The sequence below is a fragment of the Capricornis sumatraensis genome, chromosome 9 (genome assembly GCF_032405125.1).
Source record: "Capricornis sumatraensis isolate serow.1 chromosome 9, serow.2, whole genome shotgun sequence".
Classification (NCBI taxonomy): Eukaryota; Metazoa; Chordata; class Mammalia; order Artiodactyla; family Bovidae; genus Capricornis; species Capricornis sumatraensis.
The window spans coordinates 40,104,672-40,245,847 of NC_091077.1; the positions used below are offsets into that span (position 1 = coordinate 40,104,672).

The 141,176-nt window shown below is 45.5% G+C and overlaps 6 protein-coding genes and 9 non-coding genes across 19 annotated transcripts; 5 read left to right on the forward strand and 10 right to left on the reverse strand.

Moving 5' to 3' along the window:
- The first annotated feature begins 17,074 nt into the window (after positions 1-17,074).
- LOC138085250 (olfactory receptor 2V2-like) lies at positions 17,075-18,019 on the forward strand. Its single transcript, XM_068979490.1, has one exon. The coding sequence runs from the start codon at positions 17,075-17,077 to the stop codon at positions 18,017-18,019; it is 945 nt and encodes a 314-aa protein (XP_068835591.1).
- Positions 18,020-40,892: 22,873 nt separating this feature from the next.
- On the forward strand, positions 40,893-40,974 carry TRNAL-AAG (transfer RNA leucine (anticodon AAG)). Its single transcript has one exon. It is a non-coding gene; the product is annotated as a tRNA-Leu (tRNA).
- A 4,444-nt stretch (positions 40,975-45,418) lies between these two features.
- On the reverse strand, positions 45,419-45,491 carry TRNAT-UGU (transfer RNA threonine (anticodon UGU)). Its single transcript has one exon. It is a non-coding gene; the product is annotated as a tRNA-Thr (tRNA).
- Positions 45,492-49,053: 3,562 nt separating this feature from the next.
- TRIM7 (tripartite motif containing 7) lies at positions 49,054-63,037 on the reverse strand. Its single transcript, XM_068979483.1, has 7 exons — positions 62,531-63,037; positions 61,555-61,650; positions 53,894-54,124; positions 52,379-52,401; positions 51,983-52,098; positions 51,468-51,503; positions 49,054-49,565 (listed from the first exon to the last, which is right to left on the reverse strand). Exons 1-7 carry the CDS (start codon positions 63,035-63,037, stop codon positions 49,054-49,056), a joined length of 1,521 nt encoding a protein of 506 aa, XP_068835584.1.
- Positions 63,038-67,018: 3,981 nt separating this feature from the next.
- Positions 67,019-67,090, forward strand: TRNAA-UGC (transfer RNA alanine (anticodon UGC)). Its single transcript has one exon. It is a non-coding gene; the product is annotated as a tRNA-Ala (tRNA).
- Positions 67,091-67,557: 467 nt separating this feature from the next.
- Positions 67,558-67,630, forward strand: TRNAK-CUU (transfer RNA lysine (anticodon CUU)). Its single transcript has one exon. It is a non-coding gene; the product is annotated as a tRNA-Lys (tRNA).
- Positions 67,631-75,107: 7,477 nt separating this feature from the next.
- Positions 75,108-75,180, reverse strand: TRNAV-AAC (transfer RNA valine (anticodon AAC)). Its single transcript has one exon. It is a non-coding gene; the product is annotated as a tRNA-Val (tRNA).
- A 5,276-nt stretch (positions 75,181-80,456) lies between these two features.
- TRNAK-CUU (transfer RNA lysine (anticodon CUU)) lies at positions 80,457-80,529 on the reverse strand. Its single transcript has one exon. It is a non-coding gene; the product is annotated as a tRNA-Lys (tRNA).
- A 380-nt stretch (positions 80,530-80,909) lies between these two features.
- TRNAV-CAC (transfer RNA valine (anticodon CAC)) lies at positions 80,910-80,982 on the reverse strand. Its single transcript has one exon. It is a non-coding gene; the product is annotated as a tRNA-Val (tRNA).
- A 2,274-nt stretch (positions 80,983-83,256) lies between these two features.
- Positions 83,257-93,025, forward strand: TRIM41 (tripartite motif containing 41). Of its 4 annotated transcripts, none has more exons than XM_068979478.1 (7): positions 83,257-84,097; positions 87,916-88,011; positions 89,951-90,181; positions 90,712-90,734; positions 90,931-91,058; positions 91,480-91,661; positions 92,646-93,025. In XM_068979478.1, exons 1-7 carry the CDS (start codon positions 83,288-83,290, stop codon positions 92,916-92,918), a joined length of 1,743 nt encoding a protein of 580 aa, XP_068835579.1. In that variant the 5' UTR covers positions 83,257-83,287; the 3' UTR covers positions 92,919-93,025. The 4 variants fall into 4 exon arrangements, with proteins under 4 accessions (XP_068835579.1, XP_068835578.1, XP_068835580.1 ...); XM_068979477.1 differs by having other exon boundaries at positions 91,480-91,745; positions 91,827-92,771; XM_068979479.1 differs by lacking the exon at positions 92,646-93,025 and adding an exon at positions 92,234-92,254 and having other exon boundaries at positions 91,480-91,655.
- Positions 93,026-93,799: 774 nt separating this feature from the next.
- RACK1 (receptor for activated C kinase 1) lies at positions 93,800-98,216 on the reverse strand. Its single transcript, XM_068979495.1, has 8 exons — positions 98,003-98,216; positions 96,660-96,831; positions 95,975-96,122; positions 95,657-95,752; positions 95,283-95,393; positions 94,950-95,090; positions 94,314-94,424; positions 93,800-93,936 (listed from the first exon to the last, which is right to left on the reverse strand). The coding sequence occupies exons 1-8, from the start codon at positions 98,109-98,111 to the stop codon at positions 93,871-93,873; spliced, it is 954 nt and encodes a 317-aa protein (XP_068835596.1). The 5' UTR covers positions 98,112-98,216; the 3' UTR covers positions 93,800-93,870.
- LOC138086699 (small nucleolar RNA SNORD96 family) lies at positions 96,288-96,366 on the reverse strand. Its single transcript, XR_011145408.1, has one exon. It is a non-coding gene; the product is annotated as a small nucleolar RNA SNORD96 family (small nucleolar RNA).
- Positions 97,684-97,751, reverse strand: LOC138086708 (small nucleolar RNA SNORD95). Its single transcript, XR_011145414.1, has one exon. It is a non-coding gene; the product is annotated as a small nucleolar RNA SNORD95 (small nucleolar RNA).
- An 8,507-nt stretch (positions 98,217-106,723) lies between the features above and the next one.
- TRIM52 (tripartite motif containing 52) lies at positions 106,724-111,801 on the reverse strand. Of its 2 annotated transcripts, none has more exons than XM_068979492.1 (2): positions 110,951-111,801; positions 106,724-107,864 (listed from the first exon to the last, which is right to left on the reverse strand). In XM_068979492.1, exons 1-2 carry the CDS (start codon positions 111,740-111,742, stop codon positions 107,796-107,798), a joined length of 861 nt encoding a protein of 286 aa, XP_068835593.1. In that variant the 5' UTR covers positions 111,743-111,801; the 3' UTR covers positions 106,724-107,795. The 2 variants fall into 2 exon arrangements, with proteins under 2 accessions (XP_068835593.1, XP_068835594.1); XM_068979493.1 differs by lacking the exon at positions 106,724-107,864 and adding an exon at positions 108,419-108,439.
- A 10,854-nt stretch (positions 111,802-122,655) lies between these two features.
- Positions 122,656-132,420, reverse strand: LOC138085255 (BOLA class I histocompatibility antigen, alpha chain BL3-7-like). The gene is made up of 6 exons (XM_068979494.1): positions 132,337-132,420; positions 130,952-131,227; positions 123,590-123,865; positions 123,380-123,478; positions 123,010-123,051; positions 122,656-122,771 (listed from the first exon to the last, which is right to left on the reverse strand). Exons 1-6 carry the CDS (start codon positions 132,353-132,355, stop codon positions 122,746-122,748), a joined length of 738 nt encoding a protein of 245 aa, XP_068835595.1. The 5' UTR covers positions 132,356-132,420; the 3' UTR covers positions 122,656-122,745.
- Between the last annotated feature and the right edge of the window lie 8,756 nt (positions 132,421-141,176).

Here is a 141,176-nt window from a genome sequence, read left to right on the forward strand (position 1 = left end):
ACCAGTCTGTTGTTCCATGTCCAGTTCTAACTGTTGCTCCCTGACCTGCAGACAGATTTCTTAAGAGGCAGGTCAGGTGGTCTGGTATTCCCATCTCTTTCAGAATTTTCCACAGTTGATTGTGCTCCACACAGTCAGAGGCTTTGGCATAGTCAATCAAGCAGAAATAGATGTTTTTCTGGAACTCTCTTGATTTTTCCATGATCCAGTGGATGTTGGCAATTTGATCTCTGGTTCCTCTGCCTTTTCTAAACCAGCTTGAACATCAGGAAGTTCATGGTTCACGTATTGCTGAAGCCTGGCTTGGAGAATTTTGAGCATTACTTTACTAGCATGTGAGATGAGTGCAATTGTGTGGTAGTTTGAGCATTCTTTGGCATTGCCTTTCTTTGGGATTGAAATGAAAACTGACATTTTCCAGTCCTGTGGCCACTGCTGAGTTTTCCCAATTTGCTGGCATATTGAGTGCAGCACTTTCACAGCATCATCTTTCAGGATTTGAAACAGCTCAACTGGAATTCCATCACCTCCACTAGCTTTGTTTGTAGTGATGCTTTCTAAGGCCCACTTGACTTCACTTTCCAAGATGTCTGGCTCTAGATTAGTGATCACATCATCATGATTATCTGGGTCGCAAAGATCTTTTTTGTACAGTTTTTCTGTGTATTCTTGCCACCTCTTCTTAATATCTTCTGCTTCTGTTAGGTCCATACCATTTCTGTCCTTTATCGAGCCCATCTTTGCATGAAATATTCCCTTGGTATCTCTAATCTTCTTGAAGAGATCTCTAGTCTTTCCCATTCTATTCTTTTCCTCTATTTCTTTGCATTGATCGCTGAAGAAGGCTTTCTTGTCTTCTTGCTATTCTTTGGAACTCTGCATTCAGATGCTTATATCTTTCCTTTTCCCCTTTGCTTTTCACCTCTCTTCTTTTCACAGCTATTTGTAAGGCCTCCCCAGACAGCCATTTTGCTTTTTTGCATTTCTTTTCCATGGGGATGGTCTTGATCCCTGTCTCCTGTACAATGTCATGAACCTCATTCCATAGTTCATCAGGCACTCTGTCTATCAGATCTAGGCCTTTAAATCGATTTCTCACTTTCACTGTATAATCATAAGGGATTTGATTTAGGTCATACGTGAATGGTCTAGCGGTTTTCCCTACTTTCTTCAATTTGAGTCTGAATTTGGCAATAAGGAGTTCATGATCTGAGCCACAGCCAGCTCCCAGTCTTGTTTTTGTTGACTGTATAGAGCTTCTCCATCTTTGGCTGCATAGAATATAATCAATCTGATTTCGGTGTTGGCCATCAACAGAGGAATGGATAAATAAGATGTGGTACATATATAAAATGGAATATTTGTTTTGCTGTTTGTTAATTAGTAACTGAGTCATGTTCAACTCTTTTGTGACCCCATGAACTGTAGCCATGTGACCAGATTCTTCTGTTTATGGGATTTTCCAGGCAAGAATATTGGGGTGAGTTGCCATTTCCTTCTCCAGCAGATCTTCTTGATCCAGGGATCAAACCCTTGTCTTTTGCACTGGTGGCCGATTCTTTACCACTGAGCTACTGAGGAAGCCCCAAATGGAATATTACTCAGCCACAAAAAGGAACAAAATTGTGCCATTTGCAGAGATGTGGATGGACCTAGAGTCTGTCATACACAGTGAAGTAAGTCAGAAAGATGAAAACAACTTTTGTATAATATCACTTATATGTGGAACCCACTAAAATGATACAGATGAACTTATTTGCAAAGCAGAAATAGAGACAGACATAGAGAACAAATGTACAGATACAAATAGGGAAAAGGGGTGGTGGTATAATTTAAAAGATTGGGATTGACATATACATACTACTATGTAGCTTCAGTTGTGTCCAACTCTATGCGACCCCATAGACTGGACTATGCAGCCCACCAGGCTCCACCGTCCCTGGGATTCTCCAGGCAAGAACACTGGGGTGGGTTGCCATTTCCTTCTCCAATGTGTAAAATAGATAACTAGTGACAACCTACTGTATATCACAAGGAACTCTACTCAATGCTCTACGGTGACCTAAATGAGTGAAAGTGAAAGTCGCTCAGTCATGTCTGACTCTTTGCAACCCCACGGACTGAAGAGTCCATGGAATTCTTCAGGCCAGAATACTGGAATGGGTAGCCTTTCTCTTCTCCAGGGCATCTTCCCAACCCAGGGATCAAACCCAGGTCTCCCACATTGCAGGCAGATTCTTTACCAGCTGAGCCACCAGAGAAGCAAAAGAAGAAGTGTTTGTATACATACAGCTGATCACTTTACTGTACAGAAGAAACTGACACAACATTGTAAAACAACTATACTCCAATAAAAATTAATTTTAAAAATAAAATGAAAGACTAAAAAACAGTTATATACCAAAGAGTTAAAAGAAAGACAGAAATTAATGGCCTGGTCATTTGATTCCCAATGAACTGGTCATTTTGAAAATTCATCTACTTCAATGGGATATAAAGCTAAAATCAAAGTGACTATTTAAACTATCATCCAACCTGGGACACCCCTGAGAGAGAAAGGAAGTGCTGTCCATGATTATACTGGGATGACAGAATAATAATTAGACCACAGAAAACTGGGAAGGGCAGTAAACTCACAGAAATATCTGACAGAGGATGGGAAGACACCCAGCTTCCACACCATCACCTGACTCTAGTGAAAGTAAGCGCTCTTCTTTCCTTCTCACTTGGTTATAAAACTTAAGGGCCAGGACTGTGTTAAGTCTTCACTTTTGATTCAAGCACAGCTCACCAAGCTCTTGCATATCAATGGCCCTCAGTCAGTGTGGGCTGATTTTATGGGACAGGTAAAGAACAAGTGTGGATGGCAGGGAGACAGTCACAGGTAGAGATTCCATGTGGACCCTGGAGGTCACTGAGTAACCACTGATATATGTTTGTGGTGGGAGTAGAACACCAAGGAATTTGCCCCTCATTCCTGTGCCTGTGCCCCTCTCATGATCAAGGTTCCTCACACTGTCCCACTTCCCCTTCTTCTGGTCCTGTCCCCAAGCTCCCTGTTTGAGTTTCTTTAATTGCAAGCTTTGGAGCTCCTATTCTTGGGTTGGAGTTTGAGGGCTCTCCTGGGAGTGGATAGTTTTTAACTTCCTCACTCAGGTTCTGTGTTAAGTACCTCATGGGCAGTGGGAGACAGTTCTGCAATGCAGCCTGGGAAGCAACCTATGGCAGGTGGACAGACATCAGAGGGTGAGCTCAGATGCACAGATCCTGACTCTGTTTCCATCTGCCCACCACCATCTCCTCAACTAAGTCCGTTTTTCCCTTTCCTTTTTGGTGAGCGGAGATGTTGTCTGTCTGAGCCTCACTGTCTAAGCTACAAAGTTGCTTGGAGCCTGAGGGTGACAAGGACAATCACAGCCTGGCCAAGAGGTTGGTGGAGGCTGAGGAAGGAGGTCAGAACTGGGGGGCTCCTCCCTGTCCTCTCTGACTTCATAACTGCAAACATACAAGAGGAGGACAAGAAAATGAATTTGATGCTGAAATCTCCACAGGAGACCTGCTGAATACTTTTTCTTCCAGGGAATCCACTTGAAGGTTAGTGAGAGTCTTTCTCCTGTCACCCACCCCTTTCTTTCCTGCAGTTTCTGTTGTGATTGCTACCTTTTTTGCTCCATTTTTACTTTCTTATCAGAATTTCTTCATCTTCTTGTTTCCTCAAGCAGAGGTGACCTTTTTACTTTTTAAAGGAGGGTAGGCATTCACTCAGAGAAGGCGATGGCACCCCACTCCAGTACTCTTGCCTGGAAAATCCCATGGATGGAGGAGCCTGGTAGGCTACAGTCCATGGGGTCGCAAAGAGTCGGACACGACTGAGCGACTTCACTTTCACTTTTCACTTTCAAACATTGGAGAAGGAAATGGCAACCCCCTCCAGTGTTGCCTGGAGAATCCCAGGAATGGGGGATCCTGTTGGGCTGCCGTCTATGGGGTCACACAGAGTCGGACACGACTGAAGCGACTTAGCAGCAGCAGCAGCAGCAGCAGCAGCAGCAGCAGGCATTCACTATGTAATAGTATGTCTTTCCTCATCCTTTTTTTCTAGTTTTCTTTCTTTGATCTACTTCTCTTTTTGTTTCCTTGTTTCTCAATGTGTTTGTTTGTTTTTTTTTTTTTCCATTTCCTCTTTCTGTCTGGATTGGGGTGCTCAGCAAAGGGTTCCTAAGTGGAAGAGTGGTCTAAAGCAGGAAGACAAAAGGTGAGTGGAGGAAGAGGCTGAAGAGTAGGGCTGGTATGAGACATAGAGTCAACCCATCCCTGAAAGAATATCACAGACACAAGATTTCTGCTTTACAGTGTCATTCCTAGGAAGAAAAGTAAAGACAGTAACTAAAATCCCAGGGAAAGGATTTTTCTATTTTAAAGAAATTTAATACAGAGAGAAAAGAATGAAGTTAAAGAGCAGAAAAAGATAAGCATGAGAGATGCTACACTAGTTTCTTGAGGGATCTGCATATTATAATTAATTATTCAGCAGTACTTACTGAGAACATAATATATGCCAGTTAGTATGCTAGAAACCAGAGATCACCCCACTGGAAAAAGTGGCATAAAGAACATAGGTTTTAGTTGGAGAAGAGGTAAACAAACAAACAAATCCATATGAATAAAATGTAGCACAGCCAAGCCATTGGCATATCATAAGCACAAGAGTGACATCATCTTGAGTGGCTTAAGTTTCAGGTGATGGTTTAACCCTCTGACTGTTGAGTGGAGAAACAAAGACACCTTATGCAACCTAAGGAGTGCATTCTTGGGTCAATGAATGTGATGTGGGAGGCCACAGAGGAAGGGGTCACCTGGTGTATGAGGGCCATCAGGGCATCTTCATAGCAGAAGCAAATCTGAGCTGAACCCTGAAAAACAACAACGTTTTTTCAGAGGAAGAATTTGAAGATATGACAGATGAATGAAACAGCATGTGTAAAATGAAAGGGGGCAAAAGAAAAGTAGTGTTAGGCAAGCTGCAGGTGTAAGTTCAGGTGGAGTGTGAGGCTCAAGAGGTGGTTTAGCACAAAAAGCTGGAAAGGGAAAGCAAACCACATAGGTCTTCAATGGGATAGAAGGGGATCTCTGCTCACAGTCTTGAGGAGTGAAGTGATCACAGACAGGTACATTGTGAATTGCCTGCTGCTTGTGGTGACAAAAAGGCACTCAGGTTGGAGATATTGTATGAATGCTGGCAAAACTGTGATACTCAGAAGACAGTGGAAATGCAAGGGATGAAAGCAGAGGCCAGGGATGTAAAAAGCAAGAGTCTCCATGAAGGGCACATTGACAGAAACAGGAAAGGGATTAGATTAGGGTGCATGGGGCATCCAACATGGATCATTTTGAGCTTCAATAATTGGGACAGTGGTATTATTTTAAAGAAATAAGATAAGAGAAGGAGATATTACTTTTTTAGGCTATGCAGATGGGAGTTACTGTTGGGTTGTTTATTGTTTGAGTATCAGGAATTGTATACATTCTGCAGGGAACTGGAAATCTAGGGTTGGGAATGGGGATGAGGGTTGGGGATTCAGTAGAAATTTTGGTGTCCATTGGAGAGACAGGCAGGCAGATGGATTCTTGACTCTTCCACCTCACCCTTCTGACCATCACCCCAGTGTGTTTCCCCAAGTTTCACAAGGTCATAAATGTAAGTGTAATTTCACTTAGGTTGGGGGAATTCTGTTTATACTAACCAACTCACAATATGGGAATTTAATAACCATAAGTGATCATGCATTCATCTGTGATGAGAACTACATCTGACAGGAAACAAGTACTGCTCTTGAGCAAAAGGATCTCCTTTTCTTAGAGACCGTATTATGGATCTGAAGGATGCTGGGTAAACAAAGAATAAGAGAAAGGTGAAAATAGAAGCTCCTAAATAATAATTTTTCCAAGATTAGACAGCTTCTCCTTGTGAAGACATTTTTGCTCAAAAACAGCATGATATGATTTAAATTTTCCAGAACTTTCCATCTCATGTTTGGTTTTGCATTTACTAGCCATGCAAACTTGGGCAATCCAGCCAATTCCTCAATTTTCCCAACTGTAAAAGAGGGTCTATTTTAATAAAATCACTGTACCTTCTTTTCAGGATCACTATGAGGGCAAATGAAAAATGAATATGAGTGCTGTGGGATGCAACAGATTAATTTATTTTTACTGTTGTGAATAGCCTGGCACTAGAACCAGACAGAGAGCATTTTTCTTCTCAGCAGGTGAGAGATAGATGGACAAACTCAACGTCTTTGATTCTTTATTTTCTAGAAAAGTTGCAAACCACCATTCTTCTTAAAGAAGAGATCATTTGTTAAAATTAATGAGTCTAAATTATTTATATCAGTGGTCAAGATTTGAGATGGACTGTAAAAGGCTAAGGTACATAGCCTCTAAAATGGTCTCATTGGTCCTTGATTCATAATATTCATGTCTTGTGTATTGCTCTCCCAGTAACTTGGAGCTAGATTTAGTGATTCACCTATAATGAATAGAATTCAGCAGTGCTCTTGGAATGTCACTTCTAATACTAGGTTATATTCTACCCCATTCCAGTACTCTTGCCTGGAAAATCCCATGGACAGAGGAGCGTGGTAGGCTGCAGTCCATGGGGTCACAAAGATTCAGACACGACTAAGTGACTTCACTTTCACTTTTCACTTTCATGCATTGGAGAAGGAAATGGCAACCCACTCCAGTGTTCTTGCCTGGAGAATCCCAGGGATGGCGGGGCCTGGTGGGCTGCTGTCTATGGGGTTGCACAGAGTTGGGCACGACTGAAGCAAATTAGCAGCAGCAGTAGCAGTAGCAGGGTGCTTGTAGTCACTCTCTTGCACCACTCACCCTGGAAGAAACCAACTGTCACATTGTGAAGTAGCCCTGTAAAGAGACAGCAAGACTTCACACAGTTACATGGGTAATCTTGGAGTGGACCCACCTCAAGACAAATCTTGTTGCTATTATTGTTCACTCGCTAAGTCATGTCTGACTCTTTGTGACTCTCTATGACTGCAGCATGCCAGGCTTTCCTGTCCTCCATGATCTCCTGGAGTTTGCTCAGATTTGTGTCCATTGAGTCAGTGATGCCATCTAATCCTCTCATCCTCTATCATCCCCTTCTCCTTTTGCCTTCGGTCTTACTCAGCATCAGGGTCTTTTCCAATGATTCAGCACTTTGCAACAGATGGCCAAAGTATTGGAGCTTCAGCTTCAGTCCTTCCAGTGAATATTTAGAACTGTTTTCCTTTAGGTTTGACTAGTTTCATCTCTTTGCTGTCCAAAGGACTCTCAAGAGTCTTCTCCAGCATCACAATTCAAACTTAGACAGTGTAATAAAAAGCAGACACATCACTTCACTGACAAATGTCTGCATAGTTAAAGCTATGATTTGTCTGGTAGTCATGTATGGAGGTGAGTTGGATCATGAAGAAGTCAGAACACTGAGGAAGTGATGCTTTTGAATTGTTGTGCTGGAGAAGACTCTTGAGAGTCCCTTGGACTGCAAGGATATCTAACCAGTCAATCCTAAAGGAAATTAATCCTGAATATTCATTGGAAGGACTGATGCTGAAGCTGAAGTTCCAATACTTTGGCCACCTCACGTGAAGAGCTGACTTATTGGAAAAGACCCTGATGATGGGAAAGATCGAAGGCAGGAGGAGAAGGGGACGTCAGAGGATGAGATGGTTTGATGGTATCATTGACTCAATGGACAAGAGTTTGAGCAAACTCCAGGAGATGGTGAAGAACAGGGAAGCTTGGCGTGCTGCAGTCCATGGAGTAACAAAGAGTCAGATATGGCTGAGTGACTGAACAACAACAAAAAAGGTTTGTCATAGTTTTCCTTGCAAGGAGCAAGTGTCTTTTAATTTCATGGCTGCAGTCACCATCTGCAGTGATTTGGGGACCAAAGAAAATAAAATCTGTCACTGTTTTCACTTTTTCCCTTTCTATTTGCCATGAAGTGATGGGACCAGATGTCACGATCTTAATTTTTTGAATGTTGAGCTTCAAGCTAGCTTTTTCACTCTCCTCTTTCACCCTCAAGAAACTCTTTAGTTCCTCTTCAGTTTCTACCATTAGAGTTGTATCATCTGCATATCTGAGGTTGTTGCTATTTCTCCTGGCAATCCTGATTCCAGCTTGTGATGCATCTAGTCTGACATTCCACATGATGTATTCTGCATATAATTTAAATAAGCTGAGTGACAACATAGAGACTTGTCATACTTTTCTCCCAATTTTGAGCCAGTAAGTTGTTCCATGTGTGGTTCTAACTGTTGCTTCTTAACCCACATATAGGTCTCTCAGGAGACAGGTTAAAGTTGTCTGGTATTCCAATCTCTTTAAGAATTTTCCACAGTTTGTTGCGATCCACACCATCAAAGGGGTTAGTGTAGTCAGTGAAGCAGAAGTAGATGTTTTTCAGGAACTTCCTTGCTTTCTCCATGATTCAATGAATTTTGGTACTTTGACCTCTGGTTCCTCTGCCTTTTCTAAACCCAGCTTGTACATCTGGAATTTCTCAGTTCACATAGTGCTGAAGCATAGCTTGAAGGATTTTGAGCATAACTTTGCTAGCATGTGAAATGAGTACAGTTGCACATTGGTTTGAACATTCTTTGACATTGCCCTCCTTTGGGACTGGCATGAAAACTGACCTCTTCCAATACTGTGGTCACTGCTGAGTTTTCCATATTTTCTGACACTGAGTGCAGCACTTTAGCAGCAGCATCTTTTAGGATTTTATCAGCTGGAATTTCATCATCTCCTCTAGCTTTGTTCATAGTAATGCTTCCTAAGGCCCACTTGACTTCACATGCCAGGGTGTCTGGTTCTAGGTGAATGACCACACCATTATGGCTATCTGGGTCATTAAGACCTTTTTTGTATACTTCTGTGTATTCTTGCCACCTCTTCTTAGTTTCTTCTGCTTCTGTTAGGCCCTTACCATTTCTGTACTTTATTATGCCCATCCTTGCATGAAATATTCCCTTGATAGCTCCAATTTTCTTGAAGAGATCTCTAGTCTTTCCCATTGTATTACTTTCCTCTGTTTCTTTGCATTGTTTATTTAAGAAGACCTTATCTCTCCTTGCTGTTCTCTGGAACTCTACATTCAGTTGAATATATCTTTCCCTTTCTCCCTTGCTTTTTGCTTCTCTTCTTTCCTTAGTTATTTGTAAAGCTTCCTCAGACAACCACTTTGCCTTCTTGCATTTCTTTTTACTTGGGCATAGTTTTGGTCACTGCCTCCTGTACAACGTTACATACCTCCATCCATAGTTCTTCTGGCACTCTCTCTACCAGATCTAATCCCTTGAATCTATTCATTACCTCCACTGTATAATCATAAGGGGCTTGATTTAGGTCATACCTGAATGGTCTAGTGGTTTTCTCTACTTTCTTTAATTTAAACCTGAATTTGGTAATAAGGTGCTCATGATCTGAGCTACAGTCAGTTGCAAGTCTTATTTTTGCTGACTGTATAGAGATTCTCAATCTTCAGCTGCAAAGAATATAATCAATCTGATTTCAGTATTGACCATCTGGTGATGTCCATGTGTAGAGTCATCTCTTGCGTTGTTTGAAATGGGTGTTTGCTATGACCAGTGGGTTCTCTTGGAAAACCTTTGATAGCCTTTGTCCTGCTTCATTTTGTGCTCCAAGGCCAAACTTACCCGTTATTCAGGGTACCTTTTAACTTCCTACTTTGCATCCCTATGATGAAAAGGGCACCTTTTTGTGTGTGTTAGTTCTAGGTGTTGTCAATCTTCATAGAATTGGTCAACTTCAGCTTGTTTGGCATTAGTGGTTGATGCATAGACTTGGATTACTGTAATGTTGAATGGTTTGCCTTGGAAACGAACTGAAGTTATTCTGTCACTTTTGAGATTGCACCTAAGTACTGCATTTTGGACTCTTGTTGACTATGAGAGCTACTGCATTTCTTCTAAGGGATTTTTGCCCACAGTAGTTGATGCAACGGTCATCTGAATTAAATCGACCCATGCTTGTACATTTTAGTTCACTGATTCCTATGATGTCAACGTCACTCTTGCCATCGCCTGCTTGACCACTTTCAATTTACCTTAATTCATGGACCTAATATTCCAGATTCCTATGCAATATTGTTCTTTACAGAATCAGGCTTTACTTTTACCACCATACACAGCCACAGCTGAATATCACTCCCACTTTAGCCTAGCCACTTCATTCTTTCTGGACCTATTAGTAACTGCCCTCAGTTCTTCCCTAGTAGCATACTGGACACTTTCTGACCTGGGGAGCTTATCTTCTGATGTCATATATTTTTGCCTTTTTATACTGTCCATGGGGTTCTCCAGACACAAATACTGGACTCAGTTGCCATTTCCTTCTGCAGTGGACCATGTTTTGTCAGAACTCTTCACTATGACCCGTCTGTCTTGGGTGGCCCTGCATGGCATGGCTCATAACTTCACTGAGTTATGCAAGCCCATTTGTGATGACTAGGCTGTGATCTATGAAGGGGCTTGCCGCGTCCAGCACAGTGGGTGAGGAAGACCTGAAACCCAGGTGAGCACATAATGAAAAGACAGAGACATAATTTGGCAAGAGGGAGTCAGAGGGCCCTCCTGCTCTCCATGGCAGGAAGACCAGACGGCTCCTTTCAGCTCACACTTTTATTGATAGAAATCACGTGAGATCATTAGGAAAAAGCTATACTGGGGAGTTTGATCAGCACACCATAAAGCGGGAGTAAAGTTAAGGCTCTGCTGTTAATCAGGTAAGTCTTGCTTTGTTTCTATGGGAAGAGACGTAGGGGCAGGCAGTGAAGTGGAGAGAGCACATCCTAACCCAAATATGCCCTTTTATGCTTACTAGGACAGTCAGGAGGGTGCAGTTTGCTGCACCCTCGAGTCATGGGGTAGGTTCTGGTCTCTGCTCCATCAGGCTGCAACAGGGGCTTTTACCTTTTATTTATCTGTAATACTTTTGATATATTCATCAAATCTGAATGAGAGCCTGTCCAAGTAGTGTATTCTTGGTGAAGGTTTTAACCTTTCACCACTTTAAATATAGCATGCTGCTCCCTTCTGGCCTGTAAAGTTTCTGCTGAAAGTCAGCAGATAGCCTAATGGGAGTTCCTTTATATGTAACATGTTGCTTTTTCCTTGCTGCTTTTAATATTCTCTCTTTATCCTTAATTTTTGCCATTTTAATTACAATGTGTCATGGAGTGGTCCTCTTTGGATTGATTGTATTAGGAATCCTTTGTGCTTCCTGGACTTGGATGTCTGTTTCCTTTCTAAGATTAGGGAAGTTTTCAGCTGTTATATCTTCAAATATGTCCTCTACACTTTTTTCTCTTCCTCTGGGGTTAGTACTGGCTCATTTGAGGGAGAACTAGATTCTGAGGTGGTTGTGGGGCAGGGATCTAGTGGATCCTGCATTTAATGTTGGCTTGTTTTGGTGTAGGGTCAGTTTCTGACATGGTTGGCTGTGAGTTCTTTTTTTCTCTTTCTATGTTTATGATTAGTTATTATAATTTTTAATCAATTTATTTATTTTAATTGGATGTTAATTACTTTACAATATTGTAGTGGTTTTTGCCATACATTAACATGAGTCAGCCATGGGTGTACATGAGTCCCCCATCCTGAACCCCCCTCCCACCTCCCTCCCCATCCCATCCCTCAGGGTTGTCCCAGTGCACTGGCTTTGAATGCCCTGTTTCATGCATCAAACTTGGACTGGTGATCTGTTTCACATATGGTGATATACATAGTTCAATGCTATTCTCACAAATCATCCCACCCTCACCTTCTCCCATAGAGTCCAAAAGTTTGTTCTTCATATCTGTGTCTCTTTTGCTATCTTGCATATAGGGTCTTCATTACCATATTTCCAAATTCTATATATGTGCATTAATATACTGTATTGGTGTTTTTCTTTCTGACTTACTTCACTCTGTATAATAGGCTCCAGTTTCATCTGCCACATTAGAACTGATTCAAATGCATTCTTTTTAATAGCTGAATAATAATCCATTGTGTATATGTAACACAGCTTTCTCATCCATTTATCTGCTGATGGACATCTAGGCTGCTTCCATGTCTTAGCTATTGTAAACAGTAGTGTGATGAACATTGGGGTACATGTATTTCATTCAATTCTGGTTTCCTCAGTGTGTGTGCCCAACAGTGGGATTGCTGGGTTGTATGGCAGTTCTATTTCTAGTTTTTTAAGGAATCTCCACACTGTTCTCCACAGTAGCTGTACTAGTTTGTATTCCCACCAACAGTGTAAGAGGGTTCCCTTTTCTCTGCACCTTCTCCAGCATTTACTGTATGTAGACTTTTTGATAGCTGCCATTCTGACCAGCGTGAGATAGTACCTCATTGTGGTTTTGATTTACATTTCTCTGATAATGAATGACGTTGAGCATCTTTTAATGTGTTTGTTAGCCACCTGTATGTCTTATTTGGAGAAATGTCTGTTTAGTTCTTTGGCCCATTTTTTGATTGGGTCATTTATTTTTCTGGTATTGAGCTGCATGAGCTGCTTGTTTATTTTTGAGATTAATTATTTGTCAGTTGCTTAGTTTACTATTATTTTCTCCCATTCTGAAGACTGTCTTTTCACCTTGCTTATAGTTTCCATCGTTATGCAAAAGCTTTTAATTTTAACTAGATCCCATTTGTTTATTTTTGCTTCTATTTCCATTACTCTGGCAGGTGGGTTATAAAGGATCCTGCTGTGGTTTATGTCAGAGAATGTTTTGCCTATGTTTTCTTCTAGGAGTTTTATAGTTTCTGGTCTTACATTTAGATCTTTAACCCATTTTGAGTTTATTTTTGTATATGGTGTTAGAAAGTGTTCTAGTTTCATTCTTTTGCAGATGGTTGACCAGTTTTCCCAGCATCACTTTTTAAGATATTGTCTTTTCTCTATTGTATATTTTTGCCTCCTTTGTCAAAGATAAGGTGTCCATAAGTGTGTGGATTTATCTCTGGGCTTTCTATTTTGTTCCAATGATCTATATTTCTGTTTTTGTGGCAGTATCATACTGTCTTGATGACTGTAGCTTTGTAGTATAGTCTAAAGTCAGGCAGGTTGATTTCTCCAGTTCCATTCTTCTTTCTCAATATTGCTTTGGTTTTTTGAGGTTTTTTTTGTTTCCATACAAATTGTGAAATTATTTGTTCTAGTTCTGTGAAGAATACCATTGGTAGCTTGATAGGGATTGTATTGAATATATAGATTGCTTTGGGTAGTATACTCATTTTCACTATATTGATTCTCCTGATCCATGAACATGGTATATTTCTCCATCTGTTTGTGTCATCTTTGATTTCTTTCATCAGTGTTTTATAGTTTTCTATATATAGGTGTTTTGTTTCTTTAGGTAGATATATTCCTAAGTATTTTATTTTTTTCATTGCATTGGTGAATGGAATTGTTTCCTTAATTCCTCTTTCTGTTTTCTCATTGTTCATGTATAGGAATGCAAGGGATTTCTGTGTATTAATTTTATATCCTGCAACTTTACCATATTCATTGATTAGCTCTAGTAATTTTCTGGTGGTATCTTTAGGGTTTTCTATGTAGAGGATCATGTCATCTGCAAACAGTGAGAGTTTTACTTCTTTTCCAATCTGGATTCCTTTTATTTCTTTTTCTGCTCTGATTGCTGTGACCAAAACTTCCAAAACTATGTTGAACAGCAGTGGTAAAAGTAGGCACCTTTGTCTTGTTCCTGACTTTAAGGGAAATGCTTTCAATTTTTTTACCACTGAGGAAAATGTTTGCTGTGGGTTTATCATATACGGCTTTTATTATGTTGAGGTATGTTCCTTCTATTCCTGTTTTCTGGAGGGTTTTTAATCATAAATGGATGTTGAATTTTGTCAAAGGCTTTCCCTGCATCTATTGAAATAATCATACGGTTTTTAATCTTTCAATTTGCTAATGTGAGGTATCACATTGATTGATTTGCAAATATTGAAGAATCCTTGCATCCCTGGGATAAAGCCCACTTGGTCATGATGTATGATCTTTTAAATATGTTGTTGGATTCTGTTTGCTAGAATTTTGTTGAGGATTTTTGCATCTATGTTCATCAGCGATATTGGCCTGTAGTTTTCTTTTTTTGTGGCATCTTTGGTTTGGGTATTAGGGTGATGGTGGCCTCATAGAATGAATTTGGAAGTTTACCTTCCTCTGCAATTTTCTGGAAGAGTTTGATTAGGATAGGTGTTAGCTCTTCTCTAAATTTTTGGTAGAATTCAACTGTGAAGCCATTTGGTCCTGGGCTTTTGTTTGTTGGAAGATTTCTTATTGCAGTTTTTATTTCTGTGCTTGTGATGAGTCTGTTAGGATTTTCTATTTCTTCCTGGTTGTGAGTTCTAAAGTACCCCAGAACTGGTGCAGATCCAGGTGTCTGGGCTAGATACTAGGGCAGCTGGCTGTCAAGTCCAAAGTATCTCAGAGCTGACATTGGTCTGTTTGTAAGTGTTGCCAAAGTTAGGGGTATCCTGAGGATGGTGTCAAACTGCTGTTGCGTGGGGCTGTGGCTCAGGGGATTCTGGGCCCAGTACTGGCTCACTTGTAGGTGGAACCAGGTCTGAGGATCTCTGGCTAGAGAGCCCAGGTGTTCCAATCCTCTGGCAAGTGGTACCAGATCCCAGGGTAGCTGACTGCAAGGCCCAGGGGATCCCAGGGCTGTGTTAGCAAGCTGGTGAGTGGACTGGGTCCTGTCACAGCCAGCTGTGTGATTGCAATGATCCTGAGGCTGGTGTCTGTCCACTTGGTAGCCATATCTTGATCCCAGATTCTCTGTCTGCAAAGCTCTAAATTTCCACAGTTGGTGTGTTAGCCTGCTGGTGGGTGGGACTGGGGCCCAAAGAATCCTGAGTCTGGTGCTTAACTGCTGATGGATGAGATTGGCCATGTGGTTAAGGCGAGCCCACTGGTGAACTGAACTGAGTCACAGAGTCTCTGGCTGCAGGACCCTAGGGGTTCCTGGGCTAGTGCCAGCACACTCATATATAAGGCCATGAGCTGGGCTGCCTGGTGGACATGGCCATGTCTCCTGGTAGCCATGGAGTCAAGAGGTCTTAAGGGAGCCTGTCAATTGGTGTGTGGGTCCATGTCCCTGCCTGGCTAAGTGTTTCGCCAGCAGTGTTCTAGCACTCGTGTAGACAGGCTGTGAGTAGGGCTGGCTCCTGATGCTAATAAGCTAGAGGAAGGATTCCAAAATGGTACTAGTCAGCATGACCTCCTAAAAGTGTCTTCCACCAGTGCTTATGTCCCCAAGGTGAGATCCAGTTGCCTCCTGCCTCTCCAGTGACTCTCCAACACCAGCAGGTTGATATGACCCAGATTCTGATCAAATTACTGCATCTACCCTGGGTCCCAGAGTGTGTGAGATTTCTGGTGTATCCTTTAAGAGTGAAGTCTCTATTTCCCACAATCCTCTGTGACATCTGAAAGTAAACAATGACGGCCTTCAAAGCCAAATGTTCTGGAGGCTCACCTTCCTGGGGCAGGACCTGCAGGCTGAGGAGCCTAATGTGGGGTTTAAACCTATTACTCCTTGAGGAAAGTCTTCACAGTTTTAATTATCCTCCAGTTTATGGGTCATTCACCCCAGGGGTTATGGTCTTGACTTTATCATGAATCATCCTCTCCTACTTGTCTCCTTATGGTTCCTTCTTTATGTCTTTACTTGTAGAGTATCTTTCCTGCTAGATTCTGGTCTTTCTCATCAACAGTTGCTCTCTTAAAAGTTATTTCTTCAGTTGGTCATGAGTGGAGATGAGCTTAGGGGTCTCCCTACTCTGCCATCTTGTCCTGAACACCCCACTCAGTTGTTTATAATTATTTATTCTTTTATTTGCCTTGGGTTCATATATTGTGAATATCACCAAGGAAGCTTTATCATTTTATTAATAATATGCATTACTTCTTTTCTCAATTAGTTTTTTTGTCCATGTAAAACCAGACCATGTCTGTTCTTTCATACAATAAGATATTTAGACAAAAAAATCTGGACCAAATATCCAGGAAATATCTAGGAAAATGTCGAGGAAAATCTCTTTTCATTGACATGTGCTGTGCTGTATTTAGTCACTCAGTCACTACTCTTTGTGACCCCATGGACTGTAGCCAGCCAGGCTCCTCTCCATGGAATTTTCCCAGCAAGAACACTGGAGTGGGTTGCCATTTCCTTCTTCTTGATTTCAGTACCATTATACTAAAGTAGGATTACCTGCCCTTGATTTCAGTACCATTATACTAAAGTAGGTTTACCTGTCCTTGATTTCAGCACCATTATACTAAAGCCCCAATCCTGGAGCCAGTCAAGCTCTCATTCTTCTTAAGAGATTTGGGGACCAAGTCATGGCTTCTCCTTTGTGGCTTTTCTATCACTCCCAATATAACTGACAATGATGGCATCCAACTGCAATTCTTCCTTCTCATGTGGGGCACTAGAGAGCCCTTCCTTTCTATATATATTTAAAGTACTGCAGAGTGGCTATCATAACAAAACTCTAAGAACAAAGAGAAAGATGTAGACTAAAGATCAACTCATGCTTCATTCCCTTCCTTTTTATAACACATATAAATTGTCTCTTAACAATTAAATGATTAAAGTCCTGTTAGACATAATTTAACAAGTCAACACGCTCTCTGATAAAAGGCTCAGTGTAATATAGTAAAGGCAATACCTTCTCTGTTGAAGGAAATTGACCAAAGAACCTATGAAGGATAAAATAATTCTTTCCATTCTTATTGGCACAGATACATCCCAATACAGCTCTGCAGTCCAATTCTGTAAACTAGAAAGTTTCCTGTTGCTGTGTTGGGGATATGAAGGGTTGCCTGCTTCAATGTCCCAAAGCTTATGTTGTTAAACATTCATGAGTTACAAACAAAACAGCTGCCTGAAGATGTGGAATATAGAAGTCAATAAATAAATTTCAGTCAATCCAATATTTTTTGTCCATGTTCTCAGGTGACCAGGAACATCAGCTGAGCCATGGAGATATGGTTGAATCAATCTTCAGATGACTTTGTCCTCTTAGGCATCTTTTCCCACAGTCCCACTGACTTTGTTCTTTTCTCAGCAGTCATGATGGTCTTCATAGTAGCCCTCTGTGGGAATGTCCTCCTCATCTGCCTCATCTTCATGGATTCTCGACTTCATACACCCATGTACTTCTTCCTCAGTCAGCTCTCCCTCATGGACCTGATGTTGGTGTGCACCAATGTGCCTAAGATGGCGGTCAACTTCCTGTCTGGCAGGAAGTCCATCTCCTTTGTGGGTTGTGGCATACAAATGGGTCTTTTTGTCTCTCTCATGGGATCTGAAGGGCTCTTGCTGGGACTTATGGCTTATGACCGCTATGTGGCCATTAGCCATCCACTTCACTATCTTATCCTCATGAGTCAGAGGGTCTGTCTCCAGATTGTTGGGAGCTCCTGGGCCTTTGGGATAATAGATGGTTTGATCCAGATGGTGATAGTAATGACATTTCCTTTCTGTGGCTTGAGGGAGGTGGACCACTTCTTTTGTGAGATGTTATCCTTAATGAAGCTGGCCTGTGCAGACACATCTATTTTTGAGAATTTTGCTTTTGTTTGCTGCATCATCATGTTGTTTCTTCCCTTCTCCATTATCGTGGCCTCCTACACTCACATCCTGAAAACTGTGCTCCACATGTACTCTACTCAAGCTGGTAAAAAGGCTCTGGCCACATGTTCCTCCCACCTGACAGCTGTATTCCTCTTCTATGGGGCAGCCATGTTCATCTACCTGAGACCTAGGAGCTACCGGGCCCCAAGCCATGACAAGGTAGTATCTATCTTCTACACAGTCCTTACTCCTATGCTCAACCCCCTCATTTATAGCTTGAGAAACCAGGAGGCGATGGCAGCCCTGAAGAAAGGGCTGGACCATTGCAGAATTGGCAACCAAACCTGAACTTCAGGCCAGATATTGTCACTCTGTGATGTTGGATAAATAAACTCTATGTGAGGCTCAGTTATTTTATTAATAAGAGAATCATGAAACCTGAAGCATTGAAGAGGTCTTTTTAAATCCCAAGGAACTATTATCTGACTCTGATTGGAAAAGAAAAAAAAAAAAAAAGCCTTTCCCCTTCCATTGTTTTTTGACTGATCATTTTGTTTAAAATGGAATGCAGGATTTTGTAAACTCAAGAGCAGTGTGGAAATAAGACACTGGGATTTTGGTCTCTTAAATTGAAATTGTTCATACTATCAGAGAATGCCCTGACCCTAACTTCCTCACTGATAATCTCCGCCATAGAGTCAGAGCCTGCTGCTACTGCTGCTACTAAGTTGTTTCAGTCGTGTCCGACTCTGTGCAACCCCATAGATGGCAGCCCACCAGGCTCCCCCATCCCTGGGATTCTCCAGGCAAGAACACTGGAGTGGGTTGCCATTGCCTTCTCCAATGCATAAAAGTGAAAAGTGAAAGTGAAGTCACTCAGTCGTGTCTGACTCTTCGTGACCCCCTGGACTGCAGCCTACCAGGCTCCTCTGTCCATGGGATTTTCAAGGCAAGAGTATTGGAGTGGGTTGCCATTGCCTTCTCCAGAGTCAGAGCCTATTATGTGACAAACACAATGCTTTGTTCCTTATATGTTTATAAAGGTATCACTTATCTTGTATTTATATGTCTAACACAGATATACCCTCACACTACTGTCTTAGATGAAATACTTCTAGATGACAAAAAAAGAAGTTAGTAAAATTCTCTAGAGAATGTGAATGCTTCACCCTAGTACTAGAATCATTATAATGACTTTCTGAAAGAATAAAAATGCAGTCTTTTAGATTCATGATGAAAAAAGTAAGTACTTGCTTATTGGTATATTCACATAAAGATATGCATAAATGTTATATATATATGCAAGCTTCTAATGAAATCAATCATATTTTTTAAATTTGTTTGTAATTGAAGGATGAATGCTTTACAATATTGGTGTGATTTCTGCCACACATCAACATGAACTAGCCATAGGTGTATATATGCCCCCTCCCTCTTGAAGCTCCCTCCCACCCCGCTACCCCTTTTCCTGCCCCTCTAGGTTGTTAGAGCCCCAGTTTGAGTTTCCTGAGTCATATAGCAAATTTCCATTGAATCAGCCATATTTTATCATTTCAGTTTCTATCAATAAAATAGGAAAATTAGCTATATTATTTCTCTTTGGGGGATTAAGATTGAAACATAAATGGGAGAATTTGATCTGTTATTTCAAATTTATTTTCACACACTTTTATTTGAACCATTGGGATTATTTGTATTCATAATAGCTAAGCTCTGGACCAGTTCTTGTACACATTTGCGATAAAACCATCTTTTCTTGGGGAAAAAATACTCTTACTTGCATGCAGACAGAAGAGAGAGGATAGAACTGGGATCTAGAAGTTGGACCAAGCCACAGGAAGGCATTTGCTCTGTTTTCTGTTTTCAGGCTTGCAGAGAATGGAGAGTAATGACACTAATAGTAATTATGATTCTTAGAACCTACCAGGGAGAGCTGACTTGATGACTTAGTTTAATGTCACCATAAACATTTCATGGTGAACATCATTCACCTTTTGCAGGCAAGAAAACTGGAGCTCAGACTAGTTAAGTCCCTTGCCCTCATGCCCCAGTTTTTCCTCTCCACATCTCCCAGGGAGAGTTTGTTTGTTGGAGCAGCTGAGATGAAAAGAGAACTTTGCAAGAGGCTTCCTTCTGTTGGAGTTTAATTTGCAAACTGAGGGAAATGATGTAGCATGTGTGGGGTCTCTGGAAATTTGTCAAAACAGAAGTAACTTTCCTTAGTCACATCAGAGGGGAGAATGATGGATGGCAGTGAGGAGTGGCAGAGAATAAAGTCTCTGAGCCCGGAGGTGGACCTGGCCCAGTGAGGCATTTCTTCCACTTCCTCACTGGCTCCCAGTAATGGGCACCGCCTCCTAGTCCAGCCCACTCCCACAGTGCTCCCCTTATGGATGAGGATGAAAGTCCTCCTTGTGCTATTATTTTTGTTTCTGGAAAGCTTTTTCTTAACCCCTAAATATTCTGCCAGGGTTTTAGGATGAAGCTCTCTCAGGTTTTTCTGGGTTCCTTTTTTTCAGATCCATTTTCTTCCCATTTTAACCAATTAGTACATTTCTTCAAAATATTTCTACAACCCTGTGGATGGGCACCCCAAACACCTCCATCAACTCTTATTTTCAAATGATAAGAGGAGATATTCTAGGGGAATTCTGACTGTGCAAGACTTTCTTTCTCCTGGAAATTTCTCTAGTCTACATTTCCTAGGCCCCTCCCTCCATTTCAGGCCCATTTTCTTCAAGGTGAAGAGGATATACTGGTTTCCCTGCAAACCCAACTGATTGATCAGAGCAGCCCTCCCTGGATTGTGGAGTCAGTTCACCAAGGACACCGGGCTCCAGATTGGAACAATGCCTCCTGACCCTCCAGTACTTCTTGGTGTTATTGACTAGAAAGTTTCTATAAAACATTCCCCCTTTTTTAATATGTTCATTTACTGTCTCTGTCATCGGATACTTTAAAATGTTCTTTATTCATTATCTTAAAAACTGTTAAGTAAAGTGTAAATTGATACAACCACTATGGAAAACTGTATGGAGGTTCCTTAAAAAATAAAAATGAAATTACCATATAACCCAGCAATTCCACTACTGGGCATATGCCCTGAAAAAGCCATAATTCAAAAAGACACATTTACCCCCCACCAATGTTCACTGCAGCATTATTTACAATAGCTAGGACATGGAAGCAACCTAGATGTTCATCAACAGATGGATGGATAAAGAAGTTGTGATACATAAGCACAATAGAATGTTAGCGAGAAAAAGGAGTAAAACTGAGGCAGTTGTAGGGAGACGGATAAACGTAGAGTGTCTCATATAGGGTAAAATAAGTCAGAAAGAGAAAAACAAATATTGTATATTTATCGCAGGACAGGAATAGAGACACAGACATAGCAAACAGATTTGTGGGCACAGTAGGGGAAGGAGAGGGTGAGATGAATTGAAAGAGTAGCATTGACATATATATGCTGCTGCTAAGTCGCTTCAGTCATGTTCGACTCTGTGCAACCCCATAGATGGCAGCCCACCAGGCTCCCTCGTCCCTGGGATTCTCCAGGCAAGAACACTGGAGTGGGTTGTCATTTCCTTCTCCAGTGGACATCTCTATACGACCACGTATAAAATAGCTAGCTAGTGGGAACCTGCTATGTGGGTTGCCATTTCCTTCTCCAGTGGACATCTATATACTACCACGTATAAAATAGATAGCTAGTGGGAAGCTGCTGTATAGCACAGGGAACTCAGCTCAGTGCTCTGTGATGACCTAAAGGGGTAAGATGGGTGGGTGGGAGGGAGCTTCAAGAGGAAAAGGATATATGTATACTATAGCTGATTCACATCATTGTACAGCAAAAACTAACACAACATTGTAAAGCAATTATCTTCCAATAGAAAATAAATAATAAATAAATATATAGACGATAAACTTGATGATTAATAAAAACTGTTAAGGGAAGGATTGAATCATGCATCCCTTTTCTGGATGAGCTTGTCAACGTTTTGGGGTTTTGTACAATCAAAAACACAATTCTTGCTCTTGTCAGTGAGAGCCTCCTGTGCCCCAGTCTGGGTAGGGGTGGTATTGAGACCTGAGGAGTTCAGGGTTCCCTTCACTTCCTTAGGGTCTTGACTCGAAGGTACCACTCTTCCCACCTCAAACCACTGGATGACTGTGTGGAAAATGTGATGGCAAGCGTGCGATCTGTGAGTATCTGTGAGTCCTCTATGCATCCTGCACCCTGATGTGCATATGCAATGTGTGTAACTGTGGCTCTTACCAGGGATGCTGTGTGATTGGTAGAGGCCTTGCGTTTGAAACTGGCGTTCATCACCCAAGAGAAAGATAGAGATGGTTGCCCAAAGATTGTCAGTTTGGGGAGCTCTAAGGTAGATCTCTTCTTTAAATGCAAAAAGTATGGCTTCAAGAAGAGGTGATCGATGGGCTGCCGCTTCCTTTCCTCATCAAACTGGGGCAGCTGCCAAGACAAACGCCTATGACTGAAAGCAGAAAGGAAGTGGAACACAGAGCATCAACTGAATTGCCTATTAGTACACTGGATCCTTTCCACCCTTTCCTCTTCTCTCACTCAGAAGTGGTAAGAATGGAAAAAAGATTCTTCGCAGCACATTCTGGCAGGCAGTACCAGAGAAAAACTGATAGATTAGTTTCATGGCATTTCTTAAATTTAAGAATCAAGGCTGTGTTATGCACATTGAAAAGTTCTTTACACTAAAACCTTCTAAAACAGAAGTATCATTTCAGTCTCCTCTTTGAGGAGTTGACTGTGACACTATCTGCAGTGAGACGCATGTCTTACAGCAGCTCTGATAACAGTTGTTCTTGATGAAACATCTTCAGTGTGGTGGAGAGCTCTCAGAACAATAAATATAGACATCTTGCAATCATGTTACTTTTCTTCTAGAAAATTTAAAACCCTTTCTGCAGCTCTTGTATTATAAAGTAGCACACTGACTTTTTAAAAAATTTTTACTTTCAGTTCAGTTCAGTTGAGTCGCTTAGTCATGTCGGACTCTTTGCGACCCCATGGACTGCAGCATGCCAGGCCTCCCTGTCCATCAGCAACTCCTAGAGTTTACCCAAAATCATCTTCATCGAGTCAGTTATGCCATCCAACCATCTCAACCTCTGTCATCCCCTTCCGTTCAATTCTATTTAACTCATTAGTGAATGGGAAAAGTGAAAGTGAAGTTGCTCAATCATATCTGACTCTTTGCAACCCCATGGACTGCTAGGCTTCCCGTCCTTGGAATTTTCCAGGCAAGAGTACTAGAGCGGGTTGCCATTTCCTTCTCCAGGGGATCTTCCTGACCCAGGGATCAAACCCCGGTCTCCCACATTGCAGGCAGACGCTTTACCATGTGAGCCACCAGGGAAGCTATCAGACAGTAAAACCAGTTTTAAAAGCAACTGAGTTTGCCTGGACTATCAGAAATTTTCCTTTAAAAAAATCAAAGAATATTAGAATAAGATTTCTAAGGTACACAAATGGTGAAAGTCCTATAAGACAATAAAACCATAACCTTTGTAGCTGTGTTTTCTACTGGACATAAATATACAAGTCAACATGGAACTTCACAGGGCCTGGCCTTAAGTTAAATAGCAAATGCAAACACATACAATAAAATTATTTTCCCCTATCATCCATCTAGCATATATCAGCAAATGCATGAAAAGAGATTCTCAATTATTGCTGCCATCAATGGAGAATCAATTATCAGTCATGTGCAGCACAGAACTAATCTTTCCCAAGAACTAAAAACAAAAGCAAAGACCCAAATACAGAACATCAAGAACAATAAGAAAATAAAACCAGAGAGCCAGCAAAGAAAAAATTCTGAGCCCCCAGGGAATCATTATTCTGAGAGCCATGCTTGGGTTTAAGTAGCTCTGAGATACACTTCTTCAGCAAAGTTTACCTGCTCCCTCAGCTGAGTCCACTCAAACAAGTATATGGGACCTCCAAAGCTGTCCAAGCATAATGTTTTGAAAGGTTAAAACCTGACTCTCATATAAACATAAAAGAAACATGTCAAGTATTTTATTTCATTTATATTAATTGATGAAGCAAGCAATAGGATGGTAAAGATGGTTCAAAGAGTAATTGAAGAGTTGAGAGTATGGGCTATCTAATAAAGAGCTAACAGGATAAAATGCTAGCTGAGGTAAAAAACTTCATGACCCAGATAATCACGATGGTGTGATCACTCACCTAGAGCCAGACATCCTGGAATGCAAAGTCAAGCAGGCCTTAGGAAGCATCACTACAAACAAAGCTAGTGGATGTGATGGAATTCCAGTTGAGCTATTTCAAATCTTAAAAGATGATGCTGTGAAAGTGCTGCACTCTTAGGATGACCCAGAGGGATGGGGTGGGGAAGGAGGTGGGAGGGGGGTTCAGAATGGGGAACACATGTAAACCCATGGCTGATTTATGTCAATGTATGGCAAAACCCACTACAATAATGTAAAGTAATTAGCCTTCAATTAAAATAAATAATTTTTTTTTAAAAAGAAAATAAAGTGCTGCACTCAATATGCCAGCAAATTTGGAAAACTCTGCAGTGGCCACAGGACTGGAAAAGGTCAGTTTTCATTCCAGTCCCAAGAAAGGCAATGCCAAACAATGCTCAAACTACCACACAATTGCACTCATCTCACACGTTAGTAAAGTAATGCTCAAAATTCTCCAAGACAGGCTTCAACAGTATGTGAACTGGGAACTTCCAGACGTTCAAGCTGGATTTAGAAAAGGCAAAGGAACCAGAGATCAAACTGCCAACATCCGTTGAATCATTGAAAATGCAAGAGAGTTCCAGAAAAACATCTATTTCTGCTTTATTGATTACGCCCAAGCCTAAAGCTGAAACTCCAGTACTTTGGCCACCTCATGCGAAGAGTTGACTCATTGGAAAAGACTCTGATGCTGGGAGGGATTGGGGGCAAGAGAAAAAGAGGACGACAGAGGATAAGATGACTGCATGACATCACCGACGCAATGGACGTGAATTTGAGTGAACTCCGGGAGATGGTGATGGACAGGGAGGCCTGGTGTGCTGTGATTCATGGGGTCGCAAAGAGTCGGACATGAATGAGCGACTGAACTGAACTGAAACCTTTGACTGTGTGGATTACAACAAACTGTTGAAAATTCTTCAAGAGGTGGGAATACCAGACCACCTGATCTGCCTCTTGAGAAATCTGTATGCAGGTCAGGAAGCAACAGTTAGAACTGGACATGGAAAAACAGACTGGTTCCAAACAGGAAAAGGAGTACATCAAGGCTGTATATTGTCACCGTGCTTATTTAACTTCTATGCAGAGTACATCATGAGAAATGCTGGGCTGGAGGAAGCAAAAGCTGGAATCAAGATTGCTGGAAGAAATATCAATAACCTCAGATATGCAGATGACACCACCCTTATGGCAGAAAATGAAAAACTAAAGAGCCTCTTGATGAAAGTGAAAGAGGAGAGTGAAAAAGTTGGCTTAAAGCTCAACATTCAGAAAACTAAGATCATGGCATCTGGTCCCATCACTTCATTGCAAATAGATGGGGAAACAGTGGAAACAGTGAGAGACTATTTTGGGGGTGGGGGGGCTCCAAGACTCTGCAGCTGGTGAATGCAGCCATGAAATTGAAAAATGCTTGCTCCTTGGAAGAAAAGTTATGACCAACCTAGACAGCATATTAAAAAACAGAGACATGATCTTTGCCAACAAAGATCCATCTAGTCAAAGCTATGGTTTTTCCAGTAGTCATGTATGGATGTGAGAGTTGGACTATAAAGAAAGCTGAGTGCCAAAGAATTGATGCTTTTGAACTGTGGTATTGGAGACAACTCTTGAGAGTCCCTTGGACTGCAAGGAGATCCAACTAGTCCATCCTAAAGGAGATCAGTCCTGGGTGTTCATTGGAAGGACTGACGTTGAAGCTGAAACTCCAATGCTTTGGGCACCTGATGTGAAAATGTTATTGGGAATGGCCACCTGATTAGAAAAGACACTGATGCTGGGAAAGATTGAAGGCGGGAGGAGAAGGGGATGACAGAGGTTGAGACGGTTGGATGGCATCACTGACTCAATGGAGATGAGTTTGGGTAAACTCCAGGAGTTGGTGATGTACAGGGAGGCCTGGCGTGCTGCAGTCCATGGGGTTGCAAAGAGTCAAACACGACTAAGCAACTCAACTGAACTGAACTGAAAGTAAAAATTTTTTTAAAAGTCAGTGTACTACAGAATAATATGTTAAATCTTTGGGATTATTTTTTCCATCTGACAGAAATTTACAAGCTCAGGGTAGAACCTCACAATGTCTAAGCTCTAATCATATAGTAAGTAGCAAAGTCAAACATACATATTAGAATGTTAAATTCTAGAATTTTAAATAATCCTTTGATAATCCTGTGAAACACAGATATTGAAAGGACATGCCTAGAATATTAAATAAACCTTGGATGAGCTTGTGAAACAACATTGAAAGGATATGCATTTATCCTCCAGCCATACTTCCAAACTTTGGGTGACTTTTAATTCAGAGCTCAGATGATATTTAAAGCCATGAAACTGGATGAGATGGTTCATGAGTTGCCTAAAACTAGGAATGATTAAGCAATCCCTCCACCTTTTTGTTTCCACAAATGGCTAAGGGACTAACCATGAACGACAACTTCATTCTCACATAGTCTAAGAGCTGCCGCCACTCTTCCTCAATGACTTTCTTGTTTTACAAAAACCCAGTTTTCTTCCTCTTCTTTGAGACTTTCCTCATTACTAAACATTCTCTGTATTATAATAGTCTGAATAAAATAATCTCTTTAGCTTTCTAGTGCATTTTGTCTTTGACAATCACTTAGGCATCATAAAGAAAGAAGAGTCTGCTTTTTCTATGAAGCCTTCCATTCTTTGCCCCATTTCCCCAAGTGCATTTTTAATGTAAATTATTATATTCATTTCTAAAATGTAATAAATACAAAACAGAGAAAAAGGCATCCAGTGAAAAATGTCTCCTTTTCTCCTCCTCCTTCTGCTGTCTATTTTACCTCCCAAAGCAACAATTTTTTTCATTCTTTTCAATAACTTCAATGTGTTCCATTGTGTGGATGAAGCATAATTTATTTTACTGTTCCCTACTGATAGCCAAACTTGCTCCTTGGAAGAAAAACTATTACAAACCTAGACAGTATATTTTTTGCCAACATATATCCATCCAGTCAAAGATATGGTTTTTCCAGTAGTCATGTATGGTTGTAGAGTTGGACCATAAAGAAGGCTGATTACCAAAGAACTGATGCTTTTCAAATTGTGGTGCTGGAGAAGATTCTTGAAAGTCCTGTGGACTGCAAGGTGATCCAACCACTCAATCCTAAAGGAAATCAGTCTTGATTATTCATTGGAAGGACTGATGCTGAAGCTGAAACTCCAATACTTTGGCCACTTGATGAAAGTGCTGAATCACTAGAAAAGACCCTGATGCTGGGAAAGACAGAGGGCAAGAGGAGAAGGGGATGACAGAGGATGAGATGGTTGGATGGCATCACTGACTCGATGGACATGAGTTTGGGCAAGCTCTGGGAGTTGGTGATGGACAGAGAAGCCTGGATTGCTGCAGTCCATGGGGCCACAGTCAGACATGACTGAGTGACTGAACTGAACTGAGAAGTCGGTGATCAAGAAGCAAAGAGGCTTCAGGTAAGACCCAGATAGGATTATAGTCAATATCTTGTAATAACCTCTGTGGACAAAGAATGCTGCCTGTCATATCAGTAAATGAAGGATGTCACAGTCATCACCGATTTCAGTCACCTTGAGGGAGAGCCCTGAGGGAACTCAGGAAAGAAACAAAGAATGCCTGCCATCTAGTGGTTCCCAGTCTGCAGCCACCCTGCAAGGGTGCAGCTTTAGGAAACTCAGGATGTGAAAACATAAGATACTGGCCCCAGATAGCTGAGTTCAGTTCAGTTCAATCGCATAGTCATGTCCGACTCTTTGCAACCCCATGGACTGCAGCATGCCAGGCTTCCCTGTCCATCATCAACTCCTAGAGTTTGCTCAGACTCATGTCCATTGAGTCGGTGATGCCATCCAACCATCTCATCCTCTGCTGTCCCCTTCTCCTCCTGTCCTCAATCTTTCCCAGCATCAAGGTCTTTTCCAATGAGTCAACTGTTGACATCAGGTGGCTGAAGTATTGGACTTGAGCATCTTCTTTCCAATGAATATTCAGGGTTGACTTCCTTTAGGATTGATGGTCTGATCTCCTTGCAGTCCAAGGAACTCTCAAGAGTCTTCTCCAGAAAAATGTTATATTTAACCTGAGATATCTAGTTCTTTTTTATTAACAGTAACCTTTTATTCAACCATCTGCTCTTTGTTGCAAAACTCATATTTCCAAGCTCCCCTCTTGCCTCTGCAAAGATGTTTTCTCAGTGTTACTTGAGATGCTGCCTCCCAGGCTTGATGTCCTAAAAATGTCCACTGAATGAAACATATCTCTCAACTTTTAGGTGGTGTGTGTTTCCCAGTTGACACCTGTAATGAAAAAGAATCTGATAAAGGATATATATATATGATCAAACACAACATTGTAAATCAGCTATACTTCAATTTTTAAAAAAATTTCAAATAAAAAACAAGAAAAGAAAACCCAGATAAGGAACACCCTCACCCCACCAAAAAATGCTATAGGCTTTTGAAATATAACCTCTGAGGCTCCCTCCTGTTCATTGCAGCACTTTACACCATTCATCTACATTTTGCTCCCTGAATTCTTGCCTTTGAGAACTAACTGATGAGAAGAACGTTTCTGGTACACTCACCCCAACTCTGTCCTAATGGGAGTAGGGTGAGGAAACCTGAGGGCAATTTTCCCAGGCCCTCCCTGTCTTCAGAGACCCCCAAGTGGGTCCTTTTGAGACAACGGCCAAATTTGTCCCAACCCAGAGCAAAGGAACCTGTAGTTGGAACAGCTCTGGTGACAGACTGCTTCTTTTCTGAACTTCTGTGTCCCAGGCCCAGGGTAAAATGAAGAACAATGGTGGGGAGGTGCTTGGGGGCAGTTTAAGGGTGGTGCCTCATTACATGTCACAAAAGCAAACTTTTCCAACAGTACTCAGGCAGTCCAGAAAATGACCTCTTGATTTTGGCCTTTCACTCACCCTGATAATGGACAGGATGCTCGGCAGAGACATTATTGAAAATAAGGCCAATTTAAATGCCACAAGAGCAGGGAATTTCAGAGCCAGAAGGGACCTTTCAAGATCAACTTATTCTGCCCTCTCATTTTACAGATGTGAAAACAAGCTCAGAGATGGGGATGGATGGCTGGCATCACAGAGCATGTCCCCACACTCCATGCTCAGGTCTCCCAAGCCATGCAGCCCTGGAACTGAATGCACATGGAGTTCCAAATAGGCAGAGACCAGCCATCATAGTTGTCCCATGGACGCCAGACTCAGAATGACCCTACCTGTGAAACTTCCAAAGCAAAGCTCCCCCCACTAAGTCTGGACTTTGCCTCTGTGCTCAGTTCGACCTCTGGGGGTCAAAAGGACCTCAGATCTCTCAGGTTCCTTTCCAGGGTGGCTGAAGGCCAGGAGACATGTCAAGGGAACCTGAGCCAAAGGCTGATCTCTGAGCATCAGAATATTTCCTGCCTTATCAGTAAACAAAGGAAGTCACAGTCACCAGGAATTGCTGTCATCCCAAGGGTGAGCCCTGAAGGAATTCAGGAAGGAAACAAAGAATGCCTGCCATCTAGTGGTCATCAGACTGCAGCTACTCCCTACGGTGAACCCTGCTGCTGCTGCTGTTGCTGCTGCTGCTGCTGCTGCTGCTAAGTCGCTTCAGTCATGTCCAACTCTGTGCAACCCCATAGATGGCCTCCAACCAGGGATTCTGGTGGGATCCCTGGGATTCTCCAGGCAAGAACACTGGAGTGGGTTGCCATTTCCTTCTCCAATGCATGAAGCTGAAAAGTGAAAGTGAAGTCGTTCAGTCGTGTTCGACTCTTAGCGACCCCATGGACTGCAGCCGACCAGGCTCCTCCATTCATGGGATTTTCCAGGCAAGAGTACTGGAGTGGGGTGCCATTGCCTTCTCCGGGGGAACCCTGAGGAAACTCCAATATGAAAACACAAGATATTGGCCCCAGACAGCTGAGGAGCATATCAAAGGAATGATTTCAGTGAGCCCAGACTCTTGCATCTTCCCATGAATAGAAAAGCACTACATTCCTTAACTTGGGATATCTGATTTTCTTTAACAATCATCTTTTGATGTTCCACCTACCTGCCCTTTGCTGCAAAACTTCTGTATAACTTAGCTCCCCTGCGGACTCCTCAGAGAAATTCTTTCAGGGTTACTTGAGATGCTTTCTCCAGGGCTTGAAGTCTTAAAACTTCCCACCAAATAAAACATGATTCTCAAATTCAGGTTGAGAATATTTTTCAAGTCAACACCTCCATGTCAGATGAACTGGGTACATGGGGAGCTAGTCTGAAACCTTCTCCAGAAAGCTGTTTTCAGTCCCTGGGTGGAAGATGTCACCCTCTTCCCAATCCCTCGTTTGTCATGTGCTTCATCTTATCCTATCCTATCTAATTTGGGACATCATATTTACAGTCAGTTAAGTTTTGAAAACCAGTGAACACACCTAGCTCCCTCTAATCCTCAAACCAGCCCTAGGAGGGGATGATTCAGATGATGCTCCCATTAAACAGCCCTTCAAGGAGAGAAGTGTAAGCCATGGCATGTCAGTGGAGAAAGGAATGCCAGGGGGACATTCGCCTGCCAACAGAGAGGGGAAGTTCCTGCTCCTATGATGGGAAGAGCAGCAACTGTCCTGCACCCTGGAGCCCTGGCAGATCTCCCTGGAGCTGCTGCCAAAGACATGTGGCTTCCATCAGATGGGTGAGTGCTTTCCCACTGGGAGCAGCTAAGACTCCAAGGCAGGGAGGGACTCCTATCGAACTTGCATCCTTGGTAAGTTTCTCAGCAAGACCAGGGACCTTTATGTCCCAAGGAATGCCTGCCTCTCCCAGCAGCTCTCTTGCTGAAACTTTCCTGTTAATGAGCCTGGAGTGAGGCACAAGGAGCAGGGAAAAGGAGAGAGAAGACTCCGCACTCCGAGCAGGTATACCTGAAGCCTGAGGAGCAGGTTTCAAAGGGACCCCAGGATGACCTCAACCCTCCTTGGTCCATGTCCCACCTGAAAGAGCTCCTAAAAGAGCTTTCAGAGTGAAAGGCTCAGGGGCCATCTGCTTTACATAAGTTGTAAAAGTTAATAGAAAAGCAGAAGCTTAGGCTGCAGGAAAATGGGGCAACTACCAACACTTTTATTTTTTATTTAGTATCCTTGATGATAATACACAGAAACCTCAGCCCAGCAGCCCCCCACCCACACATCCACCCACCCACATCAGGCCCGTGTGTTAGTCCCCTCCACTGTTTGTGATCCCATGGATTGTAGCCTGCCAGGCTCCTCTGTCCATGGGATTGTCCATGCAGGAATACTGGAGTGGGTATCCATTCCCTTCTCTAGGGGATCTTCCTGACTCAGGGATCAAACCCAGGTCTACTGCACTGCAGGCAGATTCTTTACCTTGTCTGAGCCACCAGGGAAGCCCAGGCCCCTCAGTACTTCCCCCTTTTGTCTTCCATTGTTCTAATCCCTCCCAGGGCTTCCTCCGGTCCTACCTCAGATGTCCTCCTCCCAGCCATCCTCCATTCTTGCTGGTCTGTATACTGTGTCTTCCTGTTGTGCAGCCATCCCTCCCCCCACGCCTCTGATTGTTGTGCTGGAGAGCAGGGTATTCCTCTGTCTCCTTGCCTTCCTGTTGTATCCCCTGAACCTAAAACAAAGCCTACCCTGGCACACCTGCTGATCCAGTAAGCATTTCTCAACTTGTGCTTTGCACTTGTTAATTCATTTAACCCTCCTCATCACCCTATAAGAAAGACACTACTATCATCTGTTCTGCAGATGAGAAATCTGGGGCCTCCAGATGATGGCTAACTTGCCCAGGATCCACCCTGATAGTGAGGATGCAGAGGGGAGGCCTGACACCACCCCAGGTGGGAGCAGTCCAGAAGTCACACACACTCTTAACACTACAACTTCTCTGCAGTCCTGAGTGCTTATAAATAGAATCCTTTGAAGGATTTAAAAAGGATTTAATTTAAAAAGACAGTTGTAGGGACTTCTCTGGTGTTCCAGAGGTTTAGAATTCACCTACAATGCAGGGGACATAGGTTTGATCCTTTCTCTGGTGAGATTCCACATGCCACTGGGCAGCTAAGCCCATGTGCACAGCTACTGAACCCCTACTCTGGAGACCATGAGTCACAACAAGAAAGGCAGCCATACCTAGAGAGTAGCCCCTGCTCACTGCAACCAGAGAAAGCCCAGTGAAGCAACAAAGGCCCAACGCAACCAAAACAAAAAAGACAGTTGTAGCATATAAAAGGTGAAAATCTCCTATTTGTTCAAGCACCAGTAAATAGCTTTCACATCATGCACAAAACATCAACTAAACTGGCACCTCATGCAGACACACCATGGGGTGGATGTGCTTGTTTTTACCATAAACTGGATTATTTTATTTCTGTGACATTCAATTTTCATTTTTTAAACTATCTCTTGGTAAGTTCTCTGTTTTGGCAATTTTACATTGGATGACTTCCATCACTCTCATTCAACTTCTCCAATCTTACAATGGCTGCTCACTTCATTTAATTGACATTTCTTTACATTTACTCATAGCTTTGTTACTTATATAACTACTTTAGCTTCACCGCAAGCAATACCATCAATAAATTTCAACTTTCAAGGTGCAAGATACACACCTGCTAAGCGACATTAAAGTGAAACATGAACAGTATGTCTCTGGGTCATTTAAATAATCTTGCACACTACAATTGTCACCCGTGCCATTCCCTGAAAAATGCCTGCACACTGTTGTGGCTTTGGTTTTTTGTTTTAGCATTTTGTAACAGCTTTCTTGAGGTATGATTAATATGCAACAAAGTTCATTCACTGTAAGTATACAGTTTTGTGATTCTTTACTCAATCTTTTTTATTGATTTCTGCAACTATTACCACAATCCAATTTTAAGTGTTCCGTTATGATAAAAAATTTCCTGCATGCCCATTTGCAGTCAAACTTCACTCTCTCATTTAGGCACAGACCACCATTGGTCTGCTTTCTGTCTCTATGGATGTTCCTTTTCTGGAGATTTCATATAAATGGTAGCACTGGAATGCTCATGTGTTAAGTTTAACTCTGCTATCAAAAAGTTACTATACAACCCAGCAATTCACTCCTAGGTACATAACAAAAAGCATGAAAAGCATATGTTCATGAAAAAACTTACACATGTAATATTCATGCTAGTATTATTCCTAATAGCCAACAAGTGGAAACAACCCAAATGTCCATCAAATGGACAAATAAAATGTAGTACAGCTATAAAGAGCTTCCCAGGTGACGCTAGATAAAGAACCTGCCTTCCAGTGCAGGAAACTTAAAGAGATGTGAGTTTGATCCCTGGGCCTGGAAGAGGGCATGGCAACCCACTCCAGTATTCTTGCCTGGAGAATCCCATGGACAGAGGAGCCTGGTGGGCTACAGTCCATAGGACTGCACGACTAAAGTGACTTAGCACACACTCATAGCTATGCAGTGTGATATTATTCAGCCATAAAAAGAAAAAAGTGAAAGAAGCCAGACACAAAGGCCGTATCATGCAGCCTAGCACTCTTCCTCTTCCCCAGTGCCAGTTCAAGGCCACAGCTGATAAGAGGGTGGCTTGGTTTAAGGCCCTGCTGTGTTGAAATTCTTTATGATTTGGTCTTTGAAGGCAGGCTGCCATCCATGGGGTCGCACAGAGTCAGACACGACTGACGCAACTTAGCAGCAGCGGCAGCAGCAGCAGCAGCAGGAGCAGCAGCAGGACAATGAAGCATGCCTATGAACAGAGATCTATGCACTGTTGTGCATTATGTGTCCCGTGTTCCTTGCCACCCCATTTGTACACAATCAGCAATATCTCTTGGGCCCACAAGGCATGCTAATGCTAGGTAGCTTCAGTCGTGTCCAACTCTGTGTGACCCCATGGACAGCAGCCCACCAGGCTCCTCCGTCCACAGGATTCTCCAGGCAAGAATACTGGAGTGGGGTGCCATTTCCTTCTCCATAAGGCTTGGGAATTCAGTAAAACTCAAAGTTGAATTCAAGGTAAGCTGTTAGCTTAGGACTGAGTAAGGAGAGACAAGGAAGAGAAAGATAGGGAGACCCATTACTCCTTCAATCCTTTCTTGTCAGTAAGCAGAAGATAGAATGTCATTTCAAGAAGTGAAATAAAAATAGTTGAGCTAGTTTTGTGTAGTGTTTCCACTGTTACAACAAGAATGAAGTCCCTGTGTGTTTATGAGCTACCAAATGAGGATCGTGTGGGATTTTGGCAATTCTGTATTTGAGTGAAATGTTCTTTTATCTGCATTTAAAACCAGCATTGCATAATAAAAAAGTGAATAGAAAGCCCATGCTAATAATTTAGGTTTTTAATTTTTCTTTACTTAGAATGACATTGACTAGCAAAACAAAAAACAAACAAACAAAAACACAAAATCCACCATGACAAGTCATGAGAAAGATCGCAGAAGAGTGGGAAAGCCTTGCATTTATGCTTTTAGCTTTAGTATCTTTAACTTTCTTGCTTGTTTGAACAAGAGTCCCTACGTTTTTTGTTTTTTTTTTCGCTCTGTGCCCTTCAAATTATGTAGCAGACCCTGTCCTTGAAACTGTGACCCATTATTCTCGGAGCATGCACCTCCAGCAATACTCACTCCCCTCCCTCCGCCCACCCGGTCCCACCCCACTCCACCTGGGGGCCACAGGTGAGGTCTGGTATAAGAATGCACCTGGGGGCACCAGAATCATGAACGCTGCCCCTGCTGCACTCTGGCTCTCCCATGTGCCTGAAAACTTGTACTCCTCCCTTTGCAGCTTTCTGCCTCTCCCCCTCCATTTAGGGCACATTCTCCGGAGAAGAAAACGGCAAGCCACTCCAGTACTCTTGCCTAGAAAATCCCATGGACAGAGGAGCCTGGTAGGCTGCAGTCCAGGGGGTCGCTACTAGTCGGACACGACTGGGCGACTTCACTTTCACTTTTCACTTTCATGCATTGGAGGAGGAAATGGCAACCCACTCCAGTGTTCTTGCCTGGAGAATCCCAGGGATGGCGGAGCCTGGTGGGCTGCCGTCTATGCGGTCGCACAGAGTCGGACACGACTGAAGTGACTTAGCAGCAGCAGCAGCAGCAGCACTTGTCTCTCAGTATGAAACCCTATCTTACCCACAAGTCCCTGAGTTCTCTAAGGCACACATCTCTTTATGCTTAAGATCTAGAGGAGGGCCTAGAACAGGAGCAGGTCACAGAAATGTATGAATGAATTGAGTATATCAATGAATAAAAAGTAAAAGTGTGGCTTGCCGTAATCCTTCATTCCTTCAGCAAGCAAATCCTGACCAGCCCAGACTCTTGACGAGGGACATTTCTTGCAGAAGTAGACTCAACTCTAGTCTGACCAGTCCCAGATAGCATGCCAGTTTCCACCAACTTCTCCCCAGCAGTGTGCTAGTGGAGACCACCAGCACCTCTTTGTTACTTTACAAGTGTGAAACTCTCCCTGACCACCCTGGGTTCTGGGCCCTCCTGGTTCTTGGAAAGTCACTGCTCTTTTATTAAAAGGGGTTTCATTCCACCTCTCTTGCACTATTTCCAAGAGCTTCAACCTTTCTGGGATCATGAACCCCTTGGTAAGTCTGGTGAACACTATGGACCTTCTCTCAGAATCATGTTTTATATGTACAAAATACATAGCATCTTAAAGAACCCAATTCTACTGAAAAGAAAAAAAGAAAGTGAAGTCGCTCAGTTGTGTCCAACTCTTTGTAACCCCATGGACTGTAGCCTACCAGGCTCCTCCATCCATGGAATTTTCTAGGCAAGAGTACTGGAGTGGGTTTCCATTTCCTTCTCCAGGGGATCTTCCCGACTCAGGGATAGAACCAGGGTCTTCCGCATTGCAGGTAGACGCTTTACCGTCTGAGCAACCAGTTACCAAATATTTTAAAATCAATTTTCAATATAGAAATAAATATACTGCTTTATAAACACATTAATAACAAGATCCAGAAGCATATCTAATAATTACCGTAATTTTTTTAAATACTAAGGGGCATAAATGATAAAAAGTATTTACAACTATGATGCGATGTGAAAACATCTGTAATTTCTATTGGCAGTGAAGTCACAGGTCCTGTTAATCCTACTGGGGTCTGTTGCCTGCATTAAGAGTTGAAATAAAGACTCTATTTCACTTAGTGACTAGGAAAAATATGAATTCTGTTCTTTTTTTCCCATCCAGGTTCACAGAACCGCCCCCTCACCTCCAAAGAATTCTCTTCCAAGATTGCAACTACAGATTATTGACAGTAGAGGGCGCCAACAGCAAGGGGTTCCCTCTGCCTGCTGGGACCAGAACCAGAACCGGCAGAACTGTGTCCTCAAGCTTTGACAGAAGAGTTTCCTTCTGTCACATTGTGAATATCATTATTAGAAAAACTAAGAATGCTCTTATCTAGATGATCGTTATTTAGCTAAAATTATTATTTTATCTAAAAGATTCATCTAAGTGATTTCTTCAATGAGACAAGAAATTACCCATACGGTTTGAAAGGATTCTATCCAGGTGAGAGAGTTTGTCATGCCGGGTACCTCCTCACCTATTACTTCCTGGTTTTCCCCCTTGTTGCCTAACACCCATCACCAGTGTCAATTGTGTTTTATTTCTTACTGCAAATTCTGGGCTTTGTCCACACATCCCTTTGAGCTTGGTTAAAGGAGTAAGCAGAGAAGAAATGGACAACTTTCTGATGTTCTGGAAGGAGGTGTTGTCGGGGTTACTGATGAAGGGTGTATCAACAATCCTGGAGAGAGATGATGGCGGCAATAGTGTTGGATGGAGCTACCCTGTGGGCTTGTGAGTTGAACAGCGTTCAGGGAGGATGCTGGCAGCAGTTCCTGAAGGCAAAGAAAATGTGATGTATCTATAGATACAGGTTCCCACAATGGTGCCCATGCCTAGTATAATCCTTTTCCCGTGAGTGGCTATTACTGGATGTCACTCCCAGGATCATGTTACTTTTTATAGAAGCAGAGATTTTGCAGAGGTAATTAAGGTCATTGGTCAGTTGGCTTTGAGCTAATCAAAAAGGGAATCATCTGGGTGGGCCTGACTTAATTGGTGGGACCCTTTAGAAGAAGGTCGATTCTTAGAGAGAGGCCTTACCATGACCTCCAAGGAGGAGTAAACTACCCTACTGTGAGAGGGCCAGTGAACCAGCAGAGGGGCTCTTAGAGGAGCCCCCAGCCAACAGCTAACAAGGAAATGGGGATTTCTGTCCTACAACAGCAAGGAACTGAACTCTGTCAACAGCTAGTGAGGATGGGATAGAACCTGAGCCTGCTGCCATGTAGCAGCAACAGCCAACACCTTGATTTTACCTGGTAAGCCATGAGGAGAGGACCTTGCTAACCTGTCGCCAGGCTCCTGACTCACAAAAACTATATGGTAATAAATTTGTGTTGTTTTAAGCCACTAAACTTGTGGAAATTTGTTATGCAGTAATAAAAAACTACTGCAGTGGTTTTTCTCATTAATTAGCTCATATACTTTATAATTTTTGTGCAAAGATATCTTTATTGTGTACTCTTACACGTGCAAAACTCTTAAGTGCACAACTAAGTGAATACATAAGTGTCTGTGTATGTGTGTGTCACCCAGATTAATACAGAACATTTCCAGCACCCAAAATACTTTCCTCATGCCACTTGTCAGTGTCAGTACTTCCTTCCCTGCAGTAACAAAATTTCTAACTTGTCACCACTGATTAGTTGTACTCATGCTTGAGTGTCATATGTATGAAATCAACAGAATTCAAACTGTTTTTTTGTTGTTGCTGTTTAGTCACAAAGTCATGTTTTGTTGGTTTTGTTTAGTTGCTAAGTCTGACTCTTTGCGACCCCGTGGACTGTAACCCACCAGGCTCCTCTGTCCGTGGGATTTCCCAGGCGAGAATACTGGGGTGGGGACTTCCCTGGTGGTCCAGTGGGTAGAAGACTGAGCTCCCAATGCAGGGAGCCTGAGTTTGATCCCTGGACAGGGGACTAGATCCCACGTGCTACACAAAGGCCTGGCACAGCCAAATAAATAACAATTAAAAAAAAAATAATAGAGTGGGTTGCCATTTCCTTCTCCAATGCATGAAAGTGAAGAGTGAAAGGGAAGTCACTCAGTCATGTCCGACTCTTCGTGACCCCATGGACTGCAGCCTACCAGACTCCTCCGTCCAAGGGATTTTCCAGGCAAAAGTACTGGAGTGGGGTGCCATTACCTTCTCCGTAGCTTTGACTAGATGGACCTTTGTTGGCAAAGTAATGTCTCTGCTTTTTAATACGCTGTCTAGGTTGGTCATAACTTTTCTTCCAAGGATCAAGCATCTTTTAATTTCATGGCTGCAGTCACCACCTGCAGTGATTTTGGAACCCCCAAAATAAAGTCTATCACTCTTTCCATTGTTTCCCCATCTATTTGCCATGAAGTGATGGGACCAGAAGCCATCATCTTAGTTTTCTGAATGTTGAGCTTTAAGCCAGCTTTTTCACTCTTCTCTTTCACTTTCATCAAGAGGCTCTTTAGTTCTTCTTCACTTTCTGCCATAAGGGTGGTGTCATCTGCACATCTGAGGCTATTGATATTTCTCCCAGCAATCTTGATTCCAGCTTGTGCTTCATCCAGCCCAGCATTTCTCATGATGTACTCTGCATATAAGTTAAATAAAGTGAAAGTGAAGTCGCTCAGTCGTGTCCGACTCTTTGCAATCCCGTGGACTGTAGCCCACCAGGCTCTTCTGTCCATGGGATTCTCCAGGCAAGAATACTGAAGTGGGTTGCCATTTCCTTCCCCAGGGGATCTTCCCAACCCAGGGATCAAACCCATGTCTCCCGCATTGCAGGCAGACGCTTTAACCTATGAGCCACCAGGGAAGCCTTAAGTTAAATAAGCAGGGGACAATATATAGCATATAGCCTTAATACTCCTTTCCCAATTTGGAACCAGTCTGTTGTTCCATGTCCAGTTCTAACTATTGCTTCTTGATCTGCATACAGATTTCTCAGGAGGCAGGTCAGGTGGTCTGGTATTCCCATCTCTTTAAGAATTTTCAACAGTCTGTTGTGGTCCACAGTAGTCAAAGGCTTTGGCATAGTCAATAAAATAGATGTTTTTCTGGAATTCTCTTGCTTTTTCAAAGATCCAACAGATGCTGGCAATTTATTCTCTGGTTCCTATGCCTTTTCTAAATTCAGCTTGAACATCTGGAAGTTCACAGTTCACATACTGTTGAAGACTGGCTTGGAGAATTTCGAGCATTATTTTGCTAGCGTATGAGATGAGTGCAGTTCTGCTAGGCCACCAGGGAATTCCCCAGACTGAGGTATATTGAGAAAACTTTGAAGATTCCACTTTGTGCTCTATCCAAGTTGTGGTTATCAAAGGCTAAATTTGTAATAAACTGAGTATTCTTCAATATTGCAAAAGGATAATCAAGCTCCCGAAGACATATATATCATGTGTGCTGTATCCAAAAATGCATTTCCAAGAGTATCTGAGATTTTGCTTGCACTTGTATCCTAAACGTTTAGAAAGCTACTGTGATCTATAAATCAAGAAAATTGGTTGTCTTGACAATTTTTAAAAGTCAGAATTAAGACTTCCTTAATGAAGTTTCAAATTTTATACATTAAGATGTTTCTGAAAGGAAAACAAACTATTTCTAACATCTTTATACTCTAGAGAAATTGTTTCTCTCGCTCTCTATTTTTCATTTACTTTACAGGTAAAAGACTATTTCAACTCCATAATGTAAGAACTGTTAAGTGAAAATTGTCAAGTGAAAGGAAAGCCCTACACCTAAAAAAGACTTCGTGAACACTCATGTCTGTCCACGCTTAAAGATTTTAAACCTGCCCAGAAATCTACCTCAGTATCTGAAGTTTCCCTCTGTCTCCTCCTCTAATTAAGCTTGTCATAAGTTATGCACTGGCATGGAGATAGATAATTTAAAAAAAAAAAAAAGCTTAATTCAAATCTGTATCTGTAGCATGATCACAAGTAAAGACATAGCCTCACTGATATTGTTCAGTCTCTAAATCCTGTTGGACTCTTGAGACCCCATGGACTGCAGCATGCCAGGCTTCCCTGTCCTACACTATCTCCTGGAGTTTGCTTAAGCGCACGTCAGTTGAGTCAGTGATGCCATCCAACCATCTCATCCTCTGTCACCTCCTTCTCCACTGGTGCAGGTAAAAAACAACAGAAAATCAAACTGGAGATTAGTTCACCAAATATTGATGGTTATCTCTGAGTTTGGGGCTTGCGAGGGGATTTTTTTTCTATACATTTTTCTAGGATTTACTATTTTTTAAGAAATGGGTTTTTATGATTGGTGAGGGGCGGGGAGGCGGGGAGGTCTCCATATAGTGTGCAATCAAGCTTGTTTTGTCAAGGCCCTATACCTCCACCTGGAACATTTGTTTCAAGGGTGGAAACATCAGGCAACAAAACTGCAAGGATGGAGGCTTCTGAGATGGTGGCCACGCGATCGTTAATGAGCCACTTCTGAATGTGTCCGTGTTATTACCAAAAAAATGTTATGAGGTAAACAAAAAAGAACCGGGAGAAGTAGTGCAGGGTTCCATTCTGTGTTTTTTTTTTTTTTAATTTATAAAAACAATAGAAGATCACAGTTAAAATATAAAAATAAAACAAGTGATACTGTAGAAGTCTTCCCCTGCGTCCACGCCCACTTCCCAAAAGTGAAATGTCGAAGTGACTTGAATGTTCTTCCCAAAACCATTGCGTGCGGTGGTCTGGGCTTCACGACTCATCCTTTGTCAGAGGAACGCAGGATGCAGATTCCGCTCCCGAGACTCTGGCCAATCTAATTCTGCTAGTTGGGGTGTGGTTGGTTCTGCTCTGACCTGTAGAGGCACCGGAACACACGATTTGCCTCGGGAGCCTGGGGACGTTATCTAAATTGAAAAACACCACCAAAAAAACTTGTTTTCCAGTGCGGTAGCGTGGCCGAGCGGTCTAAGGCGCTGGATTAAGGCTCCAGTCTCTTCGGGGGCGTGGGTTCGAATCCCACCGCTGCCAGCTTGTTGAGAACTTTTCGCCCCGCTCTCTCAATTCTTCACAAAAAAAGATTATGCATATTGGTCGCTCAATCGCGACCTTACCTTTATTCTGAGCATGAGACTGTGTTCACCAGCTTTCAGCGAAATACCCCTTGGATCATAGAAAAAGCAAGAGACTTCCAGAAAAACATCTACTTCTGCTTCATTGACTATGTTAAAGCCATTGACTGTGTGGATCACAACAAACTGAAAAATTCTTGAAGAGATGGTAATACCAGACTTCCTTACCTACCTCCTGGGAAACCTGTATGCAGGTCAAGAAACAACAGTTGGAACAACAGACTGGTTCAAAATTGGGAAAGGGGTAGGCAAGGGTGTATATTGTCATCCTGCTTATTTAACTTATATGCAGAGTACATCATGCAAAATGCTGGACTGGATGAAGTACAAGCTGGAATCAAGATTGCTGAGAAAAATATCAATACCCTCAGATACTCAGATGACACCACCTTAAGGGCACAAATTGAAGAAGAACTAAAGAGCCTCTTAATGAAAGCGAAAGAGGAGAGTGTAAAAGCTGGCTTAAAGCTCAACATTCAAAAAAGGAAGATCATGGCATCCAGTCCCATCACTTCATGGCAAATAGAAAGGAGAAAAGTGGAAAGATTGACAGACTTTATTTTCTTAGGCTCCAAAATCACTGCAGAAGGTGACTGTAGCCACAAAATTAAAAGACGCTTACTCCTTGGAAGAAAAGCTATGACAAACCTAGACAGCATATTAAAAAGCAGAGATATTACTTTGCTGACAAAGGTCCGTCTAGTCAAAGTTATGATTTTTCCAGTAGTCATGTATGAATGTGAGAGTTGGATCATAGAGAAGGCTGAATGCAGAATTGATGCTTTTGAACTGTGGTGTTGGAGAAGACTCTTGAGAGTCCGTTGGGCTGCAAGGAGAACAAACCATCAGTCCTAAAGGAAATCAACCCTGAATATTCATTTGAAAAATAAATGCTCAAGTTGAAGCTCCAATACTTCAGCCATCGGATGTGAAGAGTTGACCCACTGGAAAAGACTTTGATGCTGGGAAAGACTGAAGGCAGGAAGAGAAGGGGACGACAAAGGATGAGATGGTTGGATGGCATCACTGACCCAACGGACCTGAGTTTGAGCAAGTTCCAGGAGATGGTGAAGGACAGGGAAGCCTGACGTGCTGCAGTCCATGGCAACACAAAGAGCTGGACACGACTGAGCGACTGAAAACAAGCAAAATCACCCAACTCAGTGAGTGCAAAGTCCCAGACTGAAAGTGGGGTGTGTTAATACCACTTTCATGGGTTAATGCCTCTTGAGAATGAGAATCCAGAGGTGTAAATGTTAAATTTGTCTTCCCTAGAAAAGTGTACACCTCTGTAACCAGGTAAAGGTGATGATGGGATGTCTTGGACTGGAACATCCTGGTCTAGGACTAAATTTACCTCAAAGTAATAAATTTCCAATAGTGAGGGGGAAAAAAAAAAAACAACACCTCAGGATGCTACCAACTTTGTTTCCCCTCAGTTTCAAACTGGAGACCTTTCATCTGTTAGATGAAGGTAATTACTACAATACAGAAACGCCTGAGCTTGGTCATCTTTGTGACACTATTGATTTTTAGGAAAACTGGTGGGACCAGTGAATAGACAGTTCTGTGGTGGGAAAGAATGGTCCCACGACCCGGTCAGTGGAAACACCCGCGGGAGGCTCTGCTCCCAGTCTCTCACCGGGAACCGTGGGCTCTGAAGCGCCTCACCCACTCTTCTACCCGTACTTTCTTCCGATCCCCGAACGCTTGGTAATGCCCATTACCTGTCCAGGACCAAAAACTGTCCACATGAGATATTTTTAGAAAGAAGGGGACAAAGGAAAAGAGGAAAAGGGCTGGTCCGGGGTCTGAACCTGGGACCTCTCGCGTCAGAGGCGAAAACTGTAACCTGTAGACAAAACAGCCTGGCCCCGGCTCGGGAACGATTGGGTCAGTCCCTGGTATGACTCTATGTGGACTCGTTTATCCACTGAGAAAACCAATTTTTCTTTCTGGCACGTTGAAAATGTTCTGTGCATCTCGGACTCTCTCACGCCCGACCTATCCCAGTTCGACGATATCCACGTCCGCCGTCTCAGCTGTAGATAGTTCACTCAGCATCACTTCTCGGCATCTCTCGGCCCCTCTGAGATCTGGAATGCCAACGAGCGCCTCATTGCTAAGGTTTATCGGGCCGCAGGCAGGGGCACCCTTCCACTGTGGGGACTCTTTCCCCAGAGGAGCCCAAATAAGGCGCAAGTCTGCAGAACTGGAGGCAGGGCACAGAAGCCGGGAGAGCCTGAGGGTCCCTGAAGAGAGTCGGGGACGAGAAGGGGTAGACTGTCAGTAGCTGCCGGAGACGAAAAGAAATCTGGATAATCGCTTCCTATCGAGCGCCTGGTAAGGGGGCGGGGGCTTTTCTCTATCATTTTATGAAAATGTTTTCTAAAACAACTACTTATTTGCAAAGTATTCCGAAAATGTAGGAAAGTGAGAAATGAAAAGCATACATGAGATGACCAGGAACCCCGCTCCTTCAAGGGTGACCGGCAGCGGCAGTTGGTGCACACCCGGCAAAGTTCGCCTCCGTGCCCTCGCGCACACATGGGCGCGGCGCCGAGGCCGCGTGTCCCGCCTACCCGCCCTCGCTGCATTCGGCCGGAATCGTCCCAGAACAGCCTTAGGCCGGGTGAACCGGAGGCCCAGACTGTGCGGGTGCTTTCCTGTTCCAATTCCACTGGGTAACCTAGTTGTGAAAAACGGTTATTCTGATTCCTTGCTAGAAAAATTAGAGTTGACCCCAAAGCGTTTTTTTGCGCCACTAGCAGAGAAATCCCCCTACACAGGTGGCTGCTACGAAACAGCGTGGGAGATGAATGCTGGTAAACCCACTCCGGGATGGGGGTGGGAGGGTGGCGGAGAGAGTGCTGTTTCTTCCTATTGCCATTCTCTTAGATCTGGCTCAACGCTCTGCACTGACCTCTCCACTCAAGTGCTCCTCCTCTCGGCCTCTTCCTTGGAGACTACGATGCTCACGCACCGCATCCCCACAAGCTGTGTCTCCATTGCGCGTTCAGCGGTAGATGGGCGCACCTCTGCTTACCGCCGCGGTGCGTCCTTGGCCCCTTGGCCACTACTGTCTCGGTGTTGTAAGCATTCGCTTGTCTTCTCTATAGAATTATATAAAGAAAAATGCAACAAAAAGAAAGAAAGAAAGAATCCACATTCGTGATACCTGGACCTAAAGACTACAACTTTGTCACATTCACTTCCAGTCTTTAAAAAAAAACAGCTTTTGGTTTTCCTTCTAACAAACCAAAAGCAGTAATTCATGATGACCTGTCTGATTGATTTATTAATGCCGTGAATGGAAATCAAGTGCACAAAATAAGCCTAAATCCTAAGTGAACAATGGGGGCCCTGCCCAATGGGCAGAACGAGGCCTGCTGGCGGTCTTGTGTGCCCGCCCGCCGTGGCCTTCGTAGGCATGACCCATGACAGGGGGTGAGGGTCTTGGCAGAGGCAGAGACGTGATTAATCCCGCCGCGCCATCCGGCGGGTGAGGACCCTCAGAAAAGCCCTGAGTGAGTCAGTCCACGTGAGGTCTAGCTTGGATCAGCTTTGGAAAATAGAGCCCGGGCCGTATCACCAGAGGAGAGAATACTGCTCGCGGGAAGCTGGGTAGACGCCTAGGAGGGGTAAATGAGACAGGTGTGGTGCGTGGCAGAGGAGGGACCCGCTTCTCTCCGTCACACAAGGCAGATCTCATCCAGAGAATCACGCTTTGCGTCAAGAGCCGAATGGACCTGCCCCACACTGGCACGATGGGGCATTTGTGCGGCCCGAACTCCTGGGATTCTTCAACCCTCAAGTGACTACCCTACTGGAAGCCCACCTCATTGAAGAAGCCAGATTTCGGGGACCAAAGGCAGACTTCCCGGGGTCTTAAACACAGCCCCACTGTCAAGTAAAATAATAAATTCACAGGGTACGGAGGTGGGTGTGGAGCGTTCACAGGTGCTCCCTGCGCAAGGACGAAGAACGAATTAGAGAACACGGCAAAGCCCCTGGCCCGAGTGGAGTGACGGGAGGGGAACAAAAAGACTCGCTATGAATTTGCCAAGACGACGTGCAGAAAGAAGCGAGAGAGGGGTCGCTGGGGAGAAGGCACGCGGAGCTAGCGGCATCTGTGATCGCAAGTCCAAGGGAGCAGTGGGTCTGGTTCTTAAAGCGATAAGGCTAGAGGAGGGGTGGAGGGAGCGATAAGTGGCGGCCACTTGAGGGGCAAAAACACTCAGATCTGCTCAATTTAAGGCTAGCCTTTCAGTATGGCGGAAAGTCTTGGCGAGCGCGTCTTCCCCTCTCCAGAAAAAGAGGGGTGGGGAGAAAAAAACGTACACAGGCCCCAGCGAGATTTGAACTCGCGACCCCTGGTTTACAAGACCAGTGCTCTAACCCCTGAGCTATGGAGCCAACTGCGATTCTGCACTCTGCGCACGAGCAGTTGATACCGCTATGGTCACCGCGCAGCCGCAGACAGGAGGGCGATGCGAAGAGGCGGGGCCCACGCCCCTCAGCCAGTGACCGCCCTGTCCTGCTGCCGCAGCTGAGTCTGCAGCATCAGGAAGTGTCAGTGTCACCGACCGAGCCGCAAATCCCGGGAAAAAGTCCAGCGTAGAGGAGACCACGTGGGTGGGCGGAAGCTGGGAAGGATCGGGTGAGGGCGGGGCGCGCTGCGATAGGGGGTGGGGCCACTAGTGGGCGGAATTGTTGGACGGCCGGGGGCCTTCCGCCTGGCCTGAGGATCAGGGGCGAGACTTGAGTAGAGAGGTCAACTAGTAATTGTGTAGGAGAATAGGGTTCAAGGCCGAGGCCCTGAGGGGAAGGCTAAAGGAATGGTGTCAATATACCTGTCCTGAGAGGAATCCAGCTAGGCTGATAGAAGAGATGATCAGGAGAGAAAGATTGGTAGAGAATGGTGGGAAAATCAGGTGGTCAGTGTGTTAACGACTGCATCAGGACAGGAGACCCAGATCACTGGGTATCCAGGCCCAAGGAAGTTTCCTAGGTGCCTTCCCGTCTGGATGCTGAGGACCAGTGTGAGGGTCTGGTGTCAAGGATGTGGGTTCTCGTGTCTATCGCAACTTACAGCAAATTAGGAAAAAGCAACTCTTGCCTGGAAAATCCCATGGATGGAGGAGCCTGGTAGGCTGCAGTCCATGGGATCGCGAAAAGTCAGACACGACTGAGCCACTTCACTTTCACTTTTCACTTCCATGCATTGGAGAAGGAAATGGCAACCCACTCCAATGTTTATGCCTAGAGAATCCCAGGGACGGGGGAGCCTGGTGGGCTGGTGTCTATGGGGTCACACAGAGTCGGACACGACTGAAGCAACTTAGCAGCAGCAGCAGCAGAAGCCTGTCTTGGACTTTGGGAGAGCTGGGTCCATCATGGCCCCCCAATGGACCCACGGAGCAAAGGGCAGAGGATGAAAGCCCGGGTAAGGAACAGGAACCCTAGCCCGGAAATGGTCAGAAAGTGTGTCTGTAGTTGGTGGAACTTGGTCTGATGGCCCAATCTGTTCTTTGGTGCCTTCAAGGCCAGATGACTTTGATCACTGGGTAGCCAGGCCCAAGGAAGTTCCCTAGGTCCCCTCCTGTCTGGATGCTGAGGACTAGTGTGAGGGTCTGATGTCAAGGATGTGGGTTCTCATATCAAAGTAGCTCTCAAGGATCCAGGACCAATGAACAGGTGGTGTCAGAAGGAAACCAAATTAGGCCAGTCATTGCTTTCAGAGGTCCAGACATCTCAGAGAACTTACAATGGTCACAGGATGGAAGAGGAAAATGTATACACAGGCATACTCACACCAGCATTGTGACATCCTAAGTCACTGCACCACCCTGGAGACCAAGAGAGAACATCTCTCTTACCAACCACGTGTGATTGTTATGTACTGTTGTTACGTCTTCAGATATGTATATATCTATCTAGTTATTCTACAAACTCTGATAGACATATAGTCATATTCACAAACATAAAAGCTGAAAATATACACACAGACAGCCAGATCCTACAGGTCAGTGCCCAGACCTGATCCTACAGACAACTCCACCAGTGACCCTACCTTCTGTGATCCATAATGTGTTGCCATACTTCAGCACAGTTATTAGAGGATAGAAAGGGTAATTGTAACACTCAATCAAAAAGCCATACAAGCCATACAGCCATACATGAGGGCTTGGTGATTTCCCTTGTAGAAATCCGTGTATTCAAACACATGGATTGGGTACAGTGTTCTAGAGCTATACAACATAGGATTTACCCTTTGGGATGCTGCTGTAGGCTGGACTCTTAAATGATACTGTCCCCAGCCTATAGGACACTGGATTCTGATTGTCTGGTGTTATGTCCACTGGGTCTACCTCTAGAACAGTGTCATGCTGGCCTGACCAAAACCTCTCCTGCAGTCCCTTGTATGCACAGTGTGCTTGAAGCATCTCAGGGACAGAGCATGGAAACTCCAAGATACTTGTAAGTCAGACTATTTAATTGTCACTGTCCTTGAATGCCAACAATATGTGCAGGACAGAATTAGGTCTGAGACTGGCTTTCATCTAGCTAGGTAGCTAGGTAATGGGGGAAGGAAACCTTTGACCTTCACCTAAATATGGAGTGGCTAATATTAATATTTTACAACAACAAAACAATAATAGGGTGTGACCATACTGACCTAGGTCTGTTCGTACCTAAATCCTATATGCATACTTATAAATGCCCTCTATAAAATTTACATGGCCCTGCACCCCAATCCTGAGATCTAAGACATATATACACATACACATGTTCCTCACACACATAAACACACATGCCAACCTAGTCTGGCAGAAACTTTGCTCACAACTGCTCTTGCATTCAAACTGGGGGAGTTAAGAATTGGCCAAGGCACCATACAAATGAGCTCACAGTCTGTATTTCCATCTCCTTTTTCAGGAGCATACTAAGCAGTGAACAGCCCACCTCCACCCTCCCAGAAATGCAGCCATTCAGAAGCTGGGGAACAATTAGCCAAGGAAATAACACAGGCCAGGGTACAGACTGAGCAGACCTTGAAACCAGGGTCTTCTGCCATTGGCATACATTTGAGAAGCTCCAGGAACTGTCTGTCAGAGGTATGTCTGTGCCCTGCACATTTCCATGCTGGAGTTAATTGCTTCTGTAAAATTATAAGTGCTGCCTTGAGTTTCAAAATTCCATAATCTTTGGTCTCCTTACCCAAGGGAGACTGTACTTTGGCACTTGGAAAGGATTTAGGCAAATGTGAGAATGTGAGACTGTCATTGTGGCCAAGGATATACATATAATCTCATCAGGCTAAGCTGTGTTGAGTGACAGCAATGCCAATAGGCTGTTATCCTGGGCTATTCCTATTGTACATATCAAGGGTCTCTTTCCAGTTCTGGCCTAGACTCTCCTTTGGGCTGGGAATACCATGCTCCTCCCTGAGTAGAGGACTTTGGCAAGCTAGCCAGATCCAGGTTCTGAAGGCAAAGCTGGCAGCTGACAAGAAGGCAAAGCAGAACGGATCATGAAGCTGAGTGGTCTGGGATGAAGCTGCCCCCTTGCACAGCCAGAGCTTGGTTTTATTCCATGGAACTAGAGGTCCTGCTGAATTGGGGTAGTGATAGGAAGCACATCTGATGGAGCTGGGCTCCTCTCATCCACCTCCACCTCCTTACAGTTCATGCCAAATCGTCACCAGGACAACAGGCAAGAGGCAAAAGGGAGAGTCCGAGGCCATATATTCCCCTGCTCAATTAACCTTAGAGCCGTTTTCCTCAGTAGCCCAATCTCATGTCTGATGTTGTGGTCTGCAGAAGCCCCTCTAAGGTAGCCTGGGGCAACAGTCAGAAAGACAGACCCAAAGTGTCCAGGAGGTTCCATCCGAGGGCAACAACCCTTCCCATGGGCAGCCAGATTGGGAGTTCACCCTTGACTGGTTTACTCCCTCTGGGAGGCCGGGCAATGACTCTCAAGGCCAGATTCTTAAGTAGGTGCCGGTGGAGCAGACAGAGAAAAGAGGGAACACGCGCTCTTGGAAGTTGACGCGGAAGGTATAGATGTGGCGCATGTCCTCTGCAGCGTAGAAGGACACAGCCCCCACCTCCAGGTCCAGGGCGACCCGCACGCGGGACAGGTGCCCACAGCTGAGGGGCGTCCGTTCAGGGCTGGTCACCGCCCAGTACTGCCCGTTGTTGAGCTGCAGCGCCCAGACGCCCTCCTCCGGGGTGAAGGGCGTGAGACCCTTGCGGCGCACGCTCTCACGGGCCACGCCGAAGGCCCAGCCGTCCTTGGAGCCCACTTCCACTTCCCAGTGGTGCCTCCCAGAAGAGAAACCGCAGGAAGCCAGAACTCGTGTGTTGGTGTCGAAGCGGCGCTGGTGGCTGGGTAGGTCCTGGGCTTGTTGTCCAAGGCGCACACTCTTAAGATCCAAAGAGAGGATGAGGCGGGGGTTGGCCGTGTCGGGGTCCAAGGTCAGCTCCACTGCAGGGGATGGGTGGTTTAGGGGAGGTGGGGAGACAGAGAGAAGACTTCCATGCAGCTCCCCTCACCCCACTGTCCCCTCAAATAAGTATATGTTGAAATCACACAACTACAGTTTATGGGCTTGATTTGGATCTCAATTCAAATCGATAAATCCAATTTAAAACACTTGTATCATAATTTATGGAAAAGTTTTTCCATAAAGTTTTCTTTGATATTGTAGTACCTTTGTGATACTATGTAAAATTTTACTTAAAACATATATGTATTATTAAACTGTATTTTATAGCAAAAAGACACTTGGGAATTTTGGACACTAGATACTGGAAAGAATCATTAATTTTTTATTTATAACGATGGTTTCCTGTTTATGCTTTTTAAAAATGTCTCTTTAGAGACAGCACACTGAGATATATATGAAATGATATATATGATATCACAGTTATCTATGATTTGCTTCAAAATAATCCAGTGGCAAGAAGTAGGTAGGAATGTTTATGAAAAATACTAGTCATGAGTTGATAATTGCTGAAGGTATATGACGGAGAAGGCAATGGCACCCCACTCCAGTACTCTTGCCTGGAAAATCCCATGGATGGAGGAGCCTGGTAGGCTGCAGTCCATGGGGTCGCTGAGGGTCGGACACGACTGAGCGACTCCACTTTCACTTTTCACTTTCATGCATGGAGAAGGCAATGGCAACCCACTCCAGTGTTCTTGCCTGGAGAATGCTAGGGACAGGGGAGCCTGGTGGGCTGCTGTCTATGGAGCTGCACAGAGCTGGACAGGACTGAAGCGACTTAGCAGCAGCAGCAGCGGCAGAAGGTGTACGATGAGTACATAATACTTGTTATGCTCTTCTCTCTACTTTAGTGTATGTTTGAAACCTTCCATAATGAAAAGTTAAAATACGCACACTTGCTGTAAGTGCTACTATGTTCCAGGTCTGTTCTAGGCCCTGTGAATCCCACAGAGGAATATCCCTGCCCTCCTGCAGCTTCCTTTCTATGGGGAGAAAGAGGAGAGACAATAAATGATAAAGGGATCAGGAGAGCAGGCTGTAATTTCAACTAGACGGGCCAAGAAAGGCCTTACCGAAAATGTGCATATGAGCACAGACATCAAGGAGATGAGAAAGCCAGATAGGTGGCTGTCTGGGGGAAGGGTGTTCCAGGCCCTGGCACAGCCAGTGCAGTGCAAAGGCCCTGAGGTAGCTGCGTGCTCTTGCTGCATTCCAGGAGCAGTAAGTTCATGTGTGACTGCACAGAGTGAACCAGGGGAAGAGTATGCAGTGAGGCTAGATTTCATGAGACCTTGAAGACAAGTGCAAGGACTCCAACCCTTACTGAGTGAGAGGGAGAGGCAGGGCTGTCACAGAGTCTTGAGCAGAGGAGGACATAGTCTGACTTGGCTTACTAGGTAAGATATGACTTAGCTTATTTATCAGCATCAGGAATATGTGCCTTCCCCTTCCCACTTTTCCAGTCCACTGGGGTTAGATCCCAGAACTCTGCAAGAATAATAACTGCTTCCCTTCCTGATTTCAGTCTGACCCCTGACCCAGCACACAACCCCTGTCCCCAGAAGAGGTCTCCATCTGTCTGGGAGTGGAAACAGGGAAGAGAGGTTTGTCCAGGTGACTGACAAGCACTTCCAGATCTAAATACCCTAAGGTGCAGGGCACTCCTACTCTGGAATGACCCATAGCTTTATAGGCCTATGGGCCCCACTGTGACCTGAAGGAATCATAATTATGAGGATAAGGGAGAAAGGACAGCTGATGGCAGAGTTGCTTAGGTAGATGGGCAGAAGGAAGCAACCATGCACATAGCCCAGAGAGACAGTTACTGTATCTCCACATTGCCAAATGACAGGTACTCACTATCACAACAACCATCGTACCTTTTTCCTCTTTCTCCAGCTCTCCCCGAAGATCCTCTGAACAGGAGAAACAGAGCAGGTTGTGCATGAATGACATGGAAAATTTCTATCTGGCAATGACAGTGACACCATCTCTCGACTTGTAAGCCCCACTGACTCACTCACTCCCCTGATAACCTAGAGATGATAGGCAGGTACCGGGCCAAGCACAAGGGTAGAAAGGGGACAGTAGTCTAACTACCTCTCCCACTTCCCCCTCTTTTGTCTGGAGCCATTCTGAGCTGAGCTCTCCTCCCTCATCCTTCTTTCTGCCCCTAATGACCCTCGACTCCATCTGTCTTCAGTTGAAGCTTTGTGTCCTGGGGTAGGGATGGGGGTTCTAAATAAATTGGCCACCACTAACTGCCCGAACCAATCTGGCTTTGAGAGACACACTAGTTCCTGGTTTATCACACAGCTTCTGGAAGGCACGTCCTTAGAACCCTAAACCCCCAACACCAGGCCTGCAAGGCCCAGCCCCACACACAGGCCCCTACCTTTGAACTTCTTGAGCAGCCCCTTTAAGACAAAGGTCTTGAGGGAAGCATTCCAGACTTTATTCTTCATCTCAGAAGAGACTGTGGTTGGCTTGGGGGCAGGCACATTGCTGCACCTGCAGGACAAGGACCCTGAAGAAGGCCCACAACCACTGTCCCACTCCCACTGGGCTTGAGAGCATAGTGAGGTCCTCTGGGTAAAGAAAGGTGAAAAGAAGAGCCTGACCCTGTGCTGAATACCAGGCCAGGCAGGCAGATGTTTGCCTCAGAAAGTACTCAGGTAAGTGGGTGAGGGGAACAGGAGGTGAGAAGTCAGGATGGGGAATGACAAGAGGAAGCACAGTAGAAGAGAAGAGCCACCCTAGAGAGGCCTCAGGTATTATTAGGTCCACTCACCTGCTTAGTGTGTTTTTGAATTCCTGGAAGGAAAGGTGAGAGAAAACCAAATCAGCATTCATCTTTGAGAAAATAAAACTGGTTCCTTGCCCCGCTTCCAGAGGAATAAGCAATGCAGAGATGCATTACCCCACACACACACTGCTTGCATGGGCCCCATGTGGCAACAGCTTCCTCATATGGCAGACCACTGCATGTCTCATCAACAAGGTAGACCCCTCAACCCTGCCCACACCTCTGCAACTGCTCCCATCATTACAGAGTCATCACTGGAGACAAGTGCCAGGACTCAACGTTGCTTCTGCTTTTAACATCGCCTAAGAAAACTGATGGGGCTTCTCTAGAGGCTGGTAAAGAATCTGCCTAAAATGCCGGAGACCTGGGTTCGATCCCTGGGTAGGGAAGATCCCCTGGGGAAGGAAATGGCAACCCACTCTAGTATTCTTGCCTGTACTGAAGAGCCTGGCTGGCTATAGTCCATGGGATTGCAAAGAGTTGGACATCACTGAGTGACTAACACTTTCAAGACAACTGACAGTCCCTATGCAACAACTGGTCACTCAGATCAGTGCTTTTTTTCCCCACATATTATTATTTTTCTTCTTTTTTATTTTTTAAATTATGAAAGTATGATAACACATTTACCAGAGACTTGGAAAATACAGAACAAAGTTACATACAGTTCTACTATATATCACAATTATTTTTTAAGTAGATAAGATTTTTAGTTGAAGTTTCAATATCAGACTCTCAAAAATTAATTAAATGAATAGACAGATAAGTAGAAGGATATAATAGATCTGAAAAGCACTGTGAACCAATCCAACATAATTAGGATTTATACAATTTTTACACAACAGCAAGATACAAATTCTATTCAAGTTCGCATAGACTATAAACCAGGAAACATTGGAACATATCCAGGGACATAAAGTGTTAGCAGCTCAGTCATGTCCACAAAACAAGGTGAAAAAAATTCTTAGACCAGTGCCTTTTAAACAACCATTCTTTTTTGTGGGGGTGGCGCTGCATGGCTTGTGGGATCTTATTTCCCTGATCTGTGTGAAAGCATGAGTCGTAACCACCAGGGAACTCCCTTAAATGACCTCTCTTGATCCATTTGTCCATTTGTGACTTGTGAAGTTTAATTAGTGGATTGTGACTATTTATTTTAGAAGGACATATGATAGAATAGAAAACATTAAAGTGCATCACATGTAGTACAGGTGTTATTTTCTGAGACTTTTTTCACACACATATATATATAATAGAATGCATTGTAAGATATACTATTGTGGATCATGGTCAAGAAAAATTTAAATCACATCCTTTTAGACTGCTAACACCAGGAAAATCAGAGCTTTTCTCTTCAATACCCTTTGGCTCCAGATTGTGTGTTTCTACTAAACTAATTCTGTTCTCGCTGCTGTTTTCTCATTTGAAATGTGGGAGGGATAAATTCAAACTTCCTGCCTTAAAATTAATGACTCATACCCCTGGCCAACCCAGACTCACCTGGAGAAAGTCAAGATCAGGCTTGCAAGTTGTCTCCTGGATCTGACTGCTGAGCTTGGAGAGCTGGGCAATCTCATCCCCAAGCTGGGCCAAGTTCTCATTCTGCTTCTGTGTCACCTCCCGGGACAGCTCCTCCAGGCGACCTAGGAGCCGACCCTCCTGCTCCACCAGGAAGGCCCGCAGAGCCTGGAACTCCGCCCCTACCTTCTCTTGCTCAGCTGCCATCTGCTTCTGGCTCAGGAGAAGTGAAGTTGAAGAAGGCAAGGGATGTGGTCATTGATGGGTCATCGATCCCATCCCATTTGGATGGGAGCCTCTGTGCCATCTCACAGGACAAGGTCCATCTCCCTCAGTGTTCAGGGATCAAAGACTCACGTATACATACCCACAGTGCACACACTCTAGTTTAAGTATCACAGTTCTGAGCATGCAGTAGCCTCAACATGTGCTTTCCCTTCCCCTGTCACAGTTGTGCCCGTGTGTCACTTTAGACCTGGGCTCTCCCATCAACCTAGGACAACTTCAAAGTCACTCCAGAACCACCCAGGGCTGCAGTTTCCTCATTTGAAAAATGGAAGGGATAAATCAGTGCCTTCTGTAGTTACTGTAAAGATTAAGCTGAGGTCCCCAAACACATTTACTTTGTGTTAAAAACAAGACAACAGGCTCCAAATGGAGTCACTTATGCTAAGCCTCATGTCACCAAACTGAGACCTAATTACAGTTTCAGCTCTCCTAGAAATATTAACCAGTCCATTCTGAATGAGATCAACCCTGGGATTTCTTTGGAAGGAATGATGCTAAAGCTGAAACTCCAGTACTTTGGCCACCTCATGCGAAGAGTTGACTCATTGGAAAAGACTCTGATGCTGGGAGGGATTGGGAGCAGGAGAAGAAGGGGATGACTGAGGATGAGATGGCTGGATGGCATCACGGACTCAATGGACGCGAGTCTGAGTGAACTCCGGGAGTTGGTGATGGACAGGGAGGCTTGGCATGCTGCAATTCATGGGGTCGCAAAGAGTCGGACACGACTGAGCGACTGAACTGAATTGAACTGAGAAATATTATTTTAAACCATCCTATAAGGAATGGCCTCCTCAATGTTTGTTTAGTAACCTGTCTGATAAAACCATGCCAGCCACTACAAGGAAAGCAATTTTGCAGTAGCCAACCCACTTTTCTGTGTGTGTGACCAAATTTATGATCTTTATTCTGTGGAAATCCAAACACATTATGGTTTCAAGTTACTAGAGTTGGAAAGTTGGAAATCATTGAAGTTGCAGAGTTGGAAAACACCTTTTATAGCACACAGTGAGATCTCAAGCATAATGCTGTCGAACTCTTCTCACTTCTATTCAGTTCAACATTTTTGGCAATGATTTAATAGATGATTTACAAGGCAAATTTAAGGTGTGACTTTGAAGCAAAACCTTTGTGGAGCTGGGGGTGCCGGTGAAAATTCGTTTTAAGACATAGAAACTTAAAGTGAACCAACAATGTCACAGAAACTTAAAGTGAACTAGCAATGTCACTGGCTGTCAGACGGACAAGCCAACATAGTACTCTAAGTCATTGTTAGCCTGCAAGGCTGAAGCAAGGTATGGAGAAATGGTGTCAGGTCTCACATTTAAAGAAGCATATTCTGTGTTAAAACATCTACTAATAGAGTATCAAAATTGCAAAATTGGAAGTAAATTTTAAATAACTCCACTTTCACAGCTTTTTGTTTTGTTTTTTTTTTTTGTGTGTGTGTTTTTGGCCACATGGCATGTGGGATCTTAGTCCCCTAAGTAAGGATTGAACCCATGCCCTTGCAGTTGTAGCATGGAATTCTAAACACCAGACCTGCCGGGGAAGTCCCTCAAAGCACTTCTGATATTTAAATTCCCTCTCTAATCAGACACCCAATTTAGGATCATAAATCATGTTGATGAATCAGTTTATAAGCCCTTAGTAGTGCTGACTAAGGCTCCACAGGCAGCAAAGACAGTTCTTACTCAGAATATGTGTCAGTTTCAGCCAAGATAAAATACTGTCCCTTCCAGGGTGGAAGAGGTCCAAGGCAATCCATCTGCTACCAAGTAACTGGTTTCCTTCAAGGATGATGCTGTATCAGGCCTCCACATTGCTTCTGTTGCTGCCAGGCTGAATATTGTGTGGATCACAACAAACTCTGGAAAATTTTTAAAGAGATAGGAATACCAGACCACCTTTCCTGCCACATGAGAAATCTATATGCAGGTCAAGAATCAACAGTTAGAACCGTACGTGGAACAATGGACTGGTTCCAAATTGGGAAAGGAGTACATCAAGGCTGTATATTGTCACCCTGCTTACTTAACTTCTATGCAGAGTACATCAGCTGAAACACTGGGCTGGATGAATCACAAGCTAAAATCAAGACTGCTGAGAGAAATATCAAATTCAGATATGCAGTTGATACCACTCTAATGACAGAAAATGAAGAGGATCTAAAGAGCCTCTTGATGAGGGTGAGAGAGGAGAGTGAAAAGGCTGGCTTGAAACTCAACATTCAAAAAACATCCAGTCCCATCACTTCATGGCAAATAGAGGGGTAAAAAGTGGAAATCAGATTTTATTTTCTTGGGCTCCAAGTTCACTGCAGATGGTAACTCCAGCCATAAAATCAAAAGACACTTGCTCCTTGGAAGGAAAGCTATGACAAACCTAGACAGTGTAGTAAAAAGCAGAGACATCACTTTGCTGAAAAAGTGATAGCCGTTTAGTCAAAGCTATGGTTTTTCCAGTAGTCATGTATGGATGTGAGAGTTGAAACATAAAGAAGGCTAAGCACTGAAGAATTGATGCTTTTGAATTGTGGTGATGGAGAAGATTCTTGAGTTCCTTGGACTGCAAGGAGATAAAACTTGTCAATCCTAAAATAAATTAATCCTGAATATTCATTGGAAGGACTGATACTCAAACTGAAATTTCAATACTTCGGCCACCTGATGTGAAAAGCAGATTCACTGGAAAACTGAAGGCAAAAGGAGAAGGGGGTGGCAGAGGATAAGATGGTTACATAGCATCACTGACTCAATGGACATGAGTTTGGGCGGACTCTAGTAGATGGTGAAGGAAGCCTGCTGTGTGCTACAGTCCATGGGGTCGAAAAGAGTTGGACGGGACTTAGCAACTGAACACAACAGCAAAGAAAGAAGAAAGTGAAATCAATGCCAGTGATCAGAGGTAACAGCATATCCACAAGACCTAAGAGAGAATATGCTGTGTGCAAGCTTTATATTCTATTCTTTCCATTATTACTATTCACGGGATTTTCTCCCCCTCTGTTTTTAGACCCCAATCCTCTTGATTCTTTACACAAACACATGGGAGGGACTCTGTGTGATATCACAAGTGGGGCCTCTCGTGGCCAGTGAGAAGAATCCCATCCCTCCAGGTCAAGCTCAAATGTCAAAGTTCCTTTCCCCTGAAAATGTTATGGGAGGAAAGAGTAGCTAGAAGAGCAGACTGTAAGTGAGTTCTGAAGTCAGGTGACCCGGGGTTCAGGTCACTGCTGCCTAGTCTTCAGGATGTTGGGCAAACAGGCAGCAGCAACACGGGGCACTTTAGAGGTATCAGCTCCCTCAGTGGTGACAATCACCCAATGGCATGGATATACTCTCATCCCAATTTACAAATGGGGAGACGAAGATAGAGAGGTGAATTACCAGGAAGCGGGAAGTCAGGATTCTAATCCAGGGAGTCTGACCTCAAAGTGCAAGCTTCTTACACAATAACACAAGTGGAAATAACACAAGTGTAACAATATTTGCCAAAATACTCTAAATCAGGGTTTCCAGCCTGGGTGCTATTGACATTTGAGGCTAGATAATTATTTGTTGTGGAGGGCTTTGTCCTATGCTTTGCAGGATGTTTAAGCAGTACCCTGGCCTCTACCAGTAAACACCAGTGGCACCTCTGTCCCAGTGTTGACAACCAAAAATATCTCCAGGCATTGCCAAATGTTCCCTGGGGCCCAAAATTGCCACCAGTTGAGAACCACTTCTCTAAATAGTAAGAGCATTTTCAAATAAAAATGTTCTTTCTCTTTGTTCTCAAGACAGCAATAATTGTTTCATTAAGCAGGTATTTTGCAGTTATAAAGAATGTATGGGCCAGAGAGGGGTTGGCTGGGTGGGTGTAGGACAAAGTAGAAAGTGCTAAGCAAGGCCATGGGATGTAGGATCAGAGACCATGAAGCTGCCCAAGCTGGAGAAGGCCCTCTGGTCATAGATGTACAGCAATGGCCAAAGAGCCACACGTTTATTCCTTTTTCCAGCAGAGAGGGTGGAGGTGTGGAGGGGTGAGTTCTTCCTTATGGAGGGAAGTGAATGTTCAGAAGAGAAGGCCGGAGGAGTGCACGGGATGCAAGTGTACCCGATGCAGTTCAGGATCAGGAAGGAACACTGGGGCATCTGTACACATGCCTCCCTTCACCCCACCTCTCCTCCCTTTAAGGACAGAGGGGTCCTCAGATTCCTCCCCCTCCATTTTCCAACTTCACAACTAGACAGTCCTGCGCTAACAAGCAGGAACTGAATTTTCGAGATAGAAAATAACAGTGATCCACGTTTTCCCACCTTAAACAAAATAAACCCCATTTCATTTTCCTGTTTCACTTCAAGGAAGACAAAATACCACCCCAAGCTCTGGGCACCGGGGTGCTGGCACAGTCAGCTGCTGAAAACCCAAGTCCCCAAACCTTCTGCCCTCTACTGGGTGGGGAACAGCTCTGCCATCCCCTCCTCCACCCCCAACTCCCTCTCTCCTAGCCTCAATTTCAAAATCTAAAATTTTAAAATGAAAAAAAGTTTCTTTCATAACTCCTTTGGTGGTAAAACTTACCCTAAGACCGACAGAAGGCTACTTATTTTCCGTTCATATGTTTCTCTACAGGAATGTTAATGTATTCAATTACAAGATGCTCCACAGACCCTAACTGAGGTGTTATGTCATATTAGGGGGACTATACTTCCTGATTCACTGGGACAGTTCCAGTTTAAGCCAGATGTTTGAAAATATTTTAGCTGCCCCTTTTACTCTGAAAAGCTCTGGTTACATGATAAATTATATGGTCACACTATATGATATGCATACCATTATATTTCCAAGAAGAGAAATGCAAAAAAGCAAAATGGCTGTCTCATGAGGCCTTACAAATATCTGTGAAAAAAGGAGAAGCAAACAGCAAAGGAGAAAAGGAAAGATATACCCATCTGAATGCAGAGTTCCAAAGAACAGCAAGGAGAGATAAGAGAGCCTTCCTCAGTGATCAGTGCAAAGAAATAGAGGAAAACAATAGAATGGGAAAGACTAGAGATCTCTTCAAGAACATTAGAGATACCAAGGGAATATTTCATGCAAAGATGGGCACAACAAAGGACAGAAATGGTATGGACCTAAGAGAAGCAGACAATATTGAGAACAGGTGGCAAGAATACACAGAAGAATTGTACAAAAAAGATCTTTATGACCCAGATAATCATGATGGTGTGATCACTCACCTAGAGCCAGACATCCTGGAAGGTGAAGTCAAGCAGGCCTTAGAAAGCATCACTATGAACAAAGCTAGTGGAGGTGATGGAATTCCAGTTGAGATATTTCATATCCTAAAAGATGATGCTGTGAAAATGCTGTACTCAATATGCCAACAAATTTGGAAAACTCAGCAGTGGCCACAGAACTGGAAAAAGGCAGTTTTCATTCCAATTCCAAAGAAAGGCAACGCCAAAGAATGCTCAAAATACTGCACAATTGCACTCATCTCACACACTAGTAAAGTAATGCTCAAAATTCTCCAAGCCAGGCTTGAACAATACATGAACTGTGAACTTCCCGATGTTCAAGCTGGTTTTAGAAAAGGCAAAGAAACCAGGGATTGAATTTCCAACATCTGTTGGATCATCGAAAAAGCAAGAGTGTTCCAGAAAAACAACTGTTTCTCCTTTATTAACTATGCCAAAGCCTTTGATTGCGTGGATCACAACAAACTGTGGAAAATTCTTAAAGGGATGGGGATACCAGACCACCTGACCTGCCTCTTGAGAAATCTGTATGCAGGTCAGGAAGCAACAGTTAGAACTGGACATGGAACAACAGACTGGTTTCAAATAGGAAAAGGAGTACGTCGAGGCTGTATATTGTCACCCTGCTTATTTAACTTATTTGCAAAGTACATCATAAGAAACACTGGGCTGGAAGAAGCACAAGCTGGAATCAAGATTGCTGGGAGAAATATCAATAACCTCAGATATGCAGATGACACCACCTTTATGGCAGAAAGTGAAGAAGAACTAAAAAGCCCCTTGATGAAAGTGAAAGAGGAAAGTAGAAAAGTTGGCTTAAAGCTCAACATTCTGAAAACGAAGATCATGGCATCCAGTCCCATCACTTCATGGTAAATAGATGGGGAAACAGTGGAAACAGTGGCTGACTTTATTTTGGGGGGCTACAAAATCACTGCAGATGGTGATTGCAGCCATGAAATTAAAAGACGCTTACTTTCTGGAAGGAAAGTTATGACCAACCTAGACAGTATATTCAAAAGCAGAGACATTACTTTGTCAACAAAGGTCCATCTAGTAAAGGCTATGGTTTTTCCAGTAGTCATGTATGGATGTGAGAGTTGGGCTATAAAGAAAGCTGAGCGCTGAAGAATTGATGCTTTTGAACTGTGGTGCTGTAGAAGACTCTTGAGAGTCCCTTGGATTGCAAGGAGATCCAACCAGTCCATCCTAAAGGAGATCAGTCCTGAGTGTTCATTGGAAGGACTGATGTTGAAGCTGAACTTCCGATACTTTGGCCACCTGATGCAAAGAGCTGACTCATTTGAAAAGCCCCTGATGCTGGGAAAGATTGAGGGCAGGAGAAGGGGATGACAGAGGATGAGCTGGTTGGATGGCATCACTGACTCAATGGACATGAGTTTGGGTGAACTCCAGGAGTTGGTGATGGACAGGGAGGCCTGGTGTGCTGTGGTTCATTGGGTCTCATAGCGTCGGACACGACTGAGAGACTGAACTGAACTGATTTCTTTGCCAACAAAGGTTTATCTAGTCAAGGCTATGGTTTTTCCAATAGTCATGTATGGATGTGACAGTTGGACTATAAAGAAAGCTGAGCACCCGTGAATCGATGCTTTTGAACTGTGGTGTTGGAGAAGACTCTTGAGAGTCCCTTGGACTGCAAGGAGATCCAACCAGTCCATTCTACAGGAGATCAGTCCTGAGTGTTGATTGGATGGACTGATGTTGAAGCTGAACCTCCAGTACTTTGGCCACCTGATGGGAAGTGCTGACTCGTTTGAAAAGCCCCTGATGCTGGGAAAGATTGAGGGCAGGAGGAGAAAGGGATGGCAGAGGATGAGATGGTTGGATGGCATCACCGACTCACCAGAGATGAGTTAGGGTAAACTCCAGAAGTTGGTGATGCACAGGGAGGCCTGGTGTGCTGCAGTCCATGGGGTCGTAAAGAGTTGGACATGACTGAGTGACTGAACTGAACTGATATTTCTAAAATCCACCTCTGTTCCACAGGCACACACTTCAAAGCCAGAGTGGTAGGTGGCCCTCTGTTGTCGGCCTGGGGCATGGGGTTGGGGGAGGGGGAGCCAACCTGGGGGTTGCCATTCTCACCAGGAGCTCCTTGCTCTCCTTCTCTTCTGTGGAACGAAAGGCCTCATAGTCTTCCAAATCCTTCTTCAAGACCTTCAGCCTGGACTCCAGAAGCTCCTGCAGGAGGGTGAGAAGGAAGACATTGTGGGGAGAAGATTCTGGAAACCCCCACATGGGCCTTCCTGAAACCACCCAGAAGAAAGTGAAGGCCCTGTTCACTGAGGCGGAGGAGGCAGGATTGAAGCCACCTCTGGAAGTTGGGATGGATGCAGCCTACACAGGCTGCACTTAAGGGTACAGGGCCACTGCAAGCTGATTCCAAAGACCTCAGGGTCTCCGGTCTTCAGGATCATCTGTGCACAATCTAGGCTGAAATCCAAGCACTCCAGCTGCCCAGTCTGCCTAGTCCTCTTTTCTGCTCTCCTCACCAGCATCAGAAAGCCCTCTGGGTAGGAGGGCTGGAGCAGAGTCAGAGCAAAGAAAGACCGGGGACTGTGCCGCAGGCCTCCTAGTGCGCACCCCTGCAAGTTGGCAGGAAAGGGAGGCGGCAGGCACGGAGAATCCCAGCCGGCTCTTGGCACTCTACTCAACTCTGGATCCACTCACCCCCTTAGCCCAACCTCCTGGGAAGGTCGTCTCACTTGACCACAAGAAATGAGAGAACATTGAACAGAGCTATGCCCGTGTAAGGGTTGAATAGTAGGGGTAGCAGATGTGGGGGTGTGAAGGAGGCACTACGAGAAGCCGGGGACCGACAGAAAATCGCCATATCTGTGGGGTATCATACAGTGGGTCCAGTATGGGCCCCAAAGGAAATGATAAGGGCGTGCGAGGCTGGTGACAGAGGGAGAGCTGCGCTGAGTCCCGAAGCTAATGCCAGGCAGCATGGGATAGGACAAAAAAAAAGCAGGGGCTCACCTGGGCCTTCGCGTGCGCGGGAATATTAGAACCGGGACTGGAGGTCCCGAGAACCTTCATGGGTGGGGACGACACTCACCTTAGCCTCCTGAACCGCCTCGTCCAGCGGCAACACGGCGTGAGCGCGGTGCTCGCGGGCGCGGTCGCACACCACGCAAATGGCCCGTCCATCGTCCTGGCAGTAGAGCTTGAGCGGTTCGCCGTGCTGCGCGCACCCGGCCGCCACAGCCTCCGGAGGCCCGCGTTCTCCTGGCGCTCCGGCCGGCAGGCTGAAACGCCGCAGCAGTGTGGCCACCGCGGCCAGCTGCCGGTTGGGCCGCAGCTGGCTGGGGCGCGCGGGCTCGCGACACTGCGGGCAGGGCAGCGAGAAGGACAGCGTGTGGGACACGGCGGTGGCCCTCGTTCCCGGGCGCTCCCAGCAGCGTGCGATGCAGGCGCGGCAGAAGCTGTGGCCGCACTCGACGGACACTGGCTCGCGGAAGAGCTCCAGGCAGATGGAGCAGGTCGCCTCTCCTTGCAGCTCTGCTGCCAGCGCCAGCGCCTCGGCCCCGGCGCCTGGGCCAGTCCGCGGCCCTACTGCCGCCATGCGCGCCCCCAGCTCACCGAAGTCGGGCGGCGCTGGGGAAGTTGCCGGACCCGACAGTGCGCGGCCGGGGCGGGAGTCCGAGCGGCCGCTGAAAGAGGAAAGGCGGGGTTGACGCCGGCTGGCAGAGACTAGAGCTGAGTGCTCCAGGCTGAGAAACGCTAGAGGAGGGTGCGTCTTGTCAACTGGCGGAGTAGCACAGGTCCAGGGGATCTAAGCGCGGGCCAGTGCCTTGCATTCCCGCTGAGCCCCCTCAATACCCTGCCTTGGCCAGCGGCCTCGGAGGTCTCGCGGCCCTCTCTCCGTCTCTCCCTTATCTCAGCTCTAATGCTAGCCTACGCTGTCCAAGCCTGACTCCGTCAGCCGCGAGAAACGGGCCGGGACAGGTGGAAGCACACGCCCACCTGGGCGCCACTCCCAGCTGCTGCCCGAGGCCGACCCAGCACAGCCCGAGGGTCTGGCGCCCGACCACAGTGTCGGGTTCCCGGAGCACAGGTTTGTCCGGCCCTGTACTAAGTTAAATTTAGTCTGGAACCTGGCTCTTGCTCCTACCGCCACCCCCATGAGTGGCCTTTTATCCACTTTTGTAGCTACCTTTCTTGCATTTGTGTCCTCCCCTGCCCATTTATTCTTTTTGTTTTTTAATGCAAGTAATACACTTAAAAGCAATCCCCCCGCTTTATTCAGTGTTATCCTCCTCCCCTAAAAAAAACAAAACCAAAACAAAACCCAATCCTCTATTGTCTCTTTAGCTTTATTTGTACAGCTCTCTGCAACCCTTCTGGAGCTGCCAATAATATTTGCTCACACCCGGTCTCCCCTTAGGGGCTTCCCTGGTGGCTCAGACCGTAAAGAGTTTGCTCGCAATTCAAAAACTCGGGTTTGATCCCTGGATCGGGTAGATTCCCTGGAGAAGAGAATGGCTACCCACTCCAATATTCTTCCCTGGAGGATTCCATGGACAGTCCCTGGGGTCACAATGAGTCGGACACAGCTGAGCGACTAACACACACACGTCTCTCATCACTCCCTCTGGAGGGCACTCTAAGCAGATTTTCTTCCTCAGCCTCCTCAGAAACTGCTCTTGTCAAGGTGACCGGTGACCGCAGCGATCATAACCCAAAGGTGAAAGCAGGAGGCTTCTTAGGCTTTACCTCGTCTCCTCAGATGCTTCCTCCTTCTGGCACCATGCCTTCCTTCCGGGGTACGGTACTCCCTGGCTTTTCTCCCGCTTCCACGGCCTCCTACCAGCTTCTTGGTCACCACGGTTGTTTCCTCTTCCTCTCCCTGCCCTTGCTTGGTCCTTGGACTTTCTGTCTACGCTCACTTCCTTGTGATCTCTTCCACTTTCTTGCTTGAAAGACTTTCTCCCTGCTCCACGCACAAATCCCCAGCCCAACTCTTCCTAGGATGCCTGGCTCCCACAGCCCGCTCACTGGGCAACATCTCCACATGAAGCATTCTAAGGGAGAGTTACACACTCGTCACATCCACAGTGCACTTCTGTCTGCCCCTCCACCTGCTCTTCCCACAGCCTTCCCCACTACACTCCATTTAACAGCAACTCCATCCATCCAGGTGCTCAGGCCCAAATCGGTGAGTCTTCTGAGGCTCCCCAAGAGAGGGGAAATGCACAGGACCCACCCCTAGTCCTCAGCATCTCAATTCTTCCACGGCATCATCACCTATAATTTGATGATCACAACATTTCTTTCCCCTTCTGTCCCTCTCCTGTCCTATCTTCTCCATCCAGCTGTGAGAACAATCCTGTTAAAATGTCAAGTCAGATAGGGGCCCTCCTTTCCTCAAATTCTCCCGTGGCTCCCACCTCTCTCAGAGTAAAAGTTGAAGTTTTCACACTGTCTAAAGGCACTATCCTTTCTTTCTCTCCATCCCCTGCATACAAAGTGATAGGAGATGCATCCCCTCACCTCCTGTCACTCTCCCCTGCTGCATGGACCCCCTTATTATTCCTGCAATAACATGTCACAAAGCTCCTACCTCAGGGCCTTTAAACTGGCTCTCACCTTTACTTGGACCTCTCTTTTCACAGACACTTTCATGGCTCACATTCCATCTTCTTTCAACACTTTTCTTCAAATGTCACCTTCTCAGAATCACACTTTACTCCATTCTCTCCCTCAAGGCTGGCTGTATTTTCTCTTTAGCACTCAACCTCCTCCGAAACCAGAGCTGATAGATGTAATGAACTATGTCAGTTTTGCTTATGGCCGAACTCCCAGTTTTCTACAGCAGTTCTAGGTACACAACAGAGCTTGATAAACTTTTCTTGGGTTCAGTTAATTTAAATATGGCTCAAAATTCAGATGTAGAGAGCACTTAACAGTGAAAAACTTTGCCCATTGCCTATGCCCCAGCCCCCTTCCAATCCTGAGCGTCAACTTTGCAATTCTGAACTACTTTATACAAATATTGCCCACTTTACTACACTCCCTCTTCTCAACAATACTTGAAACAAGAACTTCCAGATGTACAAGCTGGATCTAGAAAAGGCAGAGGAACCAGAGATGAAATTGCTAACATCTGTTGAGCCATAGAAAAAGCAAGAAAATTCCAGAAAAACATAGACTTCTGCCTCATTGACTAAGCTAAAGCTTTTGACTGTGTGGATCAGAACGAACTGTGGAAAATTCTTAAAGAAATGAGAATACCAGACCACCTTACCTGCCTCCTGAGAAACTGGTATGCATGTCAAGATACAACTGTTAGAACCGGACCTGAAACAATGGACTGGTTCCAAATTGGGAAAGGAGTACATCAGTGCTGTATATGTCACCCTGCTTATTTAACTTCTGTGCAGAGTACATCAAGCGAAATGCCAGGCTGGATGAATCCCAAGCTGGAATCAAGATTATCGATAACCTCAGATATGCAGATGACACCACCCTAATGGCAGAAAGTGAAGAGGAATTAAAGAGCCTCTTGATGGGGGTGAAAGAGCAGAGTGGAAAAACTGGCTTAAAACTCAACATTCAAAAAACTAGGATTATGGCATCCAATCCCATCACTTCATGGCAAATAGGTGGGGAAACAGTGAAAGCAATGAGAAACTTATTTTCTTGGGCTCCAAAAGCACTGCAGATGGTGACTGCAGCCATGAAATTTAAAAAACGCTTACTCCATGGAAGAAAAGCTATGACAAACCTAGACAGCTCATTAAAAAGCAGACATCACTCTATGGACAAAGGTCTGCAGAGTCAAGCTATGGTTTTTCCAGTAGTCATGCATGGATGTGAGAGCTGGACAGTAGAGAGGCTGAATGCCAAAGAATTGATGTTTTCCAACTGTGGTGCTGGAGAAGACTTCTTGAGAGTCCCTTGAACAGCAAGGAAATCAAACCAGTAATCCTAAAGGAAATCAACTCTAAATATTCATTGGAAGGGCTGATACTGAAGCTCCAATACTTTGACCACTTGATGCGAAGAACTGACTCATTGGAAAAGACCCTGATGCTGGGAAAGATTGAAGGCAGGAGGAGAAGGGAACAACAGAGGATGAGATGGTTGGATGGCATTACTGCCTCAATGGACGTGAGTTTGAGCAAGCTCTGGGAGATAGTGAAGGACAGGGAAGCCGGGCATGCAACAGTCCATGCGGTGGCAGAGTTGGACACAACTGAGCGACTGAACAACTCTTCTCTTTGTTTAACAAACGTAGCATCCTGCACCTAATCTTACTTTCCTTCTTTCGGCTCACAGTTCATTTTTGGGCCTCGTGCAGGATGACTTTCCCTTCTTTTTTCACCGCTGCCTCCAAGTGTTTATCCTGGTCCTGTGCTCCCCTTGGTCATCTCGGTCAAAGTCCACTCACTTGAAGTCAGTAGAGGACCCTGGAATAGCTCCCAGCTCTGGCCGCTGGCCTTTGCAGCCTTTCGATTGTCACAGTTAGCAGATGCTCTTCGTTCGACTGTGCTTTTTACCAATAACCACCTAACAGAAATTAGAGCAAACCTCACGGCAGGCTGGGGATGTAGCTCAGTGGTAGAGCGCATGCTTTGCATGTATGAGGCCCCGGGTTCGATCCCCGGCATCTCCAAACCAGCAGTGGTTTCCGTTTTGCTTTCTGTCGACCCCAGAGTTTAGAAATGCAGAATCCAAGGAACCACCCTAAATCGTGCAGTTTGCGCAGGTTGTGGGCACGGCGGCGGCCTTCACCCACTCTAGGCTCAACCCCGCGTCAGTGCATTTAAACTTCGGACTGAAAATTCACGGAGTAAGCTCTTCGATGGTATCAGGATGCAAACATTATTCCTCCTCAGCGCCTGTGTTTCTCAGGGATGGAAAAGGGCTAGGGTGCTGGCAGAAAAGGGCGAGCAGAAAAGGGACGGAAGTGGGAAGGACGGTCAGTCAAGCATGATTGGTAGAGTTTAAATATCTCAGGCTGTCAATAATCTTGTCTTTAGTGGCCCAATTTTGTCCCAATTAAATTCAACTTCAAACCTCAAGCTAGATTCAACCGGAACGCTTCCTTCAAGTAAAAGTTACTGAAACAGAAGTTCGGGTGCCCGGCTAGCTCAGTCGGTAGAGCATGAGACTCTTAATCTCAGGGTCGTGGGTTCGAGCCCCACGTTGGGCGACAGGTGTATTTTGCTCTTAACTACCGGAAGGTTGATAGTGAGAAATACTTCTGTTCTGATCCATGTGTATAAGCTGATGTTGGCTTACTTGGTGTTACGCTCTTGTTCTTTGGTTACTGTATCCTTTACCTACTAACAAAGCAACATTTTAGAAATTGTTTAAAGAATCCGCAGTGCAGGGGACGTCGGTTGGATCCCCGGTCTGGGAGGAACCCACGTTGTCTTGGGCAACTAAGCCTATGGGTCACAACTGTTCAGCCGGGGCTCTGGAGGCGTAGCCGCAACTACTGAAGCCTAGGTACTCTACAGCCTGAGCTCCACAAAAGATACCACTGCAATGAGAAGCTTGTGCACCGCAATTAAAGAAAGCACCCGCCCAGCAAGGAAGACTCAGTGCAGCCAAAAGTAAATAAATATTTTTTTAAATTGTTCAAAATGCATGTAATAAAATTTACCATTTTTACTATTTAAAAAAAAATTATAGCTGAAACACAATATGCTAGTTTCTGCTATACAGCAGATATATATATATATGTATATATGTCTATGTGTATATACTTTGTCATATTCTTTTCCATTATGGTTTATTAGAAGATAGTGAATATAGTTCCCTGTGCTATACAGTAGGATCTTGTCATTTTCACTATTTTAAAATGCACAATTCTGTGCCTCTAAACACACTCACATTGCTAGGCAACCCTCATCAATATCCATCCTCAGAACTTTTCCGTATTGCCCAACTGCAATTCTACCCAGTGAACATTAGCTCCCTATCTATCTTTCTCGCAGTCCCTGGCAACCACCATTCTACTCTCTGTCTCTATGCATTTGGCTATTCTTTGTTGTTGTTGTTTAGTCACTAAATCGTGTCCGACTCTTTGAGATCCCATGGGCTGTAGCCCACCAGGGATCCTCTGTCCTTGGGATTTCCTAGGCAAGAATACTGGAGTGGGTTGCCATTTCCTTCTCTGGGATTTTCTAGACCCAGAGATCCAACCCACTTCTCCTGCATTGCCTGGTGGATTCTTTACTGCTGTGCCACTCTAGGAACCTCATATAAGATAAATCAAAATTATTTTTCCTTTGTGATTGGGTTATTTCACTTAGCATGATGTCTTCAAGATTCTTCCATGTTGTAGCATGCTTTAAATTTCTTCCTCTCAAGGCTAAACAACAGGGGGTCCCTTGTGGCTCAGACGATAAAGAATCTGCCTGCTTTGTGGGAGACCTGGGTTTGATCTCTGGGGTCCCAAAGAGTCAGACACAACTGAGTGACTAACACTTTCAATATTCCATTGTATGTGTATACCATATTTTGTTTATCCATTTTTCTCTCAGTAGACACTTGAGCTCAGTTCAGTTGCTCAGTCCTGTCCGACTCTTTGTGATCCCATGGACTGCAGCATTCCAGGCTTCCCTGTCCATCACCAACTCTCCAAGCTCGCTCAAACTTATTTCCATCAAGTCGGTGATGCCATTCAACCATCTCATCCTCTGTCGTCCCTGTCTCCTCCTGCATTCAACCTTTCCCAGCATCAGGGTCTTTTCAGATGAGTCAGTCTTTTGAATCAGGTGGCCAAAGTACTGCAGTTTCAGGTTCAGCATCAGTCCACTTAGATATGGGTTTACTTATACCTGTTCTGTTCAAGTTCTTGCTTTCACTTCTTCTGCACGTATATCTATAAGTGTATTTGCTGATCATAAGGTATTTCTATGTTTATTTTTTTTAATCGTCATACCATTTTCCACAGAGGCTGCACCACGAAATGAGTTTTTAAAACATCTTTTGAGTAGGTAATATACTGTACTGTTCAAAAATGAAACATCTATAAAAATATTCAATGAAAAGAATCCAACTTCTATTCTCCTTTCTTAGGCAACAAGTTTGTATCCATGTACATATTCTTCCAGAAAAATTTTAATGCAAAGATATTTTTATTTTCCTCTATTTTACACAAAGATATAATTATAGCTCTGTTACATTTTAATTTTCTTTCTATCTCAAGACATAGAAATTTTACTCACTGTTTTTTTCAGCTGTCTAATATCCCACTTAGAGGAATCCTAGTTAATTCAGCAGGTCACCTACTGATGGATATTTATAGTTTCCAAACTCTTGCTATTTCAAGTGATGCTGCATTAATAAGCATATAGTGTAGTCCTCATGCACTTTTGAACTTACATTTGTAAGGCAAATTACCAGAATTAAGATTCCTTGGTCAAGTAAGATTCATTATATATGAAGCCGTAATTTTACAGAAATAGACAAATCACCAGGCTATGGCTCCTACAGGGTATTATTACTTCCCACCAGCCATGAATGAGACTGATTGTTTCTCTACTGCTTTGGTGGCATCAAGCTGCTTGAAAAACAAACCTAACATGTGACTGTTCCTATCCCCTTAATATTGCCAGGGTCCCTCATTGTCTGTCTTATAAGATAATAACCATTGCAGGGCCTACAGGATACTACCTACAGAGGAAGGGACCTTCCTTTTGCCTCTCATAGGAGCATACTTGGACAAAAGATTTTGAAGATCACATTGTCACTCTAACTTACGACTTCTAATCCAACTGTATAGGATAACACTATTTTTTCTCTTTTCAGACTTGTTTTTGTGGGAGCCATTGTGTTTTCTTCACTTGCAAAGCCATAACATCATTGGAAGGCCTGTTTAGTTATTTTTTATTTGGCAAATTTTCTCCCTTGGGCAGGAAGACTCCAATCAGGTATAGGAAATTAAATTTGTATGTGATTTTCTATAAGGTTTTGGTATCATGTAGGGCATATATAAATTATTAGATCATGCATGTAGATTGTGAAGTGATCTCAAATAATAATTATATATAATTTATATGTAAATACTGATCAACCATCTACTTGAATATTTTTATTTAAAAATTTCATTTGAAACAGAAAATTATCTCCAGGTTAAAGAACCTGCCTGCAATGCAGGAGACAGAGGAGATGCAGTTTTGATCCCTGGGTCAGGAAAATCCCCTAGAGGAGGAACGGGCAACGCACTCCAGTATTCTTGCCTGGGAAATCCCATAGACAGAGGACCCTGGTGGGCTACCGTCCATGGGATTGCAGAGTCGGACACAACTGAGCATGAACAAGTAGATGGATATTCTGACCAGTCTAAAAATATTCCAGTATCAAAAATAAAAATACTCCTGTATCTTTAACAGTTACTGGTTTCCCTTTCCTAAACTTGAGAAAATCATTCTTCTATGGTCTCTGTAGCATCAGTAGAGATGGTTCAATCATCATCAAATGCTTACCCCATTATTTCAATGCTATTTATATCACATTGGTTTAAGGGTGCAAGTCCCCCTAGAAAAAGGCATATCTCAGTAACATCATGGGGAATGTGAATTTTGGGTAAGGAGGAAGACAAAATGTCAACTAGAGCAAGCTAATTATGGAGGACTCCCTGGAAAAGGAATAATGGCCAAAAAAGATGACCTAGAATGACCTGCTCCTCTAGTCTGTGTCAGGACCAATTGGATTAAAATCACTGCCTATTTTGGGAAACGCTTTCTGCTGTCATTTGAGATATTCAGTGTCTAAGGGCAGTGGAAGGCTTTTGAAAAGGGAAAGGAATATATACTTCTTTTGTAATTAATATTCATTGTATTATAGTTACAAATGTTAAAGTCTAGTTTTTCTCACGGTTTTAAATTCAATTAAAATATTGTTGTTTTTGTTATAAAGCTAGAAAATTTTGAAACAACCAGAACAATCCCTTTCATTGGTTCTTATGTGAATTAAAGCCACCTAAAGACATCATCCTGCACATCTAAGCCACTGATGATATTCTCTAAAACATTTTAAATGATAATTACAGACTTTATCTGAACCCTCAATTCACGATGAGGTGAGGGAGGCACTGGTGAGGTCACACAGCTAGGACTTAGAGCTGATGTTTATTTTTTATTTGAAATTTTCTGAATGAACCTGTGTGTTCATCCTAAAAACTCCACATTGTGTTAAAAATTCCTACTGTGTTCTTCATTTGCCTGGGAGTCCTCAAACACATAAAATCCTGTGTCCTCCAGTCATTTTTCTTCCCATCTGCAAACGAAACCAGCAAATGGTGTGGATGCAGTCATCAGAATGCAGAGCCTTGGGGGTATAGCTGTGGCTCTTTAACCTCCAAGGTTCAGTAAGGAGGTCTTGGATTTTTCCCCATCCTTAAATACACCAAATTTATGCCTACTTCAGGGCCCTTGAACCTGCTGCCCCCTCTCCCAAAGTCCTTTTCTCCAAGATATTTGTAAGGTGGCTGTTTCTTATCTTTCTGACTCAGCTCATTGTCACCTCTTGCGATGTATCTTTCCTGGACTACCTCTCTAATACTGTCCTCTGCCTACCACTCTGTCAGATAACCCTCATTAATTTTCTCACAGTCTGTATCACTCTCTAAGAGTACTTTTCTATCCGCTTATTTGTTTGTTGTTTTAATTGCCTATTAGAAGGTAAACATCAGGAGGGCAAGTCTGTTTCACTGGCCTGTCTTTTTCACTGCAGTGTAAATGAATGAATGAATGAATGAAGTTTCCCTTTAACAGTGGCACACCATAGGTTTGTTGCAAGAGTGCAAAGAATCAATGTATGCCCAGCATCTAGAACAGTTTTTTTGTCCATCTAAGCATTCAATTCACAAGATTTGTAGCTATTAATATTATTTCCTAACCCTGAAGTTTTATACGGTAACAGAATAACCAGAGGGAAAGGGAGATGATCAATAGAGTGACTATAGAAGGATATATCATGAGATCTATGAGGAATATAAATAAATGAGCCAGTGGGGTGGGAACTGGTGAATGTAGAGGTAAAATAGAAATGGTGAAATAGAGAAAAGTGTTGAAGCTGAGTGATGAGTACTTGGGACTTCTTAATACCATTCTATTTTAAATTTCTTAATAAAAGTTTAAAAAATAAAAGCAAAAAGTAACACAATTACTTTTGAGTGAGAGATTTAGGTAAATAATTTTGTAGAGTATTAATGTTGCATATGTTTGATTGAGGCTTATTTGGAAAAAAAAAAGTAAAGATCCAGCAAAGCTACAATTAAATAGAGCTCTGTGTACGTTTACATCCTTTAAAGGATTTTCCTAGGGAACCTCAGACGTGGGGGAGCCAAGCTTTGGTCTGATGCATTGTGTCCTGGCACCCATATTTGATTCTTTTTTTACTAAAACAAAAAACAAAAACCAAAAACTTTTCTGAATTTGATTTAAGAATTCTTCCAAGTGAGGTCCAAAATTATTCTTTATCTAGGAAAAATTAAAGATAGGCCTGAAGTGTGAGTTTCTACCAGGAAACAAGTGTGCTTTCAAATTGTCAGGGCAGTGCTGAAAGGACAAAGGGGCCAATTTTAAAGGGGCTTCTACTGACAAGCAGCAACAATTTAAGCATCAACAAGAGGATAACTTTAGCATTAATTGAAACAAGATGAAACTAATAAAGCTCTCAAGCCCTATTGACAAGTTAGCATTAAATGTAACCCAAAAGAAATACGATCCACATGAGGCAACTTCCTGTGGAGCTTATTGCCCAGCCCAGCTGCCTCTTTGGTGTTAACTGTGTTGCAGTGGATTTGTTTCTTGTCTCCCCAAGCAAGTCAGAGGATACTCTAACGTTAGCTGAGGCAGGGACCAAAGTCCACCTGGTGAAGAATGACAGGACTGAGTGATGATCCTGGCCTCCCCGAGTCTTGGGTGGGCTTGGAGGGGGTACAGCAAGAGACACTCTGACAGTCCAGAGCCTGGGATGCAGGGACTGTACTGATTTATCTCAAATCAGTCAGTAAAATATGAGGGGGAAAAAAAAAGAAACTGAGTGAGCAGGGGAAACTGGGAAAATTCTTCCAAGTGGGGTCCAAAATTCTTCACTCTTCTAGGGCTCTAAGTTGTGCATCTGGACCCTAGCCTTTTTGGTCGGGTTTACATCTGTAAACCAAGCTAAGGCATATGAGTAAGTATTTTTTAAAAAAGCACTGATAAAGATATGGGCATGAGATTGATTTTGTGTCTGTGAAAGTTACGTGAATGCAGGTAACCTAACAAGCTTTGCCATCCCGTAGCCAGTTTTGATTATGCTTTGTCTGCATTTAAGATGTGAAAGTGCTTTCACTTCCAGGGCCTGGGATTTGATTCCTGGCCTGGCAATTAAAATCTCTCAAGCTGCGCAGCACGACAGCCCAACCTTCCACCCCGCCCCCGCCTCCGCACAACCAACACCCACCCCACCCCCCGCCCCGGCCCAACGCGAAAAGAAAACAAAAAAACCCTGTGAAACTTTATTTTAAAAGAATTTGATTTACCACTTAGATATTTTATCTATTTGACTTTCAAGCTTGACAGAAGTCCGAGGGAAAGAAGTAGTTGCCTCTAGCTCGTGTAAATTGTTGTACCGTCAGGTGTATGAAAGTGTAAACCCCATTTTCCATGCGTAGAAGCAGGCTACCCTTCTTCAGAAGTCCTCACCGTGTGCCTGTCTGCAGACATCTTTCAGGCCGGGAACTCTGGCCTGGGGACTCCCAAGTACCGCTGGTCTGCTTCTCTGAAGCCTTCGCTGACGTTTTGCCCTTGACCTCTGGAGCCCGTTTCGTAACACACCCTTCGAGTCGCATAGGCACGCAGCATATGCGCAGCAAGTGAGGACGGATGAAGAAGGCGGCTGAGCGAGACACCTGTGGAGAGGCTGATGTTCTTTTTACTGTTCTATTCTGCCGCTGAAGACGGATGCGTAGGTGCAGGCCGGGAGTGAAACCAGTCAGGATAGAAAAACTCAGACTCGCTCGCGGTGGTGTCCCGTAAGGTGAAGGTTGTCGCGCTAATATCCGTCAGCGCTGAGCGGGAACCAGTCACCAGCAGATCTCTGGCAGACCCAGGTACTTTCTCGGCTATGCTAACTTGAATTTCTCACGGTGCCCTGTTTCATTCCGCATTCTCCGTCCTTTAGCTCCGTCTGCTATTTCCTCTACCCCACATTTAGTCACCTCGTGTGACGTGTCTGTGGCTCAGTGGCCTCACCTGCAGGAGAGGGAGACACCAACAACAGGACCAGACAGTCAACGTGATTGTGATAGACGGTGAGGTTATTACTGCTCTTTCCTGTGAACTCTCTCCCAGCCTGACTTCCACTATATGATTCCAACGCACTTGTACTTTTTACTATTTCATTTGTCTCTGAGTGGCATTCCTGCCTTCTGATCTTCTAGGATTTTAAGTTCTGTGAAGGATGGCTCTAATGACAGACCACCTTCTTTTGCGCTACAGACCTAGAGATCCGTAATATACTCGCTTGAGGTGAACTGGTAATAGATTGGAAAAGAGAGCGGTAGGATAATACTGTAAAAGCTAAGCATACTTTTACGCACATACATTCCAGGGACAGATGACAGAACTTGACAAATTAACTAGAAGAAAGTGGTTGTAGCTGGGGAAAAATAAAAATATTTTTCTTGTTTCCGCCCGGTTTCGAACCGGGGACCTTTCGCGTGTTAGGCGAACGTGATAACCACTACACTACGGAAACACCTGAAACTTACCCTTTCCAAATCCCTTATAGACTATAGTCACTGTCATTGCCCAGGTCCTCCTCCTACCTCACCTGCTGGGTCAGAGCCTTTGGAACAATTCTACACTAGGACATCGGTCCCCTGGTGGCCACAGGTAGCAGTGTTTGTCAAACTTGTGGAGCACGACCGGTTGGTAGGTTGTGAAATCAGTCAGGTTCAGCAATTAAAAAACAAAGGGGTGAATGAAAGCAGCGAGCCTCGCCCAAGGGAAGGTAAAACGTGGATAATCGTTTTCATTATCTGTCTTCTAGGGAGACTGCTGATGCTGGATAAGATTGCCGGTAGGAGGAGAAGGAGACGACGGAGGATGAGATGGTTGGATGGCATCACCGACTCAAAGGACATGAGTTTGGGTAAACTCCGGGAGTTGGTGATGGACAGAAAGGCCTCGAGTGCTGCGGTTCCTGGGGTCGCAAAGAGTCGGATGCGACTGAGCTACTGAACTGAACTGAACTGAGGGGGACTGCTGCCGGGTTTAAATTTTCACATAATATGTGCTCTATTGATAGTTACGCTCCAAAGGATTCAAATACAAAGTACATGAGATATGAAAATATTTCTGTCAAAATATACGTTAAATACGAAAAGCAACAATGAAATTAATTTTACATATGCTTTCAGAATAACTATTTCTTAGAAATAATATAAAATTATTAAGAATAAAGGGGAGATTGAAACATATTAAGTTTTAAGTCGATGTTACTTAAATAAAGCTGACATTTTTATTAAATTTTGAAAATGTAGTGAAATCTCTTAAGTACCTTATAAAAATAAAATTCATCAATCCTAGCATTCGATGCCCAGAATTGGGATGAAATTTAACGTATATTATATGTAGTTTACACGTATGCAAATTTAAGAGCAGTATGGATGGTTTAAAATACTGCAAAGTGTTTTTCTGCCACCAGCGCTGGTGGCCAAAGACCAAGGTAACCAGGAATTGGAAAAGAGGCTGAGTCGTACTGAGTGGGGATTCTTAATGTGTGAGTAGGGATTCTGTGACAGGGAAGCCCCTCTCCCCCAGAGCACAGGGCAGGAGACTCTCTTGTCAGAGTCTAGTTCAAGGTTAGCCAGGAGACTGCAAGTGGCTGAATTCATGAACACGTTACGATTTTCCCTTCCTAAGCCATAATTTGACTTTACCCATTTGTCCTTCCTTTTTTGCACATCTCCACTCCCTTGGCTTCAGTGGAAGTTTTGCTGCTGGGTTTCCTCCTAATCGGACTCCTCCATGTACTTGAGGCCATCTCCCTGAGGGTCAGATCTCAGCTCACACTTGACCCACTCTCCTTCCCTGATCTGTGACTGCTCTCCCCAAGCTTTAGATCCTCCTGCCTTGGACATTTTGGACATGTCCTTTTAGACATCTCCCAACCTGTCCAAGACTGAACTGACTAAACCTCTTTCCTCCCTCCCCTAACAGCCCCAATCTTCAGTATCTGATCTTGGTTATTAACCCATATAAAACAGAAATCCAGGAGACCCCTTTCCTACCCTGAGCACAAACCATACATCCAGCTCCTTTGCCACTTCTCCGGCTGGCTGCTGCCTTGACCCTGGTGCAGGCCCCTTCCTGTATGGACTGTGGTTGTGTCCTTCCAGCTCCTCTCCCCAAGGAAGTCTCACTTCCTTCACACCTCCAGCTCTTCGTTCCTGAAAGAATCCAAAACGTACGTCAGAGTCTTTCTGCCTCTTTGGCCTTTAAAGGGCAATACTGTGCATTAGCCTGATGTCTGAACTGTTGAACGCCAAGAGCTACATAGGTCACTTACTAGCAGAGGGATCGAAGAAGGCAATGGCACCCGACTCCAGTACTCTAGCCTGGAAAATCCCATGGATGGAGGAGCCTGACGGGCTACAGTCCATGGAGTCACTAACAATCGTACACAACTGAATGACTTCACTTTCAATTTTCACTTTCATGCATTGGAGAAGGAAACGGCAAACCACTCCAGTGTTCTTGCTTTGAGAATCCCAGCGACAGGGGAGCCTAGTGGGCTGCCATCTTTGGGGTCGCACAGAGTCTGACACAACTGAAGCGACTTAGCAGCAGCAGAGGGATTACAAACAGTTAAGACCTGGCTTGAGGGGCTTCTGTGGAATGGTTGGAGAGGAGAGAAAAGAAGAAATTGTAGCAAAAAGCTGGGGAGGGTGTGCCCTCAGCTTGTTGGGAGACAGGAAAGAGAAACATGTACATTTGGACTTTATCTTAATGAAAAAGTCAGAAACTTTTAGGAATGTTTTCCAGTCCCAGTAAAGGTGGTAAAAAAAAAAAAATCCCTGAAGCAACTTTGCAGATAAATTTGCAAGCCTTTTGCCACACGAAATGCCAAAGTCCAAACTATTTCAACGCTGGCTTGTTTAGACCCGTCGATCCCAAGAAAAGATGGTAGTAACAGTAACTCCCCAGGGATGTGTGAGTTATGACTGTACTAGGAACTCTACCTGTTTTACCAGCCAATTCCTGTCTGCACTGTCTTCAGAGGGCGTCATGCTAAACTCTCCCTAACTCTTCCTTTCCATACACTTCTGAGACTGAAGGTGATAACTATCCTTCACTTAGAAAGTTTAATAAACCAGCTTTATATAATCAGCCAACTTCTGTTGTGGTCTGATATGTATGTGGGGAGACTTCTACAGATGGAAAATAGAAAATGAGATGAATTTACAGGACTGAGGAACAATAAATGGAAAAGAATGAATTCATGTGAAGTTAAGGAAGAAGCTGGCGACAAGACCTGCTGAAGATGTTCATGTTAGGGTCTTTTTAAAAAAAGGCACTTTAGCTGGAGAGGATGTGACGAAAAGGGAACATTCTTACATTGTTGGTGGGACTATAAACTAGTACAGCCACTATGGAGAACAGTGTGGAGATGCCTTAAAAAACTGGAAACAGAACTGCCATATGACCCAGCAATCCCAATGCTGGGCATACACAATGAAGAAACCAGAATTGAAAGAGACATGTGTACCCCAATGTTCATCAAAGCACTGTTTACAATAGCTAGGACATGGATGCAACCTAGATGTCCATCGGCAGACAAATAAGGAAGTTGTGGTACATATACACAATGGAATATTACTCAACTATTGAAAAGAATGGATTTGAGTTAGTTCTAATGAGGTGGATGAAACTGGAGCCTATTATACAGAGTGAGGTAAGTTAGAAAGAAAAACACCAATACAGTATATTAACGCATATATATGGAATTTAGAAAGATGGTAACGACGATCCTATGTGCAAGACAGCAAAAGAGACACAGATATAAAGAACAGACTTTTGGACTCTGTGGGAGAAGCCGAGGGTGGGATGATTTGAGAGACTACCATTGATTCATGTATATTACCTTATGTGAAACAGATGACCAGTCCAAGTTTGATGCATGAAACAGGGCACTCAAAGACACTGCACTGGGACCACCCAGACAGATGGGACGGGGAGGGATGTTGGAGGGGGGATCAGGACCAAGGGACACATGTACACCGGTGACTGATTCATGTCAATGTATGGCAAAAACTACAATATTGTAAAGCAATTCAGTTCAGTTCAGTCGCTCAGTCGTGTCCGACTCTTTGCGACCCCATGAATCGCAGCACGCCAGGCCTCCTGTCCATCACCAAATCCCGGAGTACACTCAAACTCATGTCCATCGAGTCAGTGATGCCATCCAGCCATCTCATCCTCGGTCGTCCCCTTCTCCTCCTGCCCCCAATCCCTCCCAGCATCAGAGTCTTCTCCAATGAGTCAACTCTTCGCATGAGGTGGCCAAAGTACTGGAGTTTCAGCTTTAGCATCATTCCTTCCAAAGAAATCCCAGGGCTGATCTCCTTCAGAATGGACTGGTTGGATCTCCTTGCAGTCCAAGGGACTCTCAAGAGTCTTCTCCAACACCACAGTTCAAAAGCATCAATTCTTCGGTGCTCATCCTTCTTCACAGTCCAACTCTCACATCCATACATGACTACTGGAAAAACCATAGCCTTGACTAGACGGACCTTAGTTGGCAAAGTAATGTCTCTGCTTTTGAATATGCTCTCTAGGTTGCTCATAACTTTTCTTCCAAGGAGTAAGCGTCTTTTAATTTCATGGCTGCAATCACCATCTGCAGTGATTTGGGAGCCCTAAAAAATAAAGTCTGACACTGTTTCCACTGTTTCCCCATCTATTTCCCACGAAGCAATGGGACCTGATGCCATGATCTTTGTTTTCTGAATGTTGAGCTTTAAGCCAACTTTTTCACTCTTTTCTTTCACTTTCATCAAGAGGCTTTTTAATTCCTGTTCACTTTCTGCCATAAGGGTGGTGTCATCTGCATATCTGAGGCTATTGATATTTCTCCCGGCAAACTTGATTCCAGCTTATGCTTCTTCCAGTCCAGCGTTTCTCATGATGTACTCTGCATATAATTTAAATAAGCAGGGTGACAATATACAGCCTTGACTCACTCCTTTTCCTATTTGGAACCAGTCTGTTGTTCCATGTCTAGTTCTAACTGTTGCTTCCTGGCCTGCATACAGATTTCTCAAGAGGCAGGTCAGGTGGTCTGGTGTTCCCATCTCTTTCAGAATTTTCCACAGTTTATTGTGATCCACACAGTCAAAGGCTTTGGTATAGTCAATAATTAGCCCCCAATTAAAATAAATTAATAAAGAAAACAAAAAGATAATTTTTTAAAGAACTGTAAAGACCTGTCATAAGCATATCCTCCAACATGACTTTCCCCAGAATAATGTGTTTGATAGGTCATCAGTCTTAGAACTCTATAAATAAAATGTATCATGATTTTAAGATTTAAAGAGGGGGGGCGGGCATTCTAACATTCCTTTATGTGTGGGGGGAATGTGGAGACTAGGATGTGTAGGGCAACATTTCTCAAAAGATCGACTCAGTATCGAGCTTAAAGAGAATATATTGAACGTGAGGGCTTCAGACTTCTAAATAGGGCCGAGACTCTAAGAGCGCGGAATACTAACCTCAAAATCACCTGGTAAAGTGGTCGCTAATCAGGGGGCCCTGGGGTCATACCGCAGTTTCTGGAGGAGGGTTGTCTCGTAAACGAGGAATTTGTCGCCGGTACGCAGCCTTCACTGTCCCCTTTGAGCTTGGTGCACTCCATCTGTTCTGTAGCCCAGCTACTGGCCATCATCAGCGGGAAGATGGATCCCAGAAGGGTCTGGGTCTGCTGCCCTTACATTGAGATCTTTTATTGTCTCATTTTCCAAAATTAACCGTCGCCCAACGTGGGGCTCGAACCCACGACCCTGAGATTAAGAGTCTCATGCTCTACCGACTGAGCTAGCCGGGCTACAGATAGGAGTGCACCTCCTGTTCCAGGAGACCAAAATCCACCAAGGATGCAGATCACTAAACAACAACAAAAGTACTATGGAGCTCCTACCGTGCGCCTGGCGAAGGGATCTGAAATCTACACCCTCTCGACGTGGGATAGCTGGCCATGCAGGCTTCGGAGGGGAAGAGCAAGGAGATTAGCTGAGGTGCCAGAACCGAATTTCCATTGGAGCAGAGTATTGCCTGCTACAGTGCCGCTTCAGAAACAGAAATACAGGTAAACATAGACACACACACACACACACACACACATTTATCTCTCTCCAGGACGCGAGAGAGATAGTGACTAAAATTGAAAAGTAAAAAAATAATAAAATAAAATAGAAAAGTAAGCGATGTTTCCGCCCGGTTTCGAACCGGGGACCTTTCGCGTGTGAGGCGAACGTGATAACCACTACACTACGGAAACGCCCACAACAACTCTCTCGCTGATTACTCCCTGAATCTACACATGGCCCCTACTGGTCAGGACAAGATAGGACAAGATTCCAAAGGGACATGGGGCTCCCTTTACGGGCCGTCTGAACCACGTTCAGGTCTGGTGGTCCCATTTATCTGCCACAGTAGCGTTTGCAGCTCCTGGCACGGCCTAGTACATAGTTTATGCACGAAGATTCGTAGTTTGGGCGCGTTGCGACCACCATTTTATAAAGCACATGTCATTTTGGAGTTTTCACAAGAGGTGAGAAGCGCCTCGAGATCAGGGTCAATTCTGCGTGCCCAGTTCTGGCATCGCGCAGCGCCCAACACTCACTAGGGAGTCCCGTAACTTTCCCTGCTGTTCAAAAAAAATTTTTTTTAATTAAGCAAGATCATGTCTTTTAAAAACATCAAGTATTATTTCTATCGCACAAACAAACAATCCATTTGGCTGAGATGCTCCAGGTACCACAGCAGCATCTTTACCGATACCGTTCTACATCCTAGCTAGGATTCTCTCAAGTAAAACCCAATGCCGCAAACCCAGTTTGAGCCCCTGCTCTTACACTGGGACTCCACGAAGACAGACCTCGAAGTATTCTGGGCAAGGAGCACGCGCGGTGCACAGCTCAGAAAGAGCTGAAGGACTCAATAGCACTTGGGGGGTGGGAAACAAAATTATTATTTTTTTCTTTAAGGCAATACATTGACTTGGTTCAAGTTCAAAAGATATAGAACGACATTTACAGAAAAGTGTCCTAGATACACTAATATTCATCCAGAGATAGACAACAACGATGATAATGATGGATAGCTAAACCTTGTATCTCACTTACTATGTGCTAGGCAATATTATAATAGTTTTGCACAACAGTAATTTCACTAAACCCTCTGAGATAGGAACTACCTTTTATGAATTAGCACAGGATTCTGGTGGCTCAGAGGTTAAAGCGTCTGCCTCCAATGCTGGAGACCCGGGTTTGATCCCTGGTGTTGGGAAGACCCCCCTGAAGGAAATGGCAACCTACGCCAGTACTCTTGCCTGGAGAATCCCATGGACGGAGGAGCCTGGTAGGCTACAGTTCACGGGGTCGCAGAGTCGGACACGACTGAGCGACTTCACTTAGTCACTTATAAAGCTAAACATCCTATCCCTTTCCCTTCTTTACAATTATACTCTATACATTGTTTAGCACCTTGGTTTTTTCATTTCATTTGTACATTTTGGGGAGGATTCCCTTTTTTACATCTCAAGTGTTCCACTGTGTGAATGTGCATGTCATGATTTGCTACTGTTCCTTTACTGATGGCAGTTAAGAAAGTTCATCTAAACGAAGCGACAGTGACCGATGGTAGTTGCTACAAAGTGTGTGGAAATGCCAACTACAGCTGGGAGGATGGGAGGGGTCTCCGGTCCCACCTCCACCGCACTTCTACAGACCCCGCCCCCTAGTCAGTCTCGGACCGACTCTCGGAGTCTTCAAACAACAAAGTCCTTCGCCTAGATGGGCCGGAAGTACTTCAGGGTTCTCACCGACACCCGCCCTTCCCATTTCCGGTATCGGCCGTGGGGAGTTCCTGCTGCAGTTCTCCGTGTCCGGTCGGTAGGATGGCGCTGGGCCGATACGGTCATAGCATAGAGAGTAGACGGGTGCCAAGCCCTTCCAAGGTCCCCCGAAATTTATCCCCAGTGGCGGGCGATGGGGGAGGCCGGGCTTTCAGTTTCGTCTGCGTTCCCCACTCCCTCGCATTACAGAGTCGTACGCCTCCGTCCTTCTAGGCCTCCCTCCCTGTTCCTGAGTGCCTGCTAGAGCGTCGCCTCACCGTTTCCTGTCATCTGGAGACCCGGGGCGGGGAAGCGGGGGCAGAAAGGGGCGTAGCGTGACCTGGGAGGGAGCTCGCGATCTTGGGTGGTTAGCAGCACCGGAAGTGTTAGGGGAGGCCGGAAGTGAGGGGGCGGAGCCAGGAAGTGAGGAGGGGCGGGGGTTTATGAGGAGGCCAAGGGAGCGTTGGGGCAGATTTGCACTCAGGGCCACCTGAGGGACTTGGCGGTATCGCTCAGCTCTGTCCCCTCCCCTTTCAGGGACTCGGTTTTGGTCTGGGAGTAGGGAACTCTGTGTGCCAGGGGTGTGTTGTCGGGAGGACATTTCTTTGGCTGCGCTTGAGGCGAGGTGTGGAGGGGCAGGGCTGGGGGTGGGGCTGGGTCGTCAGGGAGTCTGAGAGGGAAGACCCCCCCCCCGCCCCCCGCCCCCACCACTCACCACCCGTCTATACTGGCTGACTGGACACTTAAGATGGCTGCCGTTGCCATGGCACCCAACCCTGTGCAGACCCTTCAGGAGGAGGCGGTGTGCGCTATCTGCCTCGATTACTTCACGGACCCCGTGTCCATCGGCTGCGGGCACAACTTCTGCCGAGTGTGTGTAACCCAGTTGTGGGGAGGGGAGGATGAAGAGGACAGAGAAGAGTTAGACCGGGAGGAAGAGGAGGAGGATGCAGAGGAGGAAGAAGTGGAGGCTGTGGGGGCCGGTGGGGGTTGGGACACCCCCATGCGCGATGAAGACTATGAGGGCGACATGGAGGAGGAGGTCGAGGAGGAAGAAGAGGGTGTGTTCTGGACCAGTGGCATGGGCGGATCCAACTGGGACAACATGGACTACGTGTGGGAGGAGGAGGAGGAGGAGGAAGACCTGGACTACTACTTGGGGGATATGGAGGAGGACCTGAGGGGAGAGGAGGAGGAGGACGAGGAGGAAGTGCTGGAGGAGGACGAGGAAGAGGAGCTAGATCCCGTCACCCCACTGCCCCCGCCTCCAACTCCTCGGAGGTGCTTCACCTGCCCTCAGTGCCGCAAGAGCTTTCCTAGGCGGAGCTTCCGGCCCAACCTGCAGCTGGCCAACATGGTCCAGGTGATTCGGCAGATGCACCCAGCCGCTGGTCGGGGGAGCCGTGGGAACGAGCAGGGCATTTGTCCCAAACACCAAGAAGCCCTGAAGCTCTTCTGCGAGGTGGATGAAGAGGCCATCTGTGTGGTATGTCGAGAATCCAGGAACCACAAACAGCACAGCGTGGTGCCATTGGAGGAGGTGGTGCAGGAGTACAAGGTGAGAGTAGAAGATGGGAGTTTAGTTGGGGTGGAGAAGAAGTAAGAGAAACTGGGGAAAGGAAATGGTGTCTTTCCCGTCCAGAGATCCTCGTGTACTGTTGAGCTGATTCTCCTTACCTAAGGACTTACTGGCACCAGGATGGTTAGAGTGAGAAGGATCCTGGACACAGACAAAGTAGACACAGTGGAGAAGACCAGGGAAGACTGGCTTCCTCAAACTAAATCTGGTGATGTCATATCACTGGACTTTGTCTCTTGGGGAAAAGCCACTGCTGTTTTGCACTTCCACTGTCCCTAAGTTATAGAAATGCAAGTGACAAGCCCTTAGGGCTTTACCACCCATCTTATTTAACTGTGAATGACTCTTAAAACTCTAGCCCTGATTAAAACCTCTAGAAATGGGAAGAACTTGCTCAGTCACAAAGTCCTGGCCGACTCTTTGCGACCCCATGGACTGTAGCCTGCCAGGCTCCTCTGTCCATGGAATTTTCCAGGCAAGAATACTGGAGTGGGTTGCCATTTCCTTCTCCAGGAAAGAGCTTGGGCCTCAAATAATAAGGTGTTCTGAGGAACAGAAGTGTATATTGACTAACTACTAGAATCAAACTCATATGCTGCTCTTGTTCTAATGCGTTCCCCACCCACTCCAAGATACGGCTTTGTTTTCTCCTTGCGGAATCATTCTGGTGTACTGGCCAGGACTTCTTACCTTTCCTGGGTATTTAAAAAGAGGGATAGGCTTTTAAGTCAGAAGATCTGGCCTTTAGTCTCTGAATGTCTTTGAACTTTATAATTTCTCCAGGATTAAAAGTTAATGTTTACTGAACACTTACTATGTACCCCTGCACTGTACTAAGCACTTTTTCTTGGACTGTCTCATTTAAAATTGAAAACCTGTGAGTTTGCTGTGGTTTGTATTCCCGTTTTACAGATTGGGAAACGGAAGGGAAACAGAAACAGAGAGATGTAAGTAATATACACACAGGGCCACACAGTTACTCGTAACTACACCGCCTCCCCCCGCCCCGCCTTTCCTGGCCTATATTGTTTTACAACATCACCACTATTTAGATGTCTGTTGTTTGATTTTTCTGACATGTGACTTTTCTTTTCGAAGTTTGATTCTAATTTAGTTAACGTCTTTTCGGACACAGGTAAAGGAGATTTGTGTGTGAGATAGCTGGTAGAAATAACATTTACCGAAGGGCCAGATGGTTTGTAGAAGTGGAACCAGGAGGAGAGAGTAGCTGCTTCTGTGTAGTCTGCACAGAGCTTTTCTGTTTTATGACCTGTGTTTTCATAATCTTCTCCTGATTTGTACAGTAACTTCATTTGGGTTTTATTATCATTACCCTAGTTTTAGAGTAAGATGTCTAGAGCTTCTCAGCTGGGAGTGGTATGTACAGTTAAGACAGATCTACACCCCTTATGACAAGTAACTGTTCCTCCCACAGAGTGATTGTCAAATCTGGCTGATTGTTCCAGTTATTAGTGGAGGTTTTCAGAAGTACGGTGGGCCCTACCATCATTGATTCTGAATCACTGACAAGGGAGGGTTAATCTTTAGAAAGCCCAGGCTACTGTGGAAATCACTGCACTGGTACTACCACCTGCCTTTTAGGCCCTACATTATTAGGGGACATGTGAGCTCCTTTTGTCCTTCCCTTTTGTATCCTCTTGGCTTCTAGTTACCTGTACCCATCAATGTGTAGTCACTTTGTTAACTGGATCCCAGGGTGGCATATTCATGGGGCATTCCATCCCTTCTCCACCCTCTCCTTGCAGAACTCTTCTGAAGAGCTTCTGAAACTGGATTTTAATTTGTGTTAGCCATAGCTGTTGAATGCCAGCCCAGTAGAGCTCTGCAATTTGAAGAGGCCACTAAACACAAAGTCTGACACTAACTGATCAGTAAATGTAAATACATACATTTTATTATGTCCGACTAATTTTTTGAGTCTCCTCTTCTAAATTACAGGGTATTTTACAGGCAGGTAGTTTCTTTTCAGATACATACACTAACTAGCACTAGTTTGGCACAGTGTTGTTTTGTAGAAATATTTCTTTATTGAATAGGTAATAATGTACAAATGATATATAAATAAAGCTTCAAAAAAGTTAAAGGTTCTTGAAAATTTCTCTTAAATGGTACTCTTTGGATTCATGTATGAATTTTTTGTCCATAATTTAGGAAAAATATTAAATAAGAAATATAAGCATAAATGTTGAATTAATAGAGTTGAAATTATTGACCCTACTGGAAAAAAATAGAAAATAATGGCAAAAGGCAAATTTTTGTGTTGTTTATGCTATTTTTATGTTATGGATTGATTGTAATTTTATTATGATTTTTTTTCAACTATTTAACCTTGCAATGACTACCTTTTGTGCTCTGGGTCAGTAACCTCTTTAGATCAAGGGTCATTATCAGATTGTCATTGGCAGCTTAGGCCTGGGTAGGGAATTCTAGATAACATTTAGTACTGATCTTTTGTTCTGTGTCAGACATTGTGCTAAGCATCATGTCCACAAGGTAGATTCTCTTATTCCTAGTTCCCTTTTTAAGATGAGGTAACTTGAAGCATGGTCACTTGCCTGCATTCAGGTTCAGATTAGAGTCTAGGTGTGAGCTCTTCTAGGCTGTATTACCCCCCAAGGAAAAGGAGGTAGAAAGGCAGAAGTAGTAGAAGGCATAAAAAAGGAAAGGGCACAAAAACCAGGGTTATCCATTCTGGTCTTTAAAGCACAAGATTCTGTTACAAACGATTAGAACACAGAGCTCAAGTGCATTTTTGTTGCACGAGTTAAAACTTTAGGAGGAAAGTGTATTTGTCTTCCATTTAGCAAGTAATTGAGTGGGAGAGAAGCATAGAAATTAAAATAAATGGGGTCCATGCTCCCATGAGCCTGTGTGTCCTAGGGACAGAACACATGTATGTGATTACAGTGCAGGGAAGTATTATAAAGGTGTATTTTATGTTCCTTGGGATCACAGAGGAAGTTGGAGGTGGGGAGCATCAGGGCCATGGACGGGGAGCATCAGGGGCATGGACAGGTAGCTGGGTTTTAAAGGAAGAATGCCTTGGGCTAAGTGTAGAAGGGCAGTCCCAGACAGAGGGAGTAGCATGGATAAAAGTATGGAATTATGCTCAGGAAAAGACTAGAAGTTTTATGTGACTAAAACTAAAGATTCTGTGAGCAGGAGGTATAGGAGGGGAGCTAGAAATGAAGGTGCAATGAGAGCCTCATATATTGCAAGTCATGGAGAACTGTTGAAAGATTTTTAGCATAGGCATAAAATCATCAGAAAAGTATTTAGAGTTGAAAATTATAAGGAAGATTGCTTATGAGAAGGAAGGGACCATATGTAAGAGCATTCATATGGAAAGACTGTGCATTGAGGGGCTCAAGCCATGTTCACTCCCAACTCTTGAGTGTGGTGCTGTGTAGTCATCAGGATCCTACCTTTATTATTTTGACCAGGCCGAGTGGCATGCCCGATCTTATTTCCCTGACCGGGGACTGAACCTGTGCCCTGTGCAGTGGAAGTGCAGAGTCTTTACTTCTGGACTGCCAAGGAAGTCCCAGAATCTTAACTTGTAGACTTTGTACATGAGTTCAGGAGGAGGGTTGAAAGCCTTTGTCATCATCTGAAGAGAAGAAAGGGGAGGAAGGGAATTTGATGCTCATTTAATACCTGTAATGGGTATCACGCTTTGAGCCCAAACCACTGCGGGGAGAATGGGGGATATGGCCTTTGAGGGCAGGTGCTTCTCCTATCCAAGACCTCTAACTTTCCTTTCTCCATCTCTTTAGGCCAAACTGCAGGGGCATGTGGAACCACTGAGGAAGCACCTGGAGGCTGTGCAGAAGATGAAGGCCAAGGAGGAGAGGCGGGTGACAGAGTTGAAGGTGAGTGAATGTCCTTGACAGGGCTGACTCACTGGTTCTGTGGTTAGAGCAGGAAAGATGGGCTCTCACAAATGGTGACTAGATCCTCTGAAGAGGGACAGCCAAGGCCTGGGAGAGAAGTAGACACCTTCTTGGGTGTCTGTGAGGAGAGGGGTCTTAGCAGCTCAAAGAAAGAGTTAGTTGCTCAGTTGTGTCCAAATCTGCGATCCCATGAACTGTAGCCCAACAGACTCCTCTGTCCATGGAATTTTCCAGGCAAGACTACTGCAGTAGGTTGCCATTCCCTTCTCCAGGGTATCTTCATGACCCAGGGATTGAAACCAGGTCTCCTGCATTGCAGGCACATTCTTTACCATCTGAGCCACCAGGGAAGCCTTAGCAAATCAAGAGGCATGTTTATTCCTAGGTTCCAAAATGGAATGAAATAGGTTTAGCTTGGAGAGGGCTGGTCCCTGGCTCAAGGTTGCAGAGCAGGTTTACCATCCCAGACACTTAACCCTAGACCTGCTGCCCCATACCATCACTCCAGATAGCACAGAGGACAGAAGAGGGCAAGGCAAACTTCACATACCAGCTGTCAGAGAAGCTCCAGGTTCCAAGACAGATGTCAGGTGGTGGGCAAGGCATGAGTGGAGGAATGTCAGCATTATAGAGACCTATTATCTTCCAGTCTGGTGTTTTTCAGCCTTTTTTCTTTATTGCTTACCCTTCCCCATGGAGTATTTTAAAATATTTTCCCCCTAATTCTAGCCCTTTACTCCTGCCTCTTTTTGTAAAGCTGGTAGGCACTGGAATGACGTGGCAATGAGCTTTGGACACCAAGCCAGGGCATCCCTCCTATCTGACGTCTTCCCCCATCTCTCCAATGCCTGCCATCCTGGCAGGGTGGCTGAGCCTTGCCACTTTCCAGGACCCATGCTCATTCATTGCCACCTATACATTAGGGACTTTGTTGCTGGGCACCTAGTGGGAATCTTGAGTTTGGGAGTCAGGGATTTTCTTGCTTCTAGCCTGCTGCCCAAATTGAGATGTTTGGGCTCCTGGGGTGCAGCGGTGTCAGGAACTGAGTTTCACTGGGATAGAGAGTGAAACTATTTTCTTCACACACTTGACCAGCCAGGACTTCCCTGCATACTCTGGCCTTTTAATTCTTTTTACATACCCTTAAGAATGTCTCCAGCTTATATCTGGGTAAAAAGTGTGCTGATCATCCAGGGTTGCCCTTCCGAGGCAAATGGGGTGGGAATGGGTAGAGGTCTTCTCTCTTTATATATTAACATTATCTACATAATACTTTTGATTTTGCCTCATGGCCCATAAAGTGTAAAATCTAATCTGACCCTTTATGGAAAATTTACTGACATCTGACCTAGAAGGATTGGGTGACCTTCCCATGGTCATTAGTGGAATAGCCAGGACCCTGATTTTGTATCTTGATTCCTGAATTTTTTATTTATTTCAAAAACTTCTCACCAAGCACCTACTTGGTAGTTGGCACTGTTCCAGGGTCTGAGGACCCTGTGGCAACAGAGCTTACAGAGCAGTGGGGAAAGAGGATTTTAAAAGATACTCTAATGTAAATATAACCTTTCAAATTGAGGCATATGCCACGAGAAGATACGATATTTATGTAAGTGACCCTGATTTAGATCTGGAAGAGAGAGAAGACTTTTCTCAGGAATATTTAAGCTTAGACCTGAAGAGTCAAGTAGCCAAGGTGTAGATAAGCGTTGCAGGCAGTGGTTGGTGGGTTTGGGACCATTGTGCCAGTAGCATGCTAAAGCCTGCTAAAGCCAGGAGATGGGGAAGGGGTCAGGGGCTCTTTTCCATTCAGAATGTAGGGCTCCTTTGCCTTGGATTGAGGGGCAGCAGTTACCAAATTGGAGGTTTGTTTCTGTGAGTTGAGGTGGTATCCACCATCCCCTTTGCATCATCCCAGAGCCAGATGAAGTCAGAGCTGGCAGCTGTGGCCTCAGAATTTGGTCGGCTGACACGATTTCTGGCCGAAGAGCAGGCAGGGCTAGAGCGGCGCCTCCGAGAGATGCACGAAGCTCAGCTGGGGCGTGCAGGAGCAGCAGCCAGCCGCCTCTCAGAGCAGGCTGCCCAGCTGAGCCGCCTGCTGGCTGAGGCCCAGGAGCGAAGCCAGCAAGGGGGCCTGCGGCTGCTCCAGGTAAGCAATGGCCCCTTCCTTGTCCACCCGCCCAGAGCCCCGTGTCAGCTGTATCAGGTGGTGCTTACCAAACACCTGTCCAGAGCTGCCTCTCTTCTCATTGGGAGTTACCCACAATGATTTAACCCAAATTTTTGAGGCTGGAGACAGATTAGTTGATACTGAATGTGGTGTGTGATAAATGTACCTAATGAAAAGAATGAAGATTCAGTTTATAAAAGGATTTTAAGAGTTTGGAAAAGAATTTTTGACATTAACATCTTGAAAGATAGGACCAAGTCATATTGTGAAAATTCTTTTACTGGGGCTGTAAATTCTGGTGGGCTCACAGCAGGATGGGTTAAATTAGGCATGAGTCATATGGGTGATTGAGATGGATGCGTGTTTATCGAAGGCCTTGTATATGCTTTCTCACTCACTGTCCAAGTTCAGTTCTTTCTCTGGCTGGAATCAGATGGGGAGAAGGGAACCATCCCTGTGCAGCTGACTCTCTGTTTCTTTCTCCCTCTCCCTCTTTTTGTTATTCCCAGGACATCAAGGAGACTTTCAATAGGTGTGTTCTCACCCTTTATCCTTTGACCCAATGGCATCTGGTTCCCCATCCCTGCATCTCTTGGATATCCCGCTCCTCTCCTTCCTTCCCCAGGACCTGAGTTTCTGCCTCCTGGACCCTCTCCTTCCCCTCAGCTTCTGCTCTTCCCTCTGGGGGAATATCATGGTCCCACCCCCTGCCCGGTCCCCTTCTCCAGGTGTGAAGAGGTACAGCTGCAGCCCCCAGAGGTCTGGTCCCCTGACCTGTGTCAACCCCATAGCCATGACTTCCTGACAGACGCCATCGTGAGGAAAATGAGCCGGATGTTCTGTCAGGCTGCCCGAGGTAGGGAGGTCACCTGTCCGACCTTCCTTTGCCTTTCCCTTCACAGACCTGAGATTGGGTTCTGAGGGAAAGTTGGGCCCTGGGGGAATGGGTGCTGAAATTGGAGCAGGATAAAGGCAGGCCAGTTGGGGCTTCAAGCTGAGAGCAGCTTTTTTGTTCTAGCCCAGGTGGGTGTTGGGGAGTAAAAGCAGGACCAGAGGGAAAACCTGTCTGGTGTCCTGAAAACAGAGTGGGGAAAAAAAGTGGAGCCCCTAGGAACTTGAGCCCAGACTCTGTTTGGGCAGGGAGCTGAAGACAGCTGGATGGTGGGGAGGGCGAGAGGTGAAGGGGGAGGGCAGCAGGAAAGGCCAAACTTTGGAGTTAGCCACCAACAGGGAGCAGTCGTTCCAGCCCTGGCGTATTTGTCCTCCCTCCTCCCAAGTGGACCTGACGCTGGACCCTGACACGGCTCACCCGGCTCTGATGCTGTCTCCCGACCGCCGGGGGGTCCGCCTGGCAGAGAGGCGGCAGGAGGTTGCTGACCATTCCAAGCGCTTCTCGGCCGACTGCTGCGTGCTGGGGGCCCAGGGCTTCCGCTCTGGCCGGCACTACTGGGAGGTAGAGGTGGGTGGGCGGCGGGGCTGGGCGGTGGGTGCTGCCCGTGAATCAACCCATCATAAGGAGAAGGTGGGCTCTGGGGGGTCCTCTGTGGGCAGTGGGGATGCCAGCTCCTCTCGCCATCACCACCGCCGCCGCCGCCTCCACCTGCCCCAGCAGCCCCTGCTCCAGCGGGAAGTGTGGTGTGTGGGCACCAATGGCAAACGCTACCAGGCACAAAGCTCAACGGAGCAGACACTGCTGAGCCCAAGTGAGAAACCACGGCGGTTTGGCGTGTACCTGGACTATGAGGCTGGGCGCCTGGGCTTCTACAATGCAGAGACTCTGGCTCATGTGCACACCTTTTCGGCTGCCTTCTTGGGCGAGCGTGTCTTCCCTTTCTTCCGGGTGCTCTCCAAGGGCACCCGCATCAAGCTCTGCCCTTGATCAGCCTGCCACCCGCATGGGCCCCTCTGGTTAGCACTAGGGGGGCGGGTGGTGGTGTAAGGTGGCCCATTAAGTTTGGGGGCTAAAATGCTCCCATTCTTGCGTTGCTTCATGCTCCTCCTTTGACCCCAGGCCCCTGCTTCTACTTCTAGGAGTCTAATAAACTCTCCTAGCCTCCAGCTCAGCTTTCTCTCACCTACTGGGTCTGTTCAACAGGTCTGCATGGGTCCCTGATGACAACAGCTGCCTGGTGTTCCCTTCCTGTCTGCCCAGGGATCTGAGTTTTTGAGTAGGGGATGATGGGAGGTTGTAATCTCATTACTAAACTTCCCTTTCCCCATTCCTGTTCAACTTTCATGTCAGTTCTGAGGCTGGAGGATTTGGGCAAGACTCATGACAGCCCTCATTCCATTTTCTGATGCAAATTTTAGCTAAGGGATTTGGAAGCTGTTTTGGGGGAGGCAGGCTGGGAAAAGGGTAGAGCTGGATAATCAACAGTCTACTCTCTGGGGGAAGTAGGAAGGATTCTAATTTTCCTTCCATCCCCAATTTCTACCTCCATAGACTGACCAGAATTTAGCTTCAGTGAGATCTGGAATGGTCGACATGATGGAAACTACATACATCATCCAATTATTTCTTCCCCCTTCCTTTTTCAGCACTAATCTAGGAGCAAGGCTCCTCCCTCACCCCAATCCCTCAGGTCTTTTCACCGCCAGGCTCCTTTCCTTTTCTGTAAAATCCCCTTGTCAGTTTCCAACCTCTCTTCATGTGCTTAGTTCCCTCCATTTGGTGAGCCCTGGTGGGGAGCCTTGGGACAGGGATTTGAATCCCTAGGAGAGCCTTGGGCAGAATCTATTTTTCTAGTAACCCTTTGCCTTCTGTCACTTATCAGCTTTTGTCCTCTGCTTTGATGGCTGAGGTCAATTTTATGCTCCTGGGAGAAAAGGAAGATGGGTTGTGTTGTGGAAATAAAAACTATTTGCTGCTTTTGTGGAGTCCATTCCTTTAGAAGAGTAAGGTGTTGCTAGTGGTAAACAATCTGCCTGTCAGTGCAAAAGAAGCAAGAGATGTGGGTTCAATCCCTGGGTCCCCAGGGAAGGAAATGACAACCCAGCGACAGGAGCCTGGGGGCAATAGTCCATAGGGGTTGGAAACCAGAGTCGGACATGACTTGAGTGTGCATACACACACAAAGCAGACGCCACAGAATGGAGAAGTGGTTAATTAGATCTTGTTAGATGTGACTTTCAACAGAGTGAGGTATAAATCCTACCACCCTCCATCTGGGTCCTCCGCCTAGCTTATTATTGGCAGGCTCCTCAAGTCTACTTCAAGATCATCTGCCACTTCTTTTCTACCACTGCTTGAGGCTTTGGTTTTCCTAACAATCTCCATACTGTGGCCCTATGCCCAAGACTCAGGCACACTACATCTCCAGTCTTTTTATGTATCTAGTTGGACGTCAAAGAAGTCTTATTGCCATTATGAGTTAGAGGGTATATATACAGGAGACCTCAATGTGCCACACATCTGTCATTTAGCTGCCACCTGAGGAAAAGCCACCACCTCCAGATGTAAAATTACACCTAATTTTAAATATCTATGTAAGGTGAGTACAAAGGAGTCCTTGCCTTAAAGGACTAAAACAAAACCTTTTTAATCAAAGCCCCAGTTTGATGTAGACTAAGCTAACATGATGAGTCTCAAAGTTTTCAGAGAAAGACACTATAAAAGTCAGAAAACCAGTTTTTTGTTTTTAATTTTTAAAGCTCTGCCATATTTGTTTCTAGCGGGTGCCGATGGTTACCTGCCACACTCGCACCAGGTTGTCCGTGTAGCCAGCAAACAGTGTCTGCAAGGGAGAAATGACAACATTAAGTTAGAGCCATGCAATTCTCCAGTCCTGTTAGTGCAACAAAGATGACCCTTGTTTTAAGATGCTCACTCTTATGCTATTCACAGGTGATTATGTATTCCTAGAGGAAGCAACAGCTGGTCGTAAGGATTCACAGGTTGTAAACTGATCAAGTTAATCAAGGTTATCATTGAAGACAAGTAATCACTGTCCCTCCACAATCTTCCTACTGACATTAGCACATGAAGGCTGATCTGTGTTCACTGGCAGTTATCCAAGTCCCGCCAAAGGCAATCACTTACATCACTAGTTTTGTAATTGGCTGATGAGTAGAAAGGTTAAAAGCTGAATCACCAGAGGATAGATCCACTTACCTGGCCATCAGCAGACCAGGCCAGAGAGGTACACTGGGGAGGCTCTGCCTTACTGCTGGTACTGATAACTTCTTGCTTCAGTTCATCTACAATGATCTTGCCCTCCAAGTCCTGGGGAAGGGATAACACCAGGGCTAAGGACACTCGGCCCTTTCATGCTATTATCAGTTTTTAAAAACCAAAGACAGGTCCCCTCTCAAGCGCCCCTTTAATTGTAATTTAGTAATTCTTAGCAGAGAATTACTTTCTGCCTCTTTGGGGACCCTTGACAATGCCTAGAGGCATTATTTGTCACTAGTTTGCTATAGGCATCTTGTGGGGAGTAGGGCCTGGGATGCTATTAAACATCCTAAATAATGCACGAGACTGCCTCCCCTCCAACAATGGATTACCCAGACCCAAGTGTCAATTGCACTGAGGTTGAGTAGATTGCTACAATTGGTCTTCGTTTCCCTCCCCCCCAATCCCAAGAAGTTATAATTCATCCTTCTTGGGTATCCATTGATAGCATGATGGTTCTGGAGTTGTTTAGGAAGTTCAAATCCCAGCAGCAAGTCAGAAGACACACTGAAAAATTACAACATTGCCAAGGCTTGCACAGCCAGGTATCTGGCCTCAATTGCAGCCCACACTCACCCAGATCTTGATGCTAGGACCCGTGGCAGCACAGAGCCAGTAGCGGTTGGGACTGAAGCACAGGGCGTTGATGATGTCCCCACCATCTAGTGTGTAAAGGTGCTTGCCTTCATTGAGGTCCCACAACATAGCCTGCCCATCCTGACGGGAGAACACCAATCAGAGAAACGTGACTTCTTCCACATGTTAATCCCACCCATTTTGCCTCAAGATGCTGCCTTTAACTGTCTACCGCAGTATACTGTCAAACATTTACCCCTTGACTGCTATCCCATTATTTTAAGTATCCAATTGTTCCCCATTGATTAGGGGACTCCTGTGTCTATGAATCACCTTGCCTCCAGAAGCACAGAGGGATCCATCTGGAGAGACGGTCACAGTGTTCAGGTAGCCTGTGTGGCCGATGTGATTGGTCTTCAGCTTACAATTTGCCAAGTTCCATACCTAAAATTGTGGGTCAAAGGTGAAGAACCTGGGCTCTGGATCTATCAAGGTCAAAAAAAGGCATGGCACCATGCTTAAAAGGCATCCCTGGATAGGAGAGCCAATTTCCATTCTATCAGTGACAAAGAAGTCCAAGAATTATTAATCTTGGCCACTTACGGTCAGTTAAGGGACAAAGCATTCAAAGTTGATTATGACCAACTGGGAGGTAGTGGGAACACATTCTGGTTGGTAAAGGCCTCACGCCCTGGCTCCAAGCTCACCTTGACCAGCTTGTCCCAGCCACAGGAAACAATAATGGGATTGCTGCTGTTGGGCGAGAAGCGGACACAAGACACCCACTCTGAATGGCTTTCATCCTGCAGAGGATGGAAAGGAAATAAGGAGAAACTGTCTCGTCTCATGAAACTCGAGACCCCACCCTCCCCCCTCAGTTATGTGGGATATATATTCAGTATGTTGACAACCTGTATTCACACTTCCAGAACCCAAACCTTTAAGATAAGATAGAATCCCTTTAGGTTCCAGATGAGGCTTAAAATCACCACAACATATGCTCCCTGCATGTGCCTTTACTTTACCTGGACAGTATATTTGCATACACCCAGAGTATTCCATAGTTTGATGGTTTTGTCTCGGGAGCCAGAGACAATTTGCCGGTTGTCAGAAGAGAAGGCCACACTCAGCACATCTTTGGTATGGCCTACAAATCGGCGAGTGGTGGTGCCCCTGAGAAGGAGGACTTGGTTACTCTCTAGAAAGACTCTGCAAACATTCTTCCACAGTCACACTGTTTCCCTGGCCCAATTCCTCATCCAATGGAGCTGCGTTACCCACACCACCCTGGACATGGCTTTGATAAACGGCAGGCCCTTGGCCAAGAATATGCCAGAGAATCCCTTCAGAATTGCAGGACATGTCCTCACTCCCATGTGGGGATTGGCTGACAATGTCATCTGTCATCACCAGGATCCTCCATTATGCCTGACCACCCAAGACTGAGCTCCCAATATTCAGTATGTTCAAACATGTTGTCCACTCCCAAGTGCAGTATCTGAGAAAACTGCTAAAACAGACCACTCTTCAGCAATTCTGTGTATCTAATTAAAAGCAACGGGGAGGGAGGCCAAACAACCACAAATATCTTCTCCAGGTACTGTGCCTTACAGTTCCCACTCAAGTACCCAATCACTATCCTGGGAAACCTGATGGTATCTACCTGCTTTATACCCAGCTTTCCCCCAGTGCCCCAGAGCAGCTACTTGCGTTGTGAGATCCCAAAGGCGAAGGGTTCCATCCCAGGAACCTGAGAGAGCAAACTGGCCATCTGAGGAAATGACCACGTCACTAACAAAGTGGGAGTGACCCCGAAGAGCACGCTGTGGGATACCATAGTTGGTCTCATCTCTGGTCAGCTTCCACATAATGATGGTCTTATCTAAGGGCAGGTTAAAAAAAAAAAAAAAGACCCAGTGAAAAAACCCCACGGCTCACCATCTGACCTTCTGGATCATAAATCAAGGGCATTTAGGGGTAGGGAAACTACCTAAAGACAGAGAGTAGTTATTAGCCAAGTCCAAGTAACTTTAGTCAAGAGTCAAGCAGAGCTAAGTTGCACCCTGAGAATTTAACTCAGGTGTGTGAAACTTTTACCAGGTTATGGATGCCCCTTTCGAAAATCTAAAACGATTCCACATCTATTTATTGGGCTTCCCTAGTAGCTCAGATGGTAAAGCATCTGCCTGCAATGCAGGAGACCTGGGTTGAATCCCTGGGTAGGGAAGATCTCCTGGAGAAGGAAATGGCAACCCACTACAGTACCCTTGCTTGGGAAAATCCCATGGACTGAGGAGCCTGGTAGGCTACAGTCCATGGGGCTGCAAAAAGTCGGAGACGACTGAGCGACTTCACTGCCAGAATGCATGCGCACAGCAGGCTGGATATTGAAGAGTAGCTGTGGGCCTCCTGAGACTACTGCTAAGGGATGCAAGAAATACTAGCAATAGAAAATCCACTTTAGGCGCTAAGGATTGGATGCTTTCACTGCAATGTGTTCCACTGAATAAACTTTCCTAGTAAGTGCCATACATGATTGTAGCCTCAGATGAACTATTTTTAAATAGCGTGAACGCAAAAAGCAATCGCCAAGAAGTCTCCAAATGCAGTCAGGTACAGAGAGAATGAGAAGGAAAAAAAAAGGGGTAACAAAGGGCTGCCCCGAAGTAGCCGAGAGACTAGACACGAGGTCCGCCTTGGAGTCCACTTTTTAATGAGCAGAGGGTCCGGGCAGCAGCTCAGAAACAGCCTCTGGGTTTCAGCATAGGCACTCAGATGGCATGTTGGGATCATCACGGCGCCGCCCGACCCGAAGGCTCCTGGGCCCCCAGTTACATACACGGGTTTGAGAGGTAGAGATTAAAAAGGCCCCAGCCTTGCAACCCTCCCGGCAGCCAGCTGTTTCGGGGCTCGCCAAGTCGGGGACGCATCATGGTTTATCCGCGATGAGGCCTAGGCACAGGTCAACTCACAGCCCACCTCGCGGCCCACAGGCCCAACCATGTGACGCGCGCAACGACCCCTGCCCCTTAATCCAGCACCTCAGCCCGTACCTCGAGAGGCGGACAATATCATGTCCGGGAACTGGGGAGTGGTAGCGATCTGGGTCACCCAGCCGTTGTGGCCCTTGAGGGTACCACGAAGGGTCATCTGTTCAGTCATGGCGACGGAGAGTGCGGGTGTCGCCGGAGCGACAAGGATGGAACTGGATAACTCAGAGAGGCGACCCGCACAACCGCTTCCACCGCGGCCCTGCAGAGGAAAAGAGAGAACCGCCCACGCCGGAACCGGAAATACCCGCCCTCTCGAGCGAAATGGCGCCCTCCCATAATTCACTTCTGCTCAAGGTGGCAGCGCCATGTAGTTCAAAGCGAGAGAGAAAAGACTTCTAGTCCAGACCGTCGTACAACGTAATTTGGTAGCACCGTACAAATTTCCTTATTAGACCAACATGGCTGAGTATTTAAAAAGGCTCCTTATGGTAGAGGAATGATGTCTCAAAAGCGTCAGAGAGGAAGTACACGCCCCAGAGCTTAGTAAGGGGAGCCTAGTGGCTTCACTGGCCCTACGTGGCATAGTCTGAACCCCTCCCTTTCCGCTTGGTGGCTCGGAGGGCATCGCAGAGGGAGCTTAATTTCATGGGCACAATTGTGAGTAACGGTGGGCAATGTGAATAATACTATATTAAAATTTCAAAGTAAGCTGCGTTCAGGTGAACTGTTAAACCCTAACAAATTCCATGCGCGGGCGGCGACTCTTCCCTCAAGAGGTTTATTCACTAATGGTGTTGGGTAAGGAAAGACAGTCCACCCAGGACTAAGGCAGGAATGGGTTACAGAGAGGAAAACCGGGAATGAAGGATAAGTTAGTCTGTGGGCTGCTGGACAATAAACCCCGCTCCCGCCTAAGCAGGAGCGTGGAGAGCTCTCGCAGAAACTGAAAGGCTCCAAGAGGAAGGTTGGCTCGGGCAAAACCACCTCATAGAAAGGTCCTTGGGTCTGGGTGTCTAGGCGTGCCCAAGTATTTCTTTTCTGTTTGTCACGTGTATTATTTTCTCATGAAATGAGATTGGGAATAATAGTACCTACCTCACACGGTGTGGAGAGTATATTAGATAGGTAAAACACCCAGAGAGATCCCTGGCAAAGCAAATGCACAGAACTTAGTGAGCACCTCTTGGCTACCAGACGCAATTTTAGGTCTTGGTAACATAGCTGTGAACAGGTTAAAAGGGACCTGTTTCTTTGTTTTTTGAGTTTACATCCAATGAGATGGGGAAAAGAGCTCAAGGGGTAGATTTTTAACAAAGAAAGATATAGGAGAGAGCTTTGGGGATTTATGGGTGGATGTTCCAATCCGAGGAAAGAATCAGTGCCAAAGTCCAGAGCTGGAGCGTTGAAGGCCCTGGGGACCAAACCAATGCGGTGGGGGTGGGGGTGGGGGTGGCAGTTGACAGAGGGCCTTGCAGGCTGCTAGAAGGCCTGCCTTTGGGAAGGAACAGTGTGGGACAGTGGCAAAGCTTCTACGGGCTATGGCTACTCAGATGTGTGAAGAAGGCCAAAATCCATCCCTTGAAAGCAGCTACTCTCCTGGTGCCTTGCACACCTCTCCCTTCCTCCACAGCCAAGTTGGGCTCATCAGGAACAGCCTTCGCTGTGTTCCTGCACAGCCTAAGGACTCTTTTAAGGGTTCCATCATCTGCCTTCTTGGCATCCCCAGCTGGCTCTCCTGTAGTTTTTCCAACACTGAACTCTACCCTTACCCATGCTTTTTTTTTTTTTTTTTAAACGTTTATTTAGCTGCACCCTGTCTTAGTTGTGGCAAGTGGGATCCAGTTCCCTGACCAGGAATCCAACTGTGGCCCCCCTGTATTCGGAACACAGAGTTTTAGCCACTGGACCACCAGGGAAGTCCCTACCTACCCATGCATTTTGTTTCTCCTGTGATGGTGAGAGATCCTTGCCTTTACCCATCTTAGTATCCAGCTTGCTGCCCACAACTCAGACCATGAATAAGCCTCCCTGGGTACTCAGCACAATGGAGAGGTGAGTGATTCTGTGGTTATCTCTGTGGAATGTGAGATGTGTTATGCAAAATTTCCTCTGTCCTCAAGAACACTTGCTCCTCCACCTCCTACCTCTACTCTCCAAAGACACCCTCACTCAATCACATTATTATATTTTTTCCCCCTCGAAAAACCTCATTCGGCTGTTTCTTGAATTTTGTCCAGGGTACCCCTGTGGAATCTGCATTCTTGAGGCAGGGTGCCAGGAAACCAGGTTTAAAAGGAGCCTGTCAGGTCCCTCATACTGGCTCAAAGATGGGACCTTTTGGTAACACCAGACTCTTTTCCAGAAGCCTTCCAGACGATCCTTACTCTCCCAGGTTCCCAGCCCCTCCCAGGTCCTCCCTGCCCTGCCTCTGCTCTGAGACAGTTGAAGGTGACTTTCCAAACCCACAGGCTTCTCCCCACACTTGTCTCTAATCTTGAGATGATTCTGGCAGTAGCCCCTCCTATGGGGTCAAAGAGGGAATTTGGGTTTTGCCCTGGTGCTCACCAGGACTAAGCTGGCAATGCCAGTAGAGGAGAGAAATGGGATGTAGTGGACTTCCCCATCAACCAGAGACCCTGCAGGATTCAGGCTTTCCACCTCAGAGCTCTTGTACAGCCACCACCTGGTCTCTCCTCTCTTGGAGGGGAGGCTCGCAGGCCACAGTGCCACTGAAGGACAGTCTTTAGCTGAAGAGGCCTTGCCTTGACCCTGGGAATGCTGGGGACCTCTTTGGCATTGACTCTGCGTAGAGGTGGGGGTGGAGTGACCTCTGCAGCCCAGCCACATTCACGCCTGCTTCCCTCAAGGGCACTCTGTGGCTCCCTGCTGCAGTGGTTCCCAACCTTTTTGACACCAGGGACCAGTTTTGTGCAAGACAGTTTTTCCATGGACATGGGGGTGGGTGGTTTTAGGATAATTCAAACACATTGCATTTATTGTGCACTTTATTTCTATTATTATTACATCAACTCCGCCTCAGATCATCAGGCATTAGATCGCAGATGTTGGGGACCCCTGGGATGGAAGCCCTCACTTGGCCCTGGTTAGGGATCTGCCTGGACTCCTCACTCCTGTTGAGGAGGCTGTAGGTTGTTTTGGTTAGCAGAGAGATCCTGCCCCCTTCCAGAAGAGTGTTGTCCCTCAGCTGCAGGACAATTTGAGAATCAGCTGTGCCTTTCTCAACAAAGTCTACTTACTACCCCGGCCAGACCTCTTCCTTCTCATTCAGGGCATTTCTTCTTCAACCTCAGAGAGGTGGAATGCTGCTGGAGGCTCTCATCTGCCCTTTAGGGAAGACTCAGCTCTCCTCCAAGGTATCCTCCCACTTTTCCAGGCAGCCCCCACCCTGTAGGTAGAACCAGTCCTGGCTCTGAGCTTACTGCTGTCTCACCTACTTATTGTCTTAGTCCCTGGACAGCCCCATATTTCCCTTGTCCCCATGGGCACCACCTCTAGTCCACACAAGGTAAGAATCCCACAGAAGAAATTGGAGATGCTCTTCTAAGGAAGCCTGTCTCACCATTCATTTCCTGAAGGAAGCCCCTAGGACCTACACAGCTGGAAAGGGTCCTTCAGACTTCTTGGAGGCTCATGATTTCCAGGAGCAGAGGCCTCTCCATCCCCTCCTGCCAGCATTCAAGAGGGAGGAGAGGTCTTCTCTTGAATGCTGAGGTGAGGATCTAAGGGAAAGGTGTATGGCTGGGACCAGAGGGCCTCCTGACTGCCAGCCCTGGGCAAAGGGCTTCCTTTCGTTTTACTGTCCTTCTGCAGACTTAGTGTGGTTGGCTCTGGCATACCCCATACTCCATTGTTATGACTACATTGGCCCTCCCTTGCTCCTCCAACTCATCCATCAATTCTCTCCCATACAGAATATGCATTGTTCTGTCTGGAAGGCCCACCATGTCTTATCACCACCGCCTCCCCCCACCTTAGTTAAATCTAAGCTTCCTTCAAGTCTCAGCTCAAGTTGCCACATCTGGGAGGCCCTCTGTGACCCTCAGGTGTATGTCAGGCTCCTTTATTTAATGCTGTCCTACTAGTGGTGCCGTGTGTGTTGGGTCTCTTAAATTCTGCCAGCCTCTCCTGTGAGTGCCCTAAGGATAGGGATTAGGCTGTTTCTGCTCACATTTTGCATTCCCAGCACCAGGTAGAGGGTTTCCCATGTGGAAGACTCTAACTTTGGTGGTCAGCCTCACAGGCTGAGGAGTTAGGAACCAGTAGTTAAAGGCAGGACATTCTAGGCAGAGGGATCAGCTTGGGGAGGAAATGTGCAAACTTGTGCATTGTGTGCATGCACAAGTTTGAGCATGATTATTTTAAGAGAGAAGGCAGAGTGAAATCCAAGATGGGCAGTTCAGCCTAGTGCTTTTGTCCTGAAGCCCAGGACAGTCTCTTAAAGATTATCTCATCCCTCTCCTGCCTACCCTTGATCTTACTGAAAGGCATTTGTTGTCAAAGTGGAAGCTAGGTTGGAGGAGTAGGACTAGAAAACAGAAAGAATTCAGAAGCTGAACCAGAGGGTCTCCTGGAGGATCATAAGACTCTTACAAAGGAATAGATCTACCAAAGGTCTTATGAGTAAGGGGTTGAACATCTCTTCCAGTCCATCTCTACCCTGCTTCCTCCATTCCAGGGTCTAGAATCAGGTTCAGTATACAGAAGCTATGTAATGATTGAGGCCTAAAGAGTTAAGTTCAAAAGGCTGAAGACAGGGAAATAAGAGACTATAATTATAGGTCCTGTTCCATTCTTCCTAGTCAGAGGCAGGGATGTGGCATTAAATCAATGCTGGGAATAGATCTTAAAAAGAAATCACATGCCATTTTTTAATCTCTTGAAAGGTCCCTTGTCCGTCTTAGGCAGAAATCTGAGGTCTAACAGTCTCCCAGAAAGCTGCTAACATATCCTGTGGGTCTTCCCTGAGATGGACTGGCATTCCCCAGGCTCTGGGTGCTTTAGCACAGTGGTCCCCAATCTTTTTGGCACCAGAGAACATTTCATGGAAGACAGTTTTTCCATGGGTGGGGGCAGGGTGGGGAGGTGGTTTTGGTTTCTCTCATCACTTACCTCCTACTATGTGCCCCTGTTTGGGACCCCTGCTTTACCAGATGTGCAGAGCCACAGGCTATGAAAGTGGGCACGATCTGGGCAAGTGGCTATATTCCAGGCAAAACTATAAGAAATGCCAGCAAAAGGCAAACTTCTTTGCTTTGTTAAAGGATTTAAAATAGCACTTGGTGGTAGGGAGAAACAAAATGTGACCCAGGGTGCTTGTTCTCAGCTTTTTACCAGGAAGAGAATTTCATATGAACCAGGGTCAGGAGATGGTGCTGAAATGGAAACTTGAGGCTAACTAGCTTACTACAAGATATGAGGGCTAAGAAGCAGACAGCCCTCAGCCCATGTAACCTTTCCCTGTTCTCACTTGGGTTAAATAGCCAGAACCTGCTGAGAAATTCCATCCTTTGCTATAGAGGGAGAGAAGGGATTTTACACACCTAGGAAATGGTAGTCAAAAAAAGGGTGTGACTTCCAGGGATCCTCTTGCAGACCACCTGGATCCTCCTTTATCTTTCCCTGCTTGATGCCAAGTGGAACTGTTGACCAGAAGGCCCTGACCAACTCTGGATCTGAATCTGTTAGGATGGGGGAAAAGGCAAGGAAGGTCTCAGCCTGAATGCAGCTAGGAGGAATAAGCCTCCTTGTTCTTTAAGGCTATTTCTAATTTAAATCCCTAAGGTATCCATTTTCCCCCTTCTTTGGAAGCAGAAGAGTTGGGGAGAAGAGTAGCAGGTCTCCTGATAACAGGAGCCTTGTGGCATCTCCACCTATACTTCCCACATGCACAGGTGAGCTGTTGCCCCAAAAGGGCTCTGATTTGTGGGCAGACACTATCACTAAAAAGTTAAACCAAATAAAAGCTTATTTATACTTAAACTTGTCCTATTTTGAGGTTGTAGCCCCAGCTCTTTTGGGAAAGTGGGTAAAGTTTTTAGCTACTTTCCATTAGAATTCTCCTCTGTCACATCTCCCACATGTGATCTATATGGATCACAAGTGTAACTGGCTCAAGGCTATTTTGGTCAGATTTTAAACAAACAAGCCACCATTTCTCCTTTTATACCTAAAAATATAACCTTACAGCCTCTCTCCTGATTGAGAAAACTGTCTTTTCCCTTTTCATCTTCCCTTTGGACTTTACTGCTCTTGAGAGTCCTGCTGCTGCTGCTGCTAAGTCGCTTCAGTCCTGTCCGACTCTGTGCGACCCCATAGGCGGCAGCCCACCAGGCTCCCTGTCCCTGGGATTCTCCAGGGAAGAACACTGGAGTGGGTTGCCATTTCCTCCTCCAATGCATGAAAGTGAAAAGTGAAAGTGAAGTCGCTCAGTCGTGTCCGATCCTCAGCAACTGCAGTCTTCCAGGCTCCTCCGTCCATGGGATTTTCCAGGCAAGAGTACTGGAGTGGGGTGCCATTGCCTTCTCCGCTTGAGAGTCCTAGGAAGGATCAAAATTCAACCTGTTTTTGTATAGAACTATATAGTCCAACATGATTTGATTCCCTTGTAGCTCATTAGTAAAGAATCTGTCTGCAGTGCAGGAGACCTGGGTTCAGTTCCTAGGTCAGGAAGATCCCCTGGAGAAGGAAATAGCAACCCACTTCAGTATTCTTACCTGGAGAATCCCATGGACAGAGGAGCCTGGCAGGCTACAGTCCATGGGGCCACAAGAGTTGGACATGACTTAGCGACTAAACCACCACCAGCCATATGTTACTATTTAAAATAAATGAGTTGCACTAATCATGTTGCAAGAGCTCAGAAGTCCCATGTAGTCAGTGGTACCTCTACCATATTGCACAGCACAGATTTAGAACACTTCCATCATTGCAGAAAGACCTTAGAGCTGGTATAGAGGGCTACTGTCCCCGTCTCCTCTTTGTAACCCAAATTTATTGGTCAATAACTATCTGTGATAATTTCACTGTTATAGGATAGCTTCCAAAGGGGGTCAGGGATAAGGGGTGGGAAGCAGCATAGAATCTCTAGGTCCTATAAAGGCTTCAGGAGGCATGGCACAGGGACCAGAGGTTGATGGCCAATGGCAGAGGAGCCTTAAGTTTTAAAGAAGTGCTTTAAGGGCTGATGGATCAGTTCAGGGCTACTCCCACTCTGACAGGAACAGAGGCTCTGGTCTTAGTTCTGAATTCTTAAATATTGCCATATGGCTCTGCTGAAACTAAGGAATAGCTTAAGTGAATGCCTTTTATTATTCATCGTTTCTAGATCTTATTTCATATACTGCTTTATCTTAGTCCTTGATGGCAGTGATATAGGCAACTCAGTTTAAAAAAAGGCCTGTTGACCCTGTTACCTGTATGCCAAGAACTGGGAGAAGTAGGGGTCTTAGTTAATCCACTGATGCTATGACTGCATTTAATAAAATTCCAGCTGGGTGAGGCTATTCCCCGAACACTTTTAAACCCCTCTGCCAGGTACTGACTATACGGCCTAAGTGAGGCTAGTAATGGCAGGTCTGCAGATAGGACTAGATTTTCCAAGACTAAAGCAGTGGTTTTTAAGCAGGGATACTTTTGTACCACTCCCTCCAAGACATCTGTCAATGTCTGAGACATTTGTGGTTGTCACAACTGGTGGAGGAGTGCTACATACATCTAGTAGGTGGAATCCATAGATGCTGCTGCTGCTGCTGTCGCTTCAGTCGTGTCTGACTTTGTGCGACCCCATAGACGGCAGCCCACCAGGCTCCCCCGTCCCTGGGATTCTCCAGGCAAAAACACGAGTGGGTTGCCATTTCCTTCTCCAATGCATGAAAGTGAAAAGTGAAAGTGAAGTCGCTCAGTCGTGTCCTACTCTTTGCAACCCCAGGGACTGCAGCTTACCAGGCTCCTCCATCCATAGCATTTTCCAGGCAAGAGTACTGGAGTGGGGTGCCATTGCCTTCTACTATATATGCTGCTAAGCATCCTCAAATGCATAGACTATCCCCCACCCTCCAAAGCAAAGAATTATCTCACTCAAAATGACAAGAGTGCTGAAGTTGAGAAAACCCTGGTCTAGAACACACCATGGATTAGTTTTCCGTGCCAAGACTAATCATGAGGTACAGGGTCAGAAGGATAGTAAGTAAGGCTAGCAAGTGTCTGATAAATTGGGAAAGAAAAAAATTAGGAGTCAGTGGAACAGTGGCCTCCATAAAGATGAAGGGCACGTATAACTGGAGTGTGTTTAACTGTACTAGAATGAGAGGTCATGGTACAATTGGAGTTCAGGATTTCAGGTGTGTAGCAAGTCTGTGTGAAGAAAAGGTCTAGGGTACAGCCACAGTAGAGAGGAGCAAGTTTAAACAGTCTGACTTGTGATACAGCAGTCAACAGCTGAACCTAGTAGGGAAGACATTCAATAAACAGATGAGCATCTGATGGATTTGGATATGTGTCAGTTTTTCTCAATGTTTTTGTAACCCACGTTTTGTAACCCCCTTTTTTCCATATATCTTAACACCTCACATTCTCCTTCCTTCAATGTTATTTAAAATTACAAAATTAAGTTTCATTACTAAAATTAATCAAAGCAATGGTAAATTTTGGAAGGCAAAAATTTATTCAAATGATATAATAACCACTGTTTAGCCTTTTCTTTCCTGGATGGTGTAGAAAATGCAACAAAACACAAGCTGCTTTGACAACACTCTTGTGGTGTTTTCTCCCACAGTTAGTTATATCAATTTAAAAAAAAAAGCTTTAAAGATATAAGGAGAAAAATGGAATAATGAAGGATTAAAATCTGAAAATTTCTAGTCAAAACAATCCAACTTTGAGTTCTACAAACTCCTGAAGTTCTTCCAGTGAGAACTGAACATTAAGTGTGAAACATGAGACATTCTTCCCAAAGCTACCACAGGTAGGTTTTAAGAGGTCAACAAAACATCACCCAAAATAGTTTTAGATTTTCCCTTTTTTTCCCCTGGAAATAACATTCACGAATCTGGTTCTTGAAAGATTAGCCAAGAAAATTGACATTTTTTGCATGAGTTTGCTATTTGTAGAGATTTTTGGCAAGTGCTTAAAGTGCTCATTTCATAACAAGCAGTGATGTTGGTGTCTGTTCCTTGACAATTCAGGGTCAACGTATTTTAAGCTTCAATGTGTTAAATTCTGCTTAACTTTTAAAGTACAGATTCTTTATCATTGGTGTCCCAAATTAGTTGTTCTGTCCATAAATTCAGGTGAACCAAGTTTTCTGATCAAGGAAACTCAATGCGTGACTCTGAACAGCATTCAGATTTTTGAAAACCAAGGCAAACTGGGATCAGATGGACTACTTTTCAAAACAGTTATGCTGACAGCAAGGCTTAAGATTTCCAGTAGATTATGGGCAGGCTGATGAAGTCAATGCTTGGTGGTGACTGCTACGGTACATCTCGCCACTTTTCTTCAATTTTTGAGAAAGACCCAGATCTAAAGCATGCCATTACTGTAGCACCACTAACATAAACTTCTCTAATTTTTTTCTTCCAACCAATTTCATTTCATACAACTTCAAAAATACTGTCTTTAGTGCTAGGCTTAGTGAAAATAGCACATCCAGAGTTTTTAAAGTCTTACTCTGAACAAAGCAAAGTACAGTTTTCTTCATCAGTAGATTAATCTCAACTAACAGCAAAGAAGGATGAGCTGATGTTTGTTTTTTGTGTTTTTTTAAAACCTGGTGTTTGATAGGCTCAGTCAGTGAATTCGGATGCAGAAGTTGATGAAGAAATTCTGAAATTCCTCAATTTCCTCTCAAAGTTATGGCAGCACTTGGAATGCAAGGTTTCACTAGTTTCTCCATTTTTTTCTCCTTTGCAATTAAAAGAGTTATTTAGTATTAGGCAGGCATTCGTGGCCTTTGAAGATTCTTATTAATATTCCAATACTGTCCAACCTTAAAACTGCAGAGAATTGTGCTTTGCAGAATACTTCACTGTTTTTAGTGGCATAACTTTTAACAGTGTTTGTCATGTGTCACTGCCCAACACTTTCAGGTAACTGAAGAAGCTGACCCTATCTTCTGCATCATTCATGAATACATACTTGATAAAAGCCTCAAAACTTTTTTTGGCTGCCACCTTTAGCTACCTCAAGGGAAACAACAGAAAAACAGGAGTACTGATGATGGAAGCCTCTGGTCCCTCTTGCAGAGCGATGAATGGTTTTACCGGCGGCAGCTGGGTGGCAGGGCAATACAGGCATCCAGTTATGCCTGAGCCTCAACAAGTGAAATCTTTGTTCATTTTCTTTTTATACACCCATCTGCTGGCTAAAACCTGACACCATTTAACGGTACCCTTGGTCAATCTAAACGATCTTACTTTCATAATCCTCTGATTCTAGCTTGAAGAGTCAAGACGAACTCTAACTCATGGGGTGAACAAAATGGAAGATGTAAATAAGTAAGTGTTTCAGAGCTAAAAAAGCCTCTTATATAAAATTAAACTTTTAAGGAATAACAGTATGAACGGTACCATATCTACAACAAACATCTCTGGGTATACAGTTTGTTATATACCTACCTCACTGATTATAGGCTTTACTCTGAATACTTCTTGGTCTGTCTTTGTATTCCCACCAGCCAAGGAGTTCTTTCCAATTTATTTCTTATATTATGAAAAATTAAATCTTTTTTAACATTACAATATTAAGTATGATTTCATAAACTATAACTTTCCTCATACCCGGAAATGCTGATATAATGTGTAAAGGGAGGGGGAGAGAATGCTTTCTTTTCTATTTCTGAAAATCACTAATGTGTTCCTTGAGTCTATGAGTAACAACTTCCTACTGTAGCCCCTAAAACTAAAAAAGCTTGATCACCTCCAAAGGAGGTTAAAATTTTGGTGAATTAATAGCTGACAAGAGAGAATTTAATGTAACCAGAACTGTGTGGTGGCTAACGTATAGCAAATTAAATAAACCATTATAGAAAAACAGTTCCATATGATGTTAACTATTACTGTGAGAACTTTGTATCATAAGGTTCTAAATCATGCTACTGTAAGATGCATGTTTACCAATAAAAAACCAAACTATAAACCATATAAAGAAGGCCTACACAATTATTACCTCTTCAGTGTAATTCCTGTATTTGTTAACACCATCAACCTAAGTTCTGGTATATGTTTGGAAAAAAAAAGTTTTATTTTCTTTTAAATAGTATATATTTTGAAAGGGATTATCTCCAATTTAACTTGATTGTGCTGTTTATACTTACAAGTGTGCTTTATAAGTAACTTCTGAGGTTTCAAATAAGTGTTAGCTGGCTTCCCAAGATAAAGAGATCACCTCTTTTTCTCTTGTCTAAACTAGCTTTCAATTAAAATATTGGTTTCAAAAATTCTTTTCAGGAAATCCTAGCAGAGGAATGAAAGGTTACCTCCTCTCCTTAGTGTTAGGTACTAAACCCCAGAAGTACAGGACATAGTTTCTTCTATAGGCAAACTTAATTATTACCCTGGGGGGAAAGCAGATACTGGGGTTTATCCTTAAATCATATTAATATGATGGAATTAGCAATGGTTTGTAATGAAGATTTGTGTCTTAACTGTGTACTTACCAACAGTTACTGTGAAATGGGGCGGGGGTGGGGTAGGGGGTGGTGAGGGATGATAATATATAATACCTGTAGGGCAGGGTTCTGTTTGTGTTTTGACTACAACCCAGAGTAAGCGATACGTTTTGTGGCCCAAGTATACACCTGTGTATGTATAATTTAAAAGTTTCATAAAACAATACTTACCCTTACTATGCTCCCATGCACTCAATATTTTCTCATTTCATTTAAAAATAATGCTGGGCATGACCCATTTAAGACCCACTAATTGGTCAAAACCCACGGTTTGAAAACCACTGCTGTAGAATATGAGAAAATACACTTTATATACTGTAAAGCACTACTGAGACATGAGCAACTGCTACTAAGACTGTTATGGACCTGAAGACAACCTTTCTCTCCTTTGGGTACTGCTAGGAGTCATTTAGGCTTTTTGACAATCTTCATGCTGTCACTGAGATAATTCTCTAATACTCAGATCAGAACTAGAAAGCAAGGTTTTAACCATATCAGAACCCATAAAAATTAGAGGAAACTATAGGAAAGCCAAAGAAACATCTGTTTAGTGCTTTATGGTTTATAAAATACTTTCATGTAAGATCTCTTTTAATCTTAACAAGCCTAGGAGAAAAGTAAAGCTAAGAGTTTGAGGCTTGCCCAAGATTAGACAGTAAGTTTTAGAGCAAGGTCATCTGATCCTAAATCCTTAACTTATTCCGCTATGATAAAGTAACAGGTAAGGAAAATGATCGGGGCAGGTTTATTCTGATGTTTATGTCCTTTGCCTTTCTCTCCAGGGGAAATGGGCCCCACTGAAGGCAGGAAAGTAACTCCAGACTTTACTAGGCAGGTATGTCCAGCTGCTCTTATTAGCAGGAACCACACCCTGGCTTTTTGGTCTACCAGTTAGTCCTCAGTTTTGACACTGCTTGTGCTGATGTCCTAAATGTCTAGTTATCTACAAGCACTATGGCTTTCCATTCCTGTGTATTAAGGGTCCTAGAGTCTTGGTCAGGTATAGACTCAGTACTTACATAAGAGGGAAATTAAGTCGGGGAATGGGGAGGAGTCTGTCACTTGTACCCCCTTACACTTGGGCAAATTGAAAGGGAGTAAGGCTAGTGATCAGCTCCTGATTACTGTCTCTAGTCTTTACTCAGTTTCCTCTGGGGAAGCCAGTCAGCCTCAGCCAATGTTTCTTTTCTCCACATATGTCCATCTCTCTTCACTCTGTGCCTCATCCCTCACAAAAAAAAGGGGCTCAGCTACAAAGTACCCAGCTGCCCTGGTTTTTCCTCCACTTCCTTCAAATCCCCACATTCTCCCATGCTGCTCACCTTGTACTCATGTACCGCTTCATCTAATGGCACCACACTATGCTGTTTGTGGCTCCTGGATTCTCGACATATCACACAGATGGCCTCTTTGTCCACCTCACAGTAGAGTTTCAGAGCTTCCTGGTGTTTGGAGCAGATGCCCTGATCATTCAACCGGCTCTCTCGATTAGGAGTGGGACACATCTGGCGAATTATCTGGACCATGTTCGCCAGTTGCAAGTTGGGACGAAAGCTACGACGCTTAAAGCTCTTTCGGCATTGGGGGCAAGTGAACTGCCGTGGAGGGGCTGGAGGCGGGGCTAGGTGAGTGTCAGGGTAGAGCTCTTCGTCGTCCTCGTCGTATTCTTCCAAAATCTCCTCCTCTTGCAGGTAGACGTTAATTCTCAGGTCATGTCTCAAGCCTCCCAGGTAGTAGTCCGTATCTTCCTCCTGGTCCCACACATAATCCATGCTGTCCCTTATGCCACCGTCACCGACCCAGGGTTCATCATCCTCTTGGTCCTGGAACAACTCGTCAGCATTCCCCTGGTATAAAACCTCCCGAATGGAGTTGCCCCATCCACCGATGGCCCCTACTGCCTCGTCGTCGTCCTCGTCCTCCTCCCATTCATCTTCCTCTTCCTCCCTGTCTTGCTCATCTTCCTTGCCCCACAGCTGGGTCACACACCCTCGGCAAAAGTTATGACCACAGCCGATGGACACGGGATCCTTGAAGTAATCTAGGCAGATGGCACACACGGCTTCCTCCTGAAGTGTCTGCAAGGGATTAGGAGTAGTGGCACTGCCAGCCATCTTAACGCGCTGCCGGTTGGTGTGGATGCGTCAGTTCAGAGCCGAGGAGCAGGGGAAGCACCTGCGGACCTGCCTCCAAGCTACGCTGGTGATTCAAAGCTGTCCCCAACTCTGCTCTCCCATCTCAGGCTCTCAGAGAATCCCTGCTTCCTTCTCTCAGGCGCTCCCTGAACTCACAGCTGTCCTCCGAAGGCAGTGGGGAGAGAACCAGGCTGCGGCCCCCCACTTCCCTTCGAAACTCAGCGTTCAAACTCAGACCACTCCACGGTTCTCGCCTGCCTCCGGGCGTCCGCGACCCGGCGACGTTTTTCTCCTCAGAAGCCGGCGCTCCTCACTCCGTCGGAGGCAACCGAAAATGACGTAGGCACGCTAACACGCGGGAGAAGGCGGACTGGACAGGCGGAGGACCACGTCTCTATGGTACCCCCGGAAACTCGCCAGGCAAGAACCCCGGCCGCCCATTCAGCTACCACAGATAGGAAAAACTGCCTGGTCAGAATGGGTGGAGGCGGCGAGAGAATCAATTTAAGCCACTAGTTCTCTAATCAGCCAGACCCAGAGGGTCCAGCAGCTGCTCAGGAAAGCCCGTCCCCGCATGCACCCAAAAGGGCCGTAATTGCGGCGACCAAGCTCTGGTGCTGTCCTGTATTTCCGACCCCCGTCTACCCAGAGGCTTTTGTGGTAGGGAGGACTTCTCCGAGGCTCCCGCCCTCGAGGGTGTGGTCTGTGGGAACCTGGCGGGATTGAGTTTGCTGTGCCCCTGAGTGGCCGTGAAGTGGAAGAATCTCGCATAAAAACCTGGGTGCTTCCAACTTTCCTTCTCAGATCAATTCACCCCTTTCTTGCTACCTGCCCTCAGACACCTTAGACTCGGCATACCCTACACCGACTTCGTCTGTGGATCTTTTCATCTCCATCTATAATCCTTCCGTTCAGCATGTACTCTCCATGCATGCGACTTCCCTGGTGGCTCAGACGGTAAAAGTGTCTGCCTACAATGCGGGAGACCCGGTCTTGATCCCTGGGTGGGGAAGATCCCCTGGAGAAGGAAATGGCAACCCACTCCAGTACTCTTGCCTGGAAAATCGCATGGACGGAGAAGACTGGTAGGCTAAAATCCATGGGGTCGCAAAGAGTCGGACACGAGTGAGCGACTTCACTTTCTTTCCATGCCTGCACTAATCCACTTACCCAAATAACCATTCATTTTTCATCCATCCCTCTGTCTTTAAATTCATTCATCATATGCATGAATAACCCTTCCATCCATTTATCCACCCACTTTCATCTGTCCACATTATAAGAACAATAACAACAGAAAATGAGTAAAGCATGATAGGGTCCTTCAAGGAGTTACAGAGTTATAGACGTTTGGTCATCTGTCACCCAAGGTTTACAGGGTTTGTTTGTTTAACTTGGCCCTCAGTAAGAAGTACATTGCACATATTGATCCAATACAGGCTTCCACATATATGACAGAAACAAAATTTGGGGAAATTCTTCTTTTCCTTGAGGCATTCATATCACTCTGATATGTTCTGCTTCAGTAAGATGCTGTTCAAGACCCATTGGAGTGATTGCAAAGTGACCTCACTAATTGGTCACTTTGGTGTGAGGAACTCCATTTGCCCTAACAGAAACTTCAGCCAACCCTGGATCCCGTGCTCTTCCTCTCTGGGCCTGAGCTTGAACACAGAGCAAGAATGATAAATGCACTATTCAACACTGTACACACAGCTCCATCATAGTGCTGAATATACAGCTAATATTCCCTATATAACTGCAGAGTAAATAAGTAAAACCCAACAAATTGCTGGGAGCAAGTCCTGCTGATTTTTATCTCCTCAAATCTAGGTCTTCTTCTCTATTTCTGTTTCTTCCAGCCTATATTTTACCCTATCAGCTTCCAAATGGACAAAAAATTTTCTGAAGGGTCATTTGTGCTCATTTCAGGGCATCCAGCTACCAGTACCATTTACCTGAAATCAAGGTCTGACACACTCTTGCCAGGCTGTTGCCTCTGTCTTTGGGCATGTTGTTCACTCACCTAGAAGGCTTGCACTTCGCTGCTTCACGTAGGTATAATGCCTAATTAAGCTTCAGGTCTCTGCTTAGGCATAAACTCCTGAAGGAGACTCTTCCCAGAGGATGGCACTGAGAGTCAATTCCTGGGCAGGCTGATAAGAAGTCCAGGGTCCCCGAGGAGGAGGAGGAGGAGAGAGAGGTCCTGAGCCCTCAAGAAGGAGAAAGGGGTCTGGGGGTCTCAAGGAGAAAAGGACAAACGATTTTTTCTACATTGCTTTGTCTTAGTCAATATAACTATTTATCTTGCTCAAGGACATGTTTCTTCTTATTGAGAACCTTTTGACTAATCCTGTCATCTTAAAATGTATATTATGGGAGCGGGTCTGGTGAGACCTTTCTGTTGTTAGTTCTAATCTTGTTAATTTAAGATGTATGTTGTGAAAATGGGTCTGGTAAAAGTACATAAGGCCTTGATAATACTAGCAAGTGGGGGCACTCTCGTCCCCCTTCTGATGTCTGTGTCAGAAGCTTTCTCTGTCCCTTTTTATGCTTTAATAAAACTCTGCTACACAAAAGCTCTTGAGTAATCAAGCCTGGTCCCTGGTCCCAAAGCTGCACCTTTCACCGTGAGCTATCAGCACCAGCCTGTGTTCAGACCCCAACTCTGTTACTCATTGTATGTATGACCTTGGGTTAGTTACTAACATCCCTGTGCTGTAGTTTTCCCACATGCAACATAAAGATGATAGTAGCACACGCATCATGTGTGTGTTAGTTGCTCAGTCGTGTCTGACTGTTTGTGACCCCATGGGCTGTAGCCCGCCAGACTCCTCTGTCCATGGAATTCTCCAGGCAAGAATCCTGGAGTGGGTTGCCATTCCCTTCTCCAGTGGGTTTTCCCAACCCAGGGATTGAACCGAGGTCTCCTGCATTGCAAGCAAACTCTTTACTGTTTGAGCCACCAGGGAAGCCTAGCACATACATCATGGGTTGTTATAAAATTGGATTAATTGTAAAATGGTTAGAACAGTGTCCACTGGAGTTATTTTTGTGTTTTTATCACCTGCCACTGTATTACTTTCCTGTAGTAGATACGTCTCAGAAGAAACTCTCCCTTATCTCTTATTCTCTCTTACTTCAAGTATGTTCAAGTGATTGGAACCCTGAGGGGAAAAATAACACACCGTATGTCATCCTACTTTTTTTTTTCGTCCTCAACAAGCAAGGTCCAGAGCAAGGATCAAACTCCTCCCCACTGAAGTGGAGGTGCAGAATCCTAACCACTGAACTGACAGGGAATTCTCTGTTATCCTAGTGGTTCTGAGAGCCTTAATTCTGGAGAGGGCAGGAGTGGAAACCCAGGTCTTCCCTGTGTAAAGTGGGACACATATCCATGGTGTTTATTTGTTAGAAAACAGCTCCCATATACAATCTGAGAGCCATCCTGGAGGTCATGACTGAGAAGCCACAGTGGGTAATACGTGCAACAGGAACTGTAATTGAGTTTCAAGGCTGGAATACTTCCCCATCCCTGAATGCAGGTTCTCCACTGCACATGGAAGTGGGTGGGCAAAGAGCTGGGGAGCAGACCAAGAGAAGAGGGGCCTGCTTATGAAAGCAAGTTCCTGCTTGCCCCAGGGAGCAGAGCCCAGGTGGGAAGGAGAGCTGGAGAAAGAGCAAGGAAGTAAAAGAAGATGGTGAGAGGAGGCTAGAGGAGCATCCTGAAGGAACCAACATGACTTAAACATATGGTGGACACCCATTCTCAAGAATACCTAGCTGAATGAAGACCTAATTCAGTACCTATTTTATCTTGCTTCTCTTCTAAATTACCTCCCCTCAGATCTAAGTGGCACCTGAGAGAGCGGGCTTTGTTTAATTTCCTTCATGTAGTGAAACCTAGCTGATATTTTCCAGGGTATACAGGAGGCTTGGTTTTAAGCCCTCTTGCAACCTGTACACCCTCAGCAACCAGGCACACTCCTATTCACAGAGGACTGCTAGCCTTCTCTTGAACTCAGCTGGGGGCTCCGGGTAATTGGAGCAGACCACTTGGCACACACAGGGCCTCAGGTGTCATTGTCCCAGGGCACTGGGAAAACAGAGCTGTGGAGGGCACTCAGGAGCTAGGGCTCAGCAATGAAGGTGGCTGCCAGGGCATTTTTCTCAGGATTCTGATTTCAGAAGATTTATCCATGGAAACTCACATCAGCCTTTTCAGGCTGAAGAATCCCACACAATGGCAGATGATTATATTCCAATTTATGGTGAGGAGGCAAGCATTTGTCACACAGATACTGGGAACCGCTTTGTCAGAGGTATCTGAGAAGCAGTGTAGCATGGGCTTGACCACACAGGGGTTGGCAAATCTGGCCCTTGGTTTCTTTTTGTAAGGCTCAAGAACAAAGAGCAATTCTTAAATTTTAAAGGGGTTGTAAGACAAGAAAACAAAGGTGAATATTTAGACAGAGACTGTGGCCAGAAAGGTCTAAAATATTTACTATCTGACACTTTACAAGAAAAGTTTACTGAACTCTGGGATATGGAGTTAGAACGGAAGACCTCTAGAATGCCTTTTTTCAATCAAAGTATAGTTGATTTACTATATTGTGTTAGTTTGAGGCATACAGCAAAGTGATTCAGTTACACATATATATATTCTTTTCATTATGGTATATTAGAGGTTATTGAATATAGTTCCCTGTGCTATACAGCAGGACTTTGCTGTTGGTGGTGGGTTTTTTTGCTGTGCCACGTGGCATATGGGAATCTTAGTTTCCTGACCAGGGATGGAAGTTGCAAGCTGCTGCATTGGAAGCACAGAGTCCTAAGCACCAGACTGGCAGGGAAGTCCCCAGAATGCCTTCTAATGTTACAATTCTGGTTTGTCTCTACCTTCTGGGTTCAAGACTCAGGCTTGTCCACCATGCCCTAGCACTGTCTCCTCCCTGTCAGATTCCAGAGGTCCTGGCTGGACAGAGTGAGTATGACCAGTGGGTCAGCCTTGCTTTTCCTTAATACAGGCACAGCTTCTTCTCTGCCTTGGCTGCGGTGCAGAGAGCTCGGGCTTCCTGGGTCTCTTTCCTATCCTGACTCTGGCACCATGGAGTAAGGTGGGACAGGCCTTTGGCATAGACAGCTGAAATGTTGACCCCCTCCTCCCTGGCTGTTTGCTTTGAGATGAGGTTGTATGGTTCCATTTGTACTGTGTGGCAGTTTGGGGCAAGGAGGTCTAGAAAGACATAGTTGTGAAAGAACCTATGTCCTTGATTATGCTTTTGATGCCACACTGATCTGTGAACATTTCCAAGAAGTTAGAGGAGAAAAAAAATACCAGCTCAGGGCTGGGCCTTCCTGTTGGCCTCTGTCATTAGTTCCCATCTGACCAGGCCGTGGCTGCTTGGATATCCTGCATAATTCATCATGGTACCCAGGGCAGGCACGTCCGGGGCTCTGAGTTCTGGATGGCCTTGGGAGAAAGGGAGGCCAGGCCGAACAGTGAGGGAAACTGGGTGAGTCAAGCTGTACTGGAGATGATATGGTGAGAAAGACTTGCTGTTTGGAGAGTTTGGATTCTAATGGTATTCTTTGAATACCCATGATTCATTATTATTCATTAGTGAATTCCTTCATTCATTTGACACATAATCACAGCACCAGGCCATACTGAACAACCAGAGAATTCTGTTCTGAATGGAGTAGCCCCTCAAGAAGTTATGGTTTGGGACAGGACTCCTGAGTGAGTGGTTAGCATGTGAGATTTGTGCAAATGGGGGTAGGGAGGCCATCAGGGTGGCCTGAGGCTTAGAAGTATGACTTAGCACTCCCCCCACAGGCTGAGCCAGGGGTGGGTCTGTGGGTAGAGACCTCACAGTTCTGAGCCACAGCCCAGGATGGCTGACAGAAGGAAGCAGTTCCCTAGAGAGGCCTGTGGCCGTGCCCTCAGGACACAAAGTCAGTGCCCTGCTGGATAGGAAGGCTGTTCCTTCAGATCAAGGATTTGAGGGAGGAGCCCTTGCAAAGCTGCCATCCTACCCCTGCCAGATTCCCATGCCCTTTCTAGGGCACTCAGAACCCTCCTTACTTGCCTTCCTGCCTCTGTCCACTCCTGAAACCATGGTGTCCATCGGTGAAGCTGAGATGAACACTCAAGGCTAAGACAAACTCCCTCTGCATTTGCCTTCTGTCCCCTCACAAGTTTCTCTCCTGGCAGCGGTGGCTGGGGAAGGAAGCCAAGAGAGGCAGATGTCCAGGCGGGTTCAGCTAGGCTCAGAGCACCAGACTTTGGTTGGGACCATTGACTAGCCGCTACTAAGCAGTGAAACAAAAATGAGGGTGGAGGGACCTCCCTGGTGGTCCAGTGGTTAAGTGTCTACCTTGCAATGCAGGGAACTTGGGTTTGATCCCTGGTTGGGGACCTAAGATGTCACATGCCCCAGAGCAACTAAGTCCACACTCCACAACTACTGAGCCGGTGTACCACAATGCATGACACAACAAAGGTCCTACATGCTACAACCAAGACTGATGCAGGCAAATAAATAAATATTTTTTAAAAGGCCAAAAAACAAAAATGGGGGTGGAACAAAACCTGGGTCATGGGAGACAGCCATGTTTTCTAAGCCTGCGCATCCCTTGGTGCCATTAGATCCCTGCGTTCACTCTGCGGGTTGTGGGGTGGTAACTGAATCATGTTCCTTTATTTCAATTTTTGCAGCTGCACCAGACGTAAACCAATATATGTTGGGGTGTGGATGGAGGTAAAAGAAATGCGCTTGAGAGAGAGCTCACAGCCTGGACAGGAAGGACTCTAACGTGAGAGGCCTCAAAACCTCAGCAGAGGGAAGTAGTGTGATGGGGGTGGGGCAGTTAGTGAGAGGGTCAAATTATCAGGGGTTCAAAGAGGTGCTTTAGGATCCTTTTAGGTCCAAAATGTATTATTTTATTTTGTATATATATATATATATATATATATATATATATATATATATATATATATATATATATTTTTTTTTATTTTGTTTTGTTTTCCTAAAATGTATTTTATGGTTATATGGGCAAAACACTGAACTAGCCTATAAAGGAGATGATTAAAACAAAATAAAATCGATCCAGTTACCAAAGATTTCATAATCTGTTTATGGAACAGATACTTCTTGAACATCAGGACAGTGGTGCCACTGGCAGCAAAAAAGGCTGGTAGGTTCGCCTGGGGTGTCAAGTTTGGGGTGGGGGCTACTCCACCAGGGAAGGGTTAGTGGGACTGAGGAAAGGGGAGGAAGGCCCCTCAGGCCAGGGTAGGCAGTATAACAGCTGTCTCCTTGCCTCAGGTATTTCTATCAGCCCCCTGGTCCCAGAACCCCAGGTTTTCTTGCAAATTTTATGTTCTGATGAGAAGATCAGAGGCTGGGTGGACAGAATAAGTAGAACCAGCAGGATAAGGCGGTGAGGTGCAAAAACCAGGGTTTGTGGATGGATGTAGACTGCATGTCCCTTGCCCTCTGGCAGTTTCTAAGCCAATTAGCCAATGAGGCTAACGGAAGAAGGAAAGACCATACCCTTTAGGGGCAGGTGCTTGGGGCCCTGCTGCTGTCCTATAGGGTCTGTTATGGCACTGTTCTAGTTTATGGCCTCTCTGCCCCTTTAATTCCACCGCCCCAGAAGTATTCAGGGTCCTAGACACAGGGAAGCCCAGAACTGGACAGGAACTTCCAGCCTATTCTGCCCAGTGTTCGTAATTACAGAAGCCAGACCCTATATCTAAGACTCCCTGAATATACTGCCCCCCCACCTTGCATCAAAGAAGCCATGCAGATTGTCAGTCTAAGGGCCACACTTGGTTGGGTGAGATCAAAACTGGGAGATGGCTCTGGAGGGTCTATAGAGGAACCTGAACCCCCATAACCTTGGGGGAATGTGTGGGGTACAGAAGGGTGACCAAGCTATACCAATTCAAAGAGAGAAAGACTAATCGGAAGCCTCCTTCTATCTGCTTCTTCTCAAAAACATTCTGCCTCCACTCCTTCCCCAGACAAAAAGTTCCACTTCTTCTCAGGAGGCCCTAAGTATACCCAGGGCTGAGGGAGCCTTGAGGGTCCACCTGGGCACTTGTGCCTCCATTGGTGGGGACCATACCTGATCTTTTTTCGAACTTATCTCACCATACAGACAGAGAACTGTAAAAATAAAACACATTTATTACCACAAAACCTTATTAATACAGGTCCACAATCCCTTACCCAAAACCCTTAGAGCTGGATATAGTTTAGAATTTAGAATTCTTTAGGCTTTAGAAAGATACCAAGATGTGAATGCTGAATATTATATAATACTACCAGAGATGTCTGGGGTGACATCTAATAATCCCCCAAATCAATATTTCTGTGAAAAAATGTGAAAAGGCACGCTGGAGGAAGTAAACGAAGAATATAAATAACCCCACTTGACTTTTTCTATTTTGCTCCATAATGGGACATGTGGGGTCTTAGTTTACTGATTAGGGATCAAAACTGTGCCCCTGGCAGTGGAAGCACTGAACCTCACTTCACTTTAGGATTTTTTTTTTCCCTCCTACCCCTCTCCCAGGTCATGTTTTGATGACAAAGTTGGGAAGACACTTCTAGCTTCCAGAGGTTTTTGTAGATTTCAGAATTGTGAATAAGGGATTACAGACCTGTACTTACTTGCCCATTTACAGAACAGCTCAGTTATTTTTTTATTTTATTTTATTTACTTATTTTTGGTGGTGTTGTCTTAGTTGTGGTACGTGGGCTTCTCTCTGGTTGTAGAGTACCATCTCAGTAGCTGTGGCGTGCAGGCTTAGTTGCCCAGTGGCATGTGGGATCTCAGTTCCCTGACCAGGAATCAAACCTTCATCCCTTGCATTGAAAGGCAGAGTCTTAACCACTGGACCACCAGGGAAGTCCCAGCTCAGTTATTGTTGAGGCTTTGGTACAGTGGCGAGGTGGCCAGGCTGCAGCAGCCAGACTGCCTGTCCTCACATCCTAGCTCTGGCATGAATCAGCTGTGGGACCCTGGGGCTCAGTTTCCTCATCTATACCACAGGAGGATTAATTCCCCCTCACAGTCATACTTGGAAGATTAAACAGCTTAGTATACAATAAAGTATAAAATAAAGGGCTTCCCTGGTGGCTCAGATGGTAAAGAATCTGCCTGCAATGCAGAAGGTAAGGTAAGGTAAAGTCGCTCAGTCGTGTCCAACTCTTTGCAACCCCATGGGCTGTAGCCTACCAGGCTCCTCTGTCCATGGGATTTTCCAGGCAATAGTACTGGAGTGGATTGCCATTTCCTTCTCCAGGGGATCTTCCCGACCCAGGGATCGAACCCGGGTCTCCCACATTGTAGACAGATGCTTAACCGTCTGAGCCACCACCCAGGTTCAACAGAGCTGGACACGACTGAGCAACTAACATGCAATAAAGTGCTTAGAACTCTGCTTAGTATGTGGTTTGCACAGCATATATGGGGCATGACAACATCAGTGAGAAAGACAGACATATAAGGCACATCTTCAGTACAAGTCAATCATTACAAGCTCACTGCTTAGGTCCCACAGACCACCAGGGCAGGTTGAATCTTTTCTAATATTACAATCGTTCACATCCTTGGCCTTTGAGCCTCCCAGGGCTGTAGACACAGAGGTTTCAAACTCCCCACAGGAGGCTCTGTCACACTGTGGGGTCAGCTGAAGGGGAGGCAGAGGGTGCTCTGGAAGGGGTCTGACCTTGTGTCCTTTATGACAATGGAGTGCACTCTCTCTCTGCCTCAGCTCTGGAGTCCCAGTTGCTAGCACATCAAATGGCCCTAAGATTGGAATCTTGTTCAGAGAGGAGACAAGGGGTTTCTGCTCCACTGAATATGCAAAGGTGAGGCTGGGCCTTCTTCAGACATATCCTTCACAGGCATTTTCACATGACACAGAGAAGAGGGGTCTTTCCTTACAGTAACAGTAACATGTGCCTATTGTAAAAATTCAACCATTCAAAAGGATAGGACATAGGGAAAGTATGGTCTGAATTGTTTCCCAACCTTCAGTTGCCTGGGACTAACTAACAGGTCTCCGGGTACCTGTCTTCTGAGCTTCTCCTTAAATACAAAAGGATACCACACACCACACATACACTCACCCTCACAGGTACCCCATATATCCTCTCACCCTCAGACATACACACCCACACATCCTCACCCTAACACACCTCCTCAGTTTCACACACCTACCCTTACTGCCTCCCCTATACCCTCACACACCCAACACTCTAATCTATACCAAAGGAGATCATACATATATACAGAACACACCTATGAAAGAGGCAGGCATCTAGCCATTTCTTTCTGATGCTAGCAGCTACACACAGGATGCTGCCACTATAACCTCTGGATATTTTTCGGGTTTTTCCCTGACTGCCCAGACCCTTGGTTTTCATGCTGGGCAAGTGGGAATGAGAGTAACATTGCCAAACTCATAGAGTGCCTGAGAAGCTCAAGTGGGATTTACAATTAACATGAAATCACTCTGCAAATTGTCAAGTGTAAGAGGAGCTGAGGGATAACTACTGCCCCCTCTTCCCACCCCCCAAACCAGAAATAATTAGACTTTTAAAAGGACTTTAGGAAGATGGTAAAGGCATCTTAGTGGCACAGACTGCTTGTAATAAGGCTGATGGGGATGAAGAGGGCTCAGTTTTGGGGTGGGGTGGGCCCATCACAGATCACATGAGCCAGCCAGTGTAGGAGGCCTTCAGGCCCTCCTGCTGCTGCTGCTACTGCTGCTAAGTCGCTCCAGTCGTGTCCAACTCTGTGCGACCCCATAGATGGCAGCCTACCAGGCTCCCCTGTCCCTGGGATTCTCCAGGCAAGAATACTGGAGTGGGTTCTCAGGCCCCCCTAACACCCCACAAAACACCTCCTTGTGACTTCTGTCAGGAGATGAGTTGAGCAGCTTCTGATCTTGCTGGGCTTTAAGAATTATGGGAGTCCTCTTCACCTGCAGGAAGAAAGGAAGGGAGGTGACCCCAACAGGCTCCCCAGCCCTCTACCAAATCCAGATGGTGGCTCTCTGGAGTGCTCCCTACCCCCTCTGCCTAGGGGCAGGATGGTGGCATGGGGCAGGGGGCTGAGGCCAGGGAAAGCATACACCCCATGCCCCACCCCCATCCTGAGTTCTAAGGCATCTCCGCCGTGTTGGGAACGTCTGGGGTTTCCTCTCCCCAACTGGTCCATACCACAGTCACCTGGGGCTTGCTCGTAAGGTTCCTTATTCCTGGCTGTGGAGAAAAAGAACACAGGAGACCCGGTGAGTGGTGGGTCCCCACCATCCCTCTTCCTCTCCCCAGCTCGGCCTTTCCCCAAGTCAGTCCCAGGTCTCCCCTGACTGTGGAATCCACAAGGTCCTCCTGGTGGTGTGCAACTGGGGTGGGGTGGGGATATGTGGGCTTTTCTACAGGTGGGGGACAGGGGGCAGGACCTCAGCAGTAGTTGCTGCTCCCAGGAGAAAACAGTTCTTGCTGCCACAGGGAAGGATACATTATATTGTTCCCTAAAAGGCTGTACCAGCCAGAGGGCTTCCCACTCCTTTGTTCCTTACCCACCTACCTTGAAGGCACTTGGTCAAACTCACAACACCGCCAATCACCAGCAAGATCAGGATGAGAGAGATAACCATGGCCATAAGTCCTGGATGAGAGGGCATTTCTAAGAAAGACAGAGAAAAGTGAGCACTCCCAAATCATGGGACTGTCTCTGGTCCCCTGGGACCCTCCCCTTCCCCTCCTCAGCCCCTCCCAGCCAAGCCCAGCTTCTTACCCCAGGACACAGTGAGCGTGTGATTCAGGCTGCTGTGCTGCACGTGGCACGTGTACTGGGTCTCATCCCCAGCCGGCACCCACACGGCCATCCACATCTGATAGGTGCCACCTCCACTGGGGCGTGTCTCCACATACTCAAGCTTTGAATTCAACTTCTTCTCACCCAGCCACCAGCTCAGTGAGATGTCTTGTGGATAGAAGCCCAGGGCCCAGCACCTCAGGGTGGTACCCCCATCCTGGGCTGAGTGCTTTGTCACCCGTACTGTGGGTGGTTCTGCAAGGAGAGGAGGAGGGAGGAAGACTGCTGAGTGGCTCTTCTCTACCTATCCCTTATGCTTAATTCTGGGCTTCTCCAGCATCTTCCAGGGTGGAGGACAAGGAAACGGGGACAAGGTCTCTCTCCAGGGGATGTACCCAATCACTGCTGCAGGCAGGGATGACCGATTTCCAGCTGCTACAAAGAAGCACTGACCTGTTAATTGCCATGAGGGGGACAGACTTCCTGTCCCCAACCTCCAAGGACCTACCTCTGTGGGGCTGTTGGGTCCAAGACTGACACACCCCCTTCTTCCTAAAGAGATCCTAGGGTTTTCTCACTGACTTTATTTACTTCCTCTGTGACTTCCTGCATACAGTAGGTACCTAATCAGTTCAGTTCAGTCACTCAGTCATGTCCGACTCTTTGCGACCCCGTGGACTGTAGCACTCCAGGCTTCCCTGTGCCATCATCAACTCCCGGAGTTTGCTCAAACTCATGTCCACCAAGTCGGTGATGCCATCCAACCACCTCATCCTCTGTCATCCCCTTCTCCTCCTTCCTTCAGTCCTTCCCAGCATCAGTCTTTTCCAATGAGTCAGTTCTTCCCATCAGGTGACCAAAGTATTGGAGTTTCAGCTTCAGCATCAGTCTTTCCAGTGAATATTTGGGGTTGGTTTCCTTTAGGATTGACTGGTTTGATCTCCTCACAGTCCAAAGGACTCTCAAGAGTATTCTCCAACACAACAGTTCAAAAGCATCAGTTCTTTGGTGCTCAGCCTTCTTTATAGTCCAACTTTCACACCCATACATGACTACTGGAAAAACCATAGCATTGACTAGATGGACCTTTGTTGGCAAAGTAATGTCTCTGCTTTTTCATATGCTGTCTAGATTGGTCATAGCTTTTCTTCCAAGGAGCAAGTGTCTTTTAATTTCATGGCTGCAATCATCATCTGCAGTGATTTTGGAACTCCCCAAAATAAAGTCTCTCACTGTTTCCATTGTTTCCCCATCTATTTGCCATGAAACACAGTCCTGCCCATCAACAGAAAATTGGATTTCAGATTTACTGAGCATGGCCCAGTAGAAGAGAGCTTCCAAAAAAACATCTACTTCTGCTTTATTGACTATATCAAAGCCTTTGACTGTGTGGATCACAATAAACTGTGGAAAATTCTGAAAGAGATGGGAATACTAGACCACCTGACCTGCCTCTTGAGAAATCTGTATGCAGGTCAGGAAGCAACAGTTAGAACTGGACATGGAAAAACAGACTGGTTCCAAATAGGAAAAGGAGTACGTCAAGGCTGTATATTGTCACTGTATATTGCTTATTTAACTTCTATGCAGAGTGCATCATGAGAAACGCTGAACTGGAAGAAACACAAGCTGGAATCAAGATTGCTGGGAGAAATATCAATAACCTCAGATAGGCAGATGACATCACCCTTATGGCAGAAAGTGAAGAACTAAAGAGCCTCTTGATGAAAGTGAAAGAGGAGAGTGCAAAAGTTGGCTTAAAGCTCAACATTCAGAAAACTAAGATCATGGCAGCCAGTGCCATCACTTCATGGCAAATAGATAGAGAAACAATGAGAGACTTTATTTTGGGGGACTCCAAAATCACTGCAGATGGTGACTGCAGCCATGAAATTAAAAGATGTTTACTCCTTGGAAGAAAAGTTATGACCAACCTAGACAGCATATTAAAAAGCAGAGACATTACTTGGCCAACAAAGGTCCATCTAGTTAAGGCTAGGGTTTTTCCAGTAGTCATGTACGGATGTGAGAGTTGAACTATAAAGAAAGCTGAGCACCGAAGAATTGATGCTTTTCCAACTGTGGTGTTGGAGAAGACTCTTGAGAGTCCCTTGGACTGCAAGATCAAACCAGTCCATCCTAAAGGAAATCAGTCCTGAATATTCATTGGAAGGACTGATGCTGAAGCTGAAACTCCAATACTTTGGTCACCTGATGGGAAGAACTGACTCATCTGAAAAGACCCTGATGCTGGGAAAGATTGAAGGCGGGAGAGAAGGGGACAACAGAGGATGAGCTGGTTGGATGGCATCACTGACTCAATGGACATGAGTTTGAGTAAACTCTGATAGTTGGTGATGGACAGGGAAGCTTGGCGTGCTTCAATCCACGGGGTCGTGAAGAATCAGACATGACTGAGCAACTGAACTGAACTGAACTGAACTGATCATGGCCCTGCCCATCAGAAGAAGACCCAGTTTCCCCTACAGTCAGTTGCTCCCATCAGGAAGTTTCCATAAGCCTCTTATCCTTATCTCTCAGAGGGCAGACAGAATGAAAACCACCATCACAGAAAACTAATCAAACTGATTGGAAAAGACTCTGATGCTGGGAGGGATTGGGGGCAAGAAAAGGGGACGACAAGGGATGAGATGGCTGGATAGCATCACCAACTTGATAGACATGAGTTTGAGTGAACTCCGGGAGCTGGTGATGAACAGGGAGGCCTGGTGTGCTGCAATTCATGGGGTTGCAAAGGGACGGACACAACTGAGCAACTGAACTGAACTGAACTGAATGAAACTGATCACATGGACCACAGCCTTGTCTAGCTCAATGAAACTATGAGCCAATCCGTGTATGGCCATGCAAGATGGACGGGTCATGGTGGAGAGTTCTGATAAAACGTGGTCCACTGGGGAAGGGAATGGCAAACCACTTCAGTATGCTTGCTTTGAGAACCCCATGAACAGTATGAAAAGGCAAAAACATATGACACTGAAAAAGGTAACTAATAAGAGATTGTTAAATTAGGACAAGAAGGATGACCCTCCCCTCACCCTGGAATGGAAGTGGTTTTGAGTGTGGGCTCTGAAGTTGGAGAGTCTGGGTCTGAAAGCCAGTCTGATTCCTGTCTACAATCCTCTGCCAGCACTCAGAGTCTTCCTTTATGATTCCTTCCTCTCAGTTGGGAGGAAAAGGGGATGACAGAGGATGAGATGGTTACATGGCATCACTGACTCAACAGACATGAGTGTGAGTAAACTCCAAGAGTTGGTGAAGGACAGGGAGGCCTGGCATGCTGCAGTCCATGAGGTCACAAGGAGTTGGACATGACTGAGTGACTGAACTGAATTGTACCATTTTCTACCAGGGAAGCTGGAGAATCCCATGGACAGAGGAGCCTGGTAGGCTATAGCTTATAGGATTGCAAGAGTTGGAGATAACTGAGCAGATGTGTAGTATAGTGTACCATTTTCTAGATTCATAAATATGTGTTAATATATGATATTTGTTTTTCTTTCTCTGACTTCACTCTGTATGACAGACTCTAGATCCAACCATGTCACTATAAAGTACGCAATTTCATTCCTTTTTATAGCTGAGTAATATTCCACTGTGGCCATGGAATTAAAAGATGCTTGCTCCTTGGAAGAAAAGCTATGACAAACCTAGACCGCATATTAAAAATCAGAGACATTACTTTGCGACGAAGGTCTGTATAATCAAAGCTATGGTTTTTCCAGTAGTTATGTATAGATATGAGAGTTGGACCATAAAGAAATCTGAGTGTTGAAGAACTGATGCTTCTGAAATGTGTGCTGGAGAAGACTCTTGAGAATCCCTTGGACTGCAAGGAGATCAAACCAGTCAATCCTAAAGGAAATCAGTTCTGAATATTCATTGGAAGGACTGATGCTGAAGCTGAAATTCCAATACTTTGGCCTGATGCAAAGAGCTGACTCATTGGAAAAGACCCTGCTTCTGGGAGGGATTGGGGGCAGGAGAAGGGGATGACAGAGGATGAGATGGCTGGATGGCATCACTGACTCGGAGCACATGAGTTTGAGTAAACTCCGGGAGTTGGTGATGGACAGGGAGGCCTGGTGTACTGCGATTCATGGGGTCACAAAGAGTTGGATGCGACTGAGCAACTGAACCAAACTGAACTGAACCCATCACTTTGCCTCTTGCTGGATTCCTTCTGTGCTGAGGCACAAAGAAACTGTTCCTTAGTAAGTCCAGACACGAGGTGAGTGATTCTAAGGAAAGATCATGGTTGGAGTTCCATGTGGGGTTTTGGCTGTGTTCAAGTCCTGGCCATGTGAGTTAGAGTCACAATCTGAGGTGAATGGTTTCACTTTCATGTCCTGGCTATTTTAAATAGTGCTGTAATGAACACTGGGGTACATATGCCTTTTTAAATTGTAGTTTTCTCAGGGTATATGCCAAGTAGTGGGATTGCTGAGTCATATGGTAGTTCTATTTTAAGGTTTTTAAGGAACCTTCATATTGTACTCCATAGTGACTGTATCAATTTACATTCCTACCAACAGTGCAAGAGGGTTCTGTTTTATCCACACCCTCTCCAGCATTTACTGTTTGTAGATTAAAAAAATATATATTTTATTTGTTTATTTATGGCTGCATAGGCTCTCTGTTGCGGCAAGTGGACTTCTCTCTAGTTTTGTTGATGCTCATTTAGTTGCCTCACAGGACGTGGGATCTTAGTTCCCTGACAGGGCTTGAATCCATGTCCCCTGCACTGCAAGGCAGATTCTTAACACTGGACCACCAGGGAAATCCCTGTTTGTAGATTTTTTGATGATGGCTGTTCTGACAAGTGTGAGATGATACCTTGTTGTAGTTTTGATTTGCATTTCTCTAATAATGAGTCCCATCACTTCATGGCAAATAGATGAGGAAACAGTGGGAACAGTGGCTGACTTTATTTTTCTGGGCTCCAAAATCACTGCAGATGGTGATTGCAGCCATGAAATTAAAAGACGCTTACTCCTTGGAAGGAAAGTTATGACCAACCTAGACAGCATATTAAAAAGCAGAGACATTACTTTGCCAACAAAGGTCTGTCTAGTCAAGGCTATGATTTTCCCTGAGGTGATGTATGGATGTGAAATTTGGGCTATAAAGAAAGCTGAGCACCAGTGAATTGATGCTTTTGAACTGTGGTGTTGGAGAAGACTCTTGAGAGTCCCTTGGACTGCAAGAAGATCCAACCAGTCCATTCTGAAGATCAGCCCTGGGATTTCTTTGGAAGGTATGATGCTAAAGCTGAAACTCCAGTACTTTGGCCACTTCATGTGAAGGGTTGACTCATTGGAAAAGACTTTGATGCTGGGAGGGATTGGGGGCAGGAGGAGAAGGGGACGACAGAGGATGAGATGGCTGGATGGCTCGATGGACATGAATCTGAGTGAACTCCGGGAGTTGGTGATGGACAGGGAAGCCTGGCGTGCTGCGGTTCATGGGGTAGCAAAGAGTTGGACATGACTGAGTGACTGAACTGAGCTGAATAATGAGTGACATTGAACATCTTTTTATGTATTTCTTGGCCATCTGTATATCTTCTTTGGAGAAATGTACTTAGGTCTTTACTCACTTTTTGATTGGGTTATTATTATTATTTTTTTAATATTAAGCTGCATGTTCTGTTCGTATATTTTGGAAATCAGTCCTTTGTCTGTTGCTTTGTTTACAAATATTTTCTTCCATTCTGAGGGTTGTCTTTTCCTCTTGTTTATGTTTTCTCTACCATGTAAAAGCTTTTAAGTTTGATGAAGTCCCATGTGTTTATTTTTGTCTAGGAGGTGGGTCATTACTCTAGGAGACGGGTCAAAAAGGATCTTGCTGCGATTTATGTTGAAGAGTATTCTGCCTGAGACTATCATTTGAATCACTGGACTCAGGGAAGCAGACTGCCTTCTGCAGTGTGAGTGGGTCCATCCACTCAACTGAAGATCTGAATAGAACAAAGAGATTGAGTAACAGGGAGCTCCTCTAGCATGATAGCTGAGCTGGAACACTGGTGTTTTCCTGCCTTCAGACTCAAACTGAAACACTGACTCTTCTTGGGTCTCAAACTTTCTATCATTTGAAGGAACCATACCACTAGTTCTCCCAGTTCTCAGGCCTTTAGTCTCAGACTGGAACTGCAACATTGGCTCTCCTGGGTCTCCAGCTTGCCAACCACAGATGGTGGAACTTAGCCACCATAGTCACATGAGCCAGTTCCTTGGAACACAACCCTTTCTCTCTCCCCATGTAGCTTGTTGGTTTTGCTTCTGTGAAGAATCCTCACTAAGCTCCCAGGTGAAGGACATAGGACAAACCTGGTGCTAAATGACAGTTTCACAGTACTCATTTAATGCACACCAATATGGTGCTTTGGAGAGGCTCGGCTATTATTACTATCCTCATCATACTGATGAAGAAACTCAAGTGCAGAGAAGGCGAGTAATGGGCACAAGGTCACACAGCCAGTTAATCCTGGAGCTGGGATGCGCTATCTGGAGGCTAGGCTCCAATGCCTGAGCTCTGTCCACCATGCTCTGCTCTCACAATCACATCATCTACTCCTGATGTTATCTGTCCTGTTACTATTACCTCAGCTGATTCATGTCCCACCATTCAATTGCCAGACATCCATGGTGTCCTGGGTGTTCTGATCAGCTCCACCCCTGGCAATCTCAGCCAGAAAGGCTTTCACCCTAGGCACCCCCAAGCACCCACCTTCCCTAGTGTCCACCCCAGCCTTTGTGTCTCTAGCCCTGGTTGGCTGGGGTCAGGAGCACAGCACCTGGAGTCTGGGGAGCACATTGAGCATGAGGAGTGTGAGGGTGGAAAGGGGAAAAAAGCTTCAGCTTCCCTGTCAGTCCTCAGTGGTCTAGGGAGAGGTGAGGGCTGCTGTTCTCCTGGAACCTGAGATCTATTTCCCAAGAAGCAGAGTTACAGGCTGGTAAATCCCCAAAGGACTTTAGGAGGACCTAGTTTGACCCACTTGCTCTGCAGATGAAGAAAATGAGACCCAGATTAACAGACTTTATTCCCAAGACCATTTTGAAACAGGGGAGACTCCAGAACTCCACACTCTATCTTATTTGGAGCGAAGACCTGAGGTCTGGGCTTTGTTCTTAGTCTGCAGCAAAAAGCAGTTGGCTAGCTGGCCATCTTTCTGGATCCCAGAGGGCTTGCCTGGGCCAAGGGGACACACCCTGGAGACACAGCCCACCTCTCATTCCCCAGAGACTTGTCTGTCAAATGGGATGGCTCTTGAGAATGGGAGCGTGAGGCCAATCTACATTGCCACAGGTTGAACCTTACCTCTCCAGGTGAATCTCTGGCCTCCCAGCTCCAGGTATCTGTGCAGGGAGGTGAGGCAGGGGCCTTCCAGGTAGGCTTTGTTGTACTCAGCATAGCAGCGCTCCGTCTCCAGTCTGGGCTTGGTCAACAGAGCCACGGGGTTAGCTGACACCCAGCTCAGAGTTTCCATGTCCAGTGACACATGGTCTTGCCCATCATAGCCAAACCGCCAGAAGCTGTTGGAGTGGCCATCTTCCTGGATCTCGCAGCCAAACATGCGATGAGTGCTATGCATGCCTGTGAGTACAGGTAAGAAAGCTGTCACTAGTGGGGACTGGGGGTCAAGTCCCTGATAGCCAGGGAGAAGCCCATCACCCACAGGGACATCAAAAAAGAGGGACAGGGCATCATCATTTAGAGAAAAATCTCCCAAGTAATTTTCATAAGCAGCCTGGGTTGAGAAACCTGCTAGGCCTCTCATGTGGGACAAATACCCCAGTTCATAATTAGACACATCCTTATTTCATATCCCACACTACTTGAAAGTGAAAGTTGCTCAGTTGTGTCCAACTGTGACCCCATGAACTATACAGTCCATGGAATTCTCCAGGCCAGATACTGGACTGGGTAGCCTTTCCCTTCTCCAGGGAATCTCCTCAACCCAGGGATCAAACCCAGGTCACCCACATTGCAGGCATATTCTTTCCCAGCTGAGCCATCAGGGAAGCCCACCTGTGGGTGTAAAATGTTCTCAATGGTAAGATTAAGTCATGCCATGCTTATCTTGGGGGCCTTTGGCTGATGCACAGCTCTTCTCAGTCTCAATCTTTTATATCCTTTCTATCTACTGATTCTTAGGCCTCTAGGGACCTGAGGCTTTTAGTCTGGGCATTTGCGTATCCAGGCACAGAGATGGACGGTGTTGTGTGAACAAGCTGTGCTCCATAAGCACTTCATTCAGAATAAGCAGCAGCCCTGGTGGTGGGCCCAAGCACACTGTTGCTGAGAGGGGGAAGCTGAGGTGGTGCCAGAGGGCCTGGGGATACTGCATGGGTGAGGATGAGGCAGGGAAATCCTCTCCCCATCAGCTGAGTTTCAGAGCCCAGGTTAGCTAAGGGGTAGGCAAGGGGTGAGGGGGAGACATCACGGGCCCCCAGCTCCTATGATGCTTGCTGCACTGGCTTGTGGGCTGGCTGCCGAAGCCACAATGGATTCTGAGGCCCTGAGGCCCCTGCTTGACTGTGGGGGAAGGAGACTGAAAAGAGCCAAGTATCAGAGGCTTGCCCCACATCCTCTGACAAGCACAGCTGCCCGGAGAGTGCAGAGGGTGAAGGAAGGAGAATGGGGCGTCCACCCAACATATCGCTGCTATGGTTGTGGTAGCCCATCGTTTGCCATGTCACCACCTGATGAATCTCTGCCCATTTCCTGTGCTTCTTGGTCTCTTTCTCCCAGTACTTGGCATTCATGGGCGTAATCCACGGAGCCTGGGGCTCAGCTTTGTCCACACGACTGTCATACCGGATAAAAGGCTGATCATCCACGTAGCCTACAGCAAGAAACTTAGGGAGGCTCGGGCCCGGCTCTGACAGGTCCAGGTAGTGGTAGCGGAGGGAGTGCGTCCCTGTGGAAACACAAACTGGTCTTGGGTTCACATAGATGACCAGGGTCTGCACCAGGCTTCAGTGTGCTGGGTGAGGTTGGCAGTAGAAACTTATCCAAGAGAATTCATTATGAGCAAGAATGTGTGTGTGCATGCTAAGTCGCTTCAGTCATGTCCAACTCTTTGCAATCCCATGGACTGTAGTCCACCAGGCTCCTCTGTCTGTGGGATTCTCCAGGCAAGAAAACTGGAGTAGGCTGCCACTCCTCCAGGGGCTCTTCCCAACCCAGGGATCAAACATGAGTCCCTATGTTTCCTGCATTGGCAGGCGGGTTCTTTACCACTAGCGCCACCTGGGAAGTCCATTAGCAAGAGTAAGCACTAGCAATTTCAGTGAAAAAAAAAATTATAAGGGCATCCAAAGAGATTAAATATAGACAGAACCAGTTGAACACTGAGGCCCAAGCTCATGCATTAAGGCTTATGGACTTTATTCTCAGAAAGTTTCTCAGCTCCTCATGCAGGGCCTACTTACTCATACTTTGTATTCATCTCTAGTGAGTGTGATGGTCTGGTTTCCAGTTTCTCACAAAAAGGGTGGGATATTTTTAAAAAGTTGGTTGCTTGGGAGCTTAATTTATGTGGTTAATTAAGCTTAATTCATTGCCCAGACATGCTTGAGAAAGGTTGGACATCATTCTTAGCTTGAACCATTACTGCCAAGCTGGTGGCACCTTGACTCCATTCCCCACTCCCTTCTGTTCCCACAGCAGACATTACTGTGTGTTAGTCGCTCAATCATGTCCGACTCTTTGTGATCCCAGGGACTGTATCCCACTGGGCTCCTCTGTCCATGGGATTCTCCAGGCAAGAAACCTGGAGTGGGTTGCCATTTCCTTCTCCAGGGGATCTTCCTGACCCAGGGATCAAACCCAGGTCTCCTGCACTGTAGGCAGATTCTTTACCATCTGAGCCACCAGGGAGGCGGAGAAGGCAGTGGCAACCCACTCCAGTACTCTTGCCTGGAAAATCCCATGGACGGAGGAGCCTGGTAGGCTGCAGTCCATGGGGTCGCTAAGAGTCAGGCACAATTGAGCGACTTCACTTTCACTTTTCACTTTCATGCTTTGGAGAAGGAAATGGCAACCCACTCCAGTGTTCTTGCCTGGAGAATCCCAGGGACGGGGGAGCCTGGTGGGCTGCCGTCTATGAGGTCGCACAGAGTCGGACACGACTGGAGCAACTTAGCAGCAGCAGCAGCAGCACCAGGGAGGCTGAAGACTAGTTGATCTCTTATCTCTTTCAGTCCAATGCTGCCTCTCTACCGTAACTCCAAACTCACTGATTTAACTTGGTGCTGGAGATGAAATCTACTTAGCAGCCAGTCCTGACTCAAGCTATTCAAATAAACGCTGTATCTTAAACTCAGGTCAAATTTCTCAGAGATATCCCTGGCTTGCTTTCGTACTTAACTTTTAAAAGTTTTGCTCAGAAGTTTTTATCCCTAAAACTCCTGTCTCTGTGTTATCTTTCTCCAGAGCACTGGAGAGAGTATGCATTTGCACTGACTAGAGAGTATGCATTTGTTTGTCTTGTTAATGGACTCTTTCCTCTGCAGTGTCAGCTCTCCAAAGGTCTGGGATTCCTGTATGGATTGTTCTGTTTCCTTCAGCACCTAGAACAGCTTCTGGCCTACAGTGGGTGCTCATTGGTTGAACATTCACATGTGAAAGGAGTCAAACACATCTCTACACTCACAGCTCTCTTTTTATTGCCTCCTTGTTACTTCAGGCTATACCAAACTCTGGCCAGGTCCTCTGTACCTCCTGTTTCTTCTGCCCCAGGCATCCCCCTATCTGTTTTCTCTCAGCCACTCTCCACATCCCTCAGGTTTCAGTCAAGCATCCCTTCCTCCAGGAAGTCCTCCTGATTTCAGCCTGATGTCTCACACAGGGATCTCAAGAGTGTCCTGTGCTCCCTGTGAAACTATGGATTTCATGAGGGTGGGAAGTCCATCTGCCCTCTATTTATCCAGGGCCTAGCACACAACTGGAAGTTGCTAAATTGGACAAAAAACAAGAACATGAATGGTATGAGGATAATCAGAGTTGCTATTTTTGGAGTGACCACTGTGCCTGCACTGGTTTAACTCCTCCTCATTCACTATCTTAGTTCATCCTTACAATAAACCTAAGAGGTCACTGTGATTGGTCCCATTTTACAGATAAGGGAATCAAGGCCCAGGGGAGACCAAGTGTAGTACTCAAAGGCATGCACTAGAATGAGGGCAGCCCAGATTCTCTCCCCAGGGACTGCTCTCTTCTTCTAAACTGAGAAAAGGGATGCTGTCTTCTCATGCCTGGAGAAACCTCCTCATGGGAGGCAAGAGTGGTCAATGTTAGGAATGTTTGAGTGAAGGGTTAACGTCAGGCCTGAACCGGTGTGGGCCTCCTGGGAAATGACTGAATTATCTCTCGTGGTGCTGTTTCCTTGCACATCTTTGAGTTAAGGGCAGTGTGGGGGTACTCCTGTGCTGGCAGCTGTGAATGGGCACAAAGTTCTTTGGGGGAGAACAGAGGCTATGATTTCTCCATGTCAAGGTGATCCACCCACTCCTTGGCTCTGATCTGCAGCAGCTCTACCTGCCCTGGAAGTGAGGGACAGAAAAGATCCTGTGTCTTTGTGTAGGTGGTACTCTCTACCTTCCAGACTGGGGTCAGTGCCAGGTACTGTGGGACCAAGGCAGGAGGAAGTGGGGGCTACATGGCAGGCATCCAGTGGCATCTGCTCCTGCAGTGACATGGCCTAAGGAAGTTGCTACATGCCCATTGTTGTTTCAGGGCCTGCATGAACAATCCACCCTAACTCTCCACTGCCATTCCTAGTCTCTTGGCCACATGGCTGGTCTTCAAAAAGGAGCAGTCCTGCACCCCATTAGCCTGGCCTCCTTCTTCCTCTGACCATGGTTGGGAAGGAAGGAGCCAGCCCCTTTGCCACCCAGGCCAGGAGATGTTTTTGCATCTTCCCCACCTCCGAAAGAGATGGGAATACCAGACCACCTGACCTGCCTCTTGAGTAACCTATATGCAGGTCAGGAAGCAACAGTTAGCACTGGACATGGAACAACAGACTGGTTCCAAATAGGAAAAGGAGTGCGTCAAGGCTGTATATTGTCACCCTGCTTATTTAACTTCTATGCAGAGTACATCATGAAAAACGCCGGGCTGGAAGAAGCACAAGCTGGAATCAAGATTGCCGGGAGAAATATCAATAACCTCAGATATGCAGATGACACCACCCTTATGGCAGAAAGTGAAGAGGAACTAAAAAGCCTCTTGATGAAAGTGAAAGAGGAGAGTGAAAAAGTTGTCTTAAAGCTCAACATTCAGAAAACAAAGATCATGGCATCTGGTCCCATCACTTCATGGGAAATAGATTGGGAAACAGTGCAAACAGTGTCAGACTTTATTTTTTTGGGCTCCAAAATCACTGCAGATGGTGACTGCAGCCATGAAATTAAAAGATGCTTACTCCTTGGAAGGAAAGCTATGACCAACCTAGATAGCATATTCAAAAGCAGAGACATTACTTTGCCAACAAAGGTCTGTCTAGTTAAGGCTATGGTTTTTCCAGTGGTCATGTATGGATGTGAGAGTTGGGCTGTGAAGAAAGCTGAGCGCCAAAGAATTGATGCTTTTGAACTGTGGTGTTGGAGAAGACTCTTGAGAGTCCCTTGGACTGCAAGGAGATCCAACCAGTCCATTCTAAAGGAGATCAGTCCTGGGTGTTCTTTGGAAGGAATGATGCTAAAGCTGAAACTCCAATACTTTGGCCACCTCATGCGAAGAGTTGACTCATTGGAAAAGAGTCTGATGCTGGGAGGGATTGGGGGCAGGAGGAGAAGGGGATGACAGAGGATGAGATGGCTGGATGGCATCACCGACTCGATGGAGATAAGTTTGAGTGAACTCCAGGAGATGGTGATGGACAGGGAGCCCTGGCATGCTGCAGTTCATGGGGTCGCAAAGAGTCGGACATGACTAAGTGACTGAACTGAACTGAACTGAACACCTCCCCTACGATCCATATAACACTGCCAGTCCCTAGCTGCATGGCTTTGAGGAAGTTATTTCAATGCTCCAGGCCTTGGTTTCCTCATCTGTAGGTAGGCTCAATTAACTGACCTGCTCCACAGTACTGGAGCATCCAATGAGATAATGAACATATGAAAAAGTACAGGCATGGGGCAGGCTTCCCAGGTGGCTCAGTGGTTAAAGAAAAAAAACGCCTGCAGTGCGGGAGACTCAGGTTAAATCCCTAGGTCAGGAAGATTCCCTGGAGAAAGAGATGGAAACCTACTTGAGTACTCTTGTCGGGGAAATCCCATGGACAGAGGAGCCTGGTAGGCTACTGTCCCTGGGGTCGCAAAGGGTCCGACATGACTGAGTGACTAAACAGGCATGGAGACAGCACCTTCTTAGGTGCTTAGTCTCAGTCTTTTCCTATTCTGGAGGCAGAGGTGGCCTTGGGAAGGAGAGAGCTGGAGTTTGGGGTGGGGTGGGAAAGATGCCTGGGTCAGCTCTCTGGAGGCCAGGTCTCAGCCCCTGGGACACTGTCCAGAGGCCCTGGCCTCTGTATCCTCTATCCTGGTAGAGTTTCCCCACCCCAAGACAGTCCTCCAGATTCCTAGACAGTGGACATGGCCTCCTGCAGGCTGGGTGCTCCTGGCCTCCACCATCCTAGCCTTTCTTCAGGAGGCAGACAAGGTCTTACCTCTAGGCCACGACTTGTTTTCCAACTTCAGGTTTGCCAGTTCTGCTATCAGCACCTTTGCCATGGAAGCTGGGCCATCAGCCACCAAGGGCAGCCCCCAGGGACTCTCTGCAAGGAGGAAATGGAAAAGAATAGTATGAATCTTAAGGCATAAACATCCTTCCCATCCTTGTGTTCGCTGGGAGAGATAGTATGGAATGACAACAATGAGAGGCACATTGGAAGGGAAGAGGAACATGGGGGTTTTGCCTCAGGAGTGATAGGAAATTTCCCCAGCAGGCAGGCACAAAGCCAGGAGAGCAGCCAGGACTGGGATGTCTCCATCTGGCTGCTTAACACCACCCAGCAGCTTTGACAATCCTGCCACTGACATGGATTTACTTGGTTTGGAGGTAAAGGAAGGCTGGACACTGGCAGGCGTTGAAACCTCCCAGGTGATGCTCATATGCTGCCAGAAGGAGAACCCATGCACTCCTGCCTGGCTCAGCCCTGCCCAGCGGCTCAGCTAGGCAGCCCTGACCTCTCCCTTTGCAATATTGCTCATTTGACAAACATCTGCTTGTTGTTTAAGGAACACTGGAATGGGTTGCCATTTCCTTCATTAAAAAAAAATAACAGATTATATATTTAGTAGGAGAAACAGAACATGCATATACATCTTTGGAGAAATACATATTCATTTTCTGAGGACATATGTATATTTAGTATATGAAACAGAACACCCAGATACAGAAATCCTCCCCCACATTTTTATGTTCAAGGACATTTATTATACCATTCTTTTTTAAAAATTAATTTAATTGGAGGATAGTCACTTTACAATATTGTGCTGGTTTTTTGCCATACATCAACATGAATTGGCCACAGGTATACGTGTGTTCTCCCCATCGAACCCTCTTTCCACCTCCCTCCCCACCCTATCCCTCTGGGTTGTCCCAGAGCACGGGCTCTGGGTGCCCTGCTTCATGCATCAAACTTGCACTGGTCATCTATTTTACATATGGTAATGTACATGTTTCACTGTTATTCTCTCAAGTTACCCCATCCTTTCCTTCTCTCACTGAGTTCAAAAGTCTGTTCTTTACATGTGTGTCTCCTTTGCTTGGCAGGTGAATTCTTTACCGCTAAGCCACCAGGGAAGCCCTGAATCCTCCTATTGCATTCAGGAGCCTCAACTTGGACGTAAAAAATAACCTCTTTATTTTCACTAAGCTCTAGCTGAAGTTTGGCCCATCTTCCATGCTGAATGAAAGTTCAGCAGGATTAGCAGCAGCAGTGCAGTGGTCCATGATAGAATCCACAGATGTTTTCCAATCACATGACAGTGGTTTCAGATACCTGTAAACATGCTTTACCCTCAATACTTACAAATTCTGGAAATTGTTACTATTTAATGGGTGATTTAATGTGTTAATTAGAAGCACATATATTACATATGACAAATTTATATTTATAGCTAAAATTTTTAGTAGCTTATAAAGATATAATTTGGATCCTTTGCAATCGTATGTATTTCATTTATGTATTAAAAACATTCTGAGACAAGGCCCAAGTGCAAACATGGTTAAAAACTGAAAAAAAGAGGAAAAAAAATCTCCGAATCTGGATCCCAGTGTTGCCCCCTAGCGTCCCCTCCGGGCCCTATTTTAAATCTGTAAATTGTACATGTTGAATTTTCTACAGCGAAAATGGCTTCTTGTACTTGAAGCCTTTAGTACAGAGCCTGGAATAAAGGACATCAGCTATTGTTACTGCCATGACAGTGGACACTCCCGGTCTGTGCTAATAATCTTCAGGCCTCTGGGCAGTTAGGATGGGTGGTGCTCGGTGGGGGTGATCGGGAATCCAGCAGGGGAGAGGATCAGCTCTGCAGTTCTGCCTGCAGAATGGAAATTGGAAAAGTATGGAAATTCCCCACCAAGTCAAAAAAATCCTTGCTGCTCCCCTCACCCGCTACCTCAACAAGGAGCTGCCCGGGCCACGCGAGATAACCTCTGCAGCGAGCCAGGGAGGCCTATATATAGCAATGAGCAGGTGCCTCGTCAAGCAAGCAAGCAGAGGCCTGTGCAGTTTCCAAGGCCGCGCTCAGATTCCTGCCCCCAAGGAGCTTTTCTCCGGGGCCTTCCTGGAGGACCAGGTCTGGGAGCCGAGTGCGAGCGGCGTCCTCCAGACGGGCCAAGGGATCCCCAGGAAGCTGTGGCTTCGGCTATCTTGGGTCAGCTCTCTGAATGACCATGCTCTCCTCTCCTCCAAACCCGGAATGGCCTTTGTGTTCTTGGAGGATCTTTCCCTAGCAGCGCCTCCCGACCCCCGCCGCCCCTGTTTACCTGCCGCTCCCTTCTGCACCAGTCCCAACAGCAGTAGCAGCAGCGGCAGCAGTGGTGGTAGCGGCGGCCGCGGGTGCTGCGCACTCCCGGAACTACGAGGCCACCGGGTCGCCAGCCTCACGCACCGCGCGAGGGCGCCGGTGCCCGGGGGGTCCGCCTTCAATTGTGCTAACGCCGGCCGCCTCCCCTCCCCGGTCCCCGGCGGGTGAGCGCTCAGTTCCCTCTGGGCCGCGGAGGGCGCGAACCCACCCTGGCTCAGGTTCAGACTTCCGCGTGGGACACCGGCGCACAACTGGGACCCGCCCCCCGCTCCTCGATGGCTCCCTCTGCTGGTCCTCGGAAGAAAAACAGGAACGAAAACCAATCGATTAATTGTGAAATACAGCCTCACAGCCTTTCGTGTATACTACCTCACGAAAGTAGACCAGGCGGTGAAGCTCACGTTATAGCCGTCTGGCAAGTCGAGAGGTGTCTCCGACAACTGTCGTGATTCTAAAACTCTTGTGGTTTCTGTTGGGGACCAAGGCACCGCTCCTGCTAACCTCACTGAGCTTTCTTACCTCCATGCATCAGGAAAGAACCGCGAAATTTCAAATAGAAGTTAGTGAAAATAAAGGTTATTTTCCCCATCTGGGTTCACAGAACCCCTGAATTCTCACTAGGGACTCTCTTGTTCAGAAAAATGGTTTTCAGCCCAGCGTTCTGATATTTGAAAATTCATAAGGAGGGCTCTGGTGATCCTGATTGGAGTTAGTGAGGGGAGCAATTTTCACATCAGAGGAAGGGAGCAGGAGTGTCAGATGTGCAGTCCAGTCTGGGGACTACGACACAAATGGTGTCCTGCCAGCTAACAGGAGGAAAGGAACCAGACTGTAATGATCTGTGTCTAGAATACAATGTTTGTTAAGTTTTAATATTGTCAAAAGAACACACGGAGTGAAAAGAATAGAGGAAGGTGGGCATCAGAAAGTTTAAGCAAATACAAATTTGTATGTAAAGGAAAAAACCTACAAAATTAATGAATCTGCATTATGATATGATTATTATACTCACAAAGATTGGGACGTAGCTGCAGACATTGTTGTTTTTCTCTTGTTCAGTGGTGTCTGACTCTTTGCAACCCCATGGGACTGCACCTCTACAGACTTCCCTGTCCTTCACCATTTCCCAGAGCTTGCTCAGATTCATGTCCTTTGAGTTGATGATGAAATCCAACTATCTCATCCTCTGTCACTCCTTTCTCCTCCTGCCCTCAATCTTTCCCAGGATCAGGGTCTTTTTCAATGAGTCGGCTCTTAACGTCAGGTGGCCAAAGTATTGGAGTTTCAGCTTCAGCATCAGTCCTTACAATAAATATTCAGGGTTGATTTTCTTTAGGATTGACTGGTTTGACTTCCTTGCTGTCCAAGGGACTCTCAAGAGTCTTCTCCAGCGCCACAATTCGAAAACATCAATTCTTCAGTGCTTAGCCTTTTTTATGGTCCAACTCTCACATCCATACATGACTACTGGAAAAACTATAGCTTTGACTATATAGACCTCC

Bases quoted from the DNA above. Each gene is read 5' to 3' on its own strand.
- TRIM52 (XM_068979492.1), bottom strand. From the start codon at position 111,742: ATGGCTGGCAGTGCCACTACTCCTAATCCCTTGCAGACACTTCAGGAG. The intron at 107,865-110,950 runs GTGAGCAGCATG...TTAATTGCAAAG, and splicing joins AAGCGGTACATGAGTACAAG to GAGAAAAAAATGGAGAAACT.
- TRIM7 (XM_068979483.1), bottom strand. From the start codon at position 63,037: ATGGCGGCAGTAGGGCCGCGGACTGGCCCAGGCGCCGGGGCCGAGGCG. The intron at 52,402-53,893 runs GTGAGTCTGGGT...CTTTCCTTCCAG, and splicing joins CTGATCTTGACTTTCTCCAG to GAATTCAAAAACACACTAAG. The intron at 52,099-52,378 runs GTGAGTGGACCT...CTTGTCCTGCAG, and splicing joins TTCAAAAACACACTAAGCAG to GTGCAGCAATGTGCCTGCCC.
- TRIM41 (XM_068979476.1), top strand. From the start codon at position 83,288: ATGGCTGCCGTTGCCATGGCACCCAACCCTGTGCAGACCCTTCAGGAG. The intron at 84,098-87,915 runs GTGAGAGTAGAA...CCATCTCTTTAG, and splicing joins AGGTGGTGCAGGAGTACAAG to GCCAAACTGCAGGGGCATGT. The intron at 91,059-91,479 runs GTAGGGAGGTCA...CCTCCTCCCAAG, and splicing joins GTTCTGTCAGGCTGCCCGAG to TGGACCTGACGCTGGACCCT.
- LOC138085250 (XM_068979490.1), top strand. From the start codon at position 17,075: ATGGAGATATGGTTGAATCAATCTTCAGATGACTTTGTCCTCTTAGGC.
- LOC138085255 (XM_068979494.1), bottom strand. The intron at 123,866-130,951 runs GTAAGGTTCAAC...CTCTCCTTGCAG, and splicing joins CCAGAGATTCACCTGGAGAG to AACCACCCACAGTACGGGTG. The intron at 122,772-123,009 runs GTATGGACCAGT...TTCTTCCTGCAG, and splicing joins GCAAGCCCCAGGTGACTGTG to GTGAAGAGGACTCCCATAAT.
- RACK1 (XM_068979495.1), bottom strand. From the start codon at position 98,111: ATGACTGAACAGATGACCCTTCGTGGTACCCTCAAGGGCCACAACGGC. The intron at 95,394-95,656 runs GTGAGCTTGGAG...CCACAATTTTAG, and splicing joins GCTGGGACAAGCTGGTCAAG to GTATGGAACTTGGCAAATTG. The intron at 94,425-94,949 runs GTGAGTGTGGGC...TCCCTTCCCCAG, and splicing joins GTCCTAGCATCAAGATCTGG to GACTTGGAGGGCAAGATCAT.